Source organism: Salvelinus fontinalis, unplaced genomic scaffold (genome assembly GCF_029448725.1).
Source record: "Salvelinus fontinalis isolate EN_2023a unplaced genomic scaffold, ASM2944872v1 scaffold_0258, whole genome shotgun sequence".
NCBI lineage: Eukaryota > Metazoa > Chordata > Actinopteri > Salmoniformes > Salmonidae > Salvelinus > Salvelinus fontinalis.
The window spans coordinates 54,194-198,372 of record NW_026600467.1 but is presented as its reverse complement, the minus strand read 5'-3'; the positions used below and the strand labels follow the sequence as shown (position 1 = coordinate 198,372).

The window sequence follows — 144,179 nt, the reverse complement described above, 5'->3', positions numbered from 1 at the left end:
CCCTAGGATATGTAGTCAATGATAAACTGTGTTTACTACACTGAACAGTATCAGGTCTATAAATGTCCCTAGGATATGTAGTCAATGATGAACTGTGTTTACTACACTGAACAGTATTAGGTCTATAAATGTCCCTAGGATATGTAGTCAATGATGAACTGTGTTTACTACACTGAACAGTATCAGGTCTATAAATGTCCCTAGGATATGTAGTCAATGATGAACTGTTTTTACTACACTGAACAGTATTAGGTCTATAAATGTCCCTAGGATATGTAGTCAATGATGAACTGTGTTTACTACACTGAACAGTATCAGGTCTATAAATGTCCCTAGGATATGTAGTCAATGATGAACTGTGTTTACTATACTGAACAGTATCAGGTCTATAAATGTCCCTAGGATATGTAGTCAATGATGAACTGTGTTTACTACACTGAACAGTATCAGGTCTATAAATGTCCCTAGGATATGTAGTCAATGATGAACTGTGTTTACTACACTGAACAGTATTAGGTCTATAAATGTCCCTAGGATATGTAGTCAATGATGAACTGTGTTTACTACACTGAACAGTATTAGGTCTATAAATGTCCCTAGGATATGTAGTCAATGATGAACTGTGTTTACTACACTGAACAGTATTAGGTCTATAAATGTCCCTAGGATATGTAGTCAATGATGAACTGTGTTTACTACACTGAACAGTATTAGGTCTATAAATGTCCCTAGGATATGTAGTCAATGATGAACTGTGTTTACTACACTGAACAGTATTAGTTCTATAAATGTGCCATTGTAAAATGTCTCTATTGAGCTATAGCTTGGTGATATGTACCACTGCTTTGTTTTGTGATAAACTGGTCAATAAACCCGAGTGACAACAATGTATACTGTGCATGTCTCTACACACACACACACACACACACAAAAACGGGCTAAGTAGAGTACAACTTTCATTATAGTGAAGTACAGCCTTTTTGTAATTATACTTTGTACCAGTAACAACATCCAAATATTTTACCTGCCAACAAATAAATGATGTTATTCCTGGTTGTTTCAGTTACTCAGTGGCATGGATTATGGCGTAATTACTGCACTTACCTGATATCTTGATACTGTTTTAATAGACCTGTGACCATTTATTTGTAGAGTCATCATTATCACTTACCATCATTTAAATGTGTAACCGGTAGACACTTTCTAATGTTCCCAGGCAGCCTTTATTGTATCTGTTCACACCGAAAATGTGCTGGATGAACAAACATGCCTTATAGATAAGGTTACCTTGTTTACACCAGATCGTGTTTGGGTGGCACGGCAACAGGTCCAAAGTCAATCAGCTACTAACAGCTCCCACCTTAGACTCCCAAACAGAAAAGCTTGTTATTCTGTAGTTGACATAGCTAATAGAATGACCTATCTGGTGTGGATGTTTGCTCACCATGGAGATAGCAGTAGCTGGGTGAATCATTCACACTTGGACAGTCTGAGCTTCATTGACATAACAGCTGAAACCCCCCCGGAGTTGGATGTTCCGAGCCCCATATACATAACAGTGGTTGGACGATCTACCTGGGTGTTGGAGCCCCATTATACATAACAGTGGTTGGACGATCTACCTTGGTGTTGGAGCCCCATTATACATAACAGTGGTTGGACGATCTACCTTGCTCTGGGTGTTGGAGCCCCATATACATAACAGTGGTTGGACGATCTACCTTGCTCTGGGTGTTGGAGCCCCATGGAGATAACATTAGTTGGGTGAGTCATCTGTACTTGGAAAGTGTGAGTTCCATCTGCATAACAGCGGTTGGAAGACCCAGCTGCGGCCGGAGGTGTCAGCTCTGATTGGATTGTATGAGCAATGTTAGATGAACAGGGGGTGGAAGACCCAGCTGCTGCCGGAGGTGTCAGCTCTGATTGGATTGTATCAGCAATGTTAGATGAACAGGGGGTGGAAGACCCAGCTGCTGCCGGAGGTGTCAGCTCTGATTGGATTGTATCAGCAATGTTAGATGAACAGGGGGTGGAAGACCCAGCTGCTGCCGGAGGTGTCAGCTCTGATTGGATTGTATCAGCAATGTTAGATGAACAGGGGGTGGAAGACCCAGCTGCTGCCGGAGGTGTCAGCTCTGATTGGATTGTATCAGCAATGTTAGATGAACAGGGGGTGGAAGACCCAGCTGCTGCCGGAGGTGTCAGCTCTGATTGGATTGTATCAGCAATGTTAGATTAACAGCGGTTGGGCGACTTAGGAGTTATTGGACGATTCGAGGTTATGTGCATAACATCGGAATGGACAATTCAGCTGGTTGGACGTATCGGAAGCCCGTAGAAATAGCAGTGGTTGGACGTATCGGAAGCCCGTAGAAATAGCAGTGGTTGGACGTATCGGAAGCCCGTAGAAATAGCAGTGGTTGGACGTATCGGAAGCCCGTAGAAATAGCAGTGGTTGGACGTATCGGAAGCCCGTAGAAATAGCAGTGGTTGGACGTATCGGAAGCCCGTAGAAACAGCAGTGGTTGGACGTATCGGAAGCCCGTAGAAACAGCAGTGGTTGGACGTATCGGAAGCCCGTAGAAACAGCAGTGGTTGGACGTATCGGAAGCCCGTAGAAACAGCAGTGGTTGGACGTATCGGAAGCCCGTAGAAACAGCAGTGGTTGGATACACAACCCACAGTGAGACATTGAAACTAGGTCACCTCAGGTTTACATTTTTACATTTTAGTCATTTAGCAGACGCTCTTATCCAGAGCGACTTACAGTAGAGTGCATACATTTTATTACATTTTTACATACTGAGACAAGGATATCCCTACCGGCCAAACCCTCCCTAACCCGGATGACGCTATGCCAATTGTGCGTCGCCCCACGGACCTCCCGGTTGCGGCCGGCTGCGACAGAGCCTGGGCGCGAACCCAGCCCAGCCTGGGCGCGAACCCAGAGACTCTGGTGGCGCAGCTAGCACTGCAATGCAGTGCCCTAGACCACTGCGCCACCCGGGAGGTACACCTAAGCAGTGAAACAGGAAAGATACATATAGTCTACCTGATGACACATTGTGGTGATTACTTCAAACGGCCTTGAAGCTTTTAGGAGGAGCCTCAGCTACATATATAAGATTAGTTACACAGACAGTGGAACATTCAGTGTATATTTGCAGCTGAACCATGAACATGGTGTGAAGTACTTTACAAAACAACAAGAATTAGAAACAAAAGATAGAATGTCACATAACGTTTATTCAACATACAATAACAGAGGTGAATGGTACTACCAGCATCCCAATATGGGCCTAAGAGTTGAGGAATATACACAGTTGAGGGAATCTACACCCTCTCCCTTGGGCAACATACAGCAGAGAAAATAATTTTTTGGAGCCCCTGTCCTGCTATCAGCCTGTGATGTGTGTGTTGTAAAGTGCCTTTCTGATGGGCTCTGATGCTCTGCCACAGCCCCTGTCCTGCTATCAGCCTGTGATGTGTGTGTTGTAAAGTGCCTTGCTGATGGGCACAACGGCAGTAGGTAGTATACGGTGATATTGAAGCCCGGTGGGTTACCGGCTTCAATATCCCTGTGTACTACCTACTGCTGTTTTGCCTTTGAGCAAGGGACTTCACCCCTAAGTGCTCTGCCACAGCCCCTGTTCTGCTCCCAGCCTGTGACCAACAGGCAAAATAGTCACAGACATCTCTGTACTAAGAGACTGTTTTTGTAGAAACTGACAAACCCCTGGATGCTGAAACATAATCAACATTTTTAAAACACTGAAAAATCCCCTCAAATCAAAAAACGTGATCTAATGCATTGTATACATCTGGGGACCTACTGTATAAGAAAGCACACAGGAAATGCCTGGTGTAGCGTTTAGTTTTGAACATCCTATTCTGGTCAGATGCAGGACTGAACTTTTCAGGAGAAGAGCAAATCCCTCATTAGTTGGGCTACTAAATGAGCCCACAAGAGCCTAACTACTGAGATCTTATTGCTAAGGTTTTTATTTCATATATTTGAATGTATTGTATATTTAGTTAACTTTTGATGTATGTAACAAGTGCACTGCATTCCAGTGCAATTGATGTTAGACTATAAATGTGTATTTGTGAAAGTGAAATAGTAAATGTGAAGATAGAAACTCATATTGATCTTTAGTAAAGTTCTTACCAGGTTCTGGGCTGGATGACACATCCGTTTTGATGACTTGAATTAAGTGAACCAAGACAACAATTAGACATCAATTACATCTTAGTAGTTAAGAGACACTGTCTGCATCACAACATATTGCATGACAGGGTAGTGAATTGCTCATCCTCCCGGCTCTTCCAAGATGGGTGGTAATTTCATCTAGCATCTTAATAAAGAGAGTTCCTCACCTGTGTTTAATGAAGATGGGTGGTAATTTCATCTAGCATCTTAATAAAGAGAGTTCCTCTCCTGTGTTTAATGAAGATGGGTGGTAATTTCATCTAGCATCTTAATAAAGAGAGTTCCTCTCCTGTGTTTAATGAAGATGGGTGGTAATTTCATCTAGCATCTTAATAAAGAGAGTTCCTCACCTGTGTTTAATGTAGATGGGTGGTAATTTCATCTAGCATCTTAATAAAGAGAGTTCCTCTCCTGTGTTTAATGAAGATGGGTGGTAATTTCCTCTAGCATCTTAATAAAGAGAGTTCCTCACCTGTGTTTAATGAAGATGGGTGGTAATTTCATCTAGCATCTTAATAAAGAGAGTTCCTCTCCTGTGTTTAATGAAGATGGGTGGTAATTTCATCTAGCATCTTAATAAAGAGAGTTCCTCTCCTGTGTTTAATGAAGATGGATGGTAATTTCATCTAGCATCTTAATAAAGAGAGTTCCTCTCCTGTGTTTAATGAAGATGGGTTGCAATATCTCGAGTCGCGAAGAGGCACAAGTGTGGCTCATCGTTTGCTTGTATGGCCTTCATTTTGAGATTGAGTCTTTAGTGATCATCATTAACGAGTCTCCCAAGGGAGGAGTCTTCTTCAGATGCATCAATGCTGCATAGAAACATAACATGTCACAGTTTAATGAAGATATTGCAGCACAGGGTTTCTATTTCAGAAAAGGGGCAGAAAAGTCCCTAACGCGTTGTTTAACAAAGGAGTGCAGATGCTCTGATAGCGAACCAGTTGGTTTGAAGACTAATATTGTTCCTTACTGTTTAGGTCAGGGACAAGGTCAAATTAGTATCTGGGCCTGAGATAGGCCTACAGTGCATATTGTGCCACCAACCATTTAAATGTCTGTCTCCATTTTAATGTTGTTGCTTTTTTTTAGATCTCAAAAGGCATTAATATGTTTATTTTGTTCTCATCAATCCTACTTACCACCATGTTCTTCCTTTCCATTGGAAATCGAAAAGAAACACCTTTGCAGAATCATTGTACTGATCAGCTCGGACCTCGCCCTCCTGTTGTGTAAGCAGTTCACCTCGGTACTCCACAACAAAGTCTCCTTTGGATATGATATCAGTGGCAAAAACTCCCCGTCCTTAGCAGACACAAAATACAAACATTAGGAGATATTGCATTGTGCTTGTCAATTATTACAGAGAATAATCACTGTCTGGAGGTCCACTCCGGTCACATGATCACCCCATTCAACTTGCCAAGCTTCTCCAAAAACAACTGTTCTCATAAAATGACCTCACACTGTCTAAAAGTGATCTCACACATATCACTGCCAATCAAAATGAGGTGCAGGTGTGCAGCAGGGGGTTTAGGGAGGGGGATGCACTGCTCTGTCTTTCAAGAGGCTAGATTCAGTTGTCACTCTTACTTTGTCTTCTAAACCAATGATTCGTTTTCAAGGTGGGCCTTTTCAGGTGGAAGGAGATTTCAGATGGAGCATCGTGTGACTGTAGTGGACCTTTAAGAATCCTATGACCATAATACAAAGACATGGCAAACTATTCCTTTAAACCTTTTTTCCTGGGTGACTGTGCCCATATATCCCAATTCACTGTTTCCCACTAACCTCTAAAATGTACATCTGATTCATCTAATTCATAGCTGTCATATTTAGGACTGTCAGAAATATATTCAATCTTCACCTTACCTTTAAAGATATTGATAAAACGCTGGTAAAGTACTGGTTTATCAATGTTTGATCTGATGTGATGCTCTGCATCCTCCATGGGCCGGAGTCGCCTGGAAGATCTCTCCGTCAGGCCAACTCAAATCCTTAATCTGTGGAATAAAGCAGACATTATAAACTGGGTAGTTTGGGTCCTGGATGTTGATTGGCTGAAACTGTGGTATATTTAAGAAATAAGGCACCTGGGGGTTTGTGGTATATGGCCAATATACCAAGGTTAAGGGCTGTAACCAGGCAGGCACTCCGCGTTGCCTCTTACATAAGAACAGTCCTCAACCTTTCCTTGTGCTTTACTGCTTAACTATACCAAGGCTGTCAGACAATCAACATTCATGGCTTAACCTACAATTTATAAGAGACATAATGTATGTTCGTTAGATGACTACAAAACAAGCACGTTAGAAGCAGTAAAAAATTCCATCTGTGACTTTCCCTCTTCCACTCTGCTATGAGATGCAAGGTGGGGTGCACAACCCCTGGTTTCCAGCCAGCCAACTTTAGCTCGCTAAACTAACACCATCTAATGTTATCAAACTGCTACCGTCTCAAGTTCATCTATGGGGATCACGTGTCCCATTTAGCTGTCTATGCATGTTACTTATAACCACACTGATAGAATTGACTGAAATAGCCATAAAATATCAGTCTCTTTATCAACAGTTATGTTAACTAATCAAGCTACCCGCCCAAATGTCAACAAAATTGGCTCACTAGTGCATTAGCTAGATAGTGAGCGAACATTAGCACTAGCAACAAACAAGCTAACTAGGCTAACATAGTTCATAAACCAATACAACGATTTATGGTGGTGGAATTGTACTACAGCATGAAAATAACTTTCCATATCATTTCAATTGTTGAAATTGAAATTTACCGCTCTGCGCGGTAAAGTGGAGTGGGGGAGGGGAATCACAACGTGGGGACAGAGATAGTCATATAGGGGACGTGTCACCACAGTGGTGTGTGTGCATCTGTCAAGGCGCTGGAATCCTATACAATCGACATGACTGATGTTGATATTTCAGTTGTGGAGTAAATATTCTATAGACCTAAGAAATAGGCTAATACATTGCGAAATGAATGCATTTCCCTAGGCCTATAGGTCATAGGAAACTTCAAGACACCAAAATGTACATTTTAAGGATTCAGAAATTGTATTGATTGATCCAGAAACACATAGGAATAAGGTGAATAGGCCTTGGCTATTTTCTGACATAGGAAGGGCTGGCTTACCTGGGCTATTGCCCCTGGGCCCCGGAGAAATAAAAAAATATACAGTATGTAGTATATATTTATGTTTTACTGCAACCGCCAACCACAGGGGGATTCAGGAGCCCACTCTCAATGAGTGTAGAGGCCTGCTGCTGTGGACACTTTGTTATTTGTCAGATGGGGAGGAGAGGAGGTAGGGGGGCCACTTGTTTAATTAATTGATTAATAAAAATATATAAACTGCATAATAAATAAATGTGACAAGTAAAATGTGTGATTCAGGAGCTGGGACCAAGCCCGTAGGGGGCCCAAGGGGCAAAACAAATACAAAATAAATACTTTTTACAATTATATATTTTTTTTTAATCCAACCACAGGAGCCCGCTCTCAATGTTTAAAATACAACAGAGCATAATTTAGCCACAGAGGATCAATAGTTTCTACAAAAATAACTATCAAAAAGACATACAGTACATGTACTGTATCTGCCAAAATAAAAGAAACACCAACATAAAGTGTATTAAACACATAGTTAAAATGAAATTAAATCAAATTGTATTTGTCAACTGCATCAAACACAACAGGTGTAGGCACTACCTTGAAATGCTTACTTCCAAACCCTTACTTACGTAAGCCTAGGAGTTGACGTCCCGATGGATAGGGATCAACCCGTACCGCTCGTAGTCGACATTGTCACACTGAACCCTTTCACGATGACTAAGCTCACGTTTTCTGAAGATGTCTAATACGTAGGAGCTCCCTCTGTCTTCCAGAGCGGCTTCGGCAAGCTCCTTCTCGCAACGGAAAAGATGGACCCGCTCCTAGTAGCTCTCGTCATCTCCCTGCACGGTCCTATCGGATAGCCCAAGGTGTCTGTACTATCAAGCGTTTGATGTCTGGTTCACGATACCAACGTGCTTTCCCGTATACTTACAAAGTGCGCAGCTTATGAGCCGAGCCTCCAGCTGGATGCTGTTCAGAGCCTTATGTTGTCTGTGTAGCAACAGGCTGAGACAGGCTAACAACCCTGAGCAACCTAAACCGAGGTGGTGGTTATTACCACTACTACCAGGACGACAGCGACGATGAGGACAGCGACGACGACAGTGATACCATATACCCCACTACCCTATCACATGGAAACACCAGCAGGATCACTGACATAGGGAGGCGAGTAGCACCTTCCTTTGTAAGTTCTAAATAGACAGTACACAGATAGATCCCTGTGCTGAATGAACTAGCTTCTGATTCCTCTGGCGGTGATAACGGACCCTGGCCGTGTAGAACTAAGGCTGGGAATGCAACACAGAACCAGTGTCTACTGAGTAATCCACATAGATGTGCACCCGATCATAGGCAGTTCATTCTCAATTACTGTCACATCAATTGTCTTTCAAAATGTGGTGTCGCTGTCATCTTTCAAATAAACACAACCAAGATATATGTATATGCAAGACATATTTTATTTCAAGGCAATAGATATATAAGGTTGGCTGATACAAAAGGGTATACACATTACCCAGGTGTAATATGGTCAATTAACGTAAGGTATAAAATCGTAAACATGTGACATTGAGAACATCACCATATTAATTTTTATCAGTCAGGGCCCATTGTCAAACAAGACCTAAAATAACCTTTAGGCATCATGTCACCACACGGTCCCACATGTAGACTCTTGTAGGCTGAGGGAACACTATACAAACATCATTGCTCTACTTTAAAGGAAGCTGTAACACTCTGTGGTTGTGGACATGTGAGTGAGACCAATAACATCATCGCCACTGTTGTGGTAGGAGCTAAACTCCTCAACAATATCGATGTAATTACCTCCTGAATTACCATCTGAGGGGCATGTGAACATGCTGTTGGCATTCCTGCCATTGAAACAGTAATTGCTATCATCTTTGGTCCGTTGCTGGGCCAGGTGAGGTGTTACTGTTTCCATCCCAATCCTGGAAGCCAACAAAGCTATGACATGGACCAAAGTAGCACCTTCACTGGGTTTACAATCTAACACAAGGTTAAGCCGCCTGTCTTGTGGTGACACATACTGAGCTGTAAACCACCTACAAAGATAGAATCCCATTCTTCTAAACTCTATGCTCGAGGTGAGGTTTCTCAGTGTGTTGTCAACAACTGTGACGACCTTAGACTGCCCTCTCCTGGGCAACAAAGTGCACCACATAGTCAAAATGATCTGTTTCTTCAAGACAAAACAGCATCAATGAAACCTGTAGGACCCAAGTGACACATTGAACAATCTCGGTAAGGAGTCATCAGGTCCGATCAGCTTCTCCGTTCTGGGAAGGGGACGGGTTCCCACCACAACCTGATCCCAGAACCCAGGTACATGAGGGATACAGACATATCTGTAGGCCACCTCTTCTGGCATTGCTTTGCTTACCCAGTACCTGAAGGACATGGTGTCATTCACTGTGATGAGATGGTTGAACGCTGCGCGGGAAGAGAACACTGTCAGTCCAGCTACATGATCAGGGCTCGTCATTGTAGTATAACATAGACATAGACAGATATATCTATAAATGGAAATATACATACCTCTTGGCAGGGTGTCAACTCCAGAGGATTGGTCCTCATTCATAATCAGCTGCACATGGAAATATACATACCTCTTGGCAGGGTGTCAACTCCAGAGGATTGCTCCTCATTCATAATCAGCTGCACATGGTAATATACATACCTCTTGGCAGGGTGTCAACTCCAGAGGATTGGTCCTCATTCATAATCAGCTGCACATGGTAATATACATACCTCTTGGCAGGGTGTCAACTCCAGAGGATTGCTCCTCATTCATAATCAGCTGCACATGGACGTTGACCTCCTTGTCAGTCTTGAACTTATCATCTATGTTGAGTTCCAGATCCCAGTCTCCTACATTCTCCAGAGCAGGGAAAATTGGCAAGGGTGTGGTGCTTAGAGTGGTATCTCTCCCTCTCTGTCTCTGTCTCTCTCTGTCTCTCTCTCTCTGTCTCTCTCTCACTCTCTCTCTCTCACTCTCTCTCTCTGTCTCTCTCTCTCTCCTTGTGGACGATATATTGTGAAGGCGACAACCACGTTGTTGACTGTAACACAGTGTGCATAATACACAGCCACAAGCACATTGTATGGGCCTGTTCAGCTGAATCAAGTAGGTGTTACATATGACCGCTCGGTTGAACTTCTTTTTACACGTGGCGCATATAATCAACTGTTTCATCACAGGGATTATCATCGCAATGGACGACACGGTAGCCCCGTCGCTGTACAGGTTATATCGGCTGGGACCAGGCACGGATTCTTCATAGGTGACAGCTGCTTCGGATTGTGGTGGTGTGGGGAACAATGTCCTTTGCGACTGTAAAGATGTCACTGGCTTGGGTTTGCACACGTTGAACCCTTGTATATCAACAGTCTGCTGTGGAGTTTCAGGCACTTGAGATGCTGGTTGTTGGGGATGTAGGACCCGGGCCTCCTGCTGCGGCACTTGATGAAACGTTTCCAGATGCACCTCAACCTGCTGGGGCTCTAGAGGCTGTGCCGACTGTTGTTGTTGAAAGACATATTCACCACAGACCCTCTCAAGAGCAGCCATGGAGTTGTCTGGGTACCCGAGAGGGGCCATGTCACCAATACAGGCGTTGAAGGTGCTGAGTTCCACATCTGTAGGCTGGGTTACCTCATTACAGATGGTGCTTGAAGGTGGTTTCATAGTGGGAAGGGGATCGGTTGTAGCAGAAAATATTGAACCTGGACAAGAGTCAACGTTCCACTGTGGCCTACTGAAATGTGGCTCGGATGCTTGGGACACTTCACTCTCTTGAAAGGCATTTGCATATTCCACATCGGTTAGCATATCATCCGGAGCTCTCTCGGTACCCCTGTAACACAAGGCGGAAACAAGTCACCCCTCTACCCAAAGGCAATACATTACTATTCAGTAATAACACAATGTGTGTGATAGTTACACTTACGTGACACATGTCATGCTATCCAGGGCAGCAGCAACCTCATCTGATGTATCACACCCAGACATGGCTGTGATGCTATCCACGGCAGTCTGAAGCTCCTTTGAGGTAGCACATCCGGCCCTGTTTACGTGCTCTGTCGCAGAGACAACTTCATCAGCCCTATCTTGATACCCAGGCGCAGCTAATACAATTGCATGGTCAACTCTACATTCAGGCACATTGTGAGACATTTCACATGTTTCACCAATAGGTTGTTGGAACGATGGTTCAGTTGTAGACTGGGGCTTGGGTACAGCAGACACTACCTCCTTGGTCTGAGTCTCATCAGAGTCTGGCTCCTTGGTCTGAGTCTCATCAGAGTCTGGCTCCTTGGTCTGAGTCTCATCAGAGTCTGGCTCCTTGGTCTGAGTCTCATCAGAGTCTGGCTCCTTGGTCTGAGTCTCATCAGAGTCTGGCTCCTTGGTCTGAGTCTCATCAGAGTCTGGCTCCTTGGTCTGAGTCTCATCAGAGTCTAGCTCCTTGGTCTGAGTCTCAGCAGACACTACCTCCTTGGTCTGAGTCTCATCAGAGTCTGGCTCCTTGGTCTGAGTCTCATCAGAGTCTGGCTCCTTGGTCTGAGTCTCATCAGAGTCTGGCTCCTTGGTCTGAGTCTCATCAGTCTGGCTCCTTGGTCTGAGTCTCATCAGAGTCTGGCTCCTCGGTCTGTGTCTCAGCAGATTCTGGGGTCTGAGTCTCTGCAGACATAGTCTCAGCAGACACTACATCATTGGTCTGAGTCTCATCAGAGTCTGGGGTCTGAGTCTCTGCAGACACAGTCTCAGCAGACACTACATCATTGGCCCGAGTCTCATCAGAGTCTGGGGTCTGAGTCTCTGCAGGCACAGTCTCAGCAGACACTACATCATTGGCCCGAGTCTCATCAGAGTCTGGGGTCTGAGTCTCTGCAGACACAGTCTCAGCAGACACTACATCATTGGCCCGAGTCTCATCAGAGTCTGGCTCCTGGGTCTGGGTCTCATCAGAGTCTGCGGTCTGAGTCTCTGCAGACACAGTCTCAGCAGACACTACATCATTGGCCTGAGTCTCATCAGAGTCTGGGGTCTAAGTCTCTGCAGACACAGTCTCAGCAGACACTACATCATTGGCCTGAGTCTCATCAGAGTCTGGGGTCTGAGTCTCTGCAGACACAGTCTCAGCAGACACTACATCATTGGCCTGAGTCTCATCAGAGTCTGGCTCCTGGTCTGTGTCTCAGCAGATTCTGGGGTCTGAGTCTCAGCAGACAGCGGACACTACATCATTGGCCTATCTCATCAGAGTCTGGGGTCTGAGTCTCTGCAGACACAGTCTCAGCAGACACTACATCATTGGCCTGAGTCTCATCAGAGTCTGGCTCCTGGGTCTGAGTCTCATCAGAGTCTGGGGTCTGAGTCTCTGCAGACACAGTCTCAGCAGACACTACATCATTGGCCTGAGTCTCATCAGAGTCTGGCTCCTTGGTCTGAGTCTCATCAGAGTCTGGGGTCTGAGTCTCTGCAGACACAGTCTCAGCAGACACTACATCATTGGCCTGAGTCTCATCAGAGTCTGGCTCCTGGGTCTGCGTCTCATCAGAGTCTGGGGTCTGAGTCTCTGCAGACACAGTCTCAGCAGACACTACATCATTGGCCTGAGTCTCATCAGAGTCTGGGGTCTGAGTCTCTGCAGACACAGTCTCAGCAGACACTACATCATTGGCCTGAGTCTCATCAGAGTCTGGCTCCTGGGTCTGCGTCTCAGCAGAGGTCGCCCCGGCTGGGGCCGACACAGGCTCTGTGTCATCTGTGGTGGGGGAATTAGGCACAGTGCATACCGTCCCAGAACAGGCAGCATCCTCTGTATACTGATACTCTGGCTCAGCAGATACACATGGTTCAGTATCAGGGTCTTGTTGGACTCCAGCCACTCTGGTACTTTTTTGTTTGATAGGTACACTATGTTTGACTGGAGAGGATACCCTTTCAGCAACATGTTTGGGTACAGAATTGTGACAGTCCTCCTTGTCATCATCGCTAGTGTGAACAGAGTCACTGGAGGAACTTGTGTTGCTTTCATCTCCGCTATCATCTGTACCAGGTTCTGTAGGTACTTTAGCCCTGATTCTACTGCTGGAGTCATCGCTTTCATCTCCGCTATCATCTGTACCAGGTTCTGTAGGTACTTTAGCCCCGATTCCACTGCTGGAGTCATCGCTTTCATCTCCGCTATCATCTGTACCAGGTTCTGTAGGTACTTTAGCCCTGATTCCACTGCTGGAGTCATCGCTTTCATCTCCGCTATCATCTGTACCAGGTTCTGTAGGTACTTTAGCCCCGATTCCACTGCTGGAGTCATCGCTTTCATCTCCGCTATCATCTGTACCAGGTTCTGTAGGTACTTTAGCCCCGATTCCACTGCTGGAGTCATCGCTTTCATCTCCGCTATCATCTGCACCAGGTTCTGTAGGTACTTTAGCCCTGATTCCACTGCTGGAGTCATCGCTTTCATCTCCGCTATCATCTGCACCAGGTTCTGTAGGTACTTTAGCCCCGATTCCACTGCTGGAGTCATCGCTTTCATCTCCGCTATCATCTGTACCAGGTTCTGTAGGTACTTTAGCCCCGATTCCACTGCTGGAGTCATCGCTTTCATCTCCGCTATCATCTGCACCAGGTTCTGTAGGTACTTTAACCCTGATTCCACTGCTGGAGTCATCGCTTTCATCTCCGCTATCATCTCCGCTATCATCTGCACCAGGTTCTGTAGGTACTTTAACCCCGATTCCACTGCTGGAGTCATCGCTTTCATCTCCGCTATCATCTGCACCGGGTTCTCTAGGTAGGTTAGCCTCCTCATTGGTAGCCGTGACATGGTGTAGAACCGCTGATGTGCTATTGTCTACTTCTTCACTGTTGTTTGGTCTCCTGTTGAACATCCAGGCCCTCTTTCTGCAACCACTTTTAACGCTCGACTGAGAACCAGTCTGATTGTAGGACATGTCGACCGATCTCTTCTTAATATTGTCCACAGTCACAGGTTTCTGATGTGGGCCAGTGGACGGTCTATGTGATCTAGGCATGCTGTGGCTTTGTGAAGCAAACCTGTTTTCATATCTGCCAATCTTTGCTGATGTGACGCTGCTACCAAGACCACCATTGCGGCCGCTGCTACAGGAGACTTCGGGACACAACCTTTGAGCATTAAGGCCTGTATTGGGTTCTGTGCTTCGCCTACGGTTGACAGAACTATGGGTCATGTCTCTGCTGCCGCTGGTGGTGTGAGCTCGGCTGTGGTCCCTGGGAGACTGGGCCCCGACGCTGTCCCTTGGGGGGTGGGACCGACTGCTGCCCCTGGTGGGCTGGGGCCGGCTGCTGACATTGTCATGATGTCCGTGTCTCTCACCAGTCTTGCGTTTTGTTTTGGCAGGTTGTCCTTTACAGGGTTGCAGTATCCATTCCAGAGGTATACGGCGTTTCACCTTTGCTGTAGTAGGAGCATGACAAACGTTTTGTGGCCGTTTGTTGTACCGAGTTGGCGGTCCATTGTAACCCTTGGTCTTCGGTGACAGAATAAACGTCATGTGACATTCTATCTTTTCTTTCTAATTCTTGTTGTTTTGTAAAGTACTTCACACCATGTTCATGGTTCAGCTGCAAATATACACTGAATTTTCTACTGTCTGTGTAACTAATCTTATATATGTAGCTGAGGCTCCTCCTAAAAGCTTCAAGGCCGTTTGAAGTAATCACCACAAAGTGTCATCAGGTAGACTATATGTATCTTTCCTGTTTCACTGCTTAGGTGTCAACCTGAGGTGACCTAGTTTCAATGTCTCACTGTGGGTTGTGTATCCAACCACTGCACAGGTAACTGGTCATGTTGAACATGTTCCTTCAGCACTTTTTGCAACGTCAGTTGCGTTTCTGATAAGCTCCGCCATGCTGCTTTGACTCGCTTCACCAGGTCATTGCGACCGATTTTCTTGAGCAGGGTGTTCAACCCTGCCCGTGCTGCAGCTCCGTAATGCCATAACATCTGCTAACCCGGTTCTATCTGTCACATATTGCAGGTCCACTGATGCGGTGTCGATGCGTGATCTCTATCTCGCTCATAACAAACTTCATCTTCTCAATATCATCACGGGTTATATTGTCCCAAAAAATTGAGACTATTTCCTTAGGTGACATAACATTACCATTACCTACTGAGGATGATCCAGGGTAATTTTCCCATGTTGCCATCAAGCTATTACTAGTAATACCTCCCTTACTTCTGGCAGTGTCAATCAGGGCCCGGGCCTTGTCATGAGTACCTCCTATAGACTGGATACTTTCCAACTCTCCATTGTTTAGCATCCTTTGTGCAAAGAGAACATCTGCAATATGGTCCAACATCTTCATCTTGGCAGCATCTATGTAGCTGAGTCTTTTCTTGTAAAGGACATTCATGGTATCGGCTATTCGGTATGTGACACAGGAACAGCTTGTTGAAATATACAACAGCACGTTGGCTCTGCTAGACCTCTGCTTATGACCAACTTTAGTGTTCTGTGTTTTAGAGAAACATCATGACCAACTTTAGTGTTCTGTGTTTTAGAGAAACATCATGACCAACTTTAGTCTTCTGTGTTTCAGAGAAACATCATGACCAACTTTAGTCTTTACTGTTTTAGAGAAACATCATGACCAACTTTAGTCTTTACTGTTTCAGAGAAACATCATGACCAACTTTAGTCTTTACTGTTTTAGAGAAACATCATGACCAACTTTAGTCTTTACTGTTTTAGAGAAACATCATGACCAACTTTAGTGTTCTGTGTTTTAGAGAAACATCATGACCAACTTTAGTGTTCTGTGTTTCAGAGAAACATCATGACCAACTTTAGTGTTCTGTGTTTCAGAGAAACATCATGACCAACTTTAGTCTTTACTGTTTTAGAGAAACATCATGACCAACTTTAGTCTTTACTGTTTTAGAGAAACATCATGACCAACTTTAGTCTTTACTGTTTTAGAGAAACATCATGACCAACTTTAGTGTTCTGTGTTTCAGAGAAACATCATGACCAACTTTAGTGTTCTGTGTTTCAGAGAAACGTCATGACCAACTTCTGACCTTGAAGCAGTTCAGAACGGACTGCTTCCTTTCCTTCTTTCTCTCTTTCTGTCGTTTTCCAACAGCAGTAATGGTTCATGAATCACATGTCTCTATTCCACTAAGACCTCATTGAAACACAAATTATCAAAAGTCCCGTTAACTCTCTCACAAAAACACACGTAAAAACGCACACACACCTCTAACTCAATCTAGCCATTTCTGGTCACTGTCAGCAGCTAGTTAATGAGACGGGGACTAAAATCAATGCACACACCATGGGTGGAATTACTGATTACCTACCCCTCCTGTGTGTGTGTGTGTGTGTGTCCTTTATCTTCCTCAGTGGGGAAAGAGAGAAATACAGAAGTACATTTAAAGACAAACGTCGTCCTGAATAATTACTGCTGACTAATCTCTCTCCCTCTCTGTCTTTCCCTGTTCTGACTCTCTACCCTCCCTCTCTCTCTCTCTTTCCCTCTGTTCTGACTCTCTACCCTCCCTCTCTCTCTCTCTCCCTCTGTTCTGACTCTCTCACCTCCCTCTCTCTCTCTTTCCCTCTGTTCTGACTCTCTACCCTCCCTCTCTCTCTCTCCCTCTGTTCTGACTCTCTACCCTCCCTCTCTCTCTCTTTCCCTCTGTTCTGACTCTCTACCCTCCATCTCTCTCTCTTCCTTCTGTTCTGACTCTCTACCCTCCCTCTCTCTCTCTTTCCCTCTGTTCTGACTCTCTACCCTCCATCTCTCTCTTCCCTCTGTTCTGACTCTCTACCCTCCATCTCTCTCTCTTCCTTCTGTTCTGACTCTCTCACCTCCCTCTCTCTCTCTCTTTCCCTCTGTTCTGACTCTACCCTCCCTCTCTCTCTCTCTCCCTCTGTTCTGACTCTCTCACCTCCCTCTCTCTCTCTTCCCCTCTGTTCTGACTCTCTACCCTCCATCTCTCTCTCTTCCGTCTGTTCTGACTCTCTACCCTCCCTCTCTCTCTCTTTCCCTCTGTTCTGACTCTCTACCCTCCCTCTCTCTCTCCCCCTCAGGGCTCCATATCCTCTATCAGTTCTGACTCTCTCCCCTCCCAGTATAGTATACACAGACTGGACAACAGGACAATGATCCTAAGCCCGGACTTGAACCCGATCGAACATCTCTGGAGAGACCTGAAAATAGCTGTGCAGCGACGCTCCCCATCCAACCTGACAGCTTGAGAGGATCTGCAGAGAAGAATGGGACAAACTCCCCAAATACAGGTGTGCCAAGCTTGTAGCTTTATACCCAAGAAGACTCAAGGTTGTAATCACTGCCAAAGGTGCTTCAACAAAGTACTGAGTAAAGGGTCTGAATACTTATGTAAATGTGCTATCTAAGTTTTTTTTAAATATACATTTGCACACATAAAATAAACAGTTTTTGCTTTGTAATTCTGGGTTATTGTGTGTAGATTGATGAGGGAAAAAAACAATGTAATCCATTTTAGAATAAGGCTGTAAGGTGACAAAATGTGTAAAAAGTCAAGGGGTCTGAATGCTTTCTGAATGCCCTGTATATCAGTATATTAGACTCTCTCTCTGCAGTGATGTTGTTTTCATCACTTCTGGTTTAACACTGACATCAAGTGGTGATTGTCCAAACTGCACCACTGTTAAGATATAAAGCGAGAGATTGGGGGAAAGAGCAGAGACAGAAGAGAGCAGAAAGAGAGCAGAGAGCAGAGCACAGAGAGAGCAGAGCACAGAGAGAGCAGAGAGAGAGCAGGCTGAGAGAGCAGAGAGAGCAGATAAAAGAGAGAGAGCAGCAGAGAGAGCAGAGAACAGAGAGAAGAGAGAGAGCAGAGGGAGTGAGAGAGCAGAGAGAAGAGAGGGCAGAGTGAGAGAGAAGAGAGGGAGAGAGAGCAGAGAGAGAGCAATAGAGCAGAGAGCGAGAGAGCAGAGAAAAGAGAGAACAGCAGAGCAGAGAGCAGAGAGAGAGCAGGGAGGGAGAGAGCAGAGAAAGAGAGCAGAGAGCAGAAAGAGCAGAGAAAAGAGAGAGCAGAGAGACAGCAGATAGCAGAGTGAGAGAACAGAGAGCAAGAGAGAGAGAGCAGAGAGAACAGAGCAGAGAGCGAGAGAGTGAAATCTGTTGCTATAGTAACGCTGCATCACAACACTCTGTTATACAAATTGTTTAATTCAATTTCACATATGTAATTGTTTTGTATTTCATTTCATATTAGTTTCATGTTTCAACCAGTCGCAGGTTAACGTCAACCTGACAGAGGAAACGTAACATCAATAACCAAACTGTTTTCACAATTAACATGCTTTTCTTGTTTCAAGTATGTTTTATTATGAAAAGTACAATATATCCTTGTATACTTGTACAACTATGGAGCGTATGTCCATATATAATTATACAATTTGTTTTTAGACATAAAAGACATAAATAAATTATCACATTGGTATTTTAACATTCTCACAATTATAGGAAGACACGCATGTGTGTGTGTGTCCACTGTGTGTGTGTGTGTGTGTCAAGTGTGTGTGTGTGTGTACAGTGTGTGTGTGTGTGTGTATGTGTCCAGTGTGTGTGTGTGTATATGTGTCCAGTGTGTGTGTGTGTGTGTGTATATGTCCAGTGTGTGTGTGTGTGTGTGTCCAGTGTGTCTGTGTGTGTGTCCAGTGTGTGTGTGTATGTATGTGTCAAGTGTGTGTGTGTGTGTGTGTGTGTCCAGTGTGAGTCCAGTGTGTGTGTCAGGTTATTATTTCAGGGACACTGAGGAGTCAACATCATCCCAAACCCTAATCCCTGGATAGAGGGGCTCAGTGAATGTGGAGGTGAATGTGATCAGGTGGGTCAGTGTGTCAGAGGAGGCTCTATAGAAGGACAGAGTGCCGGCTGGCCAGTCCAGATACACTCCTACTCTGTGGGAGCTGGAGGGGCGGACGTCTATGGTAGTGGGATTATTATTGTGACTGGCAATGTAACTGTTGTCAGAGCAGAACAGAATCCAGGACTTGTCATTGTATCCAAGACAACAGTTCCTAACCCCTCCTCTCCTGCTGATTCCTTTATATGTCACTCCTATAACAGTCTCTATCCCACTCCTCTCTACCTCCCAGTAACAGCGCCCAGTCAGACCCTCTCTACACAGCACCTGTCTACAGTCCTCAAATCTCTCTGGGTGATCAGGATACAGCTGCTCCTCTCTCCTACATGTCACCTTTCTGTTCTCCTCAGACAGAGAGAGGTATCTGTTTACTGTGTTTGGGTCCAGTGTGAGATCACAGACATCTGATGGATGAAACCAGACACAATATTAGAAATCATCATCATTCACATTAGAATGTTAACTCACTTTTCACTAATTCATTTAATGTAGATGTTTCTAGGTATCAAAAGGAGAAGTTAAGGTAACTTGAGACTTGTTGAATGATCATATGTTATACTGTATGGTAATATAAAACACACTTATTCACATTAATTACACACACACACACACACACACACACACACACACACACACACACACACACACACACACACACACACACACACACACACACACACACACACACACACACACACACACACACACACACTCACTCACACATGTATGCATCATGAACACACACACACACACACACACACACACACACACACACACACACACACACACACACACACACACACACACACACACACACACATTGTCAAATCAGCTCTTTGTAAACGTTGGTGTCCCTGATTTCTGTTTCTGTAGAACTACAGCTGATATTTAATATGACCAAGTAAGTAATGATGGTGGTCTTTGACTTTGACTTAACTTGAATTAAGACGTATTCTTAGTCATATTCTTCACAGCAGTCAACACTCACATTTTCTCAGCCCAGGTTTCATTCTGTTCTCTCCACCATGTTCCACACTGTAGCGGTAAGCAGAAGAACAGACAGTCATTGAGGGATACACCTGAACTCACACACACACACACACACACACACACACACAAACACACACACAAACACACAGTCAGCATATAACTTTGTCCAAGTGGTGGTCAGAATGTTTATCTTAACCAGCCTGATAAGTCAAACATGTCTGATATGAACATTGACATAAACCCTCTACATACTTGAGTTTCTCCAGTCTGCAGTGTGGATCCTCCAGTCCAGCAGAGAGCAGTCTGACTCCTGAGTCTCCTGGGTGATTGTAGCTCAGGTCCAGCTCTCTCAGGTGTGAGGGGTTTGACCTCAGAGCTGAGACCAGAGAAGCACAGCCTTCCTCTGTGACTAGACAGCCTGACAGCCTGAGTCAAATCATATTAAAATCACACTGATATTCTTTGGTGGTGAAAATAGTGGCAGTATATTTTTTAACATATTCAGATAAATCAGTGTCCTGAAACCTGCCATATCTATTCAGAAAATTAATGTATCATTATTAGAAATTGACAAATTAACAAAGTATTGCCTGCAGATAGAAGCATGTATAGTACAAATATTTGAGTAGACTGACCAGACCAGTTTAAAAAGCAGTATCAGTCAAAAGACAGACAGTGAGGTATCAGATTTAGATTGTATTGAGTATACAGACCACACCATATCTATTTTGACAGTGAAGAAAACATTTTAAATGTGTCTCTATACTCCAACATTTTGGATTTCAGATCAAATGTTTCATATGAGGTGACAATATATAATGTCACCTTTTATTTGAGGGTATTTTAATACATATCTGTTTCACCATTTAGAAATGAAAGCACTTTATGTATCTAGTCCCCCCATACTTTGATAATTTGAAGAAGTCATAAGTATTCTGACCAATTCACTTATAGTGTATTAAAGTAGTCGAAAGTTTAGTATTTGGTTCCAAACTCATTGGTTGCATTTGCAGTTTGTTTTGGTTGTGTTTTGGGTTGTGTTTTGCCCAATAGTAACTGAACTGTGGATGATGACTGGAGTCATTTTCTGTCTAAGGGAGTAGATAACACGTTTCTAAACAATACTAAATTAATCCTGATTATGCCTTGATTAATACAAATCATAAATAAATAATGAATAATAACACTAAGAGTTAGTTTAAACAGATCTGAATCAGGAAACTAAGAGTTGGTTTTAACAGATCTGAATCAGGAAACTAAGAGTTGGTTTGAACAGATCTGAATCAGGAAACTAAGAGATGGTTTAAACAGATCTGAATCAGGAAACTAAGAGATGGTTTAAACAGATCTGAATCAGGAAACTAAGAGATGGTTTAAACAGATCTGAATCAGGACACTAAGAGTTGGTTTAAACAGATCTGAATCAGGAAACTAAGAGTTGGTTTAAACAGATCTGAATCAGGAAACTAAGAGTTGGATTAAACAGATCTGAATCAGGACACTAAGAGTTGGTTTAAACAGATCTGAATCAGGATACTAAGAGTTGGTTTAAACAGATCTGAATCAGGAAGCTAAGAGTTGGTTTAAACAGATCTGAATCAGGAAACTAAGAGTTGGTTTAAACAGATCTGAATCAGGAAACTAAGAGTTGGTTTAAACAGATCTGAATCAGGAAACTAATAGTTGGTTTAAACAGATCTGAATCAGGAAACTAAGAGTTGGTTTAAACAGATCTGAATCAGGAAACTAAGAGTTGGTTTAAATAGATCTGAATCAGGAAACTAAGAGTTGGTTTGAACAGATCTGAATCAGGAAACTAAGAGTTGGTTTAAACAGATCTGAATCAGGAAACTAAGAGTTGGTTTGAACAGATCTGAATCAGGAAACTAAGAGTTGGTTTGAACAGATCTGAATCAGGATACTAAGAGTTGGTTTGAACAGATCTGAATCAGGAAACTAAGAGTTGGTTTAAACAGATCTGAATCAGGAAACTAAGAGTTGGTTTAAACAGATCTGAATCAGGAAACTAAGAGTTGGTTTAAATAGATCTGAATCAGGACACTAAGAGTTTATTTTGCTTTTTGGCCATCAAGGGAAACTCTATGTCTGGCGCAAACCCAACACCCAATCAGATCACCCCGAGAACACCATCCCCACAGTGAAGCATGGTGGTGGCAGCATCATGCTGTGGGGATGTTTTTCATCGACAGGGACTGGGAAACTGGTTAGAATTGAAGGAATGATGGATGGTGCTATATACAGGGAAATTATGGAGGGAAACCTGTTTCAGTCTTCCAGAGATTTTGAGACTGCTAAAGCAACACTCGAGTGGTTAAAAGGGAAAAATGTAAATGTCTTGGAATGGTCAAGTCAAAGCACAGACCTCAATCCAATTGAGAATCTGTGGAATGACTTACAGATTGCGGTACACCAGCGGAGCCCATCCAACTTGAAGGAGCTGGAGCAGTTTTGCCTTGAAAAATGGTCAAACATCCCAGTGGCTAAATGTGCCAAGCTTATAGAGACAAACCCCAAAAGACTTGCAGCTGTAATTGCTACAAAAGGTGGTTCTACAAAGTATTGACTTTGGGGGTGAATAGTTATGCTCAAGTTCTCTGTTCTTATTATTTATCGGTTGTTTAACAAGAAAACATATTTAGCATCTTCAAAGTGGTAGGAATGTTGTGTACATCAACTGATACAAACCCCCAAAACATCTATTCTAATTACAGATTTTTAGGCCATTTTTGGGGGGGAAAATGCCAAGGGGGATGAATACTTTTGCAAGCCACTGTACATACATAAAGTGCTTTCATTTCTAAAAGGTAAACATATATGAATCCTCTCAAATAAAAGGTGACATTCTGTACTGTCACCTAATACGAAACATTCTACCTAAAATCCAAAATGCTGGAGCATAATACCAAATGTAAAACTGTAAACCTCACTGTCCAAACACATATGGTGTGGACGATGTGTGTCTAGTAAACACATGTGGATCTGGTGAACAGTTATCACTTGTTGACCAACTACAGGAATACTGACCTCAGAGTCTCCAGTTTACAGTGGGGATTCCCCAGTACAGCAGAGAGCAGCTTCACTCCTGAATCCTTCAGGTCATTGTTACTCAGGTCCAGCTCTCTCAGGTGTGAGGGGTTTGACTCCAGAGCTGAGACCAGAGAAGCACAGCCTTCCTCTGTGACTCCACAGCCTGACAGCCTGACAAAGATATCATCATGACTTCACAAACACACTGTTGATTTAACACCAGTAGTGAAGAAGGATAATGGCAGATGCATTTAGTTAATTCTCCCAAACAACATATAGATTCATCTTCCATCTCCTAGAATTGTATGGTCAAAATGTTATACTAATGTGAACATCAATGCATTTATTCAATATGTTTTTCAACATAAAATTATATACGGATTATGTACATAATCTTCTCTAAACTGGATATGTGTTTTTATATATAATATTATATACATAATTTTCTCTAAACTGGATAATGCTTCCTGATGATTAGTTCTTATATGTCATTTTATTTACTCACAGAACAGCTCTGGAGGCTTTGACCACTGGCAGCAGCCTCAGAAGACCTTCCTCTGATCTGGAGTATTTCTTCAGGTCAAACACATCCAGCTCCTTTTCTGAAGTCAGCAACACAAAGACCAGAGCTGACCACTGTGCAGGTGACAGTTCGTCTTCTGAAAGACTTCCTGAGTTCAGGAAGCTTTGGATCTCCTCCACTAGAGAATGGTCATTCAGTTCATTTAGACAGTGGAACAGATTGATGCTCCTCTCTGGAGAGTGATTCTCCCTGATCTTCTCCTTGATGTACTTCACTGTTTCTTCATGGGTCTGTGAGCTGCTTCTTGTCTTTGTCAGTAGACCTTGTAAGTGCTTCTGATTGGACTCCAGTGAGAGGCCCAGAAGGAAGCGGAGGAAAAGGTCCAGGTTTCCCGTCTCACTTTGTAAGGCTTTATCCACAGCACTCTTGTAGAAAGTAACTTCAGACTTTTCTTTTGTTTGTTTATCCACAGCACTCTTGTAGAAACTAACTTCAGACACGTTTCCGAACAGCAGAGAAAAGACACTGGACTTTGTTTGCAGTTTGTCCATTAGATTCTCATTGTTGTTGATGAATGAGAGGAACACATATACAGCAGCCAGAAACTCCTGAATGCTCAGATGCACAAAGCAGTACACCTTGTCCTGGTACAGCACACATTCCTCTTTAAAGAACTGTGTGCACAATCCTGAGTACACTGAGGCTTCCTTGACATCAATACCAGCCACTTTCAGGTCTTCTTCATAGAAAATCAGATTGCCCTTCACAAGCTGTTGAAAAGCCAGTTTTCCCAGTGACAGAATGCTCTCTTTATTCCAGTGTGGACCTGTCTCTTCTTTCCCAAGATACTTTTCATTCTTCTGTTTGGTATGAAACACCACAAGGTGTGTGTACATCTCAGTCAGAGTCTTGGGCATCTCTTCTTTCTTATGTTCCAGCATGTGTTCAAGGACTGTTGCAGAAATCCAACAGAAGACTGGAATGTGGCACATGATGTGGAGGCTCCTTGATGTCTTTATGTGTGAGATGATTCTGCTGGCCAGGTCCTCATCACTGAATCTCTTCCTGAAGTACTCCTCCTTCTGTGGGTCATTGAACCCTCGTACCTCTGTCACCTGGTGAACACACCCTGAAGGGATCTTATTGGCTGCTGCAGGTCGGGTAGTAATCCAGAGGAGAGCAGAGGGAAGCAGATTTCCCTTGATGAGATTTGTCAGCAGAACATCCACTGAGGTTGACTCTGTGACGTCCCAACATATCTTGTTCTTCTGGAAGTCTAGGGGCAGTCGGCACTCATCCAGACCATCAAAGATGAACAGAACTTTGTACTTGTCGTAGTTGGAGATTCTTGATTCTTTGGTTTCCATTGAGAAGTGATTGAGAAGTTCAATGAAAGTGTGTTTGTCCTCTTTCATCAAATTCAGCTCCCGAAAAGGGAATGAAAATACAAATTGGACATCCTGATTTGCTTTTCCTTCAGCCCAGTCCAGAATGAACTTCTGCACAGAGACTGTTTTTCCAATGCCAGCGACTCCCTTTGTCAGCACAGTTCTGATACGTTTGTCTTGTCCAGTTAAGGGTGTGAAGATGTCGTTACATTTGACTGCAGTCTCTGGTCTTGCTTGTTTCCTGGTTGTTGTCTCAATCTGTCTCAGCTCATGTTCATTATTGACCTCTCCTGTTCCACCCTCTGTGATGTAGAGCTCTGTGTAGATCTTATTGAGAAGTGTTGCGTTTCCTTGTTTAGCGATCCCCTCAAATACACATTGAAACTTCTTCTTTAGATTAGATTTGAGTTCACGTTGGCAAATCACAGCAAGCTCATCTGAATGAAGAAATAACACAGAGGATATTAATATTACGTCTGTTTTAAGGCCTACAGTATTGCAGGACTGTTATAAAGTTTTAGATTATAATAATTTATTCTATTAACCTCTTTGGGCTGCAAGGGCAGTATTGAGTAGCCTGGATAAAAGGTGCCCATTTCAAACGGCCTCGTACTCAATTCTTGCTCGTACAATATGCATATTATTATTACTATTGGATAGAAAACACTCTCTAGTTTCTAAAACCGTTTGAATTATATCTGTGAGTAAAACAGAACTCATTTTGCAGCAAACTTCCTGACAGGAAGTGGAAAATCTGAAATCGATGCTCTGTTCTAGGGCCTGCCTATAAATGTCCTTGATATTTATTAGTATACATGCACTTCATACGCCTTCCACTAGATGTCAACAGGCAGTGAGAGAAGAAATGGAGTGTATAACATCATCTGAGGTCGAATAAAAGCTCTTGGCATGACGTGACCCCAATTTCCTGTTTTCTGGAACGTGCGAGAAGGGACCGGGTATTGCCTTCTGTAAAGCTGTCGTTATAGACGACTAATATCTCCGGCTTTGATTTTATTTGATACATGTGACAATATCATCGTAAAGTATGTTTTTTCAATATAGTTTTATTAGATTATTGAAATTTATTCGGGACGTTAGGCGTGTTGCTTTGTCTGCATATGTTCAGGAAGGAGAGCTTCGCGCCACTTTGCTAGCTTTCCGTGCTAATTGACTGGAGAAGACGACATTCTAAATCCAAACAACGATTGTTCCCGACAAAGGACCCCTTGTACAACATTCTGATGGAAGATCATCAAAAGTAGGACCCATTTTATGATGTTATTTCATATATCTGTCGAACATGTTGTACTAGTAGTTTGCGCCCAGATTTTGGGCACTCTCTCGCTATAACTAAGCCTTATGTCGTAATGAAGTTATTTTTAGAATTCTAACACGGCGATTGCATTAAGAACTAGTGTATCTATCATTTCCTATACAACATGTATTTTTTAGTCATGTTTATGAATAGTTATTTGGTCAGAATATGTGAGTGTCAGAAAAATATCCGGACGTTGTGGGAAAAAGATGCTACGTTAGCACAATGTATAACCACTGATTTCAGCTCTAAATATGCATATTTTCGAACAAAACATAAGTGTATTGTATAACCTGATGTTATAGGACTGTCATCTGATGAAGCTTATCAAGCTTAGTCAAAAATTATATATCTTTTGCTGGTTTGTTACGATCGCTAACTTTTGCTGCTGGTAAATGGCTTGTGTTTCTGGCTATTGTGGTAAGCTAATATAATGCTATATTGTGTTTTCGCTGTAAAACACTTAAGAAATCGGAAATATTGGCTGGAATCACAAGATGCTTGTCTTTCATTTGCTGTACACCATGTATTTTTCAGAAATGTTTTATGATGAGTATTTAGGTATTTGACGTTGGTGTCTGTAATTACTCTGGCTGCTTCGGTGCCATTTCTGATGGTAGCTGTGATGGTAGCTGCAATGTAAAACTGATTTATAGCTCAAATATGCAAATTTTTCGAACAAAACAGATTTATTGAATAACATGTCATAAGACTGTCATCTGATGAAGTTGTTTCTTGGTTAGTTTGGTTGGTTCTTGGTTAGTTTGGTTGGTTCTTGGTTAGTTAGGTTGGTTTTGTGCATGCTACCTGTGCTGTGAAAAATGTCTGTCCTTTTTTGTATTTGGTGGTGAGCCGACGTCGGGCTTGCAGCCAGAAGAAGTTTATTTTCTTAACTGACTGTATAAATGTGTAAATGTTTTCATAATGCATTACAGACTGGTGTGACTGATTATATTATTATTGGTATTATTTATGGTATTATTAATGTTGTCTCTCTCTCTCTAAATTAGTCACCACAACACATCCCTGCTGCTACTTGATGAGGTCACTAGGTGTTGTGTTCAGGCTCCTACAATATCATTGAGTTACACAGCTACTTTAGCTGTACTTTAGCTACAGCTTTTAAATGTTATAAAACATCATTCAACATGAGGCAGACAGATCTTACATTTCTCCAGTGTGTCAGCAAGCTCCTTCTGGTTCATTTTCCTCAGGACGTGCAGTGTGATCTTCAGAGCCCCCTCTCTGGCACTGCTCTCCTGCTTCTCATCTTCAGCATCCACCACTTCCTTATCCTGCTTCTGACTCTCAAAGCCTTCTGGGAGTTCTGGACTAAGAATCCTCTTGAACATCTTCAGCTCGTTCTTCACAAATGTCATAATTTTCTCTTCAAGCAACTGGAATAAATTAAGTAAATAAGTTAAGCAAGAGAATAAATGTTTCTCATTAACACATTCATGAATGATTGACAGATCAACTTTACTTGAGGTAAACAAAAACAAATGTACATAACAGGACCACATACAATGAATATGGAGGCCAGGTCTGTTTGATGACTCTGGGAAGACTGACCACTGAGAATCTCTGACTCTGATCTCTCCTGTTGGTTTCTGTGGACAAAACATGAGATTACTCCTCATCCAGGGAGCACACACACACACACACACACACACACGCACACGCACGCGCACGCGCACGCGCACGCACACGCACACACACACACACACACACACACACACACACACACACAGGGGGGGAATGTGGTGTATGTTTAATATTGTTTTAGGACTATGGAAATAACTCACTGACCATGACCCATGAGTTCTTCTTACCTTTGTTCAGTAGAAAAGTCTCCCTCTCTAAAGAATATAGGACGATCCATAGACCAGTCACTCTTCATGGACACACAGCTGGGAACAGGGGAGGCTGGTCTCTCCTGCTTGATTGGACTTCAACACAACAGAGACAAACATTACATCTCTCATCTACTCTGAGCTCAGATGGGGAAACAGAAGAAGAGTTTCATTCCAAAAAGCTATATCCATTTTCAGAAATGTTCGTAAATGAGCTTTTATTCTTTAAAGAAGTTATGTTTATGTTAAGTTATGTTTTTTTGCTAAATGAGGAGATGGCACATGGGTACCTGCTTCTATAAACCAATGAGGAGATGGCACGTGGGTACCTGCTTCTATAAACCAATGAGGAGATGGCACGTGGGTACCTGCTTCTATAAACCAATGAGGAGATGCAGCGCGAACTGCGTCACAAATAGAACTGACTTCTAGACGCTCGTTGGCGCGTGCGAGCAGTGTGTCATTTTTAATAACGGAATTAATTCAGCGACGCGAGCGTTGTAGTCAGCCCCGCTAAAAGGCTGGTGTCGTTACTCTGCCTTCTCCGGGGGCTTGTTGAGGTAAATTTACTAACCGGGAGGGTTGAATTATGTAATTTACAGGAGGTTGTTTACTCGCAATATCAGATATTAAGATGTTTTATAATGAATGTTTACTGAGGTTGAGGCTCTGACTAGTGATTATTTACCCGGTGTTCAATACCTGCTATTGAGGCGCCCTGAAAATAATATTCAAAAGATTGGTCCTTGAACACAGAGGGGTTAAACACTAAAGTTACCGTCCATCTAGTGAAGAGAGGAGAACCGGACAGAGGTAGCCAGCATCCGTCAACGAGAGAGGGAGAAGCCCTCCACGGGATTTAACAGGTGGAAGAAACAACCGGGGAGCTCCATCTGTCCACAAGAAATGCAGACAGCCGGTGATGATGTAGTGGTAGCTATGGTAACTAGGATGCTGCTGGTATAGTAGCTAGCTAGCTTACCGAGCTGTACCGACTAGCTTGGCTAGCTAGCAGGTCGTTCGTCTGTCCCTCGTCTCGATGATGAATCCGGTGAACCACAAAATGAAACAAGGATAGAGAGTGAAAAGGATCTGGCTACACTCATACTGTCCCTGACCGTAAAGAAAAAAGCTAATTGAACACTGAACTTCGGTGTCTCAACACTGTAGTGAACTCCGTCGTTATTCCCCAAGATCACCTCAGCAACTCTGCGCGTAACCGGACAATATCCTTGGCGCCACACCGAACGTGGACGCGGACAGATCTTCACGTGGACGCGGACAGATCTTCACGTGGATGCGGACAGTTCTGTACGGGGACGCGGACAGTTCCAGAACGCGGACATGAGCAGTGCAACACAATCAACTAAACCCAGTTTTTACAGCGGGTTACATTAGTAATATTCATTTTTTATTATTATGTAAAACAAACATTCTATGTTTTTTTTATAACAATATGTTGAGATCTGGGTCCATATCGTCAAAGTGTCTCAGAGTAGAAAATTGTTCTTATAAGTGCTGAGAATAAAGACATTTTACACTTATGGGTATAAATTAAAGCTATGCATGAAGTCTCTAGTCCCACCTAGTCGGCAGATATTCAGGACACCTCGTGAGCTGTCCTAAGTAGTTAAGAGTTAACAGCAGGTGTCTTGATAATACTATAGAATCATGCAGCGAGTCAGTGGTTCCTGAGCCACATGTAATTGCTTTGTAGTAGTTAAAAATAATGTTTTTATATTTCTATATAGTCAATCCATTAATAATATAGACCTACATGCAACAGTATGTCTTGTGCTTTTGGAAATGATGTACTGTATGTATATTAATTATGTATAACAAGTGATACCATGTATAACTGCATAGCATTTTGTCTTCATTTCGGCAGATTAACTCATGCTTATTTCTGAAGATTAACTCAGGTTGGAGTTGGAGCTGTGACCGAAAGGTGGCTGGTTCGAATCCCGGGCCGGGCGCTGGAAAAAACAGGTGGAATTGATCTGACCACTGGAGGGCTGCTGGGTTCACATCCTCAAAACATGAACCTTTTGTTGATCAGAACTCTAGAGGTTCATCTTCACTGAACCCCAAAATATATCTAACTTTTAGTGGTTCCATATATTAAGGAAGTGATAGAAGCCTTTTTGGTTCTATAAGGAACCTTCTTTTCTAAGAGTGTATAATAAACACGTTTTTCTTCTGATGATTTAATTATCTACATCATGTTATTTCAAGTTCTCCCTTTGGAGCGCAACATCACATTGTTAAAAAATAATCCTAAATTGGGCGTGGCTATAAATTGGTCAATTGAAGGTATCTAGGGCGTAATATGTGTTTGATGAATATGAACATTGTTGCAACGTCGTAGGCAACATTATTGGCGAGGGACTTGATGCTACTATGCCAAAGATATTTAGAGTTGTTAAACGGGTGTGAAGAGTGTGTTGATATAACGGTTATATTGTCAAAATTCTGCTTGTAGCAACGATCAGAATTGAATTAAAAAATATGCATTCAATTAAATTAGGCAATAATTAAGAGTAGGCAAAGTGGTCGTGTCGTGTGAAAATTCTATCAAAGTCTTACATTGCAACGAGTACAGTCAGGGTGCCGTGGAACCCCTGCAGTACCTCCACAGACCCCAGATTGAGAACCCCTGCAGTACCTCCACAGACCCCGGATTGAGAACCCCAGCAGTACCTCCACAGACCCCGGATTAAGAACCCCTGCAGTACCTTCACAGACCCCGGATTGAGAACCCCTGCAGTACCTCCACAGACCCCGGATTGAGAACCCCTGCAGTACCTCCACAGACCCCGGATTGAGAACCCCTGCAGTACCTCCACAGACCCCGGATTGAGAACCCCTGCAGTACCTCCACAGACCCCAGATTGAGAACCCCTGCAGTACCTCCACAGACCCCGGATTGAGAACCCCTGCAGTACCTCCACAGACCCCGGATTGAGAACCCCTGCAGTACCTCCACAGACCCCGGACTGAGAACCCCTGCAGTACCTCCACAGACCCCGGATTGAGAACCCCTGCAGTACCTCCACAGACCCCGGATTGAGAACCCCTGATTTAGCAGATGCTCTTATCCAGAGAGATTTACAGTAAGTGCATCCATCTTAAAATAGCTATTTATTTTGGAAATAAACGTAATAAATTCTTCATAAAATTGTCATCTTACCTCTTAGCTTTGGTGTCATGTCCCCCAGAGAGATGCATTTTAGAGTCAGGGCCTCCCTCCTCTCTCTCCCCAGAGAGACTCATTTTAGAGGCAGGGCCCCCCTCCTCTCTCTCCCCAGAGAGACTCATTTTAGAGGCAGGGCCCCCCTCCTCTCTCTCCCCAGAGAAACTTATTTTAGAGGCAGGACCCCCTCCTCTCTCACCCCAGAGAGACTCATTTTAGAGGCAGGGCCCCCCTCCTCTCTCTCCCCAGAGAAACTTATTTTAGAGGCAGGACCCCCTCCTCTCTCACCCCAGAGAGACTCATTTTAGAGGCAGGGCCCCCCTCCTCTCTCTCCCCAGAGAGACTCATTTTAGAGGCAGGGCCCCCCTCCTCTCTCTCCCCAGAGAGACTCATTTTAGAGGCAGGGCCCCCCTCCTCTCTCTCCACAGAGAGACTCATTTTAGAGCACTGACCCCTAAACAGAGATCCAACATGTTGGTTGTGGTTAACACGGTGACAGCTAATTATTGAATGTCAATTGTTCTCATGAATTCATTATCTCTTTGAGAAATAAAACATTTACTAACAGACATAGAAACAGTCAGATGATTTAATGCAATCACATGAACATGTAGTTGTGACATTTTATCTCCATGGTAACTGTCAATAATAATAATAATAATAAGTCACTGTTTGTTAAGGTAGTTCTAGACAGTACAGCAACAATAATAACAATAATAATAATAATAACAATAATAATATGTCACTGTTTGTTAAGGTAGTTATAGACAGTAGAGCAACAATAATAATAATAAGTCACTGTTTGTTAAGGTAGTTATAGACAGTACAGCAACAATAATAATAATAATAATAAGTCACTGTTTGTTAAGGTAGTTATAGACAGTACAGAAAGACAAGGCCGTGTCTCACAACTATGTGTATTCACTAACAGGATATGTATTGTCTTTGAGAAATATATTTTTAACATTTTTTACTTTACTTCACTACATTCATGAAGAAAATTATGTACTTTTTACTCCATACATTTTACCTGACACCCAAAAGTACTATTTACATTTTGAATGCTTCGCAGGACAGGAAAATGGTACAATTCACACACTTATCGAGAGAACATTCCTGGTCATCCCTACTGTCTCTGATCTGGCGGACTCACTAAACAGAGAACGTCCCTGGTCATCCCTACTGCCTCTTATCTGGCAGACTCACTAAACAGAGAACATCCCTGGTCATCCCTACTGCCTCTGATCTGGCAGACTCACTAAACAGAGAACATCCCTGGTCATCCCTACTGCCTCTGATCTGGCGGACTCACTAAACAGAGAACATCCCTGGTCATCCCTACTGCCTCTTATCTGGCAGACTCACTAAACACAGATGCTTTGTTTTTAAATGATGTTTGAGTGTTGGAGTGTGACCCTGGCTATCCGTCAATTTAAATAACAAGAAAATGGTTTGGTATGGTTTGCTTAATAAAAGGAATGTTCAATTATTACTACTTTACATTTACTTTTGATACTTAATTATATTTGAAACCAAATACTTTTAGACTTTTACTGAAGTAGTATTTTACTGTGTGACTTTCACTTTTACTTGAGTCATGTTCTATGAAGGAATCTTTCCTTTTACTCCAGTTTGAGAACTGAGTTCTGTTTCCACCGCTGTTCTAACGTTCCATATGACACACAGTTTCAACAGACATTCTGGAACTGCGTCGGCTACAAAGTTACTTTACATTTCATATAAGGAAAAAAAGTAACGGTCACTGGGGGAATTCGTTTTGTATTGCCCGGCTCCCCGGGTGAGAATAATTTGCGCATTTAATACCATTCCATTGGTCCTTAAAATAAAAGTGTACTCAGCTGTAGCACCGGGCCATGCAAAACGAACTTCCCACTGTCGCAGCGCACTGAGTACAGAGTTTTAAACCCAGACGCGTTTCTTCAAGACATCTCTCTTACATTATTTTTGATAAACATATAATTTACTCAAAACCAAGTTTAGCTGTGTTTTTTTCCTCCTAAATGTGAGTTACTGTCGGCCTTTAATAATTATAAACAGGCCTACAAACCCAAAAGTTTTTAATTTGAGAATGTTCATTTGTATGCCTCAAATATTAAACTGTTTTAAAATATTTGATGATTAGTTGAATCAGGTGTGTAAGTGCTGGTAAGAACTAAAGGATTGAGAAACCCTGAGATAAACATAAAACCATATAATTTGAAAAGCTCCTCCACCATCTTTACCAGACGTTTTACTGATAACATGTAGGTCTACTGATTAGTTTCCACTTTGAAAACTGCTGTCTGTCAGCAACTCAGCTCAAGTAGCAGTTCTACTAACTAGTAATATCTCATTCCAGGTATTCATTCTCTTACTCTGTCCTTTAGAATAAATTATTGTTCAAAGATACTTACTTTATTTGTTAGTTCTCTCCATATAGTGTTTCTGCTCTGTCCTCAAAATGGATCCTTTCCAAAAGAACAACTTTACTTTCTGTTTCAGCTCAGCCGTCTCCCCACACTGATAATAAAGTGTTTTATTGATATCTTCCACTAGATGGCAGTAAACACCTGCTGTAACTACACTTTACAACTATGTGTTCGGTTTCATACAGGCAGTGTCCCAGAGGAGGAGTGCTGATCTAGGATCAGGTACCCCTCTCCATGTAATCTGATTCATTATGATCTAGGATCAGGTCCCCCCCCTCCATGTAATCTGATTCATTATGATCTAGGATCAGGTCCCCCTCTCCATGTAATCTGATTCATTATGATCTAGGATCAGGTCCCCCCCTCTCCATGTAATCTGATTCATTATGATCTAGGATCAGGTCCCCCCTCTCCATGTAATCTGATTCATTATGATCTAGGATCAGGTCCTCTCTCCATGTAATCTGATTCATTATGATCTAGGATCAGGTCCCCCTGTCCATGTAATCTGATTCATTATGATCTAGAATCAGGTCCCCCTGTCCATGTAATCTGATTCATTATGATCTAGGATCAGGTCCCCCTCTCCATGTAATCTGATTCATTATGATCTAGGATCAGGTCCCCCTCTCCATGTAATCTGATTCATTAAGATCTAGGATCAGGTCCTCTCCATGGAATCTAATTCATTATGATCTAGGATCAGGTCCTCCTCTCCATGTAATCTGATTCATTATGATCTAGGATCAGGTCCCCCTCTCCATGTAATTTGATTCATTATGATCTAAAAGGCTAAACTGATCCTAGATCAGCTCTCCTACTCTTTATGAATACTGTCACAGGTGACTCTTCAAGATGAGGATCATGATTTGTAAAACAAGCTTTATTCTTTAAGAATCAATTAATAACTTTCGGCAATGTCTTCAGTAACCGAGTATTCCAGGCACTCTCTTTTTATGAACCAGTTGCTATTAAATAAAGAACATACTGCTTTATAGATCCCAGCCTGACAAACAATTGTTTGGGTCTGACTTTGAGCACCTGCATTGGGCCTCCATTGAGTCTCCATGTGTCAAGCAGTACAGAGAAACGCCCTCTAGATGACAGCAGAGGCTCTTGGATCTACCCTGTCTAACCACTGGGCCTCCATTGAGTCTCCATGTGTCAAGCAGTACAGAGAAACACCCTCCAGATGACAGCAGAGGCTCTTGGATCTACCCTGTCTAACCACTGGGCCTCCATGTGTCAAGCAGTACAGAGAAACACCCTCTAGATGACAGCAGAGGCTCTTGGATCTACCCTGTCTAACCACTGGGCCTCCATTGAGTCTCCATGTGTCAAGCAGTACAGAGGAACACCCTCTAGATGACAGCAGAGGCTCTTGGATCTACCCTGTCTAACCATCAGTTTAGTGATCTCGTTCCATCAATATGTCCATACTACTTTCACAACCAATTAGAGGTCTTGACCAGCAATGTCCCATTGGGCTCAACCAAGCCGAGAGTGAGGTTCTAGAAAGAGGACTGACTTTCATACCAACTCCTAAACAGGTGGACTGCAGGGAGCTCCGGAGGGATCTACACGTCTATCATAGAGGATTGAAGTTATCAGATCATTTTGAATATGAAACAGATTTTCCTCATATACTATTTCCAAACCCCTCACATTGGGAACCTCAGTTGGAGTCAGTGTCAGAAACTAAACAGACTCTTATATGTAGGGATGTGGCTTCCTTTTATATTACAGTATGTGTCCTCAAATGTTCTGTAATCTAAACATCTCACATTAGCTGGTAGAACTGAGGAATGAAATGAATCATAGAGGTCTTATAACTTATTACATTCAACAGGTCCATTGTTTTGTCTCATGTCTCTTTATATTCATGTACCCTGGGGGCCATGTAATCTGATTCATTATGATTGTTTTGTCTCATGTCTCTTTATATTCATGTAGCCTGGGGGCCTTGTAATCTGATTCATTATGATTGTTTTGTCTCATGTCTCTTTATATTCATGTAGCCTGGGGGCCATGTAATCTGATTCATTATGATTGTTTTGTCTCATGTCTCTTTATATTCATGTAGCCTGGGGGCCATGTAATCTGATTCATTATGATTGTTTTGTCTCATGTCTCTTTATATTCATGTAGCCTGGGGGCCATGTAATCTGATTCATTATGATTGTTTTGTCTCATGTCTCTTTATATTCATGTAGCCTGGGGTCCATGTAATCTGATTCATTATGATTGTTTTGTCTCATGTCTCTTTATATTCATGTAGCCTGGGGGCCATGTAATCTGATTCATTATGATTGTTTTGTCTCATGTCTCTTTATATTCATGTAGCCTGGGGGCCATGTAATCTGATTCATTATGATTGTTTTGTCTCATGTCTCTTTATATTCATGTAGCCTGGGGGCCATGTAATCTGATTCATTATGATTGTTTTGTATCATGTCTCTTTATATTCATGTAGCCTGGGGGAAATGTAGCTGTATTGAAATGACCTTGTTTTATAACCTTCTTTGTTGCTCAGTGGTACTTCAATTGTCCTGACCACGTCCAATTCTTTCACACAGTAATGCTCCAGCATCCACTCAGAGATTATGCCTCTAGTGCATTCCTCAAATACTGCAGAGTTGTTCAGCAAGTCCCTGAGATGGTCCTGTTCAACCACATTTATTAGTTTATTTGTCAGATGAAACCTAAGGGGATCACTGTAGTGTCATAATGCATCAACAATGTTTCTGAGGTCCTCAACAATGTTATTCTGTACCGTAGCTGGGATGCAGTGTTCTTTCCTCATTTACTAAATAAAAAGACAGATATTGTTTTGAGACCTTCAATTAGCTGCTCAGTGTTGATCTCTGTGTTTTGAACATATTCAGCCTCTGGCAGACTCTCTACATCGCTCATGTCATCTTCAATGGGATCAGTCCCAGTCTCAAATTCATCGTGAGGGCAATTCTCATCTAAGTTGTCTCTTAAAAGCTCTCTGTGGTTTTGGTAGATGTGTGACCGATAGACGCTGAAACATCTATTTGTTTTCCCACACCCATTAACTCCACAGGTAATTAGAACATGTGGTTCATGCTGGTGATAGAGGACAATATGTGTGAGTCGTCTGGACACAGAGAAAGTTTGCTCGTTGCAAAGTGGACTATTGAATAGAGTTGTCATTCTTCAGAAAGATTGTGAACCTTGGAATGATGGGATGGAATCATGGAGATCATTGGTACTCAGCCACTTGCAGACATCATCAAGGGACCAGTCTTCCACAGCCACACTCTAATTCAAGTGGACACTAAAAGCAAAAGTGAAATGTATTAGTGTTGAGGCTAAAAAAACTATGCCAGAGCTTGTCAGGAAAGGTGAAGTTATCCGTCACTTATTTATCTGACGTCATATTTCTGCCTGTCGTTAATAGTCTTTCACTTTATTTGTTTACTGGGATCCCCATGATCTGTTACAAAGCAGCAGCTACTCTTCCTGGAGTCCAACAACTATAAAGTTATATCCAGGTATATTAGACATCTCTTTACAGGACAATGGGACAGTGGTGGTAACAGCAGCTACTCTTCCTGGGGTCCAACAACTATAAAGTTGTATCCAGGTATATTAGACATCTCTTTACAGGACAATGGGACAGTCGTGGTAGCAGTGGATGCTTTTCTGAAGTATCAAATACTTATGTCATGCAATAAAATGCAAATGAATTACTTAAAAATCATACAATGTGAATTACAGACCTCTACATGCTTTGTAAGTAGGAAAACCTGCAAAATCTGCAGTGTATCAAATATTTGTTCTCCCCACTCTATATATATACAGTATATACTGTATATATTGAACGTTAGGAACAAGTCAACCCATATCAGTTCTATGATCATTCTGGGAGGACAAACACAATAATAATGTGTATTTGTATCTGTTTCTGAACTTGGTTTCTGTTGCTAATGATCTGTTGTTGGATGGTAATCAGAGTAATTGCATAGCAGCTTCTGTCATTTTTGAATGTTTTTTTGTATAGATTGGATTACCTTGAACATATTTTTTGTCTGTTTAATCTGTTATCAATAGATGGTCAATGTGTTGTCATCCGCCAAGAAGTCCAAAAGGCCACGGTCGTGGGGAGAGAATGCAGGAGACTAATAAAGCTGAAAATATAGATAACTTAACTGGCTGAGTTAGGCAACAGATGGAGAAAACCTACACCAGTCAAGTAATTCATTTCAACAATAATCTTCACTTTAATGTGATTTTTAATATAACAAGAGTGCTTAATTGGAGTCTATTTTTTCAGTGAAGGCCCATATAAAATAACTTAACTGGCTGAACTAGGCTATGTGGGGGCGAAGGCCCATATAAAGTAACTGAACTGTCTGAGCTAGGCTATGTGGGGGCGAAGGCCCATATAAATAACTTAACTGGCTGAGCTAGGCTATGTGGGGGCGAAGGCCCATATAAATAACTTAACTGGCTGAGCTAGGCTATGTGGCTTAACAGCATCTTTCACAAGAAAACAACATGGTCGAATAGAAGAGGGATTTGTATTTATTTATTAGGGCTACTAACAACTGCAACACGGTCTAAAAGGTAGCATCCTACATAAAACAATAATTTAAAGAAAAAAAGGCGATGTCTGTGTCTGAATGTCTGTAGTCCTGTTTCGGGAGTCTCAGGATAACCTTCTCCCATAACGACAAAACAATACTATCAGCATGAGACCTAAAATAGCCATGGATAAGCACTAATAATCACAATAATAATAATAATAATAACAATAATAATAATAATAATAATAATGTTAGCAGCCTATATCACTATGTATTAAATACTAAGTTATTTACGTAATGGGAAAAGTTGCATTTCCCCTCGGACAAGATCTTGTGGATGTTGTGTGAGAGGGATGTGATGTTGATGAGCAGGCAGTCCTACATTGACTTCTGTGAAAGCCGGTTCCTGTTGTGAGTCTTGATTGACTTACGTGAAAGCCGGTTCCTGTCGTGAGTCCTGATTGACTTATGTGAAAGCTGGTTCCTGTCGTGAGTCCTGATTGACTCATGTGAAAGCCGGTTCCTGTCGTGAGTCTTGATTGACTTATGTAAAAGCCGGTTCCTGTCGTGAGTCTTGATTGACTCATGTGAAAGCCGGTTCCTGTCGTGAGTTTTGATTGCATTCACAGAAGAAAAGGAGGACTCGCATGTGTAAGTCGATCCAAACATTGTTAGCAGATAAAAGGCATGATTCTTTATTGTGCTGTATTCCTCTGAGCATGCCACCCAAAGCGCACACAAGGACTCAGCGCTCCTGAGCGAATCCCTGATTTGGCTCGATGTTTGGAATTCAATCAGCTCAGTTTGAATTGCAGCCTCATCCAGCGAGAGCATCGTATTCTTAGCAAGGGAGGAGAATTCCCCACCTGGGAGGACTGTGAAAGGAGAATTCCCCACCTGGGAGGACTGTGAAAGGAGAATTCCCCACCTGGGAGGACTGTGAAAGGAGAATTCCCCACCTGGGAGGACTGTGAAAGGAGAATTCCCCACCTGGGAGGACTGTGAAAGGAGAATTCCCCACCTGGGAGGACTGTGAAAGGAGAATTCCCCACCTGGGAGGACTGTGAAAGGAGAATTCCCCACCTGGGAGGACTGTGAAAGGAGAATTCTCCACCTGGGAGGACTGTGAAAGGAGAATTCCCCACCTGGGAGGACTGTGAAAGGAGAATTCCCCACCTGGGAGGACTGTGAAAGGAGAATTCCCCACCTGGGAGGACTGTGAAAGGAGAATTCTCCACCTGGGAGGACTGTGAAAGGAGAATTCCCCACCTGGGAGGACTGTGAAAGGAGAATTCCCCACCTGGGAGGACTGTGAAAGGAGAATTCCCCACCTGGGAGGACTGTGAAAGGAGAATTCTCCACCTGGGAGGACTGTGAAAGGAGAATTCTCCACCTGGGAGGACTGTGAAAGGAGAATTCCCCACCTGGGAGGACTGTGAAAGGAGAATTCCCCACCTGGGAGGACTGTGAAAGGAGAATTCCACACCTGGGAGGACTGTGAAAGGTTCTCGTACAAACGCACTTATATCGTTGGGCTGCTGTAGTCTTCAGATCTGGTGGAGAAGTTGTCCCTCAGCTGCTTGATGAAATCTTCCAAATCGGCCTGGTCCCTCTGCCTGTCGTTTCTTCAGTGTGCTGAAGAGCAGTAGCCTTCCAGAGGACAAGTCCAAATCCAACAAGTCAAGCTTCCTAGTAAAGGTCTCAAGTCCACGACTGTTTTCCCTCTTCCTTGTAACTGCAGATTTAACCCGTTTAAGTTACAGAATGTCGCCAGCAACATCTGAGAGGAATTCCTCCATTTCCAGAATACGAAGGTGGTCAGCTGCTGCCCTCATTTAACTTTTTCTGACAAAACCCACAACCTGGTCATGCAGCTGACAGAATGGCTCTGGAGCTTTTCCTTTACTCAGCCAGCGCACGTTGTTGTGAAGCAGGAGATCATCCTGGATGTCCTCCTCTGATTCTGTCACCAGCTTGCTTTTCCTTTACTCAGCCAGCGCACGTTGTTGTGAAGCAGGAGATCATCCTGGATGGCCTCCTCTGATTCTGTCACCAGCTTGCTTTTCCTTTACTCAGCCAGCGCACGTTGTTGTGAAGCAGGAGATCATCCTGGATGGCCTCCTCTGATTCTGTCACCAGCTTGCTTTTCCTTTACTCAGCCAGCGCACGTTGTTGTGAAGCAGGAGATCATCCTGGATGGCCTCCTCTGATTCTGTCACCAGCTTGCTTTTCCTTTACTCAGCCAGCGCACGTTGTTGTGAAGCAGGAGATCATCCTGGATGGCCTCTGATTCTGTCACTAGCTTGCTTTTCCTTTACTCAGCCAGCGCACGTTGTTGTGAAGCAGGAGATCATCCTGGATGGCCTCCTCTGATCCTGACACCAGCTTGTGGAAAAGATGGTGTTGTGTTGCTTGATGTCTCCCTGACAAAGTTGACACACAGCACACTCTGATGGATGAGACAATGTAAACCATGTTTAGTCTGACACACATCACACTCTGATGGATGAGACAATGTAAACCATGTTTAGTCTGACACACAACACACTCTGATGGATGAGACAATGTAAACCATGTTTAGTCTGGTACACAGCACACTCTGATGGATGAGACAATGTAAACCATGTTTAGTCTGGTACACAGCACACTCTGATGGATGAGACAATGTAAACCATGTTTAGTCTGACACACAGCACACTCTGATGGATGAGACAATGTAAACCATGTTTAGTCTGGTACACAGCACACTCTGATGGATGAGACAATGTAAACCATGTTTAGTCTGGTACACAGCACACTCTGATGGATGAGACAATGTAAACCATGTTTAGTCTGGTACACAGCACACTCTGATGGATGAGACAATGTAAACCATGTTTAGTCTGGTACACAGCACACTCTGATGGATGAGACAATGTAAACCATGTTTAGTCTGACACACAGCACACTCTGATGGATGAGACAATGTAAACCATGTTTAGTCTGACACACAGCACACTCTGATGGATGAGACAATGTAAACCATGTTTAGTCTGGTACACTCTGATGGATGAGACAATGTAGACCATGTTTAGTCTGGTACACAGCACACTCTGATGGATGAGACAATGTAGACCATGTTTAGTCTGGTACACAGCACACTCTGATGGATGAGACAATGTAAACCATGTTTAGTCTGGTACACAGCACACTCTGATGGATGAGACAATGTAAACCATGTTTAGTCTGGTACACAGCACACTCTGATGGATGAGACAATGTAAACCATGTTTAGTCTGGTACACAGCACACTCTGATGGATGAGACAATGTAAACCATGTTTAGTCTGGTACACAGCACACTCTGATGGATGAGACAATGTAAACCATGTTTAGTCTGGTACACAGCACACTCTGATGGATGAGACAATGTAGACCATGTTTAGTCTGGTACACAGCACACTCTGATGGATGAGACAATGTAAACCATGTTTAGTCTGGTACACAGCACACTGATGGATGAGACAATGTAAACCATGTTTAGTCTGGTACACAGCACACTGTGATGGATGAGACAATGTAGACCATGTTTAGTCTGACACACAACACACTCTGATGGATGAGACAATGTAAACCATGTTTAGTCTGGTACACAGCACACTGTGATGGATGAGACAATGTAGACCATGTTTAGTCTGGTACACAGCACACTCTGATGGATGAGACAATGTAGACCATGTTTAGTCTGGTACACAGCACACTGATGGATGAGACAATGTAAACCATGTTTAGTCTGGTACACAGCACACTCTGATGGATGAGACAATGTAAACCATGTTTAGTCTGGTACACAGCACACTGATGGATGAGACAATGTAAACCATGTTTAGTCTGGTACACAGCACACTCTGATGGATGAGACAATGTAAACCATGTTTAGTCTGGTACACAGCACACTCTGATGGATGAGACAATGTAAACCATGTTTAGTCTGGTACACAGCACACTGATGGATGAGACAATGTAAACCATGTTTAGTCTGGTACACAGCACACTCTGATGGATGAGACAATGTAAACCATGTTGTCTGACACACAGCACACTCTGATGGATGAGACAATGTAGACCATGTTTAGTCTGGTACACAGCACACTCTGATGGATGAGACAATGTAAACCATGTTTAGTCTGGCACACAGCACACTCTGATGGATGAGACAATGTAAACCATGTTTAGTCTGGTACACAGCACACTCTGATGGATGAGACAATGTAAACCATGTTTAGTCTGGTACACAGCACACTCTGATGGATGAGACAATGTAAACCATGTTGTCTGACACACAGCACACTCTGATGGATGAGACAATGTAGACCATGTTTAGTCTGGTACACAGCACACTCTGATGGATGAGACAATGTAGACCATGTTTAGTCTGGTACACAGCACACTCTGATGGATGAGACAATGTAGACCATGTTTAGTCTGACACACAGCACACTCTGATGGATGAGACAATGTAAACCATGTTTAGTCTGACACACAGCACACCCTGATGGATGAGACAATGTAAACCATGTTTAGTCTGACACACTCTGATGGATGAGACTATGTAAACCATGTTTAGTCTGGTACACAGCACACTCTGATGGATGAGACAATGTAAACCATGTTTAGTCTGGCACACAGCACACTCTGATGGATGAGACAATGTAAACCATGTTTAGTCTGACACACAGCACACTCTGATGGATGAGACAATGTAAACCATGTTTAGTCTGGTACACTCTGATGGATGAGACAATGTAAACCATGTTTAGTCTGGTACACAGCACACTCTGATGGATGAGACAATGTAGACCATGTTTAGTCTGGTACACAGCACACTCTGATGGATGAGACAATGTAGACCATGTTTAGTCTGGTACACAGCACACTCTGATGGATGAGACAATGTAAACCATGTTTAGTCTGGTACACAGCACACTCTGATGGATGAGACAATGTAAACCATGTTTAGTCTGGTACACAGCACACTCTGATGGATGAGACAATGTAAACCATGTTTAGTCTGACACACAGCACACTCTGATGGATGAGACAATGTAAACCATGTTTAGTCTGGTACACAGCACACTCTGATGGATGAGACAATGTAAACCATGTTTAGTCTGGCACACAGCACACTCTGATGGATGAGACAATGTAGACCATGTTTAGTCTGGTACACAGCACACTCTGATGGATGAGACAATGTAGACCATGTTTAGTCTGGTACACAGCACACTCTGATGGATGAGACAATGTAAACCATGTTTAGTCTGGTACACAGCACACTCTGATGGATGAGACAATGTAAACCATGTTTAGTCTGGTACACAGCACACTCTGATGGATGAGACAATGTAGACCATGTTTAGTCTGGTACACAGCACACTCTGATGGATGAGACAATGTAAACCATGTTTAGTCTTACACACAACACACTCTGATGGATGAGACAATGTAAACCATGTTTAGTCTGGTACACACTCTGATGGATGAGACAATGTAAACCATGTTTAGTCTGGTACACTCTGATGGATGAGACAATGTAGACCATGTTTAGTCTGGTACACAGCACACTCTGGTGGATGAGACAATGTAAACCATGTTTAGTCTGGTACACAGCACACTCTGATGGATGAGACAATGTAAACCATGTTTAGTCTGACACACAGCACACTCTGATGGATGAGACAATGTAAACCATGTTTAGTCTGGAACACAGCACACTCTGATGGATGAGACAATGTAGACCATGTTTAGTCTGGTACACAGCACACTCTGATGGATGAGACAATGTAGACCATGTTTAGTCTGGTACACAGCACACTCTGATGGATGAGACAATGTAAACCATGTTTAGTCTGGTACACAGCACACTCTGATGGATGAGACAATGTAAACCATGTTTAGTCTGGTACACAGCACACTCTGATGGATGAGACCATGTAAACCATGTTTAGTCTGACACACAGCACACTCTGATGGATGAGACAATGTAAACCATGTTTAGTCTGGTACACAGCACACTCTGATGGATGAGACAATGTAAACCATGTTTAGTCTGGTACACAACACACTCTGATGGATGAGACAATGTAGACCATGTTTAGTCTGGTACACAGCATACTCTGATGGATGAGACAATGTAAACCATTTTTAGTCTGACAAACAGCACACCCTGATGGATGAGACAATGTAAACCATGTTTAGTCTGGTACACAGCACACTCTGATGGATGAGACAATGTAAACCATGTTTAGTCTGGTACACAGCACACTCTGATGGATGAGACAATGTAAACCATGTTTAGTCTGGTACACAACACACTCTGATGGATGAGACAATGTAAACCATGTTTAGTCTGGTACACAGCATACTCTGATGGATGAGACAATGTAAACCATGTTTAGTCTGGTACACAGCACACTCTGATGGATGAGACAATGTAAACCATGTTTAGTCTGGTACACAGCACACTCTGATGGATGAGACAATGTAAACCATGTTTAGTCTGGTACACAGCACACTCTGATGGATGAGACAATGTAAACCATGTTTAGTCTGGTACACCACACACTCTGATGGATGAGACAATGTAAACCATGTTTAGTCTGGTACACAGCACACTCTGATGAATGAGACAATGTAAACCATGTTTAGTCTGGTACACAGCACACTCTGATGGATGAGACAATGTAAACCATGTTTAGTCTGGTACACAGCACACTCTGATGGATGAGACAATGTAAACCATGTTTAGTCTGGTACACAGCACACTCTGATGGATGAGACAATGTAAACCATGTTTAGTCTGGTACACAGCACACTCTGATGAATGAGACAATGTAAACCATGTTTAGTCTGGTACACAGCACACTCTGATGGATGAGACAATGTAAACCATGTTTAGTCTGGTACACAGCACACTCTGATGGATGAGACAATGTAAACCATGTTTAGTCTGACACACTCTGATGGATGAGACAATGTAAACCATGTTTAGTCTGACACACTCTGATGGATGAGACAATGTAGACCATGTTTAGTCTGGTACACAGCACACTCTGGTGGATGAGACAATGTAAACCATGTTTAGTCTGGTACACAGCACACTCTGATGGATGAGACAATGTAAACCATGTTTAGTCTGACACACAGCACACTCTGATGGATGAGACAATGTAAACCATGTTTAGTCTGGTACACAGCACACTCTGATGGATGAGACAATGTAGACCATGTTTAGTCTGGTACACAGCACACTCTGATGGATGAGACAATGTAAACCATGTTTAGTCTGACACACTCTGATGGATGAGACAATGTAAACCATGTTTAGTCTGGTACACAGCACACTCTGATGGATGAGACAATGTAAACCATGTTTAGTCTGGTACACAGCACACTCTGATGGATGAGACAATGTAAACCATGTTTAGTCTGGTACACAGCACACTCTGATGGATGAGACAATGTAAACCATGTTTAGTCTGACACACAGCACACTCTGATGGATGAGACAATGTAGACCATGTTTAGTCTGGTACACAGCACACTCTGATGGATGAGACAATGTAAACCATGTTTAGTCTGGTACACAGCAGACTCTGATGGATGAGACAATGTAAACCATGTTTAGTCTGGTACACAGCACACTCTGATGGATGAGACAATGTAGACCATGTTTAGTCTGGTACACAGCACACTCTGATGGATGAGACAATGTAAACCATGTTTAGTCTGGTACACAGCACACTCTGATGGATGAGACAATGTACACCATGTTTAGTCTGGTACACAGCACACTCTGATGGATGAGACAATGTAAACCATGTTTAGTCTGGTACACAGCACACTCTGATGGATGAGACAATGTAGACCATGTTTAGTCTGGTACACAGCACACTCTGATGGATGAGACAATGTAAACCATGTTTAGTCTGGTACACAGCACACTCTGATGGATGAGACAATGTAAACCATGTTTAGTCTGACACACAGCACACTCTGATGGATGAGACAATGTAGACCATGTTTAGTCTGGTACACAGCACACTCTGATGGATGAGACAATGTAAACCATGTTTAGTCTGGTACACAGCACACTCTGATGGATGAGACAATGTAGACCATGTTTAGTCTGGGTCACAGCACACTCTGATGGATGAGACAATGTAAACCATGTTTAGTCTGGTACACAGCACACTCTGATGGATGAGACAATGTAGACCATGTTTAGTCTGGTACACAGCACACTCTGATGGATGAGACAATGTAAACCATGTTTAGTCTGGTACACAGCACACTCTGATGGATGAGACAATGTAAACCATGTTTAGTCTGGTACACAGCACACTCTGATGGATGAGACAATGTAAACCATGTTTAGTCTGGTACACAGCACACTCTGATGGATGAGACAATGTAAACCATGTTTAGTCTGGTACACAGCACACTCTGATGGATGAGACAATGTAAACCATGTTTAGTCTGGTACACAGCACACTCTGATGGATGAGATGTGGTACACAGCACACTCTGATGGATGAGACAATGTAAACCATGTTTAGTCTGACACACAGCACACTCTGATGGATGAGACAATGTAAACCATGTTTAGTCTGGTACACAGCACACTCTGATGGATGAGACAATGTAAACCATGTTTAGTCTGGTACACAGCACACTCTGATGGATGAGACAATGTAAACCATGTTTAGTCTGGTACACAGCACACTCTGATGGATGAGACAACGCTAGCCATTCATTTGTGGGGTGATCTCCTTCAACCTGCTGACCAGGCCCCTGTGTCTGCCCATCATAGCAGGAGCCACGTCGGAGACCACAGAATGGACTTCTTCGATCGACAAGCCATGCTGCGTAAACAATTCTTCCAGCTTTGTGAATAGGATGTCCCTGGTGGTGTGTCCTTCCAGGGGAACGTCCCCGGTGGTGTGTCCTTCCAGGGGAATCAGTGCCAGTAGCTCTTCTTTAAAGTCATTTCCATGAAGATAACGGACATATACACACAACTGTGCTACATCGGTGTTGTCAGTACTCTCATCAATAGCCAGGGGAACAACAGTTCTCTCATCAATAGCCAGGGGAACAACAGTTCTCTCATCAATAGCCAGGGGAACAACAGTTCTCTCATCAATAGCCAGGGGAACAACAGTTCTCTCATCAATAGCCAGGGGAACAACAGTTCTCTCATCAATAGCCAGGGGAACAACAGTTCTCTCATCAATAGCCAGGGGGAACAACAGTTCTCTCATCAATAGCCAGGGGAACAACAGCTCTCTCATCAATAGCCAGGGGAACAACAGTTCTCTCATCAATAGCCAGGGGAACAACAGTTCTCTCATCAATAGCCAGGGGAACAACAGTACTCTCATCAATAGCCAGGGGAACAACAGTTCTCTCATCAATAGCCAGGGGAACAACAGTTCTCTCATCAATAGCCAGGGGAACAACAGTTCTCTCATCAATAGCCAGGGGAACAACAGTTCTCTCATCAATAGCCAGGGGAACAACAGTTCTCTCATCAATAGCCAGGGGAACAACAGTTCTCTCATCAATAGCCAGGGGAACAACAGTTCTCTCATCAATAGCCAGGGGAACAACAGTTCTCTCATCAATAGCCAGGGGAACAACAGTTCTCTCATCAATAGCCAGGGGAACAACAGTTCTCTCATCAATAGCCAGGGGAACAACAGTTCTCTCATCAATAGCCAGGGGAACAACAGTTCTCTCATCAATAGCCAGGGGAACAACAGTTCTCTCATCAATAGCCAGGGGAACAACAGTTCTCTCATCAATAGCCAGGGGAACAACAGTTCTCTCATCAATAGCCAGGGGAACAACAGTTCTCTCATCAATAGCCAGGGGAACAACAGTTCTCTCATCAATAGCCAGGGGAACAACAGTTCTCTCATCAATAGCCAGGGGAACAACAGTTCTCTCATCAATAGCCAGGGGAACAACAGTTCTCTCATCAACAGCCAGGGGAACAACAGTTCTCTCATCAACAGCCAGGGGAACAACAGTTCTCTCATCAATAGCCAGGGGAACAACAGTTCTCTCATCAACAGCCAGGGAAACATGCTCAGTCTGACTGAGCCCTTCCAGAACAATCCTATGCACATCATCCACCAGAGCACGGACACAGTGTCCGGCTGTTGATGCAGACAGGGGCACCTGTTTGACAGACACAATGATGCTATCCATATACCTGTCTGTAGCCAATTCCTCCAAAACTGTCACCATGCACTTTTTAAATAGCTCTGTGTCTGTGAAAGGCATATTGTGTTTGGTTAGAACCCAGGATGCTTTTAGGAAGGCACTTGTGACCTTCTGTTGTTGGGTCAGGCCACGAAGGAGGATTCTACTGCCATGTGACCTTCTGTTGTTGGGTCAGGCCACAAAGGAGGATTCTACTGCCATGTGACCTTCTGTTGTTGGGTCAGGCCACAAAGGAGGATTCTACTGCCGTGTTTGTAGCTCCACGAAGGAGGATTCTACTGCCGTGTTTGTAGCTTGTAGTTAAGGATTACATTTTTCTGCGTCTGGCTTCTGTCTGGGGCGGGAAGGCCTCTGTCTGGGGTGGGAAGGCCACTGTCTGGGGCGGGAAGGCCACTTTGAAAGTACCATGCTTAGATTCATAATGCAGACTGAGATTGAATTATTTAAAAACAGTGATTTTTCAATGCAAACATGAACTTAATAAGATCAAAATTATTTTATTGTAACTGAATGTATTATGTACTAATCAAATGTGTTAAACATGTTGTTCATTTTGTAGTGTAGCCTATTACTTGTGCTAATATGATATGCTAATTATGTTCTGGCCCGCCGACTTTAACTCAGAAAATAAATTGTCCCGAAGCCAAACCTAGTTGACGAACCCTGTTTTATAGTATTCCATGTCCTTTACTGGCCAAAGGTTAAACTGCTGTTATGTTTATGATATACTATTGTCACGTTCCTGACCTATTTTTATGTTATTTTGATTATGTTTAGTTGGTCAGGGCGTGAGTTGGGGTGGGCATTGTATGTTGTGTGTGTTTTGTTTAGTCTATGGGTGTTGTATTGTGTATGGGATAGATAATTGTGAGGTTGCCTAGTTATGTCTATGGCTGCCTAGATTGGGTCTCAATCAGAGACAGCTGTCATTCATTTGTCTCTGATTGGGAGCCATATTTAAGGTAGCCATAGGCAGTAGGCTTTTGTGGGTAGTTGTCTTGTTTAACGTTTGTTGCTCGTCTGGGCACTTGCGTTATTTAGCTTCACGATCATTTGTTGTTTTGTTTGTTTGTATAGTGTTTTCGTTTCATGTTCATCTTCGTTCATTTATTAAAAGAAGATGGCTTATTTTCCTCATGCTGCGTTTTGGTCCGAATCTCTTCCACACGATCGTGACAACTATGGTGTTGTGTCACTAGACTTTGACCAGATATTATTGCATCCAAAGATCAACTGTACCTAGAACACAGATACAGAGACACTAGTCATCAGGAAGGTTCTCTCTCAACACAACGGAAAATATCTCAATGACTTGACATGTTCTGGTTGTGAATTCAGGCTACAAGGTAAGAATCTTCCCAGGGATTATTGTCAAGTGTGTAGAGACATTAAATGTATGGTTTTATTTTAGTATAGTGAATGAAAGTAAAACACTCAGATCTAACAGTCCATTTCACCTGGGACAGCTATGTGACAGTTCAATCATACAAAATGGCGCTAACTGGGCGTAGGCAAGCCAAATTCAATAACATAGTGTTCATTTATCGTATTATAGGATTCGTATATTGTGATTATTTTACAATTTGTAAAAATGTTAATGTATAATAGTTCTAAATCATCTTTCAGAATATCAGAACATTTGTTGTTTTCTAAATTACAATGATCTCCTGCTTCCTGTGTAGTTTGGTATGAAACCACTGAACAGACTTTACATTGTTATTATGAACTGAATTCAGTAACAGCAGAATAATATCAGACCTGTTGAACAAAGCAACACACTAGAATGAGAGAAATGATTAAAAGAGAAAGTGAGACATTATTATTATGAATATTATATTATATATATTATAGTTGTATTATTAATATTTTATTATTAATATTATATTATTATTATTGTTATTATTATTGTTATTAGTTCCACTACATGGATAAAAGGTGAAGAATATAAATCACAACTACATGTTCATGTGATGCATTAAATAACCTGACTGTTTGGATGTGTCTGTTAGAAAATGTTTTATTTTTAACCTGTACTGCTCTGGCGTTCCGCCAGCGGAACTCCTCCCACATTCCACTGAAAAGGCAGAGCGCGAAATTCAAAATATATTTAACTTTCACACATTAACAAGTCCAATACAGCAAATGAAAGGTACACATCTTGTGAATCCAGCCAACATGTCCGATTTTTAAAATGTTTTACAGCGAAAACAGCACGTATATTTATGTTAGCTCACCACCAAATACAAAAAAGGACAGACATTTTTCACAGCACAGGTAGCATGCACAAAGCCAACCTAACTAACCAAGAACCAACCAAACTAACCAACAAACAACTTCCTCAGATGACAGTCTTATAACATGTTATTCAATAAATCTATGTTTTGTTCGAAAAATGTGCATATTTCAGGTATAAATCATAGTTTACATTGCAGCTACAATCAGAAATTGCACCGAAAGCAGACAGAATAATTACAGACACCAACGCCAAATACCTAAATACTCATCATAAAACATTTCTGAACAATACATAGTGTACAGCAAATGAAAGACAGGCATCTTGTGATTCCAGCCAATATTTCCGATTTATTAAGTGTTTTACAGCGAAAACACAATATAGCGTTATATTAGCTTACCACAATAGCCAGAAACACAAGCCATTTCCCAGCAGCAAAAGTTAGCGATCGTAACAAACCAGTAAAAGATATATAATTTTTGACTAACCTTGATAAGGTTCATCAGATGACAGTCCTATAACATCAGGTTGAACATCCGGCGCCGAAACGAGATGGCCGCCTCGCTTCGCGTTCCTTGGAAAATATGCAGTATTTTGTTTTTTTATGTGTTATTTCTTACATCGGTACCCCAGGTAATCTTAGGTTTCATTACATACAGTCGGGAGGAACTACTGAATATACGATTAACGTCAACTCATCATCGTTCCTACCAGGAATATGACTTTCCCGAAACGGATCCAGTGTTTTGCCTTCCACCCAATACAATGGATCTGATCCCAGCCGGCGACCCTGTGCGACGCCGTAAAAGGGGCAAACGAGGCGGTCTCCTGGCCAGGCTTCGGAGACGGGCACATCGCGCTCCACTCCCTAGCATACTACTCGCCAATGTCCAGTCTCTTGACAATAAGGTTGATGAAATCCGAGCACGGGTAGCATTCCAGAGAGACATCAGGGATTGCAACGTGCTCTGCTTCACGGAAACATGGCTAACTCAAGAGACGCTAACGGAGTCGGTGCAGCCAGCTGGTTTCTTCATGCATCGCGCCGACAGAAACAAACATCTTTCTGGTAAGAAGAGGGGCGGGGGGGTATGCCTTATGATTAACGAGACGTGGTGTGATCATCATAACAACACACAGGAACTCAAGTCATTCTGTTCACCTGATCTAGAACTCCTCACAATCAAATGTCGACCGCATTATCTACCAAGGGAATTCTCTTCGGTCATAATCACAGCCGTATATATTCCCCCCCAAGCAGACACATCGATGGCCCTGAACGAACTTTATCTGACTCTTTGTAAACTGGAAACCACACACCCTGAGGCTGCATTCATCGTAGCTGGGGATTTTAACAAGGCTAATCTAAAAACAAAACTCCCTAAATTCTATCAGCATATCGATTGTGCTACCAGGGCTGGAAAAACCCTAGATCATTGTTATACTAATTTCCGCGACGCATATAAGGCCCTCCCCCGCCCCCCTTTCGGAAAAGCTGACCACGACTCCATTTTGTTGATTCCAGCCTACAAACAGAAACTAAAACAACAAGCTCCCGCGCTCAGGTCTGTTCAACGCTGGTCCGACCAATCTGATTCCACGCTTCAAGACTGCTTCGATCACGCGGATTGGAATATGTTCCGCATTGCGTCCAACAACAATATTGACGAATATGCTGATTCGGTGAGCGAGTTCATTAGGAAGTGCATTGACGATGTCGTACCCACAGCAACGATTAAAACATTCCCAAACCAGAAACCGTGGATTGACGGCAGCATTCGCGTGAAACTGAAAGCGCGAACCACTGCTTTTAACCAGGGCAAGGTGACCGGAAGCATGACCGAATACAAACAGTGTAGCTATTCTCTCCGCAAGGCAATCAAACAGGCTAAGTCCCAGTACAGAGACAAAATCGAGTCGCAATTCAACAGCTCAGACACAAGAGGTATGTGGCAGGGTCTACAGTCAATCACGGATTACAAAAAGAAAACCAGCCCCGTCTCGGACCAGGATGTCTTGCTCCCAGACAGGCTAAACAACTTTTTTGCCCGCTTTGAGGACAATACAGTGCCACTGACACGGCCCCCAACCAAAACCTGCGGGCTCTCCTTCACTGCAGCCGAGGTGAGTAAAACATTTAAACGTGTTAACCCTCGCAAGGCTGCAGGCCCAGACGGCATTCCCAGCCGCGTCCTCAGAGCATGCGCAGACCAGCTGGCTGGTGTGTTTACGGACATATTCAATCAATCCTTATCCCAGTCTGCTGTTCCCACATGCTTCAAGAGGGCCACCATTGTTCCTGTTCCCAAGAAAGCTAAGGTAACTGAGCTAAACGACTACCGCCCCGTAGCACTCACTTCCGTCATCATGAAGTGCTTTGAGAGACTAGTCAAGGACCATATCACCTCCACCCTACCGGACACCCTAGACCCACTCCAATTTGCTTACCGACCCAATAGGTCCACAGACGACGCAATCGCAACCACACTGCACACTGCCCTAACCCATCTGGACAAGAGGAATACCCATGTGAGAATGCTGTTCATCGATTACAGCTCAGCATTTAACACCATAGTACCCTCCAAACTCGTCATCAAGCTCGAGACCCTGGGTCTCGACCCCGCCCTGTGCAACTGGGTCCTGGACTTCCTGACGGGCCGCCCCCAGGTGGTGAGGGTAGGTAACAACATCTCCACCCCGCTGATCCTCAACACTGGGGCCCCACAAGGGTGCGTTCTGAGCCGTCTCCTGTACTCCCTGTTCACCCACGACTGCGTGGCCATGCACGCCTCCAACTCAATCATCAAGTTTGCGGATGACACTACAGTGGTAGGCTTGATTACCAACAACGACGAGACGGCCTACAGGGAGGAGGTGAGGGCCCTCGGAGTGTGGTGTCAGGAAAATAACCTCACACTCAACGTCAACAAAACAAAGGAGATGATTGTGGACTTCAGGAAACAGCAGAGGGAGCACCCCCCTATCCACATCGACGGGTCAGTAGTGGAGAAGGTGGAAAGTTTTAAGTTCCTCGGTGTACACATCACGGACAAACTGAATTGGTCCACCCACACAGACAGCGTCGTGAAGAAGGAGGCTGAAGAAATTCGGCTGGTCACCAAAAGCACTCACAAACTTCTACAGATGCACAATCGAGAGCATCCTGTCGGGCTGTATCACCGCCTGGTACGGCAACTGCTCCGCCCACAACCGTAAGGCTCTCCAGAGGGTAGTGAGGTCTGCAGAACGCATCACCAGGGGCAAACTACCTGCCCTCCAGGACACCTACACCACCCGATGTCACAGGAAGGCCATAAAGATCATCAAGGACAACAACCACCCAAGCCACTGCCTGTTCACCCCGCTATCATCCAGAAGGCGAGGTCAGTACAGGTGCATCAAAGCAGGGACCGAGAGACTGAAAAACAGCTTCTATCTCAAGGCCATCAGACTGTTAAACAGCCACCACTAACATTTAGCGGCCGCTGCCAACATACTGACTCAACTCCAGCCACTTTAAAAATGGGAATTGATGGAAATTATGTAAAAATGTACCACTAGCCACTTTAAACAATGCCACTTAATATAATGTTTACATACCCTACAGTACCCATCTCATATGTATATACCGTACTCTATACCATCTACTGCATCTTGCCTATGCCGTTCTGTACCACCACTCATTCATATATCTTTATGTACATATTCTTTATCCCTTTATACTTGTGTGTGTATAAGGTAGTAGTTGTGGAATTGTTAGGTTAGATTACTTGTTGGTTATTACTGCATTGTCGGAACTAGAAGCACAAGCATTTCGCTACACTCGCATTAACATCTGCTAACCATGTGTATGTGACTAATAAAATTTGATTTGATTTGAGGTTATACATACACTTATGTTTTGTTCGAAAATGTGCATATTTAGAGCTGAAATCAATGGTTATACATTGTGCTAACTTAGCTACTTTTTCCCACAACGTCCTTTTTCCCACAATATTCTGACCAAATAGCTATTCATAAACATAACAAAAAAATACATGTTGTATAGGAAATGATAGATACACTAGTTCTTAATGCAATCGCCGTGTTAGAATTCTAAAAATAACTTCATTACGACATCCAGCTTAGGTATGGCGAGAGAGTACCCAAAAGCTGGGAGCAAACGACTAGTTCACATGTTCAACAGATATATGAAATAGCATCATAAAATGGGTCCTACTTTTGCTGATCTTCCATCAGAATGTTGTACAAGGTGTCCTTTGTCAGGAACAATCGTTGTTTGGATTTAGAACGACCTTTTTCCCTCTTGAATTAGCAAGCACACTAGCCAAGTGGCGCGAAGCTCTCCTTTCTGAACAAAGGCACACAACGCAACACGCCTAACGTCCCGAATAAATTTCAAAAATCTAATAAAACTATATTGAAAAAACATACTTTACGATGATATTGTCACATGTATCAAACAAAATCAAAGCCGGAGATAGTAGTCGCCTATAACGAAAGCTTTTCAGAAGGCAATTCCAGGTCCAACCTCGCGCCTTCCTGAAAACAGGAAATGGGTGACACGTCATTCCAAGAGGATTCATTCCACTTCAGACCAAGATAAACACTCCATTTCTTCTCTCACAGCCTCTTGACATCCAGGGGAAGGTGTATGACGTGCATGTATACTAATACGTATCATGCCCATTTATAGGCAGGACCTAGAAGAGAGCATCGATTTCAGATTTTCCACTTCCTGGTCAGGAAGTTTGTGCCAAATGAGTTCTGTTTTACTCACAGATATAATTCAAACGGTTTTAGAAACTAGAGAGTGTTTTCTATCCAATAGTAATAATAATATGCATATTGTACGAGCAAGAATTGAGGACGAGGCCGTTTAAATTGGGCACGTTTTTCCCCCAAAGTGAAAACAGCGCCCTCTGTCCTCAACAGGTTTTAAGAGATAATTAATAGAACAATTGACCTTCAATAATTAGTTGTCTCTGTGTTAACCACAACCAACATGTTGGATCTCTGTTTAGGGGTCAGTGCTCTAAAATGAGTCTCTCTGGGGAGAGAGAGGAGGGGGGCCCTGCCTCTATAATGAGTCTCTCTGGGAAGAGAGAGGAGGGGGGCCCTGCCTCTAAAATGAGTCTCTCTGGGGAGAGAGAGGAGGGGGGCCCTGCCTCTAAAATGAGTCTCTCTGGGGAGAGAGAGGAGGGGGGCCCTGCCTCTAAAATGAGTCTCTCTGGGGAACATGACACCAAAACTAAGAGGTAAGATGACAATTTTGTTTAAGAATTATTAAAGAGTTTGTTTCTAAAATGTTATATCCACAATTTTTTCACATTTGTTATTTTTCATCAAATTATTTCTTATGGGTACATTCATATTTTTTTTTTTGCATCCTGTATATTTGACTGTGATATGTGGCTGTCTCACCAGCAAAAACGCACGCACACACACACACACACACACACACACACACACACACACACACACACACACACACACACACACACACACACACACACACACACACACACACACACATATAATGTTAACATGACACAATCATTTAGCCTACTCTTAATTATTGCCTAATGTGTTGTCATAACCTTGTTGTTTTGACTAATTCTGATCGTTGTTATAAGCTGAATTTTGACAATATATCTGTCATATCAACACACACTTCACTCCTATTAAAACCAAAAAGGGTTCTATCTTCCTTAATATACAGAACCACTAAGGTTCTATATAGAACCCTTTATAGGAGGTTAGGAAGTGTCTGAGTATACAGTGTATATATAGAATATATATAGAACCTCTTTGCAGGATGTTAGGAAGTGTCTATATATATAGAACCTCTTTATAGGATGTTAGGAAGTGTCTATATATATATAGAACCTCTTTACAGAATGTTAGGAAGTGTCTATATATATAGAACCTCTTTATAGGATGTTAGGAAGTGTCTATATATATATATAACCTCTTTACAGGATGTTAGGAAGTGTCTATATACATACAGAACCTCTTTACAGGATGTTAGGAAGTGTCTATATATATAGAACCTCTTTACAGGATGTTAGGAAGTGTCTATATATATAGAACCTCTTTACAGGATGTTAGGAAGTGTCTATATATATATAGAACCTCTTTACAGGATGTTAGGAAGTGTCTATATAAATAGAACCTCTTTACAGGATGTTAGGAAGTGTATATATATATAGAACCTCTTACAGGATGTTAGGAAGTGTCTATATATATATAGAACCTCTTTACAGGATGTTAGGAAGTGTCTATATATATAGAACCTCTTTACAGCATGTTAGGAAGTGTCTATATATATAGAACCTCTTTATAGGATGTTAGGAAGTGTCTATATATATATATATATATATAGAACCCTCTATAGGAGGTTAGGAAGTGTCTGAGTATACAGTATATATAGAATATATATAGAACCCTTTATAGCATGTTAGGAAGTGTCTGAGTATACAGAATATATATAATATATATAGAACCCTCTATAGGAGGTTAGGAAGTGTCTGAGTATACAGTATATATATATAGAACCTCTTTACAGGATGTTAGGAAGTGTCTATATACATACAGAACCTCTTTACAGGATGTTAGGAAGTCTCTATATATATAGAACCTCTTTACAGGATGTTAGGAAGTGTCTATATATATAGAACCTCTTTGCAGGATGTTAGGAAGTGTCTATATACATATAAAACCTCTTTACAGGATGTTAGGAAGTGTCTATATATATATAGAACCTCTTTACAGGATGTTAGGAAGTGTCTATATATATAGAACCTCTTACAGGATGTTAGGAAGTGTCTATATACATACAGAACCTCTTTACAGGATGTTAGGAAGTCTCTATATATATATTTAGAACCTCTTTACAGGATGTTAGGAAGTGTATATATATATAGAACCTCTTTACAGGATGTTAGGAAGTGTCTATATATATAGAACCTCTTACAGGATGTTAGGAAGTGTCTATATATATATAGAACCTCTTTATAGGATGTTAGGAAGTGTCTATATATATATATATATAACCTCTTTACAGGATGTTAGGAAGTGTCTATATACATACAGAACCTCTTTACAGGATGTTAGGAAGTGTCTATATATATAGAACCTCTTTACAGGATGTTAGGAAGTGTCTATATATATATAGAACCTCTTACAGGATGTTAGGAAGTGTCTATATATATAGAACCTCTTTATAGGAGGTTAGGAAGTGTCTATATACATACAGAACCTCTTTACAGGATGTTAGGAAGTGTCTATATATATAGAACCTCTTTACAGGATGTTAGGAAGTGTCTATATATATATAGAACCTCTTACAGGATGTTAGGAAGTGTCTATATATATAGAACCTCTTTACAGGATGTTAGGAAGTGTCTATATATATAGAACCTCTTTACAGGATGTTAGGAAGTGTCTATATATATAGAACCTCTTTATAGGATGTTAGGAAGTGTCTATATATATATATATATAGAACCCTCTATAGGAGGTTAGGAAGTGTCTGAGTATACAGTATATATAGAATATATATAGAACCCTTTATAGCAGGTTAGGAAGTGTCTGAGTATACAGTATATATAGAATATATATAGAACCCTCTATAGGAGGTTAGGAAGTGTCTGAGTATACAGTATATATAGAATATATATAGAACCCTCTATTAGGATGTTAGGAAGTGTCTATATATATATATATATAACCTCTTTACAGGATGTTAGGAAGGGTCTATATACATACAGAACCTCTTTACAGGATGTTAGGAAGTGTCTATATATATAGAACCTCTTTACAGGATGTTAGGAAGTGTCTATATATATAGAACCTCTTACAGGATGTTAGGAAGTGTCTATATATATAGAACCTCTTTACAGGATGTTAGGAAGTGTCTATATATATAGAACCTCTTTGCAGGATGTTAGGAAGTGTCTATATATATATATATAGAACCTCTTTATAGGATGTTAGGAAGGGTCTATATACATACAGAACGTCTTTACAGGATGTTAGGAAGTGTCTATATATATAGAACCTCTTTACAGGATGTTAGGAAGTGTCTATATATATATAGAACCTCTTTACAGGATGTTAGGAAGTGTCTATATAAATAGAACCTCTTTACAGGATGTTAGGAAGTGTCTATATATATAGAACCTCTTACAGGATGTTAGGAAGTGTCTATATATATAGAACCTCTTTACAGGATGTTAGGAAGTGTCTATATATATAGAACCTCTTTACAGGATGTTAGGAAGTGTCTATATATATAGAACCTCTATAGGAGGTTAGGAAGTGTCTGAGTATACAGTATATATAGAATATATATAGAACCCTCTATTAGGATGTTAGGAAGTGTCTATATATATATAGAACCTCTATAGGAGGTTAGGAAGTGTCTGAGTATACAGTATATATAGAATATATATAGAACCCTCTATAGGAGGTTAGGAAGTGTCTGAGTATACAGTATATATAGAATATATATAGAACCTCTTTGCAGGATGTTAGGAAGTGTCTATATATATAGAACCTCTTTATAGGATGTTAGGAAGTGTCTATATATATATAGAACCTCTTTACAGAATGTTAGGAAGTGTCTATATATATAGAACCTCTTTACAGGATGTTAGGAAGTGTCTATATATATAGAACCTCTTTACAGGATGTTAGGAAGTGTCTATATATATAGAACCTCTTACAGGATGTTAGGAAGTGTCTATATATATAGAAACTCTTTACAGGATTTTAGGAAGTGTCTATATATATAGAACCTCTATAGGAGGTTAGGAAGTGTCTGAGTATACAGTATATATAGAATATATATAGAACCCTCTATAGGAGGTTAGGAAGTGTCTGAGTATACAGTATATATAGAATATATATAGAACCTCTTTGCAGGATGTTAGGAAGTGTCTATATATATAGAACCTCTTTATAGGATGTTAGGAAGTGTCTATATACATACAGAACCCTTTACAGGATGTTAGGAAATGTCTATATATATAGAACCTCTTTACAGGATGTTAGGAAGTGTCTATATATATAGAACCTCTTTACAGGATGTTAGGAAGTGTCTATATATATAGAACCTCTATAGGAGGTTAGGAAGTGTCTGAGTATACAGTATATATAGAATATATATAGAACCCTCTATTAGGATGTTAGGAAGTGTCTATATATATATAGAACCTCTATAGGAGGTTAGGAAGTGTCTGAGTATACAGTATATATAGAATATATATAGAACCCTCTATAGGAGGTTAGGAAGTGTCTGAGTATACAGTATATATAGAATATATATAGAACCTCTTTGCAGGATGTTAGGAAGTGTCTATATATATAGAACCTCTTTATAGGATGTTAGGAAGTGTCTATATATATATAGAACCTCTTTACAGAATGTTAGGAAGTGTCTATATATATAGAACCTCTTTACAGGATGTTAGGAAGTGTCTATATATATAGAACCTCTTTACAGGATGTTAGGAAGTGTCTATATATATAGAACCTCTTACAGGATGTTAGGAAGTGTCTATATATATAGAAACTCTTTACAGGATTTTAGGAAGTGTCTATATATATAGAACCTCTATAGGAGGTTAGGAAGTGTCTGAGTATACAGTATATATAGAATATATATAGAACCCTCTATAGGAGGTTAGGAAGTGTCTGAGTATACAGTATATATAGAATATATATAGAACCTCTTTGCAGGATGTTAGGAAGTGTCTATATATATAGAACCTCTTTATAGGATGTTAGGAAGTGTCTATATACATACAGAACCCTTTACAGGATGTTAGGAAATGTCTATATATATAGAACCTCTTTACAGGATGTTAGGAAGTGTCTATATATATAGAACCTCTTTACAGGATGTTAGGAAATGTCTATATATATAGAACCTCTTTACAGGATGTTAGGAAGTGTCTATATATATAGAACCTCTTTACAGGATGTTAGGAAGTGTCTATATATATAGCACCTCTTTACAGGATGTTAGGAAGTGTCTATATATATAGAACCTCTATAGGAGGTTAGGAAGTGTCTGAGTATACAGTATATATAGAATATATATAAAACCCTTTATAGGAGGTTAGGAAGTGTCTGAGTATACAGTATATATAGAATATATATAGAACCCTTTATAGGAGGTTAGGAAGTGTCTGAGTATACAGTATAAATCGAATATATATATATATAGAACCCTTTATAGGAGGTTAGGAAGTGTCTGAGTATACAGTATATATAGAACCCTTTATAGGGGGTTAGGAAGTGTCTGAGTATACAGTATAAATCGAATATATATATAGAACCCTTTATAGGAGGTCAGGAAGTGTCTGAGTATACAGTATATATAGAATATATATAGAACCCTTTATAGGAGGTTAGGAAGTGTCTGAGTATACAGTATATATAGAATATATATAGAACCATTTATAGGAGGTTAGGAAGTGTCTGAGTATACAGTATATATATAATATATATAGAACCCTTTATAGGAGGTTAGGAAGTGTCTGAGTATACAGTATATATATAATATATATAGAACCCTTTATAGGAGGTTAGGAAGTGTCTGAGTATACAGTATAAATCGAATATATATATATATATATATAGAACCCTTTATAGGAGGTCAGGAAGTGTCTGAGTATACAGTATATATAGAATATATATAGAACCCTTTATAGGAGGTTAGGAAGTGTCTGAGTATACAGTATATATATAATATATATAGAACCCTTTATAGGAGGTTAGGAAGTGTCTGAGTATACAGTATATATATAGAATATATATATAACCCTTTATAGCAGGTTAGGAAGTGTCTGAGTATACAATATATATAGAACCCTTTATAGGAGGTTAGGAAGTGTCTGAGTATACAGTATATATAGAACCCTTTATAGGAGGTTAGGAAGTGTCTGAGTATACAGTATATATAAAATATATATAGAACCCTTTATAGGAGGTTAGGAAGTGTCTGAGTATACAGTATATATAAAATATATATAGAACCATTTATAGGAGGTTAGGAAGTGTCTGAGTATACAGTATATATAGAATATATATATAGAACCCTTTATAGGAGGTTAGGAAGTGTCTGAGTATACAATATATATAGAACCCTTTATAGGAGGTTAGGAAGTGTCTGAGTATACAGTATATATAGAATATATATAGAACCCTTTATGGGGATTAGGAAGTGTCTGAGTATACAGTATATATAGAATATATATAGAACCCTTTATAGGAGGTAAGAATTGTCTGAGTATACAGTATATATAGAATATATATGAACCCTTTATAGGGTTTGCGTGAACACTGACCTCAAGTAAATGTGTTATGACTACTTGGTGATCACACTCACCGTTCACTTGTTTAGACATTGTGGTTATTAACGTTCTAAACAATGCCTGGCGCACAGCCATCAAACGTTAAGCATGTTCTGATCATGGTTAACCATATTTGTTTTCAGAAAAGGTATACAACCTAAACAAAACGCATGTCCTCTTTTTCAAGATGTGGTTGATTTAAACAGACAGAATACTTTTTTTCATTAAGAAATAATTTTTTTTTGATGTTGAGTCTAAATGGCTGCTTGGTAATTTGATATGCGTTGCAGTCTTCATTCGTAGGCATCGGATTGAATGAATGCTGCACAGGTTGACTGAGTTGCAAACCAAATGGACAGGTCTAGCTCAGATTATGAGCCAAGCAGGTGTCGTGAATGAGTTATGTAGTACCCACAGAAGGCCACAGGGAGGAGCAAGAGAGCTATAAAATCCATACAATTTTTTTACCTTAAAAACCTTTAACCTAACAATCAATCAAATGTATTTATAAAGCCGTTTTTACATCAGAAGATGTCACAAAGTGCAATACAGAAACTCTAACCCTACGTATTACCTATTTTAGCCTTAACCCCTAACCCTAATTCTAGTGTAGGGTAGCCTAGAAGACTTTTAGAAACTATTTTAGTAATAATATTATGTTAGTAAATACAATTATAGTACTAAATAGCATTTTGATTATTTTGTTCATCAAAACCTGTCTAAGCATTTTGCTTTTTTTGTTTTGTTATTTTATTATATATATTATTGCAAGGCGGAACACTTGATCAAAAAGCCACATTAGTTCTATTTTTCAAATGTGTTTTGAACTGGGTGACCTAGTAACCTATATGTGAAAGTCCAGCAATTGGCATGGGATAGATGGGGTAGGTTTGAGACTGATCTAAGAAATTAACAAGAAAAATACACTTTTTTTCCCAGCTGCCTCACCAATGTCTGTACGTGAATTAATACCTTTTAATTGCTAAATATTTTGAATATATGGCAGCATAAGACCATGAAGCATCAGTTATAGGCTACAAGCAGCAATATGATTGACATAAAATAGCAACCACAGACTATATGTCCCATGATTTTCTAAAATGGTAACTCATTACTTTAGTTAGCTATATATCTCGTATTAGGGCTGTGTTGCTTTTGGGAGAGCAACAAATATTGTGACTATTATTGGTATTGAACCCCGGGTAAATAATCACTAGTCAGATCCTCAACCTTGGTATACATACATTATAAAAAGTAATCTTAACCTCATCTCTAGTATACATACCATTATAAAATATTTTCTTAATATCTCATATTGGGACTTAAAAGCCTCGGAATAGAAAAGACAAGAGTGCGTCTTCCAGCCCTCCAATAAATTACATAATTCAACCCTCCCGGTTAGTAAATGTACCTCAACATGCCCCTGGAGAAGGCAGAGTGACGACACCAGCTTTTTAGCGGGGCTGAGTTGACTACTAGCGAGAGAAGGCAGAGTGGGTCGATGCTGGTTGTTGAATTTGACAGTGAATGTGCTAGGAAAATACGTTTTTCTCAACCAGAGGTGACTGAATTAATGTTCAAGCTTATTAATTATTGTTATAGTAAATTAATGATAATTTCAAAACATGAGCATAAAAGCAGGTAATGAGAAACATGAATCATCATTATATTACCTCACAGTAATCTGTTAAATGCTTTTTCAGTCCTTCCTCTTGCGTTAGCAGTGTGGAAAGGGACAGAAAGAAGCACACAGGAGTTTTCCTGTGAGGGAGTGGTGGTGTATCCAGGGAGTAAACTAATCTTCTGAAATGTCATTTGTGGTCTCATGCTGCCATCTATTGGAATTATGTAGCAACTACAGTAGTATTGAATAATGTGTAATTCCTTACTAAAGTAGTAATTACTCAGAATTGCAAAATATAACCTTTTCTAGTTCATTTTACCACTTACAACCATAAAATAACCATTGTTTTGCATTACAAACAATGAAAATTACATAAACCAAAAACATCATACAATTAGTTAATTATATATAAAAAATATCTTTATTTAGATGGGTGACATTATCTGCCAAAGTAACAGCCCTGTAGACAAAGAAGAGCTCTCCAGTAGGTACCAAAACATTCAAAGGACATTTTCTCAAAAGTGAGTTTCTCATCTTTCAAAGCAGAATGAATTTCCCATTGTTCCTCAACTGTAGTGTATGATATACCATATTCTAGCCCTGAGTCTCTACTTTTATCCAATGTAAAATACCTAATTTCTAATTTTGCAACATAAGACCGAATCGAGCCGGTCGGTCACATTTGACTGTGTAAAACCTAGCAGTACTACCGATTTCTCTGAGAGTGAGGCAGATATTATTACTGTGTAAAACCTAGCAGTACTTCTGATTTCTCTGAGAGTGAGGCAGATATATATTATTACTGTGTAAAACCTAGCAGTACTACTGATTTCTCTGAGAGTGAGGCAGATATATATTATTACTGTGTAAAACCTAGCAGTACTACTGATTTCTCTGAGAGTGAGGCAGATATATATTATTACTGTGCCCCGTGTGGCTCAGTTGGTAGAGCATGGCGCTTGCAACGCCAAGGTTGTGGGTTCGTTTCCCACGGGGGGCCAGTACAAAAAAAAGTATGAATGTATGTACTTGTAAGTCGCTCTGGATAAGAGCGTCTGCTAAATGACTTAAATGTGCTGTGTAAAACCTAGCAGTACTTCTGATTTCTCTGAGAGTGAGGCAGATATATATTATTACTGTATAAAACCTAGCAGTACTAATGATTTCACTGAGAGTGAGGCAGAAATATATTATTACTGTGTAAAACCTAGCAGTACTACTGATTTCTCTGAGAGTGAGGCAGATATATATTATTACTGTGTAAAACCTAGCAGTTCTACTGATTTCTCTGAGAGTGAGGCAGATATATATTATTACTGTGTAAAACCTAGCAGTACTACTGATTTCTCTGCGAGTGAGTCAGGATATATATTATTACTGTATAAAACCTAGCAGTACTACTGATTTCACTGAGAGTGAGGCAGATATATATTATTACTGTGTAAAACCTAGCAGTACTACTGATTTCTCTGAGCGTGAGGCAGATATATATTATTACTGTGTAAAACCTAGCAGTTCTACTGATTTCTCTGAGAGTGAGGCAGATATATATTATTACTGTGTAAAACCTAGCAGTACTACTGATTTCTCTGAGAGTGAGGCAGATATATATTATTACTGTGTAAAACCTAGCAGTACTACTGATTTCTCTGAGAGTGAGGCAGATATATATTATTACTGTGTAAAACCTAGCAGTACTACTGATTTCTCTGAGAGTGAGACAGATATATATTATTACTGTGTAAAACCTAGCAGTACTACTGATTTCTCTGAAAGTGAGGCAGATATATATTATTACTGTGTAAAACCTAGCAGTACTACTGATTTCACTGAGAATGAGGCAGATATACAGCATTTTGCAAAAAAAACATGATTATTTGTCTCTCTGAAATGAAGCCATCAAGTGATAGTTTAAAAAAAAAATACATGTCTGTCATTGAACAACCCAATGCCATGATTAGCTAGTGAAAAATCACCAATCTCTTTCATAATTTCTTCAAACAATAAAATCGAATTTACCAACATTTCTGAAAAGTGATATATAGCGTTTTGGAATGAAACTCTTGTTATGTTTCCCCATCTGAGCTCAGAGTAGATGAGAGATGTAATGTTTGTCTCTGTTGTGTTGAAGTCCAATCAAGCAGGAGAGACCAGCCTCCCCTGAACCCAGCTGTGTGTCCATGAAGAGTGACAAGTCTATGATGCAGCCTATAAACTTTAGAGAGGGAGACTTTTCTACTGAACAAAGGTAAGAAGAACTCATGGGTCATGGTCAGTGAGTTAAACAACACTGTCTCTAGTCATTTCTCCTCTCCCATTTTCCCATTTATTTTGGTTGTTTTCATAATCCATAGGCTAATCCTTTTGTATATTTCCATAGTCCTAAAACAATATTAAACAAACACAACATTCCCTCCCTGTGTGTGTGTGTGTGTGTGTGTGTGTGTGTGTGTGTGTGTGTGTGTACTCCCTGGATGAGGATATGTAATCTGGTACCCCTGCACATTGACTCAGTTCTGGTTCTCCTTATAACCTCATTATTACCTCAACTACCTGGTACCCCTGCACATTGACTCAGTACTGGTACTCCTTATAGCCTCATTATTACCTCAACTACCTGGTACCCCTGCACATTGACTCAGTACTGGTACTCCTTATAGTCTCATTATTACCTCAACTACCTGGTACCCTGCACATTGACTCAGTACTGGTACTCCTTATAGTCTCATTATTACGTCAACTACCTGGTACCCCTGCACATTGACTCAGTACTGGTACTCCTTATAGCCTCATTATTACCTCAACTACCTGGTACCCCTGTACATTGACTCAGTACTGGTACTCCTTAAAGTCTCATTATTACCTCAACTACCTGGTACCCCTGCACATTGACTCAGTACTGGTACTCCTTATAGTCTCATTATTACCTCAACTACCTGGTACCCCTGCACATTGACTCAGTACTGGTACTCCTTATAGTCTCATTATTACCTCAACTACCTGGTACCCCTGCACATTGACTCAGTACTGGTACTCCTTATAGTCTCATTATTACCTCAACTACCTGGTACCCCTGCACATTGACTCAGTACTGGTACTCCTTATAGTCTCATTATTACCTCAACTACCTGGTAGCCCTGCACATTGACTCAGTGCTGGTACTCCTTATAGTCTCATTATTACCTCAACTACCTGGTACCCTGCACATTGACTCAGTACTGGTACTCCTTATAGTCTCATTATTTCCTCAACTACCTGGTACCCCTGCACATTGACTCAGTACTGGTACTCCTTATAGTCTCATTATTTCCTCAACTACCTGGTACCCCTGCACATTGACTCAGTACTGGTACTCCTTATAGCCTCATTATTACCTCAACTACCTGGTACCCCTGCACATTGACTCAGTACTGGTACTCCTTATAGTCCCATTATTACCTCAACTACCTGGTACCCCTGCACATTGACTCAGTACTGGTACTCCTTATAGTCTCATTATTTCCTCAACTACCTGGTACCCCTGCACATTGACTCAGTACTGGTACTCCTTATAGTCTCATTATTACCTCAACTACCTGGTACCCCTGCACATTGACTCAGTACTGGTACTCCTTATAGTCTCATTATTACCTTATCTACCTGGTACCCCTGCACATTGACTCAGTACTGGTACTCCTTATAGTCTCATTATTACCTCAACTACCTGGTACCCCTGCACATTGACTCATTACTACTCCTTATAGTCTCATTATTTCCTCAACTACCTGGTACCCCTGCACATTGACTCAGTACTGGTACTCCTTATAGTCTCATTATTACCTCAACTACCTGGTACCCCTGCACATTGACTCAGTACTGGTACTCGTATAGTCTCATTATTTCCTCAACTACCTGGTACCCTGCACATTGACTCAGTACTGATACTCCTTATAGCCTCATTATTACCTCAACTACCTGGTACCCTGCACATTGACTCAGTACTGATACTCCTTATAGCCTCATTATTACCTCAACTACCTGGTACCCTGCACATTGACTCAGTACTGGTACTCCTTATAGTTTCATTATTACCTCAACTACCTGGTACCCTGCACATTGACTCAGTACTGGTACTCCTTATAGCCTCATTATTACCTCAACTACCTGGTACCCTGCACATTGACTCAGTACTGATACTCCTTATAGCCTCATTATTACCTCAACTACCTGGTACCCTGCACATTGACTCAGTACTGGTACTCCTTATAGTTTCATTATTACCTCAACTACCTGGTACCCTGCACATTGACTCAGTACTGGTACTCCTTATAGCCTCATTATTACCTCAACTACCTGGTACCCTGCACATTGACTCAGTACTGGTACTCCTTATAGCCTCATTATTACCTCAACTACCTGGTACCCTGCACATTGACTCAGTACTGGTACTCCTTATAGTCTCATTATTACCTCAACTACCTGGTACCCCTGCACCTAGACTCAGTACTGGTTCTCCTTATAGTCTCATTATTACCTCAACTACCTGGTACCCTGCACATTGACTCAGTACTGGTACTCCTTATAGTCTCATTATTACCTCAACTACCTGGTACCCTGCACATTGACTCAGTACTGGTACTCCTTATAGTCTCATTATTACCTCAACTACCTGGTACCCTGCACATTGACTCAGTACTGGTACTCCTTAAAGTCTCATTATTGATGTTTTATTGTGTTACTGTTTGACTGGTACTGTATATATAGACATATTGTTGTTTTATTGTGTTACTGTTTGACTGGTACTGTATATATAGACATATTGTTGTTTTATTGTGTTACTGTTTGACTGGTACTGTATATATAGACATATTGTTGTTTTATTGTGTTACTGTTTGACTGGTACTGTATATATAGACATATTGTTGTTTTATTGTGTTCTGTTTGACTGGTACTGTATATATGGACATATTGTGAAGTATGTGACTCAATAGGCTCTTAAAGATTAAAGTGGAACTGAGATGAAGTGAATCAGTATCTGTATGTGACAACTCAGTATTAGGAGGATGTTCTTAATGTTTTGTACACTCAGTGTATGTTTGTTGCTTTATGTAATGTATATAATCTATTAATATATAATGTTGATATAGTTTAATGCTTTATATAATGTATATAATCTATTAATATATAATGTTGATATAGTTTAATGCTTTATGTAATGTATATAATCTATTAATATATAATGTTGATATAGTTTAATGCTTTATGTAATGTATATAATCGATTAATATATAATGTTGATATAGTTTAATGCTTTATATAATGTATGTAATCTATTAATATATAATGTTGATATAGTTTAATGCTTTATATAATGTATGTAATCTATTAATATATAATGTTGATATAGTTTAATGCTTTATGTAATGTATATAATCTATTAATATATAATGTTGATATAGTTTAATGCTTTATGTAATGTATATAATCTATTAATATATAATGTTGATATAGTTTAATGCTTTATATAATGTATGTAATCTATTAATATATAATGTTGATATAGTTTAATGCTTTATATAATGTATGTAATCTATTAATATATAATGTTGATATAGTTTAATGCTTTATATAATGTATGTAATCTATTAATATATAATGTTGATATAGTTTAATGCTTTATGTAATGTATATAATCTATTAATATATAATGTTGATATAGTTTAATGCTTTATATAATGTATATAATCTATTGATATATAATGTTGATATAGTTTAATGCTTTATGTAATGTATATAATCTACTAATATATAATGTTGATATAGTTTAATGCTTTATATAATGTATGTAATCTATTAATATATAATGTTGATATAGTTTAATGCTTTATGTAATGTATATAATCTATGAATATATAATGTTGATATAGTTTAATGCTTTATATAATGTATGTAATCTATTAATATATAATGTTGATATAGTTTAATGCTTTATATAATGTATATAATCTATTAATATATAATGTTTATATATTTTAATGCTTTATGTAATGTATGTAATCTATTGATATATAATGTTGATATATTTTATGATGTAGTTACATGGTGATTCATTATGTTTTCCAGAATCTCCAACCAAACTCAGTCTCTTCAGAGATCAGTCTCTCCAGTTCCCAGTCATCTGTCCATGAAGAGTGACTTCTCTATGCATCATCCTATACATTTTAGTAATGGATCAGGGACCTTTGACCCCAGGTAAGTTACTGGTCAAAATTGATGATATTACTATTGAAGAATCTTCAAGATCTGAAACCAGATATATTTTGTGTATCTGAGTATTTGACTGGTACTGTATATATAGACATATTGATGTTTTATTGTGTACTGTTTGACTGGTACTGTATATATAGACATATTGATTTTTTATGGTGTTACTGTTTGACTGGTACTGTATATATAGACATATTGTTGTTTTATTGTGTTACTGTTTGACTGGTACTGTATATATAGACATATTGTTGTTTTATTGTGTTACTGTTTGACTGGTACTGTATATATAGTCATATTGTTGTTTTATTGTGTTACTGTTTGACTGGTACTGTATATATAGACATATTGATGTTTTATTGTGTTACTGTTTGACTGGTACTGTATATATGGACATATTGTTGTTTTATTGTGTTACTGTTTGACTGGTACTGTATATATAGATATATTGTTGTTTTATTGTGTTACTGTTTGACTGGTACTGTATATATAGACATATTGATGTTTTATTGTGTTACTGTTTGACTGGTACTGTATATATAGACATATTGTTGTTTTATTGTGTTACTGTTTGACTGGTACTGTATATATAGACATATTGATGTTTTATTGTGTTACTGTTTGACTGGTACTGTATATATAGACATATTGTTGTTTTATTGTGTTACTGTTTGACTGGTACTGTATATATAGACATATTGATGTTTTATTGTGTTATTGTTTGACTGGTACTGTATATATAGACATATTGATGTTTTATTGTGTTACTGTTTGACTGGTACTGTATATATATAGACATATTGTTGTTTTATTGTGTTATTGTTTGACTGGTACTGTATATATAGACATATTGATGTTTTATTGTGTTACTGTTTGACTGGTACTGTATATATAGACATATTGTTGTTTTATTGTGTTACTGTTTGACTGGTACTGTATATATGGACATATTGTTGTTTTATTGTGTTACTGTTTGACTGGTACTGTATATATAGACATATTGATGTTTTATTGTGTTACTGTTTGACTGGTACTGTATATATGGACATATTGTTGTTTTATTGTGTTACTGTTTGACTGGTACTGTATATATAGACATATTGATGTTTTATTGTGTTACTGTTTGACTGGTACTGTATATATAGACATATTGTTGTTTTATTGTGTTACTGTTTGACTGGTACTGTATATATGGACATATTGTTGTTTTATTGTGTTACTGTTTGACTGGTACTGTATATATAGTCATATTGTTGTTTTATTGTGTACTGTTTGACTGGTACTGTATATATAGACATATTGTTGTTTTATTGTGTTACTGTTTGAATGGTACTGTATATATGGACATATTGTGAAGTATGTGACTCAATAGGCTCTTAAGGATTAAAGTGGAACTGAGATGAAGTGAATCAGTATCTGTATGTGACAACTCAGTATTAGGATGTTCTTAATGTTTTGTACACTCAGTGTAACGGGCTTCCTCCTTCTCTTCATCCGAAGAGGAGTAACAAGGATTAGACCAACGTGCAGCGGGTTGTGAATACATAATGATTTATTATAAAGACTAATACAAACACGAAAAACACTTGATCCTTTTACAAAACAACAAACGAAGTAGACAGACCGGGACTACGAACTTATATACAACGAAGAACGAACGAACAAGTACTGATACAAACAAAACGAACTCACGATACAGACCCGTATGGTGCAACAAACACTGACACAGGAAACAATCACCCACCACAAACAGTGTGAAAACACCTACCTTAATATGACTCTCAATCAGAGGAAATGAAAAACACCTGCCTCTAATTGAGAGCCATATTAGGTCACCCTTTAAACCAACATAGAAACAGAAAACATAGACTGCCCACCCAAACTCACATCCTGACCAACTAACACATACAAAAACTAACAGAAAACAGGTCAGGAACGTGACACTCAGTGTATGTTTGTTGCTTTATGTAATGTATATAATCTATTAATATATAATGTTGATATAGTTTAATGCTTTATGTAATGTATGAAATCTATTGATATATAATGTTGATATAGTTTAATGCTTTATATAATGTATATAATCTATTAATATATAATGTTGATATAGTTTAATGCTTTATGTAATGTATATAATCTATTAATATATAATGTTGATATAGTTTAATGCTTTATGGAATGTATATAATCTATTAATATATAATGTTGATATAGTTTAATGCTTTATATAATGTATATAATCTATTAATATATAATGTTGATATAGTTTAATGCTTTATGTAATGTATGTAATCTATTGATATATAATGTTGATATAGTTTAATGCTTTATGTAATGTATGTAATCTATTGATATATAATGTTGATATAGTTTAATGCTTTATGTAATGTATCTAATCTATTGATATATAAGGTTTATATATTTTATGATGTAGTTTCAAGGTGATTCATTATGTTTTCCAGAATCTCCAACCAAACTCAGTCTCTCCAGAGATCAGTCTCTCCAGTTGCCAGTCATCTGTCCATGAAGAGTGACTTCTCTATGGAACGTCCTATACATTTTAGTAATGGATCAGGGACCTTTGACCCCAGGTAAGTTACTGGTCAAAATTGATGATATTACTATTGAAGAATCTTCAAGATCTGAAACCAGATATATTTTGTGTATCTGAGTATTTGACTGGTACTGTATATATGGACATATTATTGTTGTTTTATTGTGTTACTGTTTGACTGGTACTGTATATATAGACATATTGTTGTTTTATTGTGTTACTGTTTGACTGGTACTGTATATATGGACATATTGATGTTTTATTGTGTTACTGTTTGACTGGTACTGTATATATAGACATATTGTTGTTTTATTGTGTTACTGTTTGACTGGTACTGTATATATAGACATATTATATAGTATATTATGGCCTCATTATTGTTGTTTTATTGTGTTACTGTTTGACTGGTACTGTATATATAGACATATTGATGTTTTATTGTGTTACTGTTTGACTGGTACTGTATATATAGACATATTGTTGTTTTATTGTGTACTGTTTGACTGGTACTGTATATATAGACATATTGTTGTTTTATTGTGTTACTGTTTGACTGGTACTGTATATATAGACATATTATATAGTATATTATGGCCTCATTATTGTTGTTTTATTGTGTTACTGTTTGACTGGTACTGTATATATAGACATATTGATGTTTTATTGTGTACTGTTTGACTGGTACTGTATATATAGACATATTGATGTTTTATTGTGTTACTGTTTGACTGGTACTGTATATATATACATATTGATGTTTTATTGTGTTACTGTTTGACTGGTACTGTATATATAGACATATTGTTGTTTTATTGTGTACTGTTTGACTGGTACTGTATATATGGACATATTGTTGTTTTATTGTGTTACTGTTTGACTGGTACTGTATATATAGACATATTGTTGTTTTATTGTGTTACTGTTTGACTGGTACTGTATATATAGACATATTGTTGTTTTATTGTGTTACTGTTTGACTGGTACTGTATATATAGACATATTGATGTTTTATTGTGTTACTGTTTGACTGGTACTGTATATATGGACATATTGTGAAGTATGTGACTCAATAGGCTCTTAAGGATTAAAGTGGAACTGAGATGAAGTGAATCAGTATCTGTATGTGACAACTCAGTATTAGGAGGATGTTCTTAATGTTTTGTACACTCAGTGTATGTTTGTTGCTTTATGTAATGTATATAATCTATTAATATATCATGTGTATATAGTTTAATGCTTTATATAATGTATATAATCTATTAATATATAATGTTGATATAGTTTAATGCTTTATGTAATGTATATAATCTATTAATATATAATGTTGATATAGTTTAATGCTTTATATAATGTATATAATCTATTGATATATAATGTTGATATAGTTTAATGCTTTATGTAATGTATATAATCTATTAATATATAATGTTGATATAGTTTAATGTTTTATATAATGTATGTAATCTATTGATATATAATGTTGATATAGCTTAATGCTTCATGTAATGTATCTAATCTATTGATATGTAATGTTTATATATTTTATAATGTAGTTTAAAGGTGATTCATTATGTTTTCCAGAATCTCCAACCAAACTCAGTCTCTCCAGAGATCAGTCTCTCCAGTTCCCAGTCATCTGTCCATGAAGAGTGACTTCTCTATGCATCAGCCTATACATTTTAGTAATGGATCAGGGACCTTTGACCCCAGGTAAGTTACTGGTCAGAATTGATGATATTACTATTGAAGAATCTTCAAGATCTGAAACCAGATGTATTTTGTGTATCTGAGTATTTACTGTAAAGCCTCTGCTTATCATTTGTTGTTTATGTCATATACTATACGACACTGAGTGTACAAAACATTATGAACACCTGCTTTTTCCACGACGTTGATTGACAAGGTGAATCCAGGTGAAAGCTACGATCCATTACTGACGTCACTTGTTAAATCCACTTCAGTCAGTGTAGATGAAGGGGAGGTTACAGGTTAAATAATTAGCATCAAGCCTTGAGACAGCTGAGACATGGATTGTGTGTGTGTGCCATTCAGAGGGTGAATGAGCAAATCAAACTATTGAAGTGTCTTTGAATGGGGTCGTTGGTCTGAGACACACTGGTCTGTGTAGAATCTAACATTCTAGTAATGGCTCTGTGGACATGTTATTCATTCCAGAGGCTTCTACCACACTCAGACAGCACAGTATACTGTTCCCAGCTGTCTGTCTATGAACAGAGTATACTGTTCCCAGCTGTCTGTCTATGAACAGAGTATACTGTTCCCAGCTGTCTGTCTATGAACAGAGTATACTGTTCCCAGCTGTCTGTCTATGAACAGAGTATACTGTTCCCAGCTGTCTGTCTATGAACAGAGTATACTGTTCCCAGCTGTCTGTCTATGAACAGAGTATACTGTTCCCAGCTGTCTGTCTATGAACAGAGTATACTGTTCCCAGCTGTCTGTCTATGAACAGAGTATACTGTTCCCAGCTGTCTGTCTATGAACAGAGTATACTGTTCCCAGCTGTCTGTCTATGAACAGAGTATACTGTTCCCAGCTGTCTGTCTATGAACAGAGTATACTGTTCCCAGCTGTCTATGAACAGAGTATACTGTTCCCAGCTGTCTATGAACAGAGTGTACTGTTCCCAGCTATCTATGAACAGAGTATACTGTTCCCAGCTGTCTATGAACAGAGTATACTGTTCCCAGCTGTCTATGAACAGAGTATACTGTTCCCAGCTGTCTATGAACAGAGTATACTGTTCCCAGCTGTCTATGAACAGAGTACACTGTTCCCAGCTGTCTGTCTATGAACAGAGTATACTGTTCCCAGCTGTCTGTTTATGAACAGAGTATACTGTTCCCAGCTGTCTATGAACAGAGTATACTGTTCCCAGCTGTCTATGAACAGAGTATACTGTTCCCAGCTGTCTATGAACAGAGTATACTGTTCCCAGCTGTCTGTCTATGAACAGAGTATACTGTTCCCAGCTGTCTATGAACAGAGTATACTGTTCCCAGCTGTCTGTCTATGAACAGAGTATACTGTTCCCAGCTGTCTGTCTATGAACAGAGTATACTGTTCCCAGCTGTCTATGAACAGAGTATACTGTTCCCAGCTGTCTATGAACAGAGTATACTGTTCCCATCTGTCTGTCTATGAACAGAGTATACTGTTCCCAGCTGTCTGTCTATGAACAGAGTATACTGTTCCCAGCTGTCTGTTTATGAACAGAGTATACTGTTCCCAGCTGTCTATGAACAGAGTATACTGTTCCCAGCTGTCTATGAACAGAGTATACTGTTCCCAGCTGTCTATGAACAGAGTATACTGTTCCCAGCTGTCTGTCTATGAACAGAGTATACTGTTCCCAGCTGTCTATGAACAGAGTATACTGTTCCCAGCTGTCTGTCTATGAACAGAGTATACTGTTCCCAGCTGTCTGTCTATGAACAGAGTATACTGTTCCCAGCTGTCTATGAACAGAGTATACTGTTCCCAGCTGTCTATGAACAGAGTATACTGTTCCCATCTGTCTGTCTATGAACAGAGTATACTGTTCCCAGCTGTCTGTCTATGAACAGAGTATACTGTTCCCAGCTGTCTGTCTATGAACAGAGTATACTGTTCCCAGCTGTCTGTCTATGAACAGAGTATACTGTTCCCAGCTGTCTGTCTATGAACAGAGTATACTGTTCCCAGCTGTCTATGAACAGAGTATACTGTTCCCAGCTGTCTATGAACAGAGTATACTGTTCCCAGCTGTCTATGAACAGAGTATACTGTTCCCAGCTGTCTATGAACAGAGTATACTGTTCCCAGCTGTCTGTCTATGAACAGAGTATACTGTTCCCAGCTGTCTATGAACAGAGTATACTGTTCCCAGCTGCCTGTCTATGAACAGAGTATACTGTTCCCAGCTGTCTGTCTATGAACAGAGTATACTGTTCCCATCTGTCTGTCTATGAACAGAGTATACTGTTCCCAGCTGTCTGTCTATGAACAGAGTATACTGTTCCCAGCTGTCTGTCCATGAACAGAGTATACTGTTCCCAGCTGTCTATGAACAGAGTATACTGTTCCCAGCTGCCTGTCTATGAACAGAGTATACTGTTCCCAGCTGTCTGTCTATGAACAGAGTATACTGTTCCCATCTGCCTGTCTATGAACAGAGTATACTGTTCCCAGCTGTCTGTCTATGAACAGAGTATACTGTTCCCATCTGTCTGTCTATGAACAGAGTATACTGTTCCCAGCTGTCTGTCTATGAACAGAGTATACTGTTCCCAGCTGTCTGTCTATGAACAGAGTATACTGTTCCCAGCTGTCTGTCTATGAACAGAGTATACTGTTCCCAGCTGTCTGTCTATTAACAGAGTATACTGTTCCCAGCTGTCTATGAACAGAGTATACTGTTCCCAGCTGTCTGTCTATGAACAGAGTATACTGTTCCCAGCTGTCTATGAACAGAGTATACTGTTCCCAGCTGTCTGTCTATGAACAGAGTATACTGTTCCCAGCTGTCTATGATCAGAGTATACTGTTCCCAGCTGTCTGTCTGTTAACAGAGTATACTGTTCCCAGCTGTCTATTAACAGAGTATACTGTTCCCAGCTGTCTATGAACAGAGTGTACTGTTCCCAGCTGTCTGTCTATGAACAGAGTATACTGTTCCCAGCTGTCTGTATGAACAGAGTAGACTGTTCCCAGCTGTCTGTCTATGAACAGAGTATACTGTTCCCAGCTGTCTGTCTATGAACAGAGACTTCTCTATGGATCGTCCTGTTAATTCCAGTGGTGCTGGATCAGTTACCTTTGACCGAAGGTACGTCACCACATTTTTGTTGTTGTTGTAATGTGTAATTTGAAAATGTTCAAGATGTCTCTCTCTCTCCTTTATCTCTGTAGTGGATGGTCTACTCTGTTAGAGGATCAGTATCTCTCTCTCTCCTTTATCTCTGTGGTGGATGGTCTACTCTGTTAGACGATCAGTATCTCTCCCTCTCCTTTATCTCTGTGGTGGATGGTCTACTCTGTTAGAGGATCAGTATCACTCTCTCCTTTATCTCTGTAGTGGATGGTCTACTCTGTTAGAGGATCAGTATCTCTCTCTCCTTTATCTCTGTAGTGGATGGTCTACTCTGTTACAGGATCAGTATCTCTCTCTCCTTTATCTCTGTAGTGGATGGTCTACTCTGTTACAGGATCAGTATCTCTCTCTCCTTTATCTCTGTAGTGGATGGTCTACTCTGTTACAGGATCAGTATCTCTCTCTCCTTTATCTCTGTAGTGGATGGTCTACTCTGTTACAGGATCAGTATCTCTCTCTCCTTTATCTCTGTAGTGGATGGTCTACTCTGTTAGAGGATCAGTATCTCTCTCTCTCCTTTATCTCTGTAGTGGATGGTCTACTATGTTAGAGGATCAGTGTTTCTCTCTCTCCTTTATCTCTGTAGTGGATGGTCTACTCTGTTAGAGGATCAGTATCTCTCTCTCCTTTATCTCTGTAGTGGATGGTCTACTCTGCTAGAGGATCAGTATCTCTCTCTCCTTTATCTCTGTAGTGGATGGTCTACTCTGTTAGAGGATCAGTATCTCTCTCTCCTTTATCTCTGTAGTGGATGGTCTACTCTGTTAGAGGATCAGTATCTCTCTCCTTTATCTCTGTAGTGGATGGTCTACTCTGTTAGAGGATCAGTATCTCTCTCTCCTTTATCTCTGTAGTGGATGGTCTACTCTGTTAGAGGATCAGTATCTCTCTCCTTTATCTCTGTAGTGGATGGTCTACTCTGTTAGAGGATCAGTATCTCTCTCTCTCCTTTATCTCTGTAGTGGATGGTCTACTATGTTAGAGGATCAGTGTCTCTCTCTCTCCTTTATCTCTGTAGTGGATGGTCTACTCTGTTAGAGGATCAGTATCTCTCTCTCCTTTATCTCTGTAGTGGATGGTCTACTCTGCTAGAGGATCAGTATCTCTCTCTCCTTTATCTCTGTAGTGGATGGTCTACTCTGTTAGAGGATCAGTATCTCTCTCTCCTTTATCTCTGTAGTGGATGGTCTACTCTGTTAGAGGATCAGTATCTCTCTCCTTTATCTCTGTAGTGGATGGTCTACTCTGTTAGAGGATCAGTATCTCTCTCTCCTTTATCTCTGTAGTGGATGGTCTACTCTGTTAGAGGATCAGTATCTCTCTCCTTTATCTCTGTAGTGGATGGTCTACTCTGTTAGAGGATCAGTATCTCTCTCTCTCCTTTATCTCTGTAGTGGATGGTCTACTCTGTTAGAGGATCAGTGTCTCTCTCTCTCCTTTATCTCTGTAGTGGATGGTCTACTCTGTTAGAGGATCAGTATCTCTCTCTCCTTTATCTCTGTAGTGGATGGTCTACTCTGCTAGAGGATCAGTATCTCTCTCTCCTTTATCTCTGTAGTGGATGGTCTACTCTGTTAGAGGATCAGTATCTCTCTCTCCTTTATCTCTGTAGTGGATGGTCTACTCTGTTAGAGGATCAGTATCTCTCTCCTTTATCTCTGTAGTGGATGGTCTACTCTGTTAGAGGATCAGTATCTCTCTCTCTCCTTTATCTCTGTAGTGGATGGTCTACTCTGTTAGAGGATCAGTATCTCTCTCTCCTTTATCTCTGTAGTGGATGGTCTACTCTGTTAGAGGATCAGTATCTCTCTCCTTTATCTCTGTAGTGGATGGTCTACTCTGTTAGAGGATCAGTATCTCTCTCTCCTTTATCTCTGTAGTGGATGGTCTACTCTGTTAGAGGATCAGTATCTCTCTCTCCTTTATCTCTGTAGTGGATGGTCTACTCTGTTAGAGGATCAGTATCTCTCTCCTTTATCTCTGTAGTGGATGGTCTACTCTGTTAGAGGATCAGTATCTCTCTCCTTTATCTCTGTAGTGGATGGTCTACTCTGTTAGAGGATCAGTATCTCTCTCCTTTATCTCTGTAGTGGATGGTCTACTCTGTTAGAGGATCAGTATCTCTCTCCTTTATCTCTGTAGTGGATGGTCTACTCTGTTAGAGGATCAGTATCTCTCTATCCTTTATCTCTGTAGTGGATGGTCTACTCTGTTAGAGGATCAGTATCTCTCTATCCTTTATCTCTGTAGTGGATGGTCTACTCTGTTAGAGGATCAGTATCTCTCTCCTTTATCTCTGTAGTGGATGGTCTACTCTGTTAGAGGATCAGTATCTCTCTCCTTTATCTCTGTAGTGGATGGTCTACTCTGTTAGAGGATCAGTATCTCTCTCTCCTTTATCTCTGTGGTGGATGGTCTACTCTGTTAGAGGATCAGTATCTCTCTCTCCTTTATCTCTGTAGTGGATGGTCTACTCTGTTAGAGGATCAGTATCTCTCTCTCCTTTATCTCTGTAGTGGATGGTCTACTCTGTTAGAGGATCAGTATCTCTCTCTCTCCTTTATCTCTGTAGTGGATGGTCTACTCTGTTAGAGGATCAGTATCTCTCCCTCTCCTTTATCTCTGTAGTGGATGGTCTACTCTGTTAGAGGATCAGTATCTCTCTCTCCTTTATCTCTGTAGTGGATGGTCTACTCTGTTAGAGGATCAGTCTCTCTCTCTCCTTTATCTCTGTAGTGGATGGTCTACTCTGTTAGAGGATCAGTATCTCTCTCCTTTATCTCTGTAGTGGATGGTCTACTCTGTTAGAGGATCAGTATCTCTCTCCTTTATCTCTGTAGTGGATGGTCTACTCTGTTAGGGGATCAGTATCTCACTCTCCTTTATCTCTGTAGTGGATGGTCTACTCTGTTAGAGGATCAGTCTCTCTCTCTCCTTTATCTCTGTAGTGGATGGTCTACTCTGTTAGAGGATCAGTATCTCTCTCTCCTTTATCTCTGTAGTGGATGGTCTACTCTGTTAGAGGATCAGTATCTCTCTCTCCTTTATCTCTGTAGTGGATGGTCTACTCTGTTAGAGGATCAGTATCTCTCTCCTTTATCTCTGTAGTGGATGGTCTACTCTGTTAGAGGATCAGTATCTCTCTCTCCTTTATCTCTGTAGTGGATTGTCTACTCTGTTAGAGGATCAGTATCTCTCTCTCTCCTTTATCTCTGTAGTGGATGGTCTACTCTGTTAGAGGATCAGTCTCTCTCTCTCCTTTATCTCTGTAGTGGATGGTCTACTCTGTTAGAGGATCAGTATCTCTCTCCTTTATCTCTGTAGTGGATGGTCTACTCTGTTAGAGGATCAGTATCTCACTCTCCTTTATCTCTGTAGTGGATGGTCTACTCTGTTAGAGGATCAGTATCTCTCTCCTTTATCTCTGTAGTGGATGGTCTACTCTGTTAGAGGATCAGTATCTCTCCCTCTCCTTTATCTCTGTAGTGGATGGTCTACTCTGTTAGAGGATCAGTATCTCTCTCTCCTTTATCTCTGTAGTGGATGGTCTACTCTGTTAGAGGATCAGTATCTCTCTCTCCTTTATCTCTGTAGTGGATGGTCTACACTGTTTGAGGATCAGTATCTCTCCTTTATCTCTGTAGTGGATGGTCTACTCTGTTAGAGGATCAGTATCTCTCTCTCCTTTATCTCTGTAGTGGATGGTCTACTCTGCTAGAGGATCAGTCCAGGTGTGCAGTGTGTCAGCAGGTGTTGAGGGATCCAGTCTCTATCACCTGTGGGCACAGGTTCTGCAGACAGTGCATCACCAGATACTGGGAGAAACCTGCTCCTTCAGGAGACTATGACTGTCCTCAGTGTAGAAAGAGATCCAGGACACGTCCTCTACTACAGCACCTGACTGAACCCAATGATGCAAGAGGCTCTGAAAACCATAAAGACAGTCTGCAGAGAGCCATAGTAAACCATAAAGACAGCCTGAGAAGGAGGTATGAATGTGTGATAGAAGGCATGGAAACAGCAGGGAACCAAACTCCCCTCAACAGGATTTACACAGAGCTCTACATCACAGAAGGAGAGAGTGAAGGGGTTAACAATGAACATGAGGTGTGGCAGCTAGAGACAGCATCCAGGACGCCAACCTCACATGACACAGCAATCCACTGCAATGACATCTTTAAACCCTTACCTGGCCAAGAGAGAAGCATCAGAACTGTGCTGACGAAGGGCATCGCTGGCATCGGAAAAACAGTCTCTGTGCAGAAGTTCATCCTAGACTGGGCTGAAGGGAAGGCAAACCACGATGTGGACATCATATTTGTGCTTCCTTTCCGGGAGCTGAACCTGATCAAAGATCTCCAGTACAGTCTTCTCAGACTTTTAAATGACTTCCACACAGAACTAGACATAGACAATGCAAAGAAACTCACTGCCTGTAAAGCTATGTTCATCTTTGATGGTTTGGATGAAAGCAGACTTCCATTGGATTTCCAGCGCAACGAAAAGGTGTCTGATGTCACCCAGACATCATCTGTTGATGTTCTGCTGACCAACCTCATCAAGGGGAATCTGCTTCCCTCTGCTCTCCTATGGATAACCTCCCGACCAGCAGCAACCAATCAGATCCCCCCTAAGTGTGTTGACCAGGTGACAGAGGTACGAGGGTTCAGTGACCCACAGAAGGAGGAGTACTTCAGGAAGAGATTCAGTGATGAGGACCTGGCCAGCAGAATCATCTCACACATAAAGAAATCAAGGAGCCTCCACATCATGTGCCACATGCCAGTGTTCTGTTGGATTTCAGCAATAGTCCTTGAACACATGTTGAGTACAGACAAGAGGAGAGAGATGCCCACCACTCTGACTGAGATGTCCATACACTTCCTGCTCATTCAGACCAGCCTGAAGAACCAGAAGTATCATGGAAGAGATGAGATGGATCAAGAGGAGCTCATGAAGTCAGATAAGGAAATTCTTCTGAAGCTGGGGAAGCTGGCGTTTGAAAATCTGGAGAAGGGTAATCTCATGTTCTATGAAGAAGACCTGAAAGAGGCTGGCCTTGATGTCAAAGAAGCCTCAGTGTACTCAGGAGTGTGCACACAAATCTTTAAAGGAGAGTCTGTGTTATTTCAGAGAGTGGTGTACTGCTTTGTGCATCTGAGCATTCAGGAGTTTCTCTCAGCTGTCTACATGTACCACTGTTACACAACCAAGAACATGGATGCACTGAAGCCCTTCCTCACGGGAAAGTCTAGAGATGAGTTTGAAAAGCTAACCTTGGATGAGCTGCTGAAGAGTACCGTGGATAAAGCCTTGGAGAGTAAGAATGGACACCTGGACCTTTTTGTCCGCTTCCTTCATGGCATGTCACTGGAGTCCAATCAGAAACTCCTACGAGGTCTGGTGACACAGACAGAAAGCAGTCCAGAGAGGGTCCAGAATACAATCCTATCCCTTAAGGTGATGGACAGGTGGGACATCTCCCCTGAGAGGTGCATCAATCTCTTCCACTGTCTGATAGAGATGAAAGACCATTCAGTACAGGAGGAAATCCAAGCGTACTTGAGGTCAGAGAACAGATCCAAAAACCTCTCCCTTGCTCACTGCTCAGCGCTGGCCTACATGCTGCAGATATCAGAGGAGGTTCTGGAGGTGTTTAACCTGAAGGAATACAAGACATCAGAGGAGGGTCGTAGGAGACTGGTCCCAGCTGTGAGAGGCTGCAGGAAAGCTCTGTAAGTATTCATGTAAATATCGCACCCCAAAATAAATTGTAGTTACAACATTATTTTCATTGGCTGACTGGGTTTGTAAGTAGTCATGTGACTATCCCTCAGACCAAACTATACTGTATGTAGGAACAACAGTATTTTCATTGGCTGACTGGCTCTGTAAGTAGTCATGTGACTATCCCTCAGACCAAACTATATTGTATGTAGGAACAACATTATTTTCATTGGCTGACTGGCTCTGTAAGTAGTCATGTGACTATCCCTCAGACCAAACTATACTGTATGTAGGAACAACAGTATTTTCATTGGCTGACTGGCTCTGTAAGTAATCATGTGACTATCCCTCAGACCAAACTATACTGTATGTAGGAACAACATTATTTTCATTGGCTGAATAAACTTTCTATCAGCTGAAAACTCTTAAACTATAATACAAACTGATCAGAAATATTATAGCATTGAACCATGAATGTACGATATACACATTAGTAGTGTACGGTTACAGTGTAAGCAGGGAAAGCTAAGCGTAACATTTTAATACAACCTGTCTGTCATTGTATTTCTTCTGTGTTGGCAGACTCACTGGCTGTAAACTCACAGACACATCCTGTAAAGTGTTGGCCTCAGTTCTCAGTTCAAACCCCTCACACCTGAGAGAGCTGGACCTGAGCTACAATGACCTGAAGGATTCAGGAGTGAAGCTGCTCTCTGCTGGACTGGGGAATCCCCACTGTAAACTGGTGACTCTGAGGTCAGTATTATATATAGTGTCATCGAAAATAGATATGAAGTGCACGGTATACTTACTACAATCTACATCTGATACCTCACTGTCTGTCTTTTGACTGATTCTGCTTTTTAAACTGGACTGGTCAGTCTACTCAAATATTTGTACTATACATTTTTCTATCTGCAAGCAGAATTTCAATAATTTGTCATTTCTTATCATGATACATTCATTAATTTATAGATAGATATTGCAGGTTTCAGGACACTGATGTATCTGAAAATTTTGAATAAATATACTGCCACTATTTTCTCCACCAAAGAATATCAGTGTGGTTTTAATATGATTTGACTCTTTGCAGGCTGTCAGGCTGTGGAGTCACAGGGAAAGGCCGTGCTTCTCTGGTCTCAGCTCTGATGTCAAACCCCTCACACCTGAGAGAGCTGGATCTGAGAAACAATGACCTGAAGGATTCAGGAGTGAAGCGGCTCTCTGCTGGACTGGGGAATCCCCACTGTAAACTGGAGACTCTGAGGTCAGTATTCCTGTAGTTGGACAACAAGTGATAACTGTTCACCAGATCCACATGTGTTTACCAGACACACATAGTCCACACCATATGTGTTTGGACAGTGAAGCTTAAGGTTTTAAATTTGGTGCTATGCTCCAGCATTTTGGATTTGAGATAGAATGTTTCATATTAGGTGACAGTACAGAATGGCATCTTTTATTTGAGGTTAATGGTGAGAGGTTAGCATGTTTTATTGTAGCCTCTGTTATTGGTAATGGTGAGAGGTTAGTATGTTTTGTTGTAGCCTCTGTTATTGGAAATGGTGAGAGGTTAGCATGTTTTGTTGTAGACTCTGTTATTGGTAATGTTGATAGGTTAGCATGTTTTGTTGTAGCCTCTGTTATTGGTAATGGTGAGAGGTTAGCATGTTTTGTTGTAGTCTCTGTTATTGGTAATAGTGAGAGGTTAGCATGTTTTGTTGTAGTCTCTGTTATTGGTAATGGTGAGAGGTTAGCATGTTTTGTTGTAGTCTCTGTTATTGGTAATGGTGAGAGGTTAGCATGTTTTGTTGTAGACTCTGTTATTGGTAATGTTGATAGGTTAGCATGTTTTGTTGTAGCCTCTGTTATTGGTAATGGTGAGAGGTTAGCATGTTTTGTTGTAGTCTCTGTTATTGGTAATGTTGAGAGGTTAGCATGTTTTGTTGTAGTCTCTGTTATTGGTAATAGTGAGAGGTTAGCATGTTTTGTTGTAGCCTCTGTTATTGGTAATGGTGAGAGGTTAGCATGTTTTGTTGTAGTCTCTGTTATTGGTAATGGTGAGAGGTTAGCATGTTTTGTTGTAGACTCTGTTATTGGTAATGTTGATAGGTTAGCATGTTTTGTTGTAGCCTCTGTTATTGGTAATGGTGAGAGGTTAGCATGTTTTGTTGTAGTCTCTGTTATTGGTAATGGTGAGAGGTTAGCATGTTTTGTTGTAGTCTCTGTTATTGGTAATGGTGAGAGGTTAGCATGTTTTGTTGTAGACTCTGTTATTGGTAATGTTGATAGGTTAGCATGTTTTGTTGTAGCCTCTGTTATTGGTAATGGTGAGAGGTTAGCATGTTTTGTTGTAGTCTCTGTTATTGGTAATGGTGAGAGGTTAGCATGTTTTGTTGTAGTCTCTGTTATTGGTAATAGTGAGAGGTTAGCATGTTTTGTTGTAGACTCTGTTATTGGTAATGTTGATAGGTTAGCATGTTTTGTTGTAGCCTCTGTTATTGGTAATGGTGAGAGGTTAGCATGTTTTGTTGTAGTCTCTGTTATTGGTAATAGTGAGAGGTTAGCATGTTTTGTTGTAGACTCTGTTATTGGTAATGTTGATAGGTTAGCATGTTTTGTTGTAGCCTCTGTTATTGGTAATGGTGAGAGGTTAGCATGTTTTGTTGTAGCCTCTGTTATTGGTAATGGTGAGAGGTTAGCATGTTTTGTTGTAGCCCCTGTTATTGGTAATGGTGAGAGGTTAGCATGTTTTGTTGTAGCCTCTGTTATTGGTAATGGTGAGAGGTTAGCATGTTTTGTTGTAGTCTCTGTTATTGGTAATGGTGAGAGGTTAGCATGTTTTGTTGTAGACTCTGTTATTGGTAATGTTGATAGGTTAGCATGTTTTGTTGTAGCCTCTGTTATTGGTAATGGTGAGAGGTTAGCATGTTTTGTTGTAGTCTCTGTTATTGGTAATGGTGAGAGGTTAGCATGTTTTGTTGTAGTCTCTGTTATTGGTAATAGTGAGAGGTTAGCATGTTTTGTTGTAGACTCTGTTATTGGTAATGTTGATAGGTTAGCATGTTTTGTTGTAGCCTCTGTTATTGGTAATGGTGAGAGGTTAGCATGTTTTGTTGTAGCCTCTGTTATTGGTAATGGTGAGAGGTTAGCATGTTTTGTTGTAGTCTCTGTTATTGGTAATAGTGAGAGGTTAGCATGTTTTGTTGTAGTCTCTGTTATTGGTAATAGTGAGAGGTTAGCATGTTTTGTTGTAGACTCTGTTATTGGTAATGTTGATAGGTTAGCATGTTTTGTTGTAGCCTCTGTTATTGGTAATGGTGAGAGGTTAGCATGTTTTGTTGTATCCTCTGTTATTGGTAATGGTGAGAGGTTAGTATGTTTTGTTGTAGACTCTGTTATTGGTAATGGTGAGAGGTTAGCATGTTTTGTTGTAGCCTCTGTTATTGGTAATGGTGAGAGGTTAGCATGTTTTGTTGTATCCTCTGTTATTGGTAATGGTGAGAGGTGAACATGTTTTGTTGTAGCCTCTGTTATTGGTAATGGTGAGAGGTTAGCATGTTTTGTTGTAGCCTCTGTTATTGGTAATGGTGAGAGGTTAGCATGTTTTGTTGTAGCCTCTGTTATTGGTAATGGTGAGAGGTTAGCATGTTTTGTTGTAGCCTCTGTTATTGGAAATGGTGAGAGGTTAGCATGTTTTGTTGTAGTCTCTGTTATTGGTAATGGTGAGAGGTTAGCATGTTTTGTTGTAGCCTCTGTTATTGGTAATGGTGAGAGGTTAGCATGTTTTGTTGTATCCTCTGTTATTGGTAATGGTGAGAGGTTAGCATGTTTTGTTGTAGCCTATGTAACTTTCTCGCTCATTATTATTACTGATTCATTCATGATTCTGGCATCAACAGGATTACTTTAGTAGTGTTTAGAAACATGTACTCACTTAGAAAGATAATTACTCCAGTTATCATCCACCACTGAGTTTCTATTGGGCAAAGCACAACCAAAACAAACTGCAAGTACAATCAACTAGTTTGAGTCACAGGCTTGATGTTGTCATTGTGTTCAAGGAATATGGGACCAAATACTAAACTTTTGACTACTTTAATACACTATAAGTGAATTGGTTAGAATACTTATGACTTCTTCAAATAGGGGGACTAGATACATAAAATGCTTTCATTTCTAAACAGTGAAACAGATATGTTATAAAAAACACTCAAATAAATATTGACATTATAGACTGTCACCTCATATGAAACATTTGATCTGAAACCCAAAATGTTGGAGTATAGAGCCACATTTAAAATGTTTTCTTCACTGTCAAAATAGATATGGTGTAGACCATGGGTGTCAAACTCTGGCCCGCGGGCCAAATCTGGCCCGCGGGGTAATTATATTTGGCCCGCGAGACAATACCAAATTACTACTAGAGCTGGCCCGCCGGTATTATACAGCGCATTCACCGCTAATACTACGAATCCCATAATGCTCTGCTGTTGTTTTCGCGCGCCAATCAGGACAGGACCCAGAAACGCCCTCTCCTCTGTGACAGTAGTCATAGCAACATAGACGCTACAACTGTCAGCGCGCTATCCCTTCCCAAAAATGGCGAAAAGAAAGGCAGAAAACAGGAGCTTTCTGGACAAGTGGGAGGCAGAATATCTGTTTACATATGTAAAAGACAAACCTGTTTGTCTTGTTTGTGGAGTCAACGTGGCTGTAAGTAAGGAGTACAACATTAGACGACACTATGAAACGAAACACCATGACAAATACAAGGACCTGGACATGACTCAAAGGAGCCAGAAAGTAGAGGAGATGAAAAGAAGTTTGGTTTCACAACAGAATATGTTCAAAAAAGCCACATCACAAAGTGAGGCTGCTGTAAAGGCTAGTTATATAGTGGCAGCAGAGATCGCAAAATCAGCCCGGCCCTTTAATGGGCTTGAATGGTTGATTGATTTATTATCATTTTATTTGTAAAATTATTAGCCAGTGGAGAAAATGTTTATTTTGGTATTTAAATCAGAAGGCTGCAAATAGAAAAGAGGCATACGATTTTTATTTAAATTTTATTTATTTAATAAATGAATGCCATTGATGTGTTTTTTCATTTGAAATTCGATTTTGCATGTCTCCACTATTAAATTATATATTGTATGGTAATAAGCGATGCTTGTTCCATATTCAATGTTAAAGCAAAACTTGTTTGGGTCCATATTAAAAGGTTCATTTGTTCAATGTTGGCCCGCAACTTTGTTCAGGTTTTACATTTTGGCCCACTGGGTATTTGAGTTTGACACCCCTGGTGTAGACTGTTTACTCAATACAATCTAAATCTGATACCTCACTGTCTGTCTTCTGACTGATACTGCTTTTTAAACTGGTCTGGTCAGTCTACTCAAATATTTGTACTAATCATGTTTCTATCTGCAGGCAATACTTTGATAATTTGTCATTGATAATAATGATACATTAATTTATGAATAGATCTGGCAGGTTTCAGGACACTGATGTATCTGAAAATGTTAAAACGTTATACTGCCACTATTTTCACCACCAAAGAATATCAGTGTGATTTTAATATGATTTGACTCTTTGCAGGCTGTCAGGCTGTGGAGTCACAGAGGAAGGCTGTGCTTCTCTGGTCTCAGCTCTGAGGTCAAACCCCTCACACCTGAGAGAGCTGGATCTGAGTAACAATGACCTGAAGGATTCAGGAGTGAAGCTGCTCTCTGCTGTACTGGGGAATCCCCACTGTAAACTGGAGACTCTGAGGTCAGTATTCCTGTAGTTGGTCAACAAGTATTTGTATTGTATTGTATTTATTATAGATCCCCATTAGTTCTTGCTAAAGCAGCAGCTACTCTTCCTGGGGTCCAGCAAAATTAAGCCAGTTTATACAATTTTACAACATTACAATACATTCACAGACTTCACAACACACAGTGTGCCCTCAGGCCCCTACCACATACCTACAGTACTAAATCCATGTTTATCGTGTGTGTGTGTGTGTGTGTGTGTGTGTGTGTGTGTGTGTGTGTGTGTGTGTGTGTGTGTGTGTGTGTGTGTGTGTGTGTGTGTGTGTGTGTGTGTGTGTGTGTGTGTGTGTGTGTGTGTGTGTGTGTGTGTGTGTGTGTGTGTGTGCCAATCTGTGTATCTCTTTACAGGCCCCTCTGTTCCATAAGGTGTTTTTTTAATCTGTTTTTTAAATCTAATTTTACTGCTGCATCAGTTACTTGATTTGGAATAGAGTTCCATGTAGTCATGGCTCTATGTAGTACTGTGTGCCTCCCATAGTCTGTTCTGGGCTTGGGGACTGTGAAGAGACCTCTTGTGTCATGTCTTGTGGGGTATACATGGGTGTCTGAGCTGTGAGCTAGTTGTTTAAAAAGACAGCTCTGTACATTCAGAATGTCAGCACATTTTACAAATACTGGCAGTGATGAAGTCAATCTCTCCTCCACTTTCAGCCAGGAGAGATTGACATGCATATTATTAATGTTAGCTCTCTGTATACATCCAAGGGCCATCCGTGCTGCCCTGTTCTGAGACAATTGCAAATTTCCTAAATCCTTTTTTGTGGCACCTGACCTCACGACTGAACAGTAGTCAAGATGCGATAAAACTAGGGCCTGTAGGACCTGCCTTGTTGATAGTGTTGTTAAGAAGGTAGAAACTAGGGCCTGTAGGACCTGCCTTGTTGATAGTGCTGTTAAGAAGGTAGAAACTAGGGCCTGTAGGACCTGCCTTGTTGATAGTGTTGTTAAGAAGGTAGAAACTAGGGCCTGTAGGACCTGCCTTGTTGATAGTGTTGTTAAGAAGGTAGAAACTAGGGCCTGTAGGACCTGCCTTGTTGATAGTGTTGTTAAGAAGGTAGAAACTAGGGCCTGTAGGACCTGCCTTGTTGATAGTGTTGTTAAGGAGGTAGAAACTAGGGCCTGTAGGACCTGCCTTGTTGATAGTGTTGTTAAGAAGGTAGAAACTAGGGCCTGTAGGACCTGCCTTGTTGATAGTGTTGTTAAGAAGGTAGAAACTAGGGCCTGTAGGACCTGCGTTGTTGATAGTGTTGTTAAGAAGGTAGAAACTAGGGCCTGTAGGACCTGCCTTGTTGATAGTGTTGTTAAGAAGGTAGAAACTAGGGCCTGTAGGACCTGCCTTGTTGATAGTGTTGTTAAGAAGGTAGAAACTAGGGCCTGTAGGACCTGCCTTGTTGATAGTGCTGTTAAGAAGGTAGAAACTAGGGCCTGTAGGACCTGCCTTGTTGATAGTGTTGTTAAGAAGGTAGAAACTAGGGCCTGTAGGACCTGCCTTGTTGATAGTGCTGTTAAGAAGGTAGAAACTAGGGCCTGTAGGACCTGCCTTGTTGATAGTGTTGTTAAGAAGGTAGAAACTAGGGCCTGTAGGACCTGCCTTGTTGATAGTGTTGTTAAGAAGGTAGAAACTAGGGCCTGTAGGACCTGCCTTGTTGATAGTGTTGTTAAGAAGGTAGAAACTAGGGCCTGTAGGACCTGCCTTGTTGATAGTGTTGTTAAGAAGGCAGAGCAGTGCTTTATTATGGACAGACTTCTCCCCATCTTAGCCAATGTTGTATCAATATGTTTTGACCATGACAGTTTACAATCTAGTGTTACTCCAAGCAGTTTAATCACCTCAACTTGCTCAATTTCCACATGATTTATTACAATATTTAGTTGAGGTTTAAGTTTTAGTGAGTGTTTTGTCCCAAATACAATGTTTTTAGTTTTATAAATATTTAGGGCTAACTTATTCCTTGCCACCCACTCTGAAACTAACTGCAGCTCTTTGTTGAGTGTTGCAGTCATTTCAGTCGCTGTAGTAGCTGACGTTTTTAGTGATGAGTCATCCACATACATCGTCACACTGGCCTTACTCAAAGTGGCATGTCGTTAGTAAAAATGTAATAAAATAATATAAAAAATAAAAACCTGTTCACTCAATGACTAACTTTTCACCAGATCCACATGTGTTTACCAGACACACATAGTCCACACCACATGTGTTTGGACAATGAAGCTTACAGTTTTAAATTTGGCGCTATGCTCCAGCATTTTGGATTTGAGATACAATGTTTCACATTAGGTGACAGTACAGAATGTAACCTTTTATTTGAGGTTAAAGGTGAGAGGTTAGCATGTTTTATTTTTCTAAATGGTGAAACAGACATGTATTAAACTACCCTCAAATAAAAGGTGATACCCTCAAAGAATAGCAGTGTGGTTTAAGGCACAAGGCGAGACCCAGATGACACGGGAGGCAGATGGTTAAAGTCTTTGATATTTATTAATATACTAAAAGGGGTAGGCAAGAGAATGGTCGTGGACAGGCCAAAGGTCATAACCAGATCAGAGTCCAGGAGGTACAGTGTGGCAGGCAGGCTAGAGGTCAGGACAGGCAGAATGGTCAGGCAGGCTAGAGGTCAGGACAGGCAGAATGGTCAGGCAGGCTAGAGGTCAGGACAGGGTCAGTAGAGGCCAGGACAGGCAGAATGGTCAGGCAGGCTAGAGGTCAGGACAGGTAGAATGGTCAGGCAGACTAGAGGTCAGGACAGGCAGAATGGTCAGGCAGGCTAGAGGTCAGGACAGGCAGAATGGTCAGGACAGGCAGAATGGTCAGGCAGGCTAGAGGTCAGGACAGGCAGAATGGTCAGGCAGGCTAGAGGTCAGGACAGGCAGAATGGTCAGGCAGGTTGAGGTCAGGACAGGTAGAATGGTCAGGCAGGCGCGTACAGAGTCCAGAAAACAGGCAAGGGACAATAACCGGGAGGACTATCAAAAAACAATAGAAGCAGGAGTAGGGAAAAACGCTGGTTGACTTGATGAACATACAAGATGAACTGGTACAGAGAGACAGGAATCACAGTGATATATACACCAGGGAAACACAGGGATATATACACCAGGGAAACACAGGGATATATACACCAGGGAAACACAGGGATATATACACCAGGGAAACACAGGGATATATACACCAGAGGAAACACAGGGATATATACATCAGGGAAACACAGGGATATATACACCAGAGGAAACACAGGGATATATACATCAGGGAAACACAGGGATATATACACCAGGGAAACAGGGATATATACACCAGGGAAACACAGGGATATATACACCAGGGAAACACAGGGATATATACACCAGGGATACACAGGGATATATACACCAGGGAAACACAGGGATATATACACCAGGGAAACACAGGGATATATACACCAGGGAAACACAGGGATATATACACCAGGGAAACACAGGGATATATACACCAGGGATACACAGGGATATATACACCAGGGAAACACAGGGATATATACACCAGGGATACACAGGGATATATACACCAGGGAAACACAGGGATATATGTGTTGTTTTCCTTTCTACCGAAACACCAGAACTGGTCCAACTTGCAGATCTCTGAACCAGCTGTTGTACCACTTTCTGGTACAACAGGGTCAGCTGACCTGTCACTTATCAGATTTCAACCAATGGAAAATGACGAAAAACAGAATGACATTCAAAATGATGATGTACTTGAAACAACAGATATTTCATTTGACTCAACTAAACTAGATGAGCTCAGTAATTGGATGAAGAATTGAGTGTTTGAGGACGTCAAAGACATTGGCCAAAAATGTGTCTCAACAAGGTGGGTGTGTCCCTTAAAGAACTGGAATAGTGACAAAAGACTCATCTAGTGGCTAGAGGTTTAGAGGAGCTGGCTGCTAAACAACTCCCAAACGACTCATCTAGTGGCTAGAGGTTTAGAGGAGCTGTCTGCTAAACAACTCCCAAACGACTCATCTAGTGGCTAGAGGTTTAGAGGAGCTGGCTGCTAAACAACTCCCAAACGACTCATCTAGTGGCTAGAGGTTTAGAGGAGCTGGCTGATAAACAACTCCCAAACGACTCATCTAGTGGCTAGAGGTTTAGAGGAGCTGTCTGCTAAACAACTCCCAAAAGACTCATCTAGTGGCTAGAGGTTTAGAGGAGCTGGCTGCTAAACAACTCCCATAAGACTCATCTAGTGGCTAGAGGTTTAGAGGAGCTGGCTGCTAAACAACTCCCAAACGACTCATCTAGTGGCTAGAGGTTTAGAGGAGCTGGCTGATAAACAACTCCCATAAGACTCATCTAGTGGCTAGAGGTTTAGAGGAGCTGGCTGCTAAACAACTCCCATAAGACTCATCTAGTGGCTAGAGGTTTAGAGGAGCTGGCTGCTAAACAACTCCCAAACGACTCATCTAGTGGCTAGAGGTTTAGAGGAGCTGGCTGATAAACAACTCCCAAACGACTCATCTAGTGGCTAGAGGTTTAGAGGAGCTGGCTGATAAACAACTCCCAAACGACTCATCTAGTGGCTAGAGGTTTAGAGGAGCTGGCTGCTAAACAACTCCCAAACGACTCATCTAGTGGCTAGAGGTTTAGAGGAGCTGGCTGCTAAACAACTCCCAAAAGACTCATCTAGTGGCTAGAGGTTTAGAGGAGCTGGCTGCTAAACAACTCCCAAACGACTCATCTAGTGGCTAGAGGTTTAGAGGAGCTGGCTGATAAACAACTCCCAAACGACTCATCTAGTTATATTCCATTCCATATATTCCATATATTACACCATTATAGATATGGTGTGGACTGTATACTCAATACAATCTAAATCTGATACCTCACTGTCATTATAGATATGGTGTGGACTGTATACTCAATACAATCTAAATCTGATACCTCACTGTCATTATAGATATGGTGTGGACTGTATACTCAATACAATCTAAATCTGATACCTCACTGTCATTATAGATATGATGTGGACTGTTTACTCAATACAATCTAAATCTGATACCTCACTGTCATTATAGATATGGTGTGGACTGTTTACTCTGTTTAATCTAAATCTGATACCTCACTGTCTGTCTTTTGACTGATACTGCTTTTTAAACTGGTCTGGTCAGTCTACTCAAATATTTGTACTATACATTTTTCCATCTACAAGCAATACTTTGATAATTTGTCATTTATAATAATGATACATTCATTCATTTATGAGTAGATATGGCAGGTTTCAGGACACTGATGTATCTGATTATATTGAAAAAATATACTGCCACTATTATCACCGCCAATGAATATCAGTGTGATTTTAATATGATTTGACTCTTTGCAGGCTGTCAGGCTGTCTAGTCACAGAGGAAGGCTGTGCTTCTCTGGTCTCAGCTCTGAGGTCAAACCCCTCACACCTGAGAGAGCTGGACCTGAGCTACAATCACCCAGGAGACTCAGGAGTCAGACTGCTCTCTGCTGGACTGGAGGATCCACACTGCAGACTGGAGAAACTCAAGTATGTAGAGGGTTTATGTCAATGTTCATATCAGACATGTTTGACTTATCAGGCTAGTTAAGACAATCATTCTCACCACCACTTGGACAAAGTTATATGCTGACTGTGTGTGACTTATCAGGCACACTGGAGACACACACACACACACTGGAAACACACACAAACACTGGACAAACACTGGACACACACACACACACACTGGAAACACACACACACACACACACACCGGAGACACACACACACACACCGGAGACACACACACACATATACTGGGCACACACAAACTGGACACACACACTGGACAAACACACACACACACACTGGACAAACACACACACAATGTGTGTGTCCAGTGTGTCCAGGGTGTGTGTGTGTCCAGTGCCTGTGTTTGTTTGTGTCTGTGTGTGTGTGTGTGTGTGTGTTTCTCCAGTGTGTGTGTGTGTGTCTCCAGTTTGGGGGTGAGTGTGTTTCTCCAGTGTGTGTGTGTGTCTCCAGTTTGGGTGTGTGTGTGTGTGTGTTTGTTGACGTCTATAACAAAGTTATATTCTGTGTGTTTGAGTTCAGGTGTATCCCTCAATGACTGTCTGTTCTTCTGCTCACCACTACAGTGTGGAACATGGTGGAGAGAACACAATGAAACCTGGGCTTAGAAAATGTGAGTATTGACTGCTGTGAAGAATATGACTAAGAATAAGTCTTAATTCAAGTTAAGTCAAAGTCAAAGACCACCATCATTACTTACTTGGTCATATTAAATATCAGCTGTAGTTCTACAGAAGCAGAAATCAGGGAAACCAAAGTTTACAAAGAGTTGCTTTGACAATGTGTGTGTGTGTGTGTGTGTGTGTGTGTGTGTGTGTGTGTGTGTGTGTGTGTGTGTGTAATTAATGGGAATAAGTGTGTTTTATATTACCATACAGTATAACATATGATCATTCAACAAGTCTCAAGTTACCTTAACTTCTCCTTTTGATACCTAGAAACATCTACATTAAATGAATTAGTGAAAAGTGAGTTAACATTCTAATGTGAATGATGATGATTTCTAATATTGTGTCTGGTTTCATCCATCAGATGCCTGTGATCTCACACTGGACCCAAACACAGTAGACAGACGCCTCTCTCTGTCTGAGGAGAACAGAAAGGTGACATGTAGGAGAGAGGAGCAGCCGTATCCTGGTCACCCAGAGAGATTTGAGGACTGGGGACAGGTGCTGTGTAGAGAGGGTCTGACTGGGCGCTGTTACTGGGAGGTAGAGTGGAGTGGGATAATGGGCGCTGGTATAGGAGTGACATATAAAGGAATCAACAGGAGAGGAGAGCTTAATGACTGTTGGCTTGGACACAATTCCTGGAGTCTGATCTGCTCTGACAACAGTTACATTGCCTGGCACAATAAGAAACCCACTGTCATAGGCATCCCCCCCTCCAGCTCCCACAGAGTAGGAGTGTATCTGGACTGGCCAGCCGGCACTCTGTCCTTCTATAGAGCCTCCTCTGACACACTGACCCACCTGATCACATTCATCTCCACATTCACTGAGCCCCTCTATCCAGGGTTTAGGGTTTATGACTCCTCAGTGTCAATAATCACCTGACAGACACACACACACACACACAGTCTTGTATTTGTAACCATTTTAGGACTCCTCACAAATACGTACCTGTTGAGGACCCTGCTTTCTAGACATCATAGAAGCACAGAAATTACACTCATGAGAATTTATTATGAGGAAATCACCTAAAGTTGCTGACTCCTTGAAAAAAGTTCACTTGAAATTTTACCACCTACTTGAGACCGTAAATTGCAAATCAAATCAAATTTTATTGGTCACATACACATGGTTAGCAGATGTTAATGCGAGTGTAGCGAAATGCTTGTGCTTCTAGTTCCGACCATGCAGTAATATCTAACAAGTAATCTAACAATTTCACAACAACTACCTTATACACACAAGTGTAAAGGAATGAATAAGAATATGTACATATAAATATATGGATGAGCGATGGCCGAACGGCATAGGCAAGATGCAGTAGATGGTATAGAGTACAGTATATACATATGAGATGAGTAATGCAGGGTATGTAAACATTATATAAAGTGGCATTGTTTAAGTGACTAGTGATGCATTTATTACATTGAATTATTAATTAATAAAGTGGCTAGAGATACATTTATTACATTGAATTATTATACCTCGCTGCATATTGGTCCGATCCTTGCTCCTCCTCAGACGAGGAGGAGAACGAACGTTACACAACTCAACGGCTGTAGTCAAGTTCTTCTGTAAAGTATTTAAACTGGAACAACCAATTCACTAATGGAGTCAATATATCCAAGTAACAGATTAAGAGTTTAGAAAAGTGCTTTTTATTTTTCTGTAACATTCAAAGTCAGCAGGCTTTGTATTCTTGAGACCTTAGTCACTCCAAAAGTGAACCACCCACCTGGAAAAACATCCCCCGAACAGAGTGAGATGGAGGACATTCATCATCTGTCTATGAGATTAAGTCAAGTAAGTCCCATTAAATCCTCAGAGGTACACCAAGATAGAAGCATCTCATTCACTTATTATCTCTGATCTGCAACTATTCTGTTGTGTTTATAGACCTGTACTATTCTGTTGTGTACATAGACCTGTACTATTCTGTTGTGTACATAGACCTGTACTATTCTGTTGTGTACATAGACCTGTACTATTCTGTTGTGTACATAGACCTGTACTATTCTGTTGTGTACATAGACCTGTACTATTCTGTTGTGTACATAGACCTGTACTATTCTGTTGTGTACATAGACCTGTACTATTCTGTTGTGTACATAGACCTGTACTATTCCGTTGTGTACATAGACCTGTACTATTCCGTTGTGTTTATAGACCTGTACTATATACTCTTTTGTCGACCAATACCTTGTTGTTTCTTTGGCACCTTTGGAAAGAGATGACATTATGAATGACTACATTAAATAAAGTTTGACTTCAATACAGTACTTGAACATCTCTCTGTATTAAGTCTACCAGGTTACAGCTGTATCTGCAGAGAGTGTTGAGGTTATACTAACAATCCCATCTAAATAACTACATAGAGAAGGATGTGAGAGAAGAATGTGCAATGCTGACATCAAGGCAGAGTCAATCTGTATGGAATCTAACCCCAACAATCTGTTTGCAATGTAAACCATCTAATGAAAGCAATACTTATTAAATCAAGTTCCCTCCTTCAAGAAAAACAATGTAAAGTGTGGTAATCCTTCTGTGTTATCATCTATCCTGACACACTAGTTCAGATCTAACGTCTTGACTTGTGTCCAATCCAAACTGAACCGTTCTGTACTGGCATGGTTGGAAATACACCAACAGATGGAGACAGGATTGATCTGGACCAGCACAGCACCATACGTTGACACTACAGAGTGAAAATGCACTGACTGATGAAGACAGGATTGATCTGGACCAGCACAGCACCATAAGTTGACACTACAGAGTGAAAATGCACTGACTGAAGGCAGCAGGAAACATGCTAACCGTGTGAGCCTCTCTTGTCCCAGCTTTCCCTTGGTCATTGGCTGTTTGGACCAATCTTCTCTCCTGGAAAACATCAGTGGAAAACATGTCATTTTCCAACAGGACATTGTAGTTCAGAATAGGTCCATGTGTATGTGAGGTGTAGACATACCTGTCAGATGTTCTTCATAGGAATTGTCTTCCTCTGATGATCCTGATGCCCTGAGACATAATGATCTCCACTGTTGTCAACGCTGGTTATTGAGTCATCAGTCTCGTATCCAAGCAGAGCTTTGGTCAACTGTGTTGAAGAAAACAAGGATCTTGGAGAACTAGACAGACGACACAGAAAGTATTTGGACTCCGACACATTTTGATTAGTTATGGCTCTGTACTCCTCTACTTTACATTATGATTAGTTATGGCTCTGTGCTCCTCTACTTTACATTATGATTAGTAATGGCTCTGTGCTCCTCTACTTTACATTATGATTAGTTATGGCTCTGTGCTCCTCTACTTTACATTTTGATTAGTTATGGCTCTGTACTCCTCTACTTTACATTTTGATTAGTTATGGCTCTGTGCTCCTCTACTTTACATTATGATTAGTTATGGCTCTGTGCTCCTCTACTTTACATTTTGATTAGTTATGGCTCTGTACTCCTCTACTTTACATTTTGATTAGTTATGACTCTGTACTCCTGTACTTTACATTTTGATTAGTTATGGCTCTGTGCTCCTCTACTTTACATTATGATTAGTAATGGCTCTGTGCTCCTCTACTTTACATTATGATTAGTTATGACTCTGTACTCCTGTACTTTACATTTTGATTAGTTATGGCTCTGTGCTCCTCTACTTTACATTATGATTAGTAATGGCTCTGTGCTCCTCTTCTTTACATTATGATTAGTTATGGCTCTGTGCTCCTCTACTTTACATTATGATTAGTTATGGCTCTGTGCTCCTCTACTTTACATTATGATTAGTAATGGCTCTGTGCTCCTCTACTTTACATTATGATTAGTTATGGCTCTGTGCTCCTCTACTTTACATTGTGATTAGTTATGGCTCTGTGCTCCTCTACTTTAGATTATGTTATAATACTATGAATATGGGATGAAAGTGCAGACTTGCCCATCTTTGATTTACAAAACTGATTCACAAGAACTTACAGTGCGGGTGTTGAATGACAGTAACTTACGTATTGTTAGGGTCTTACTTTTCAGAGTAAATAACTCACAGACACTAGAGAAGCTTTAATTAACCTCTAACGAGTCACAAACCCGGATCCGGGATCCCCCCCATCAAAAAAGCTGACTAGCATAGCCTAGCCTAAAGCCACAGGGATATCATATAATAAAATGTTCATGAAATCACAAGTCCAAGACACCAAATGAAAGATACACATCTTGTGAATCCAGCCATCATTTCTGATTTTTAAAATGTTTTACAGGGAATACACAATATGTATTTCTATTAGCTAACCACCATAGCAAAAGACACAACTTTTTTTCCCACCATTTTTTTCCTGCATAGGTAGCTATCACAAATTCGACCAAATAAAGATATAAATAGTCACTAACCAAGAAGCACCTTCATCAGATGACAGTCTGATAACATATTTATTGTATAGCATATGTTTTGTTCAAAAAATGTGCATATTTCAGGTAAAAATCACAGTTCTACATTGCAGCTGCAATCTGAAATAGCGTCGATGCAGCCAGAATAATTACAGAGACCAACGTCAAATACCTAATTACTCATCATAAAACATTTCTGAAAAATACACAGCGTACAGCAAATGAAAGCCCAACATCTTGTGAATCCAGCCAATATTTCAGATTTTTTAAGTGTTTTACAGCGAAAACACAATATAGCATTATATTAGCTTACCACAATAGCCAGAAACACAAGCAATTTACCAGCAGCAAAGGTTAGCGATCGTAACAATGCAGCAAAAGATATATAATTTTTTACTAACCTTGATAAACTTCATCAGATGACAGTCCTGTAACATCATATTACACAATGCATATAGGTTTTGTTCGAAAATGTGCATATTTAGCAGCACAAATCGTGGTTATACAATGTGATTAGTAGCAACATTTCAGGCAATCTGGCCGGCGCCATCTTGGAGAGGCACCTAATCTAATCGATAAATAATCATAAACTTGACTAAAAAATACAGGTTGGACAGCAAATGAAAGATACATTAGTTATTAATGCAACCCCTGTGTTAGATTTTTAAAATTAATGTTACTAGACATACAGTGTGCGTTACAGCCAGACCAGTAACGAAATTAATGGCGGACAAATCATTTTACATTTTTCCACAGAAATACGAATTAACATCATAAATAGCTCTTACTTTTTGATGAGCTTCCATCAGAATCTTGGGCAAGTTGTCCTTTGTCCATAATAATAGTTGCTCGGCTGTAGAACGTCGTCTTCAACCGTGTAATTAGCAGCAAACATTAGCTATGTGGCCACGACATGCCCAAATCTTCAAAACACAATACAAAGGAAATTCCGAAAATTGCAATATACTCACATAAACTGATATAACTCGGTTTAAAATAACTACATTATGATATCTTTAACACCTATATTGAATAAAATCAGAGCCGGATATATCTAAGGCCTATAACGAGAGCTTTTCAGAATGCCATCCTGAGGTCCTCCTTTGCGCCATGACGAACGTTGAAAAGAGTGCACCCCCGGTTCCATGAGCCTTTATATGGCCTCAGATCTGCCTAGCAACACCATTCCAATTCTCACTGCTTACTGACATCTAGGGGAAATCGTATGCAGTGCATGTCGACTCATAGATCACATGCAATTTAATAAACTGACCCTGGAACAGAGCATCGATTTCAGATTTCTCACTTCCTGACAGGAAGTTAGCTGCAACTTGAGTTCTGTTTTACTCACAGATATAATTCAAACGGTTTTAGAAACTAGAGAGTGTTTTCTATCCAATAGTAATAATAATATGCATATTGTACGAGCAAGAATTGAGTACGAGGCAGTTTAATTTGGGAACGAATTTTTACAAAGTCGAAATGGCGCCCCCCTATTGACAAGAAGTTTTAACCAAGTGTAATTCTTCCCAAAGGTTCTGTACAGCTGTAATTCAGCCAACATGTCTCCCATCACAGGTATATATATCCCCCTTAAGACACGCCTCCTTCTCTCAAATCCTTACATCTTATGGTTCCACAGGAACAGGAAACCTTTATTACTCCCTTCAGGGGATCTGACCTCCTGACCTCAACCCCTCCTTCTTCTGGTTCCACAGGAACAGGAAACCTTTATTACTCCCTTCAGGGGATCTCACCTCCTGACCTCAACCCCTCCTTCTTCTGGTTCCACAGGAACAGGAAACCTTTATTACTCCCTTCAGGGGACCTGACCTCCTGACCTCAACCCCTCCTTCTTCTGGTTCCACAGGAACAGGAAACCTTTATTACTCCCTTCAGGGGATCTCACCTCCTGACCTCAAACCCTCCTTCTTCTAATCCACAGATGTCCATCCTCCCCCCTATAGCAATCCTTTGAGCTCCTCCCGTCCACCCAGCACATTCCACAGCCACTCTGTCTTTCTACAGATCTGACTCCTTAATATACTATATGTCTGATCTGTTCTTATCAATGGCGGTGCATCATCCAACACATGGACTATCAACCCAGAGGTACTGGAGCCTCAGAGGTACTGGAGCCTCAGAGGTACTGGAGCCTCAGAGGTACTGGAGTCTCAGAGGTACTGGAGTCTCAGAGGTACTGGAGCCCCAGAGGTACTGGAGTCTCAGAGGTACTGGAGCCTCAGAGGTACTGGAGCCTCAGAGGTACTGGCAGCCTCAGAGGTACTGGGAGCCTCAGAGGTACTGGGAGCCTCAGAGGTACTGGAGCCTCAGAGGTACTGGAGCCTCAGAGGTACTGGGAGCCTCAGAGGTACTGGGAGCCTCAGAGGTACTGGGAGCCTCAGAGGTACTGGGAGCCTCAGAGGTACTGGGAGCCTCAGAGGTACTGGGAGCCTCTGAGTTACTGGGAGCCTCTGAGTTACTGGGAGCCTCTGAGTTACTGGGAGCCTCTGAGTTACTGGGAGCCTCTGAGTTACTGGGAGCCTCTGAGTTACTGGGAGCCTCTGAGTTACTGGGAGCCTCTGAGTTACTGGGAGCCTCTGAGTTACTGGGAGCCTCTGAGGTACTGGCAGCCTCTGAGGTACTGGCAGCCTCAGAGGTACTGGCAGTCTCAGAGGTACTGGCAGTCTCAGAGGTACTGGCAGTCTCAGAGGTACTGGCAGTCTCAGAGGTACTGGCAGTCTCAGAGGTACTGGCAGTCTCAGAGGTACTGGCAGTCTCAGAGGTACTGGCAGTCTCAGAGGTACTGGCAGTCTCAGAGGTACTGGCAGTCTCAGAGGTACTGGCAGTCTCAGAGGTACTGGCAGTCTCAGAGGTACTGGGAGCCTCTGAGTTACTGGGAGCCTCTGAGTTACTGGGAGCCTCTGAGTTACTGGGAGCCTCTGAGTTACTGGGAGCCTCTGAGTTACTGGCAGCCTCTGAGTTACTGGCAGCCTCTGAGTTACTGGTAGCCTCAGAGGTACTGGTAGCCTCAGAGGTACTGGCAGTCTCAGAGGTACTGGCAGTCTCAGAGGTACTGGCAGTCTCAGAGGTACTGGCAGTCTCAGAGGTACTGGCAGTCTCAGAGGTACTGGCAGTCTCAGAGGTACTGGCAGTCTCAGAGGTACTGGCAGTCTCAGAGGCACTGGCAGCCTCAGAGGCACTGGCAGCCTCAGAGGCACTGGCAGCCTCAGAGGCACTGGCAGCCTCAGAGGCACTGGCAGCCTCGGTGTCTGACATCTAAGGATACAATAAAATTATTTTAGTCAGGTGTAAATTAGGCAACAGGACATGATAACGATTCAACCATCCCCAGTATTCTCATTCTAAACAACTGACAAACCTGAACTTGGGGATTTATCATTTCCTTTTCAAATCTGGCCTCACAAATTAAATGATGTTTCTTTAGAGTTTCCATGCATCTTCTTATCCGCTGCAAAGCCTTTGAAAATGAAGACAAGATACAAAAATAATAGTTGAGACTTAATAGAATGACAAGATTGGCTCACAACATAGAGGACGGGCTGTGGGACACCAATGACTGTTATCATTGACTAATAGAGGGGCTGTTATCATTGACTAATAGAGGGGCTGTTATCATTGACTAATAGAGGGGCTGTTATCATTGACTAATAGAGGGGCTGTTATCATTGACTAATAGAGGGGCTGTTATCATTGACTAATAGAGGGGCTGTTATCATTGACTAATAGAGGGACTGTTATCATTGACTAATAGAGGGACTGTTATCATTGACTAATAGAGGGGCTGTTATCATTGACTAATAGAGGGGCTGTTATCATTGACTAATAGAGGGGCTGTTATCATTGACTAATAGAGGGGCTGTGGGACACCAATGACTGTTATCATTGACTAATGGAGGGGCTGTTATCATTGACTAATGGAGGGGCTGTTATCATTGACTAATGGAGGGGCTGTTATCATTGACTAATAGAGGGGCTGTTATCATTGACTAATAGAGGTGCTGTTATCATTGACTAATAGAGGGGCTGTTATCATTGACTAATAGAGGGGCTGTTATCATTGACTAATAGAGGGGCTGTTATCATTGACTAATAGAGGGGCTGTTATCATTGACTAATAGAGGGGCTGTTATCATTGACTAATAGAGGGGCTGTTATCATTGACTAATAGAGGGACTGTTATCATTGACTAATAGAGGGGCTGTTATCATTGACTAATAGAGGGACTGTTATCATTGACTAATAGAGGGGCTGTGGGACACCAATGACTGTTATCATTGACTAATAGAGGGGCTGTTATCATTGACTAATAGAGGGACTGTTATCATTGACTAATAGAGGGGCTGTGGGACACCAATGACTGTTATCATTGACTAATAGAGGGGCTGTTATCATTGACTAATAGAGGGACTGTTATCATTGACTAATAGAGGGGCTGTGGGACACCAATGACTGTTATCATTGACTAATAGAGGTCCAACAAACATCTATTACCATTTCCTTTAAGACAACTTTCAAGGTAAAACAGGAAGTATAAGCATAACATGAGCACATTATGGAGGTTACTGTATGCAACTAAAGCTGAATCTGCTGTTATGGACTGAAAGAGAATCAGTGGTATGGCTGAAGCAAGGCAAGTACATTTTCACAGTCAAATGTTACACTTTCCACAATCCTTATTCCTGTTGTGGTGTTTCACTCTTGTACGTGCAAAACGGAGCATAACCAAAATAACTACGAACCGCACCCCCCCCAAACAAAACAAATGTCTGTGGTTTTCAATTTAGAAAATGTATCTAATTTCTTTCACATATTTCTTAATTTTCGTCCGGAAAACGGTCTTTGGGTAAGAAAGGGCGATAAAAAACTACCGCAACTTAAATAGATTGATTTTAATGAGGGGATTTAATTAAATATTTCAGCACACATGCTTTCTTTTGACTTGAAAAAACAGCTGGAAAAAAACTGGCTTTTCTAGCTAGATTGTAAACCAATTAAAGTTACATTTAAGAAAGTCCATCATATGAGAACCCCTGACAACATCCCCCTGAAAGATAAACTCTCCTTTGTCATTCCAAGTAGCAGCCCCCTTTGAGTCTTTAATGTTGTTCATAATGTATCTAACATTTTTCCTGTTACGAACTGGAACATGTGTCAACAAATGCAGAACATTATCTTCAACGTATTTGATCTTCAACCTGTAAGGTCTCTGGTCCAGGCATTACAGGGGCAGGTCTCTCTCTCTGATCTTCAACCTGTAAGGCATTCTAGGGAAAGGTCTCTCTCTGATCTTCAACCTGTAAGGTCTCTGGTCCAGACATTATAGGGGCAGGTCTCTCTCTCTGATCTTCAACATGTAAGGTCTCTGGGCCAGGCATTACAGGGACATGTCTCTCTCTCTCTCTGATATTCAACCTGTAAGGTCTCTGGTCCAGACATTATAGGGGCTGGTCTCTCTCTCCGATCTTCAACATGTAAGGTCTCTGGTCCAGACATTACAGGGACAGGTCTCTCTCTCTGATCTTCAACATGTAAGGTCTCTGGTCCAGGCATTACAGGGGCAGGTCTCTCTCTCTCTGATCTTCAACCTGTAAGGTCTCTGGTCCAGACATTACAGGGACAGGTCTCTCTCTCTCTGATCTTCAACCTGTAAGGTCTCTGGTCCAGGCATTACAGGGACAGGTCTCTCTCTCTGATCTTCAACCTGTAAGGTCTCTGGGCCAGACATTACAGGGACAGGTCTCTCTCTCTCTGATCTTCAACCTGTAAGGCAGGGGTGTCAAACATACGGCCCGCGGGCCGGAACCGGCCCCCAAGGAGGTTCGATCAGGCCCGCAGGATAATTTGAAAGTGGAAAAAATGCATAAAAGACATGGAATTAATATTTTTAATTCGCTGCAATTCATGAATTATCCGCTAAGGGGCGCACTCTTTCCATCAGAGTAGAAGACAAGCCGCATCACTGAGACAGACTGAAAACAGCAGACGGTATCAATGCGCCATCTGCTGCTTGTTACGACGTTGTTAATACCTTGGTCTCTACCTCTCCGCTACACCCTCATTAGCCAAAATGTCGTTATCCAAACGGAGAAAAGTAGATAAGGAGTGTAGAATTTTCAAAGAAAAATGGACCACGTCCTATTTATTTACAGAGATGCACGGAAAACCTTCGTGCTTGGTGTGTTTGCAACAAGTTTCGGTATTGAAGGAATATAATATTCGACGCCACTACGAGACTCATCACAGCGAAAAATATGACGGCTTGCAAGGACAACTGAGAAGAGATAAGATTAACGAATTGCTGGCGGGTCTGAGGAAACAGCAGTCAACTTTCATCCAGAGCCGAGAAGTCAGTGAAGCAGCGGTAAAAGCCAGCTACCTAATTGCTAGCGAAATAGCATTAGCATCGAAGCCGTATTCCGACGGTGACTTTGTTAAACGATGCATGATGAAGGCGGCTGAACTTGTATGTCCCGAGAAGCGACAAGCTTTTGCCAATATTAGCCTGACGAGGAATACTATAGCAGAGAGGATTTCGGAACTATCGGCAGATTTAGACAGTCAATTGAAACAGAGAGTCAAGTCATTTATTGCATTTTCCGTGGCAATTGACGAGAGCACTGACATCACAGACGTGGCCCAACTGGCCATATTTATTCGAGGAGTTGATGAGACATTGACTGTTACTGAAGAGTTTCTTGAGTTGGTGCCAATGATGGACACCACAACAGCCGAGGACATTTTCGGCTCTGTCGTTGCTGCATTGGACAGAGTTGGAGTGGACTGGTCCCGCGCTGTCAGCCTGGCTACAGACGGCGCGCCATCCATGGTCGGAAAGAAAGCAGGTGTCGCGACAAAGTTCAAAGACAAAGTACAAGCCCTTAATGGAGGAGATCGTTTCTGGACATTTCACTGTATTTTGCACCAGGAGGCATTGTGTTGCAAGTCGCTGAAAATGGACCACGTCATGGAGGTGGTTGTTCGCACTGTAAATTTCATCCGGTCCAGAGGTCTGAACCATCGTCAGTTTGACAAACTTCTCAGCGACAGCAACATTACCCACAGCCTGCCATACCACACTGAAGTGAGATGGTTAAGCCGAGGCGCTGTGCTGAGGCATTTCTTTGATCTACGAGAGGAAATCGGACAGTTCATGGAGAAAAAAGGAAAACCGGTGTTGGAATTACAATCTCAGGAATGGCTACGGGACCTTGCATTCTTGGTTGATATTACTGAACACTTGAACAATCTGAACAAAATGTTGCAAGGCCGCAAAAAAGTTGTCACACAGTTTTCTGACAACATACATGCATTTAAGTTGAAGCTGACTTTGTGGGAGATGCAACTGGCAAATGGCAACCCTGCTCATTTCCCCTGTCTGAGAGATGTGTGTGTGACCAGACCTGATGCGGACATGAAACGGTACAAAGACAAAATTGCAGGACTACTGCGGGAGTTTGAGAAACGTTTTCAGGTATTTGGTGAACTTGAGACAGAATTTTCAGTTTTTCGCTCACCTTTCACAGTTAAAGCTTCTGATCTGCCGGTCGAAATTCAGCTAGAGATAATTGATTTGCAGTGTGATGCAGATTTGAAGGGCAAATTTGCCTCTGTAGGTCTGGACAGATTTTATCAGTATCTACTACCAGGGTACCCCAAATTAACAGCCCTGGCTGCTAAAATTTTGTGCATGTTTGGGACAACCTACCTTTGTGAACAAATTTTCTCAGTGATGAATATCAATAAAACAAAAATGCGTTCAAGGCTCACAAACAAGCACTTAAATGACATTCTGAAAGTGACAGCTAGTCAGGACATGACACCTGGTGTTGATGCACTTGTACAGGCCAAAAGATGCCAAGTTTCAGGAACAAATACAAGTCCAGACTAGACTAACACCTTTAAAATGCTGCCTTAGATACTGTTTGCATTGAAAGAATACAGCTCTGTGAAGATGAATCCTTACTGTGGTGATTTAAAAAATGTGCACTTTAATGTTAGTCAGCAGCTTCAAAACAAAAGTTGTGTGATGGAATTCTACTGTTCATACAACTCCATAAAATTTCAATATTTTCCTAATGTTCTTGTGCTTCTTTACACCAAAACAAAGGAAAGACATGATATTTTGGTTATTTATAGCAGAGTATGGTATAATTTTAATGGTCCGCCCCACTTGACATCTCCCTAGGCCGTATGTGGTCCACGATGCGAAATGAGTTTGACACCCCTGCTGTAAGGTCTCTGGTCCAGACATTACAGGGACAGGTCTCTCTCTCTCTCTCTCTCTGATCTTCAACCTGTAAGGTCTCTGGTTCAGGCATTACAATAGAAAGTATAGGGACATATTTAAATCCAGCTCCGAGATTGCATTTCCTATGACTTCCACTAGATGTCAACAGTCTCTCTTCAAGGTTTCAGACTTGTTTCTTCCAAAACGAGGAAGAATTCTGAGTTTTGATACAGGAACACAGAGTTGGAAATCAATCTGTGCGCGCGTGATGAAGAGGACACGCATCTGCTAAACTCACTTTCCTATTGAACATACTTCTTTCCGTATTAAATATTAGAGTTTAATTACATTTTAGGGTTTCTGAGGATTAAATAGAAACTTATTTTGACTTGTTGAAACAAAGTTTAGCGTAAGCTTTTTGGAATCCTTTCTCTGCATGTTGAACGAGTGGATTACTCAAATCAATGGCGCCAACCAAACTGACTTTTTGGGATATAAAGGATTTTATCTAACAAAACGACACTACATGTTGTACCTGGGACTCTTAGGATTGCAAATCAGAGGAAGATTTTCAAAAAGGAAGTGAATAATTAATCGCTGTTTGTGAATTTACCTGTGCTGGTTGAAAAATATTTTGATGTGCGGCGCCATCCTCAAACAATCACATGACTTTCACTGTAAAGCCTATTGAAAATCAGACAACGCAGTTAGATTAACAAGAATTTAAGCTTTTAACCGATATGACACCTATGTACATAAATGTTTAATATCCATTATTTTTATGATTATTTATTTGAATTGCGCACCCTCCAATTTCACCGGATGTTGTCGACTAGCCGTAAGAAGTTTAAAGAACAAATTCTTGTTTACATTGACGGGCTAGGAACAGTGGGTTAGCTGGTCTAGGAACAGTGGGTTAACTGGTCTAGGAACAGTGGGTTAGCTGGTCTAGGAACAGTGGGTTAGCTGGTCTAGGAACAGTGGGTTAGCTGGTCTAGGAACAGTGGGTTAGCTGGTCTAGGAACAGTGGGTTAGCTGGTCTAGGAACAGTGGGTTAGCTGGTCTAGGAACAGTGGGTTAGCTGGTCTAGGAACAGTGGGTTAGCTGGGCTAGGAACAGTGGGTTAGCTGGGCTAGGAACAGTGGGTTAGCTGGGCTAGGAACAGTGGGTTAGCTGGTCTAGGAACAGTGGGTTAGCTGGTCTAGGAACAGTGGGTTAGCTGGGCTAGGAACAGTGGGTTAGCTGGGCTAGGAACAGTGGGTTAGCTGGGCTAGGAACAGTGGGTTAGCTGGTCTAGGAACAGTGGGTTAGCTGGTCTAGGAACAGTGGGTTAGCTGGTCTAGGAACAGTGGGTTAGCTGCCTTGTTCAGAACAACAGGTCTTTACCTTGTCAGCTCGGGGATTCGATCTAGAAATGTTTTAGTTACTCAATCAATCAAGTTTATTTTATATAGCCCTTCGTACATCAGCTAATATCTCGAAGTGCTGTACAGAAACCCAGCCTAAAACCCCAAACAGCTAGTAATGCAGGTGTAGAAGCACGGTGGCTAGGAAAAACTCCCTAGAAAGGCCAAAACCTAGGAAGAAACCTAGAGAGGAACCAGGCTATGAGGGGTGGCCAGTCCTCTTCTGGCTGTGCCGGGTGGAGATTATAACAGAACTATGCCAAGATGTTCAAAAATGTTCATAAGTGACAAGCATGGTCAAATAATAATCATGAATAATTTTCAGTTGGCTTTTCATAGCCGATCATTAAGAGTTGAAAAACAACAGGTCTGGGACAGGTGGCGGTTCCATAACCGCAGGCAGAACAGTTGAAACTGGAATAGCAGCAAGGCCAGGCGGACTGGGGACAGCAAGGAGTCACCACGCCCGGTAGTCCCGACGTATGGTCCTAGGGCTCAGGTCCTCCGAGAGAAAGAAAGAGAGAAGGAGAAAATTAGAGAGAGCCAAGATTTTCAAAATGTTCATAAGTGACAAGCATGGTCAAATAATAATCAGGAATAAATGTCAGTTGGCTTTTCATAGCCGATCATTAAGAGTTGAAAACAGCAGGTCTGGGACAGGTAGGGGTTCCGTAACCGCAGGCAGAACAGTTGAAACTGGAATAGCAGCAAGGCCAGGCGGACTGGGGACAGCAAGGAGTCATCATGCCCGGTAGTCCTGACGTATGGTCCTAGGGCTCAGGTTCTCAGAGAGAGAGAAAGAAAGAGAGAGCGAGAGAATTAGAGAGAGCATACTTAAATTCACACAGGACACTGGATAAGACAGGAGAAGTACTCCAGGTATAACCAACTGACCCTAGCCCCCCGACATATAAACTACTGCAGCATAACTACTGGAGGCTGAGACAGGAGCGGTCAGGAGACACTGTTACTGGCCCAACACTCTAACCACTAGGCTACCTGCCGATCCTAGATCATAATGAATCAGATTACATGGACAGGGGGGGACCTGATCCTAGATCATAATGAATCAGATTACATGGACAGGGGGGACCTGATCCTAGATCAGCACTCCTCCTCTGAGACACTGCCTGTATGAATAAGGAATGCTGTTGTAAAGTCTAGCTACAGCAGGTGTTTACTGCCATCTAGTGGAAGATACTAATAAAACACTTTATTATCAGGGTGGGGAGATGGCTGAGTGCAGGATCCATGGTGAGATGACAGAGCAGAAAACACTATATTGAGAGAAGTTCAAATAAAGTATTTGTGAACAATAAAGTACAGAGAAAGAGAATAAATACCTGGAATGACATATTATTACTAGTTAGTAGATCTCACAGGGTTCTGTCGTCATTATTTACCCATACATCGGTGACGTCAGAATTGACGTGATTTCCTCATATGAAAGTGAAAGTAAGGGTGTGGTCTACGCCATTACAAAACAGCTGTTGAAACTGTAGCGCACATTTCTCGACAACATTAGAAGCAGGATAAATGTGTTGATTTGAAGGACAGACGGGCAGACTCTGGTAAGACTTGGCTACATATAACTATTATAAAGTTAGGTCGTAGTCAGACATTCAATAGACAGAGTAGGCTTGAGATATGATTCTTTATCATGCTGACCAACCTGGACCCGGTTTCCACGATGGAATTTAGACTTAATGCTGGAAACGCATAATATGTGGTAAACGATAATTAAAAAAATACAATGTTGAGTAAAATATATTTTACAAATAAAAAAGTGCGTAATCGCGTTTATGTAGGTTTACCCTCCGCTACATCCCCGTTGATGTGGTTTGCAGTGTAGGGTGCATAGTCCTTTAGTCTCTATGGACCAGTTGGTGAGGGCCACAATATAGTCCTTTAGTCTCTATGGGCAGTTGGTGAGAGCTTTTTTTCCCCACAGCGTGGGGAAAGAAACTGTTCAGATGGGGGTCTATAACATCCAATCACATACTCATCAAGATGAGGCTCATGCTTTAGAGGTTATATACCATTTAATCTTTACATATATTGTCTTTATTTAAACCAAGTCAGTTTGAGTTAGTAGCGATGAAGTTGCAACTGTCAGCTGCTGTAAACCTGTGACAGTATTCATAGGAGAGCTGATCTCAGATCAATTTAGCTTTTTATATCATAATGATACTGCTGTAAACCTGTGACAGTATTCATAGGAGTCCTGCTCTCAGATCAGTTTAGCTTTTTATATCATAATGATACTGCTGTAAACCTGTGACAGTATTCATAGGAGAGCTGATCTCAGACCAGTTTAGCTTTTTATATCATAATGATACTGCTGTAAACCTGTGACAGTATTCATAGGAGAGCTGATCTCAAATCAGTTTAGCTTTTTATATCATAATGATACTGCTGTAAACCTGTGACAGTATTCATAGGAGCTTTTTATATCATAATGAGTCATGCTGTCTGGATTCAAACCAGGGACTGCAGTGACGCAAGAGGCGGGACTCTGCACCACTCGGGTGGCAGCTGAGCTGAAACAGAAAGTAAAGTTGTTATTTTGTACAGGATCCATTTTGAGACGACAGAGCAGAAAACGCTATATGGAGATGACTGACAAATAAGTAAGTATTTCTGAACGATAATTAATTATAAAGGAAAGAGTAAGAGAATGAATGTCTGTAATGAGATATTACTAGTTAGTAGAACTGCTACTTGAGCTGAGTTGCTGACAGACAGCAGTTTTCAAAGTGTAAACTAATCAGTAGGCCGACATGTTATCAGTAAAACGTCTGGTAAAGATGGTGGAGGAGCTTTTCAATTATATGGTTTTATGTTGATCTCAGGGTTTCTCAATCCTTTTGTTCTTACCAGCACTTACACACCTGATTCAACTAATCATCAAATATTTTAAGACAGTTTGATATTTGAGGCATACAAATGAACATTCTCAAATTAAAACATTTTGGGTTTGTAGGCCTGTTTACAATTATTAAAGTCACACAATAAGGAGGGGAAAAAACACAACTAAACCTGGTTTCGAGTAAATTATATGTTTAGCAAAAATAATGTAAGAGAGATGTCTTGAAGAAGGACTATAATAAAATTGAAGCAAGATGTGGCACAATGTCATGATTTACTGCTGTCGCATGAAGCTGACTGTTAGCGCCACCCCCTGGTTACTGTTGTTATAATAAGGGGAGACTCCCTGACTGCAGTTGAATCTGAAAACAGAAAGTATCTGGACAGGGCCATTTTGAGATGACAGAGCAGCTCATAGTTTAATCTCTAAACTGCAACACAGTTTCCAAGTAAAGTGAGTATTTCAGGTTAATAATCTAGAATAAAGCAGAGGGAACATGTGGACTACAGTAAACTAGTGTGGGAGTGCTGCTGAGTCATTCCTACCATGTGGTGCCTTTTCTGTCCCCAGGAAATATCACTTCTTATTTAGTGTAAAATGTTGATTCCAAAAGGCTTTAAATATAAGGTGTCCTTTACCTTAAAAACACCAAAATATGGATCCTGAAAGGGAATTTTATGCATTTTAACACTTTTTGTCAGAAGATGTAGGCGTTTTTGTCCCCAGGTGTTATTTATCAACTTCCAAAATAAATTTAAGCCATAAAATAACAAAATGTTAAGCTATTTTTTCATTATTTTATTGTCCTAATTGAAGTCTCTTTCATTAATGACTTTTTTCATGATTAAAAACAACTGTTGATGTAAAAAGAAAATGGGTGGGTGAGATTAATCATAAACCCACATGGAGAACCTTTTGTTTTATTCAGGGTGAATTGGTCTGTGAGATGAATCATAAACCCACATGGAGAACCTTTTGTTTGATTCAGGGTGAATTGGTCTGTGAGATGAATCATAAACCCACATGGAGAACCTTTTGTTTGATTCAGGGTGAATTGGTCTGTGAGAGATATATTATGTATAACCTACCTAAAAACAAGAGATCGCTATGTGCACAGGGAAGATCAGGGATATTGTCTCTGTGTATTGAAACAGGTTAGATCAGGGATATTGCCTCTGCGTATTGAAACAGGGAAGATCAGGGATATTGCCTCTGTGTATTGAAACAGGTAAGATCGGGGATATTGCCTCTGCGTATTGAAACAGGTAAGATCGGGGATATTGTCTCTGCGTATTGAAACAGGTAAGATCGGGGATATTGCCTCTGTGTATTGAAACAGGTAAGATCAGGGCTATTGTCTCTGTGTATTGAAACAGGTCAGATCAGGGATATTTCCTCTGTGTATTGAAACAGGTCAGATCAGGGATATTTCCTCTGTGTATTGAAACAGGTCAGATCAGGGATATTGCCTCTGTGTATTGAAACAGGTCAGATCAGGGATATTGCCTCTGTGTATTGAAACAGGTAAGATCAGGGATATTGCCTCTGTGTATTGAAACAGGACAGATCAGGGATATTGCCTCTGTGTATTGAAACAGGTCAGATCAGGGATATTTCCTCTGTGTATTGAAACACCGCGTGGCCGCGGCCACCCCGCGGCCACCCCAGCCTGGTGGTCCCAGCGCGCACGACCCACGTGGAGTTCCTGGTCTCCGGTAGCCTCTGGAACTGCCGATCTGTGGCCAACAAGGCAGAGTTCATCTCAGCCTACGCTTCCCTCCAGTCCCTCGACTTCTTGGCACTGACGGAAACATGGATCACCACAGATAACACTGCTACTCCTACTGCTCTCTCTTCGTCCGCCCACGTGTTCTCCCACACCCCGAGAGCTTCTGGTCAGCGTGGTGGTGGCACCGGGATCCTCATCTCTCCCAAGTGGTCATTCTCTCTTTCTCCCCTTACCCATCTGTCTATCGCCTCCTTTGAATTCCATGCTGTCACAGTTACCAGCCCTTTCAAGCTTAACATCCTTATCATTTATCGCCCTCCAGGTTCCCTCGGAGAGTTCATCAATGAGCTTGATGCCTTGATAAGCTCCTTTCCTGAGGACGGCTCACCTCTCACAGTTCTGGGCGACTTTAACCTCCCCACCTCTACCTTTGACTCATTCCTCTCTGCCTCCTTCTTTCCACTCCTCTCTTCTTTTGACCTCACCCTCTCACCTTCCCCCCCTACTCACAAGGCAGGCAATACGCTTGACCTCATCTTTACTAGATGCTGTTCTTCCACTAACCTCATTGCAACTCCCCTCCAAGTCTCCGACCACTACCTTGTATCCTTTTCCCTCTCGCTCTCATCCAACACTTCCCACACTGCCCCTACTCGGATGGTATCGCGCCGTCCCAACCTCCGCTCTCTCTCCCCCGCTACTCTCTCCTCTTCCATCCTATCATCTCTTCCCTCTGCTCAAACCTTCTCCAACCTATCTCCTGACTCTGCCTCCTCAACCCTCCTCTCCTCCCTTTCTGCATCCTTTGACTCTCTATGTCCCCTATCCTCCAGGCCGGCTCGGTCCTCCCCTCCCGCTCCGTGGCTCGACGACTCATTGCGAGCTCACAGAACAGGGCTCCGGGCAGCCGAGCGGAAATGGAGGAAAACTCGCCTCCCTGCGGACCTGGCATCCTTTCACTCCCTCCTCTCTACATTTTCCTCCTCTGTCTCTGCTGCCAAAGCCACTTTCTACCACTCTAAATTCCAAGCATCTGCCTCTAACCCTAGGAAGCTCTTTGCCACCTTCTCCTCCCTCCTGAATCCTCCTCCCCCTCCCCCCCCCCTCCTCCCTCTCTGCAGATGACTTCGTCAACCATTTTGAAAAGAAGGTCGACGACATCCGATCCTCGTTTGCTAAGTCAAACGACACCGCTGGTTCTGCTCACACTGCCCTACCCTGTGCTCTGACCTCTTTCTCCCCTCTCTCTCCAGATGAAATCTCGCGTCTTGTGACGGCCGGCCGCCCAACAACCTGCCCGCTTGACCCTATCCCCTCCTCTCTTCTCCAGACCATTTCCGGAGACCTTCTCCCTTACCTCACCTCGCTCATCAACTCATCCCTGACCGCTGGCTACGTCCCTTCCGTCTTCAAGAGAGCGAGAGTTGCACCCCTTCTGAAGAAACCTACACTCGATCCCTCCGATGTCAACAACTACAGACCAGTATCCCTTCTTTCTTTTCTCTCCAAAACTCTTGAACGTGCCGTCCTTGGCCAGCTCTCCTGCTATCTCTCTCAGAATGACCTTCTTGATCCAAATCAGTCAGGTTTCAAGACTAGTCATTCAACTGAGACTGCTCTTCTCTGTATCACGGAGGCGCTCCGCACTGCTAAAGCTAACTCTCTCTCCTCTGCTCTCATCCTTCTAGACCTATCGGCTGCCTTCGATACTGTGAACCATCAGATCCTCCTCTCCACCCTCTCCGAGTTGGGCATCTCCGGCGCGGCCAACGCTTGGATTGCGTCCTACCTGACAGGTCGCTCCTACCAGGTGGCGTGGCGAGAATCTGTCTCCTCACCACGCGTTCTCACCACTGGTGTCCCCCAGGGCTCTGTTCTGGGCCCTCTCCTGTTCTCGCTATACACCAAGTCACTTGGCTCTGTCATAACCTCACATGGTCTCTCCTATCATTGCTATGCAGACGACACACAATTAATCTTCTCCTTTCCCCCTTCTGATGACCAGGTGGCGAATCGCATCTCTGCATGTCTGGCAGACATATCAGTGTGGATGACGGATCACCACCTCAAGCTGAACCTCGGCAAGACGGAGCTGCTCTTCCTCCCGGGGAAGGACTGCCCGTTCCATGATCTCGCCATCACGGTTGACAACTCCATTGTGTCCTCCTCCCAGAGCGCTAAGAACCTTGGCGTGATCCTGGACAACACCCTGTCGTTCTCAACTAACATCAAGGCGGTGGCCCGTTCCTGTAGGTTCATGCTCTACAACATCCGCAGAGTACGACCCTGCCTCACACAGGAAGCGGCGCAGGTCCTAATCCAGGCACTTGTCATCTCCCGTCTGGATTACTGCAACTCGCTGTTGGCTGGGCTCCCTGCCTGTGCCATTAAACCCCTACAACTCATCCAGAACGCCGCAGCCCGTCTGGTGTTCAACCTTCCCAAGTTCTCTCACGTCACCCCGCTCCTCCGCTCCCTCCACTGGCTTCCAGTTGAAGCTCGCATCCGCTACAAGACCATGGTGCTTGCCTACGGAGCTGTGAGGGGAACGGCACCTCAGTACCTTCAGGCTCTGATCAGGCCCTACACCCAAACTAGGGCACTGCGTTCATCCACCTCTGGCCTGCTCGCCTCCCTACCACTGAGGAAGTACAGTTCCCGCGCAGCCCAGTCAAAACTGTTCGCTGCTCTGGCCCCCCAATGGTGGAACAAACTCCCTCACGACGCCAGGACAGCGGAGTCAATCACCACCTTCCGTAGACACCTGAAACCCCACCTCTTTAAGGAATACCTAGGATAGGATAAAGTAATCCTTCTGACCCCCCCCCCCCCCCTTAAAAGATTTAGATGCACTATTGTAAAGTGGCTGTTCCACTGGATGTCATAAGGTGAATGCACCAATTTGTAAGTCGCTCTGGATAAGAGCGTCTGCTAAATGACTTAAATGTAATGTAATGTAAATGAAACAGGTCAGATCAGGGATATTGCCTCTGTGTATTGAAACAGGTCAGATCAGGGATATTGCCTCTGTGTATTGAAACAGGTAAGATCAGGGATATTGTCTCTGCGTATTGAAACATGTCAGATCAGGGATATTGCCTCTGCGTATTGAAACAGGTATTGTGGTGAAATAGAGGAAAGACTATGTAACTATTGCGACCTCGAAGAAATAGAGAATGAAACTCATGTTATCCTCTATTGCCCTTTCTACCATGATATACACTTGCTCTTATTCCAGAAAGCACAGCAGATATACCCTGGCATTATGTGGCTGAGTGATGAGGAGACAGACCACCAGATATACCCTGGCATTATGTGGCTGAGTGATGAGGAGACAGACCACCAGATATACCCTGGCATTATGTGGCTGAGTGATGAGGAGACAGACCACCAGATATACCCTGGCATTATGTGGCTGAGTGATGAGGAGACAGACCACCAGATATACCCTGGCATTATGTGGCTGAGTGATGAGAAGACAGACCACCAGATATACCCTGGCATTATGTGGCTGAGTGATGAGGAGACAGACCACCAGATATACCCTGGTATTATGTGATGAGTGATGAGGAGACAGACCACCAGATATACCCTGGCATTATGTGATGAGTGATGAGGAGACAGACCACCAGATATACCCTGGTATTATGTGATGAGGAGACAGACCACCAGATATACCCTGGTATTATGTGGCTGAGTGATGAGGAGACAGACCACCAGATATACCCTGGCATTATGTGATGAGTGATGAGGAGACAGACCACCAGATATACCCTGGCATTATGTGATGAGTGATGAGGAGACAGACCACCAGATATACCCTGGCATTATGTGATGAGTGATGAGGAGACAGACCACCAGATATACCCTGGCATTATGTGGCTGAGTGATGAGGAGACAGACCACCAGATATACCCTGGCATCATGTGGCTGAGTGATGAGGAGACAGACCACCAGATATACCCTGGCATTATGTGATGAGTGATGAGGAGACAGACCACCAGATATACCCTGGCATTATGTGATGAGTGATGGGGAGACAGACCACCAGATATACCCTGGCATTATGTGATGAGTGATGAGGAGACAGACCACCAGATATACCCTGGCATTATGTGATGAGTGATGGGGAGACAGACCACCAGATATACCCTGGCATTATGTGATGAGTGATGAGGAGACAGACCACCAGATATACCCTGGCATTATGTGATGAGTGATGAGGAGACAGACCACCAGATATACCCTGGTATTATGTGATCAGTGATGAGGAGACAGACCACCAGATATACCCTGGCATTATGTGGCTGAGTGATGGGGAGAAATTGAAATGTTTTTTTGTTTATTGCGTATTTCCGTTTGTGGAATATTTAGATAAAGCCTTGAAAAGAAGAAAAAGGGGTCTGCCTATAATTACATAGTAAAAACATTTAGCTTCTATGTGGTAAATGTGTATATAGATTGTGTATAGACTTGTCTCCCATATGAATCTTCTATATGGTAAATGTGTATATAGATTGTGTATAGACTTGTCTCCCATATGAATCTTCTATGTGGTAAATGGTATGTGTGTATATAGATTGTGTATAGACTTGTCTCCCATATGAATCTTCTATGTGGTAAATGGTATGTGTGTATATAGATTGTGTATAGACTTGTCTCCCATATGAATCTTCTATGTGGTAAATGGTATGTGTGTATATAGATTGTGTATAGACTTGTCTCCCATATGAATCTTCTCTTTGTTCCAGACTGGGTTCAAATGCCTTCTGTTTCTTTTTTTTCTGTATTTATTTATATATAAATGTATGTAGGTGTATATATACAGTGTTTATGTATGTATGTGTATATATACAGTGTGTATGTATGTATGTGTATATATACAGTGTTTATGTATGTATGTGTATATATACAGTGTGTATGTATGTATGTGTATATATACAGTGTTTATGTATGTATGTGTATATATACAGTGTGTATGTATGTATGTGTATATATACAGTGTTTATGTATGTATGTGTATATATACAGTGTTTATGTATGTATGTGTATATATACAGTGTGTATGTATGTATGTGTATATATACAGTGTGTATGTATGTATGTGTATATATACAGTGTTTATGTATGTATGTGTATATATACAGTGTGTATGTATGTATGTGTATATATACAGTGTTTATGTATGTATGTGTATATATACAGTGTGTATGTATGTATGTGTATATATACAGTGTATGTATGTATGTATGTATGTGTATATATACAGTGTGTATGTATGTATATTATTTTACTGCTCTAGGGATATAATTATTGTTTGCATCACCTTATTTACTATTATGTTTTGATTTATACCTTCCATTGTCTTCCATTGTTTTCATTCTTCATTCTTCATGTGATGCTCTTCATGTGCTCTTCATGTCGTCGACCTTCATGTGAAGGTCGACGACATCCGATCCTCGTTTGCTAAGTCAAACGACACCGCTGGTTCTGCTCACACTGCCCTACCCTGTGCTTTGACCTCTTTCTCCCCTCTCTCTCCAGATGAAATCTCGCGTCTTGTGACGGCCGGCCGCCCAACAACCTGCCCGCTTGACCCTATCCCCTCCTCTCTTCTCCAGACCATTTCCGGAGACCTTCTCCCTTACCTCACCTCGCTCATCAACTCATCCTTGACCGCTGGCTACGTCCCTTCCGTCTTCAAGAGAGCGAGAGTTGCACCCCTTCTGAAAAAACCTACACTCGATCCCTCCGATGTCAACAACTACAGACCAGTATCCCTTCTTTCTTTTCTCTCCAAAACTCTTGAACGTGCCGTCCTTGGCCAGCTCTCCTGCTATCTCTCTCAGAATGACCTTCTTGATCCAAATCAGTCAGGTTTCAAGACTAGTCATTCAACTGAGACTGCTCTTCTCTGTGTCACGGAGGCGCTCCGCACTGCTAAAGCTAACTCTCTCTCCTCTGCTCTCATCCTTCTAGACCTATCGGCTGCCTTTGATACTGTGAACCATCAGATCCTCCTCTCCACCCTCTCCGAGCTGGGCATCTCCGGCGCGGCTCACGCTTGGATTGCGTCCTACCTGACAGGTCGCTCCTACCAGGTGGCGTGGCGAGAATCTGTCTCCGCACCACGTGCTCTCACCACTGGTGTCCCCCAGGGCTCTGTTCTAGGCCCTCTCCTATTCTCGCTATACACCAAGTCACTTGGCTCTGTCATATCCTCACATGGTCTCTCCTATCATTGCTATGCAGACGACACACAATTAATCTTCTCCTTTCCCCCCTCTGATAACCAGGTGGCGAATCGCATCTCTGCATGTCTGGCAGACATATCAGTGTGGATGACGGATCACCACCTCAAGCTGAACCTCGGCAAGACGGAGCTGCTCTTCCTCCCGGGGAAGGACTGCCCGTTCCATGATCTCGCCATCACGGTTGACAACTCCATTGTGTCCTCCTCCCAGAGTGCTAAGAACCTTGGCGTGATCCTGGACAACACCCTGTCGTTCTCAACCAACATCAACGCGGTGACCCGTTCCTGTAGGTTCATGCTCTACAACATTCGCAGAGTACGACCCTGCCTCACACAGGAAGCGGCGCAGGTCCTAATCCAGGCACTTGTCATCTCCCGTCTGGATTACTGCAACTCGCTGTTGGCTGGGCTCCCTGCCTGTGCCATTAAACCCCTACAACTCATCCAGAACGCCGCAGCCCGTCTGGTGTTCAACCTTCCCAAGTTCTCTCACGTCACCCCGCTCCTCCGCTCTCTCCACTGGCTTCCAGTTGAAGCTCGCATCCGCTACAAGACCATGGTGCTTGCCTACGGAGCTGTGAGGGGAACGGCACCTCCGTACCTTCAGGCTCTGATCAGGCCCTACACCCAAACAAGGGCACTGCGTTCATCCACCTCTGGCCTGCTCGCCTCCCTACCTCTGAGGAAGTACAGTTCCCGCTCAGCCCAGTCAAAACTGTTCGCTGCTCTGGCACCCCAATGGTGGAACAAACTCCCTCACGACGCCAGGTCAGCGGAGTCAATCACCACCTTCCGGAGACACCTGAAACCCCACCTCTTCAAGGAATACCTAGGATAGGATAAAGTAATCCTTCTAACCCCCCCCCCCCCTTAAAGAGTTAGATGCACTATTGTAAAGTGGTTGTTCCACTGGATATCATAAGGTGAATGCACCAATTTGTAAGTCGCTCTGGATAAGAGCGTCTGCTAAATGACTTAAATGTAAATGCTCAATGCAGAGAACACTGGAAGGAGAATGATCATTTAATTACCACAGTGAATTATTATGTTTGTTTATGTGGTAATTAACCCCATAAGGGATGGGTTGCAAGTTGGCGATTTAACACGAAAATAAAATTTAATTCAATCATTCTTTTGTTCATTCATATTATTTAATTTAAGTTTTTCTATATCCCCCTAATATCACTTTCCACCCTGTTAGTTTGTTGTAATTCCTAGAGCAAAACAGAGAACACCATCGTGTTCGTACGAGTCTCAGTTTACAATAGAGTGGTATCAGAATAGTTTGTTGGCCAAACCGTTCAGACTCTACTTACGATTTTGTGAGAAGACAGATTTCCGGGATGTCTCATGGTCTGACAATCACCACTCTAGGTGTCACAACTAGATCATAATGAATCAGATTACATGGGGAGGAGGACCTGATCCTAGATCATAATGAACCAGATTACATGGAGAGGGGGGCCCTGATCCTAGAACTTAATGAATCAGATTACATGGAGAGGGGGGGCCTGATCCTAGATCATAATGAATCAGATTACATGGAGAGGAGGACCTGATCCTAGATCATAATGAATCAGAATACATGGAGAGGGGGGACCTGATCCTATATCATAATGAATCAGATTACATGGAGGGGGACCTGATCCTAGATCATAATGAATCAGATTACATGGAGAGGGGACCTGATCCTAGATCATAATGAATCAGATTACATGGAGGGGGACCTGATCCTAGATCATAATGAATCAGATTACATGGAGAGGGGACCTGATCCTAGATCATAATGAATCAGATTACATGGAGGGGGACCTGATCCTAGATCAGCTCTGAGACACTTCCTTTATGAATAAGGGCCCAGGAGTCACCAGGACCAACTGTAAGTCTCTTCCTTTATGAATAAGGGCCCAGGAGTCACCAGGACCAACTGTAAGTCTCTTCCTTTATGAATAAGGGCCCAGGAGTCACCAGGACCAACTGTAAATTGCTCTGGATAAGAGCGTCTGCTCAATGACTAAAATGTAAATGTAAAATGAGTCACCAGGACAGGCATTGATAGGACGGTCACAGCCACACGTTCACTGGTTAGGTAGGACACAAGATAACTTAGATAGGAACAACAGTAATGATACATGGTTAGGTAGGACACAAGATAACTGTTAGATAGGACGGTCACTGGTTAGGTAGGACACAAGATAACTGTTAGATAGGAACAACAGTAATGATACATGGTTAGGTAGGACACAAGATAACTGTTAGATAGGAACAACAGTAATGATTCATGGTTAGGTAGGACACAAGATAACTGTTAGATAGGAACAACAGTAATGATACATGGTTAGGTAGAACACAAGATAACTTAGATAGGAACAACAGTAATGATACATGGTTAGGTAGGACACAAGATAACTGTTAGACAGGAGCAACAGTAATGATTCATGCCCTCAATGTGAAGTGACATTAATCCATAAATACAGAGCACAAGTACAACCCTTTTATATAAACCTTTTAAGGTAGTAAGAAAATAAACATGCACTTAATATTTCAATAAAGAAGTCTTGAATTACCAATAAATCACCTGCTAGCAATAGCTAGCGTGACATTACAGTGCACTGATTGACGGTGCTAGTTAGCTCGTCATTACCATGGCTAGCTAAGCTAGCAGACACTTGATAAACTTGCAGAAATATGCTTTAAATTCAACATAAACATATAAATTGTCACATTCGCTATTGCCTTTGCGATATATGAACCAGTTTTCCAGATACACTATTGTGTTATACAGTTTTAAACAGTGTTTATGTCCAGCAGAAGGAGACGTGCTCTCAGAATATCTCAGACGGAACAGCAGACAGACCAACTTTCTAAATAGGGGAGAAGCACTCAAATCCCACTACTTGTTCTTTCAAGGAAAATAATACAAAAATGGTATGTCTGAAGACCTCTCGTATTAACAACCTTACTACAATGACAGCAAATATTTTTTTATGAATTCGACAACACATAATGAAAGGAAACGTTATTCATATCACCCCTCTTTCTGAGGTGAATGGTTTCACCCACTACTCTCCCGGAACTGCGGTGTTCTCTGATATCCACGTTGCGCGCATCGCGACTGAGGTTGATGGAAACTCTACATTTTCACTTTGTCACACATACACCTTTGATATCCCGTTCAAGAGTATCCCTGTAGCCATAAATAAACAGAATATTCCTCATTTAAATTCATATGGGTTAAATTGAATAGTAACTGAAATCTGGACACTGACTGTAGGTATAATGTAGTCTATTATAATATTAACTGAAATCTGGACACTGACTGTAGGCCTATAATCTAATATAATATGAACTGCAGAATTATGCATTTCTTGTCATTTAAATGATACAACACATGTTAATTTAGTCTGGGGAACAGGGGTGGATAAATATGATTTATTTCAGTATCTCTTGAGATAATGTGAATGAGAGTGTAAGGTGTTATCTTTGACACTATGATGCAATCAGACAGTATTTTCAACCTGATCAGAAACGTGTTCCATCGTTTTCTCAGCTTTTCTTTTCCTAAAAAACGTTCAAACTGATGACATATGGACATTTTGCCCAGGAACAATCTTTCCACTGTTTTTGGAGTTATTGCGTTTTCTCCCCGGTCCCTAAACTAAACGGTCAACTTTACCAGTGTTAACTACATTACTAATGCATTCATTCTATCAATGTAAAACATTATTCTGGAGGGAACTACTTTATTTAGTCTATCAATGTAAAACATTATTCTGGAGAGAACTACTTTATTTAGTCTTCTGGGGCAACACGTTATGACAGAAGAGAAGCTGCATGTATCAAACTATAGTTGACAAACACATGACCCACCAAATGTAGAACATTATAAGCAGAGATGTATCTAAATTGCAGCCAGTAGGTTATACAGTCCAGTACAGAGTATCAAACTGCACAGGTAGCCAACTTTTTTATTTAGATTTTTTTGACAGATGAAAACATAACATGTGAAACAGCCTGAGCAGACAGCAGAAACAGTGAATGGGATAAGATGTGTACATCAATTTAAAAACAGAATATTTGTGTATCCCGAATAATAACGGGATATTGGTGTGCATGTAAAAGCTGTCACTGTTGTGGTAAAGTCTAGTTGCAGCAGGTGTTTACTGCCATCTAGTGGAAGATACCGAGAATACAGACACACAAATGTCAAGTTAATAGCCTTGTTCAAGCATTGTACAAGTCCCTACACACAGAGTCTGGGGAAAAGCCAAGCTAGTCGATTACCTATCAACTAGACTCCTTAACATCATCCCTTTCAAAGCCTTGTTCAAGCATTGTACAAGTCCCTACACACGGAGTCCGGGGAACAGCCCAGCTAGTCGATTACCTATCAACTAGACTCCGTAACAAGCCGTTTTCAAAGTGGAATCTAATCAGTAGCCCTGCATGTTATAAGGTAGGCTATTTAGATTGTCATTATGGAGACACCTATTTTACAACCCTTTTTCCATAAAACATATTAACGCTCTAGAACTGATGCGCATCAAGAAGGTGACAAAACACAGGAAAACTACTGTAGGGGCTCTAGAGATAAGGTGACAAAACACAGGAAAACTACTTTAAGAGCTCTAGAGATAATAAGGTGACAAAACACAGGAAAACTACTTTAGGGGCTCTAGAGATAAGGTGACAAAACACAGGAAAACGACTTTAGGGGCTCTAGAGATAATAAGGTGACAAAGCACAGGAAAACTACTTTAGGCGCTCTTGAGCGCGTTAGATAAATTCACTCCGAGGTGGTTTAAACTGCGTTCTAATGTCGACTATGCTGATGGAAAACCATATCATGCGGAGGTTTTTACGCAGGCTCAGTTCTTGGGTCTTGTTTTTACTCATGCTCAGTTCTTGTGTCTTGTCTTTACGCAGGCTCAGTTCTTGGGTCTTGTTTTTACTCATGCTCAGTTATTGGGTTTTGTTTTTACTCATGCTCAGTTATTGTGTCTTGTTTTTACTCAGGCTCAGTTATGTTTTTAGTATTAATATTAGATTCATAGACCTGTTCAGTTCATTACCATAGTATTAATATTAGACCTGTTCAGTTCATTACCATAGTATTAATATTAGATTCATAGACCTGTTCAGTTCATTACCATAGTATTAATATTAGATTCCTAGACCTGTTCAGTTCATTACCATAGTATTAATATTAGATTCATAGACCTGTTCAGTTCATTACCATAGTATTAATATTAGATTCATAGACCTGTTCAGTTCATTACCATAGTATTAATATTAGACCTGTTCAGTTCATTACCATAGTATTAATATTAGATCCATAGACCTGTTCAGTTCATTACCATAGTATTAATATTAGACCTGTTCAGTTCATTACCATAGTATTAATATTAGATTCATAGACCTGTTCAGTTCATTACCATAGTATTAATATTAGACCTGTTCAGTTCATTACCATAGTATTAATATTAGATTCATAGACCTGTTCAGTTCATTACCATAGTATTACTATTAGACCTGTTCAGTTCATTACCATAGTATTAATATTAGATTCATATACCTGTTCAGTTCATTACCATAGTATTACTATTAGACCTGTTCAGTTCATTACCATAGTATTAATATTAGATTCATAGACCTGTTCAGTTCATTACCATAGTATTAATATTAGACCTGTTCAGTTCATTACCATAGTATTAATATTAGACCTGTTCAGTTCATTACCATAGTATTACTATTAGACCTGTTCAGTTCATTACCATAGTATTAATATTAGATTCATATACCTGTTCAGTTCATTACCATAGTATTAATATTAGACCTGTTCAGTTCATTACCATAGTATTAATATTAGATTCATATACCTGTTCAGTTCATTACCATAGTATTAATATTAGACCTGTTCAGTTCATTACCATAGTATTAATATTAGATTCATAGACCTGTTCAGTTCATTACCATAGTATTAATATTAGACCTGTTCAGTTCATTACCATAGTATTAATATTAGACCTGTTCAGTTCATCACCATAGTATTAATATTAGATCCATAGACCTGTTCAGTTCATTACCATATTATTAATATAAGATCCATAGACCTGTTCAGTTCATTACCATATTATTAATATTAGATTCATAGACCTGTTCAGTTCATAACCATAGTATTAATATTAGACCTGTTCAGTTCATCACCATAGTATTAATATTAGACCTGTTCAGTTCATCACCATAGTATTAATATTAGATCCATAGACCTGTTCAGTTCATTACCATAGTATTAATATTAGATTCATAGACCTGTTCAGTTCATTACCATAGTATTAATATTAGACCTGTTCAGTTCATTACCATATTATTAATATTAGACCTGTTCAGTTCATAACCATAGTATTAATATTAGATTCATAGACCTGTTCAGTTCATTACCATATTATTAATATTAGATTCATAGACCTGTTCAGTTCATTACCATAGTATTAATATTAGACCTGTTCAGTTCATTACCATAGTATTAATATTAGACCTGTTCAGTTCATTACCATATTATTAATATAAGATCCATAGACCTGTTCAGTTCATTACCATAGTATTAATATTAGATTCATAGACCTGTTCAGTTCATAACCATAGTATTAATATTAGACCTGTTCAGTTCATTTCATAGTATTAATATTAGATTCATAGACCTGTTCAGTTCATTACCATAGTATTAATATAAGATCCATAGACCTGTTCAGTTCATTACCATAGTATTAATATTAGATTCATAGACCTGTTCAGTTCATTACCATAGTATTAATATTAGACCTGTTCAGTTCATTACCATAGTATTAATATTAGACCTGTTCAGTTCATAACCATAGTATTAATATTAGATTCATAGACCTGTTCAGTTCATTACCATATTATTAATATTAGATTCATAGACCTGTTCAGTTCATTACCATAGTATTAATATTAGACCTGTTCAGTTCATTACCATAGTATTAATATTAGACCTGTTCAGTTCATTACCATATTATTAATATAAGATCCATAGACCTGTTCAGTTCATTACCATAGTATTAATATTAGATTCATAGACCTGTTCAGTTCATAACCATAGTATTAATATTAGATTCATAGACCTGTTCAGTTCATTACCATAGTATTAATATAAGATCCATAGACCTGTTCAGTTCATTACCATAGTATTAATATTAGACCTGTTCAGTTCATTTCATAGTATTAATATTAGATTCATAGACCTGTTCAGTTCATTACCATAGTATTAATATTAGATTCATAGACCTGTTCAGTTCATTACCATAGTATTAATATTAGATTCATAGACCTGTTCAGTTCATTACCATAGTATTAATATTAGACCTGTTCAGTTCATTACCATAGTATTAATATTAGATTCATAGACCTGTTCAGTTCATTTCATAGTATTAATATTAGATTCATAGACCTGTTCAGTTCATTACCATAGTATTAATATTTGATTAATAGACCTGTTCAGTTCATTACCATAGTATTAATATTAGACCTGTTCAGTTCATTACCATAATATTAATATTAGATTCATAGACCTGTTCAGTTCATTACCATAGTATTAATATTAGATTCATAGACCTGTTCAGTCCATTACCATGGTATTAATATTTAATTCAGTGATTGAAATTATGACCCCATCCTCAGTATTCTATAATAGCAGGTTACTGGGACCATCCTCAGTATTCTATAGCAGCATGTTACTGGGACCATCCTCAGTATTCTATAGCAGCAGGCTACTGGGACCATCCTCAGTATTCTATTGCAGCAGGTTACTGGGCAACAGAAGCACTTCTTACCTAAAATCACCTTGCTTTTCATGTTAAATAAATTAATCTGTCAATTTGTACTAAGCAAGCTGCTAAATCATCTTGGCCAGGCTACTGTAGGTTATCTGAATTTTTATTTTTATTTATTTAACCTTTATTTAACTAGGCAAGTCAGTTAATAACACATTCTTATTTACAATGACGGCCTACCAGGGAAGAGTGGGTTAACTACCTTTTTATCTTGTTAACAGATTTTTATCTTGTCAGCTCTGGGATTCAATCCTGCAACCTGCCGCCCCTACACTCTAACCACTAGGCTACCTGCCGCCCCAACGCTCTAACCACTAGGCTACCTGCCGCCTCAACGCTCTAACCACTAGGCTACCTGCCGCCCCAACGCTCTAACCACTAGGCTACCTGCCGTCCCTACACTCTAACCACTAGGCTACCTGCCGCCCCTACACTCTAACCACTAGGCTACCTGCTGCCCCTACACTCTAACCACTAGGCTACCTGCCGCCCCAACGCTCTAACCACTAGGTCCCTTGCCGCCCCTACACTCTAACCACTAGGCTACCTGCCGCCCCAACGCTCTAACCACTAGGTCCCTTGCCGCCCCAACGCTCTAACCACTAGGCCCCTTGCCGCCCCAACGCTCTAACCACTAGGCTACCTGCCGTCCCTACACTCTAACCACTAGGCTACCTGCCGTCCCTACACTCTAACCACTAGGCTACCTGCCGCCCCTACACTCTAACCACTAGGCTACCTGCCGCCCCTACACTCTAACCACTAGGCTACCTGCCGCCCCTACACTCTAACCACTAGGCTACCTGCTGCCCCAAAATAAGATGTAGGTCTATCAGGGACTATTTTATTGGGCTAGAAAAAGTAACTACATTAAATCACCTGACTGTTTGGATGTATCTGTTAGTAAACTGTTTAGTTTCTAAGAGATAATGAATAAAATAATTAGTTGTCACTGTGTTAATCACAACCAACATGTTGGATCTCTGTTTAGTTGTCACTGTGTTAACCACAACCAACATGTTGGATCTCTGTTTAGTTGTCACTGTGTTAACCACAACCAACATGCAGGATCTCTGTTTAGGGGTCACTGTGTTAACCACAACCAACATGCTGGATCTCTGTTTAGTTGTCACTGTGTTAACCACAACCAACATGTTGGATCTCTGTTTAGTTGTCACTGTGTTAACCACAACCAACATGTTGGATCTCTGTTTAGTTGTCACTGTGTTAACCACAACCAACATGCTGGATCTCTGTTTAGTTGTCACTGTGTTAACCACAACCAACATGCTGGATCTCTGTTTAGTTGTCACTGTGTTAACCACAGCCAACATGTTGGATCTCTGTTTGGTTGTCACTGTGTTAACCACAACCAACATGCTGGATCTCTGTTTAGTTGTCACTGTGTTAACCACAACCAACATGTTGGATCTCTGTTTAGTTGTCACTGTGTTAACCACAACCAACATGTTGGATCTCTGTTTAGTTGTCACTGTGTTAACCACAACCAACATGCTGGATCTCTGTTTAGTTGTCACTGTGTTAACCACAACCAACATGCTGGATCTCTGTTTAGTTGTCACTGTGTTAACCACAACCAACATGCTGGATCTCTGTTTAGTTGTCACTGTGTTAACCACAACCAACATGCTGGATCTCTGTTTAGTTGTCACTGTGTTAACCACAACCAACATGTTGGATCTCTGTTTAGTTGTCACTGTGTTAACCACAACCAACATGCTGGATCTCTGTTTAGTTGTCACTGTGTTAACCACAACCAACATGTTGGATCTCTGTTTAGTTGTCACTGTGTTAACCACAACCAACATGTTGGATCTCTGTTTAGGGGTCAGTGCTCTAAAATGAGTCTCTCTGGGGAGAGAGAGGAGGGGGGCCCTGCCTCTAAAATGAGTCTCTCTGGGGGACATGACACCAGGTGAGCTGACAATATTGTTTAAGAATGTATATTCTAAAACGTTTTTCAATCAGAAATGATTTCTTATGGGTACATTCTATATAACTGTTGTAGATTTTAGATGTGTATGAAAATGTGTTTTTTTGCTAAATTCTATATATCCACCTAGATATCTATATATCCATTGTTTAGCAGGAATGTAATGTTGGTATCATGTATATTTGACTGTGATATGTGGTTGTCTCACCTAGATATCTATATATCCATTGTTTAGCAGGAATGTAATGTTGGTATCATGTATATTTGACTGTGATATGTGGTTGTCTCACCTAGATATCTTTATATCCATTGTTTAACAGGAATGTAATGTTGGTATCCTGTATATCTGACTGTGATATGTGGTTGTCTCACCTAGATATCTATATATCCATTGTTTAGCAGGAATGTAATGTTGGTATCATGTATATTTGACTGTGATATGTGGTTGTCTCACCTAGATATCTATAGATGAATGCACTTACAGATGCCATGTTAATTTGACTCAGTTTCTCAGGGCAGGAAAATAACAGCAAATGTGCATTTAATGTGTAAATTACCCACTTTAGAAGTCTCTATAAAGCCTTGTAGTGGTTTAATCATTTCTTTTAACAATATGAGATAATTGACCAACATTTCTGAAAATGGATATATAGCATTTTGGAATGAATCTCTTATGTTTCCCCATCTGAGCTCCGAGTAGATGAGAGATGTAATGTTTGTTTCTGTTGTGTTGAAGACCAATCAAGCAGGAGAGACCAGCCTCCCCTGTACCCAGCTGTGTGTCCATGAAGAGTGACAAGTCTATGGATCTACCTATACTGTTTGGAGAGGGAGACTTTTCTACTGAACAAAGGTAAGAAGAACTCATGGGTCATGGTCAGTGAGTTTAACCTTTCTCGCCCCGGGGTTCCGTATTATAGAAATATTTAACTTCCACACATTAACAATTCCAATACAGCAAATGAAAGATAAACATCTTGTGAATCCAGCCAACATGTCCGATTTTTTTAAATGTTTTACAGTGAAAACACAATATATATTTATGTTAGCTCACCACAATAGCCAAACACACAACGCTATTTATCCACCGCATAGGTAGCTTTCAAAAAACCGACAAAATATAGATATAATTAGTCACTAACCAAGAAACAACTTCATCAGATGACAGTTTTATAACATGTTACACAATACATTTATGTTTTGTTCGAAAAATGTGCATATTTGAGGTATAAATCATAGTTTTACATTGCAGCTACAATCACAAATAGCACTGAAGCAGCCAGAATAATTACAGAGAGCAACGTGAAATCCAAAATACTCATCATAAAACATTTATGAAAAATACATGGTGTACAGCAAATGAAAGAAAAATATCTTGTGAATCCAGCCAATATTTCCGATTTTTTAAGTGTTTTACAGCGAAAACACAATATAGCATTATATTAGCTTACCACAATAGCCAAACACACAACCGCATTCATTCACTGCAAAGATAGCATTCGCAAAAACCAGCAATAAATATAAAATAAATCACTAACCTTGACCAACTTCATCAGATGACAGTCTTATAACATCATGTTACACAAAACATTTATAGATCGTACAATATGCATATTAGAGCTGAAAACCGTGGTTGTACATTGTGAAAATGTAGCAACTTTTCCCAGAATGTCCGGATATATTTCTGACACTCACCTAATCTGACCAAATAACTCATCATAAACTTTACTAAAAAATACATGTTGGATAGCAAATGAAAGATACACTAGTTCTTAATGCAACCGCCGTGTTAGATTTTTAAAATTAACTTTACCATAACAAACAGCTTACGTTATAGCGAGACAGCGCCCGCAAAAAGTGCGGAGAATAGGACTAAACATTTTCCACAGAAATACGAAATAACATCATAAATTGTTCTTACTTTTGATGAGCTTCCATCATAATCTTGCACAAGGAGTCCTAGGTCCAGAATAAATCGTTGTTTGGTTTTAGAATGTCCTTCTCTCCTGTCGAATTAGCAACCTTAGCTAGCCATGTGGAGCGAAGATGGCCTCTCGACGCATAGAACGGACAACTCCAAAAGACCCATTAAACGTTAAATAAACTGATGAAACTCGGTTGAAAAAACCTACTTTATGATGTTTTTCTAATATGTATCAAATAAAAACAAAGCCGGAGATATTAGCCGTGTATACCGAACGCTTATCAGAAGACAATAAGAAGCTCCTTCCCGCGCCTAGGTAGAGAAAGGAAATTCTGGTCACGTCATTCCAAGAGCTCTTGTTCGACCTCAGATCAAGCTAGACACCCCATTCCACCTTCCACTGCCTGTTGACATCTAGTGGAAGGCGTATGTAGTGCATGCAAATCCATAAATATAAAGCAATTCAATAGGCAGGCCCTGGAACAGAGCATCGTTTTCAGATTTTTCACTTCCTGTCTGGAAGTTTGCTGCCAAATGAGTTCTGTTTCACTCACAGATATAATTCAAACAGTTTTAGAAACTTGAGAGTGTTTCCTATCCAATAGTAATAATAATATGCATATTGTACGATCTAGAATAGAGTACGAGGCCGTTTAAATTGGGCACGATTTTTTCCCAAAGTGAAAATAGCGCGCCCTACACACTAACAGGTTCAACACTAGTCTCTAGTCATTTCTCCTCTCCCATTTTCCCATTTATTGTTGTTGTTTTCTTAATCCAGAGGCTTTTCCTTTTGTCCATTTTCATAGTCCATAATCCTTAAACAATATTAAACCAACACAACATGCTTGATCTCTGTTTAGGGGTCAGTTCTCTAAAATGAGTCTCTCTGGGGAGAGAGAGGAGGGGGGCCCTGCCTCTAAAATGAGTTTCTCTGGGGAGAGAGAGGAGGGGATCCCTGCCTCTATAATGAGTCTCTCTGGGGAGAGAGAGGAGGGGGGCCCTGCCTCTAAAATGAGTTTCTCTGGGGAGAGAGAGGAGGGGATCCCTGCCTCTATAATGAGTCTATCTGGGGGACATGACACCAAAACTAAGAGGTGAGCTGACAATATTGTTTAAGAATGTATATTCTAAAACGTTTTTTAATCAGAAATGATTTCTTATGGGTACATTCTATATAACTGTTGTAGATTTTAGATGTGTATGAAAATGTGTTTTTTTGCTAAATTCTATATATCCACCTAGATATCTATATATCCATTGTTTAGCAGGAATGTAATGTTGGTATCCTGTATATTTGACTGTGATGTGTGGTTGTCTCACCTAGATATCTTAAGTTGCATTTACAGAGTCCATGTTAATTTGACTCAGTTTCTCACGGCAGGAAAATAACAGCAAATGTGCATTTAATGTGTAAATTACCCACTTTAGAAGTCTTTATAAAGCCTTGTAGTGGTTTAATCATTTCTTTTAACAATATGAGTTAATTTACCAAAATTTCTAAAAATGGATATATAGCATTTTGGAATGAAACTCTTCTTATGTTTCCCCATCTGAGCTCAGAGTAGATGAGAGACGTAATGTTTGTCTCTGTTGTGTTGAAGTCCAATCAAGCAGGAGAGACCAGCCTCCCCTGTACCTAGCTGTGTGTCCATGAAGAGTGACTGGTCTATGGATCTACCGCTACTGTTTAGAGAGGGAGACTTTTCTACTGAACGAAGGTAAGAAGAACTCATGGGTCATGGTCAGTGAGTTAAACAACACTTGTCTCTAGTCATTTCTCCTCTCCCATTTTCCCATTTATTTTGGTTGTTTTCATAATCCATAGGCTAATCCTTTTGTCCATTTTCATAGTCCTAAAACAATATTAAACAAACACAATATTCCCTCCGTGTGTGTGTGAGTGTGCGTGTGTGTGTGTGTGTGTGTGTGTGTGGTGTGTGGTGTGTGGTGTGTGGTGTGTGGTGTGTGTGTGTGTGTGTGTGTACTCCCTGGATGAGGAGATGTAATCTCATGTTTTGTCCACAGAAACCAACAGCAGAGATCAGAGCCAGAGATTCTCAGTGGTCAGTCTTCCCAGAGTCATCAAACAGACCTGGCCTTCATTTTCAGTGTATGTGGTCCTGTTATATACCTTTGTTTTTGTTTACCTCAAGTAAAGTTGATCTGTCAATCATTCATTAATGTGTTAATGAGAAAGCATTTTGTCTCTTGCTTAACTTATTTACTTGATTTATTCCAGATGCTTGAAGAGAAAATTATGACATTTGTGAAGAACGAGCTGAAGATGTTCAAGAGGATTCTTAGTCCAGAAATCCCAGAAGGCTTTGAGAGTCAGAAGCAGGATAAGGAAGTGGTGGATGCTGAAGATGAGAAGCAGGAGAGCAGTGCCAGAGAGGGGGCTCTGAAGATCACACTGCACGTCCTGAGGAAAATGAACCAGAAGGAGCTTGCTGACACACTGGAGAAATGTAAGATCTGTCTGCCTCATGTTGAATGCTGTTTTATAACATTTAGAAGCTGTAGCTAAAGTACAGCTAAAGTAGCTGTGTAACTCAATTTAACTTCAGCTAACTCAATGATATTGTAGCAGCCTTAACACAACACCTAGTGACCTCATCAAGTAGCAGCAGGGATGTGTTGTGGTGATTAATTTAGAGAGAGAGAGAGAGACAACATTAATAATACCATCAATAATACCAATAATAATATAATCAGTCACACCAGTCTGTAATGCATTATGAAAACATTTACACATTTATACAGTCAGTTAAGATAATAAATTATAATATAAAACTTTATAACAGTCCTACAATACTGTAGGCATTAAAACAGACATAATATTAATATCCTCAGTGTTATTTCTAGATTCAGATGATCCTGCTGTGATTTGCCAACGTGAACTCAAATCTAATCTAAAGAAGAAGTTTCAATGTGTATTTGAGGGGATCGCTAAACAAGGAAACCCAACACTTCTCAATAAGATCTACACAGAGCTCTACATCACAGAGGGTGGAACAGGAGAGGTCAATAATGAACATGAGCTGAGACAGATTGAGACAACATCCAGGAAACAAGCAAGACCAGAGTCTGCAATCAAATGTAACGACATCTTCAAACCCTTAACTGGACAAGACAAACTTATCAGAACGGTGCTGACAAAGGGAGTCGCTGGCATTGGAAAAACAGTCTCTGTGCAGAAGTTCATTCTGGACTGGGCTGAAGGAAAAGCAAATCAGGATGTTCTATTTGTATTTCCATTCCCTTTTCGGGAGCTGAATTTGATGAAAGGAGACAAACACACTTTGATTGAACTCCTCAATCACTTCTCAATGGAAACCAAAGAATCAAGAATCTCCAACTACAACAAGTACAAAGTTCTGTTCATCTTTGATGGTCTGGATGAGTGCCGACTGCCCCTAGACTTCCAGAAGAACAAGATATGTTGGGACGTCACAGAGTCAACCTCAGTGGATGTTCTGCTGACAAATCTCATCAAGGGAAATCTACTTCCCTCTGCTCTCCTCTGGATAACTACCCGACCTGCAGCAGCCAATAAGATCCCTTCAGGGTGTGTTGACCAGGTGACAGAGGTACGAGGGTTCAATGACCCACAGAAGGAGGAGTACTTCAGGAAGAGATTCAGTGATAAGGACCTGGCCAGCAGAATCATCTCACACATAAAGACATCAAGGAGCCTCCACATCATGTGCCACATTCCAGTCTTCTGTTGGATTTCTGCAACAGTCCTTGAACACATGCTGAAACATAAGAGAGAAGAGATGCCCAAGACTCTGACTGAGATGTACACACACCTTGTGGAGTTTCATACCAAACAGAAGAATGAAAAGTATCTTGGGAAAGAAGAGACAGGTCCACACTGGAATAAAGAGAGCATTCTGTCACTGGGAAAACTGGCTTTTCAGCAGCTTGTGAATGGCAATCTGATTTTCTATGAAGAAGACCTGAAAGAGGCTGGCATTGATGTCAATGAAGCCTCAGTGTACTCAGGATTGTGCACACAGATCTTTAAAGAGGAATGTGGGCTGTACCAGGACAAGGTGTACTGCTTTGTTCATCTGAGCATTCAGGAGTTTCTGGCTGCTGTATATGTGTTCCTCTCATTCAACAACAACAATGAGAATCTAATGGCCGAACCGCAATCAACGTCCAGGAACCTTTCTGTGTATTTCAGAGACAATCCTAAAGTTACTGTCTACAAGAATGCTGTGGATAAAGCTTTACAAAGTGAGACGGGAAACCTGGACCTTTTCCTCCGCTTCCTTCTGGGCCTCTCACTGGAGTCCAATCAGAAGCACTTACGAGGTCTACTGACAAAGACAAGAAGCAGCTCACAGAGCCATGACGAAACTGTCAAGTACATCAAGGAGAAGATCAGGGAGAATCCCTCTCCAGAGAGGAGCATCAATCTGTTCCACTGTCTGAATGAACTGAATGACCATTCTCTAGTGGAGGAGATCCAAAGCTACCTGAGATCAGGAAGTCTCTCAAAACCCAAACTGTCACCTGCACAGTGGTCAGCTCTGGTCTTTGTGTTGCTGACTTCAGAAAAGGAGCTGGATGTGTTTGACCTGAAGAAATACTCCAGATCAGAGGAAGGTCTTCTGAGGCTGCTGCCAGTGGTCAAAGCCTCCAGAGCTGCTCTGTGAGTAGATAAAATGACATATAAGAACTAATCATCAGGAAGAAATATTCAGTTTAGAGAAAAATATGCATAATAATATGTGTATAATATTATATTGAAAAACATATTGAATAAATGCATTGATGTTCACATTAGTATAACATTTTGACCATACAGTTCTAGGAGATGGAAGATGAATCTATATGTTGTTTGAGAGAATTAACCAAATGCATCTGCCATTGTCCTTCTACACTACTGGTGTTAAATTAACAGTGTGTTTGTGTCATGATGATCTCTTTGTCAGGCTGTCAGGCTGTGGAGTCACAGAGGAAGGCTGTGCTTCTCTGGTCTCAGCTCTGAGGTCAAACCCCTCACACCTGAGAGAGCTGGATCTGAGTAACAATGACCTGAAGGATTCAGGAGTGAAGCTGCTCTCTGCTGGACTGGGGAATCCCCACTGGAAACTGGAGACTCTGAGGTCAGTATTCCTGTAGTTGGTCAACAAGTGATAACTGTTCACCAGATCCACATGTGTTTACCAGACACACATAGTCCACACAATATGTGTTTGGACAGTGACGCTTACAGTTTTAAATTTGGTATTATGCTCCAGCATTTTGGATTTTTGGTAGAATGTTTCGTATTAGGTGACAGTACAGAATGTCACCTTTTATTTGAGAGGATTCATATATGTTTTACCTTTTAGAAATGAAAGCACTTTATGTATGTACAGTGGCTTGCAAAAGTATTCACCCCCCTTGGCATTTCCCCCCCCCAAAATTGCCTTACAACCTGTAATTAAAATAGATGTTTTGGGGGTTTGTATCAGTTGATGTACACAACATTCCTACCACTTTGAAGATGCTAAATATGTTTTCTTGTTAAACAACCGATAAATAATAAGAACAGAGAACTTGTGCATAACTATTCACCCCCAAAGTCAATACTTTGTAGAACCACCTTTTGTAGCAATTACAGCTGCAAGTCTTTTGGGGTTTGTCTCTATAAGCTTGGCACATTTAGCCACTGGGATATTTGACCATTTTTCAAGGCAAAACTGCTCCAGCTCCTTCAAGTTGGATGGGCTCCGCTGGTGTACCACAATCTGAAAGTCATTCCACAGATTCTCCATTGGATTGAGGTCTGTGCTTTGACTTGACCATTCCAAGACATTTACATTTTTCCCCTTAAACCACTCGAGTGTTGCTTTAGCAGTCTCAAAATCTCTGGAAGACTGAAACAGGTTTCCCTCAAGAATTTCCCTGTATTTAGCGCCATCCATCATTCCTTCAATTCTGACCAGTTTCCCAGTCCCTGCCGATGAAAAACATCCCCACAGCATGATGCTGCCACCACCATGCTTCACTGTGGGGATGGTGTTCTCGGCGTGATGAGAGGTGTTGGGTTTGCGCCAGACATAGCGTTTCCCTTGATGGCCATAAAGCTCAATTTTAGTATCATCTGACCAGAGTACCTTCTTCCATATGTTTGGGGAGTCTCCCACATGCCTGTTGGCGAACGCCAAACGTGTTTGCTTATTTTTTTTCTTTAAAGCAATGTATTTCTTTCTGGCCACACTTCCGTAAAGCCCAGCTCTGTGGAGTGTACGGCTTAAAGTGGTCCTATGGACAGATACTCCAATCTCTGCTGTGGAGCTTTGCAGCTCCTTCAGGGTTATCTTTGGTCTCTTTGTTGCCTCTCTGATTAACCTTTTATGGCTGCAGCCCGGTGTCGGTACACTTATGACAACAGCCAGCTCAAGTGCAGGGCGCGAAATTCAAAATATATTTTTTAGAAATATTTAACTTTCACACATTAACAAGTCCAATACAGCAAATGAAAGATACACATCTTGTGAATCCAGCCAACATGTCCGATTTTTAAAATGTTTTACAGCGAAAACACCACGTATATTTATGTTAGCTCACCACCAAATACAAAAAAGCACAGACATTTTTCACAGCACAGGTAGCTTGCACAAAACCAACCTAACTAACCAAGAAACAACTTCATCAGATGACAGTCTTATAACAAGTTATACAATAAATCTATGTTTTGTTCGAAAAATTTGCATATTTGAGGTATAAATCATAGTTTTACATTGCAGCTACAATCGGAAATAGCACCGAAGCAGCTAGAACAATTACAGAGACCAAATTGAAATACCTAAATACTCATCATAAAACATTTCTGAAAAATACATGTTGTACAGCAAATTAAAGACAAACATCTTGTGAATCCAGCCAATATTTCCGATTCTTTAAGTGTTTTACAGCGAAAACACAATATAGCATTATATTAGCTTACCACAATAGCCAAAAACACAACAGCATTGATTCAAGCCAACAGTAGTGATAACGAATAAACCAGCAAAAGATATTAATTTTTTCACTAACCTTCTCAAAATTCATCAGATGACAGTCCTATAACATCATATTACACAATACATATATTGTTTGTTCGGAAATGTGCATATTTAGCGGCACAAATCGTGGTTATACAATGTGAATACTAGGCAAAATGCAATAACAATGTCCGGAGAAATCTTGGAGAGGCATCTAATCAATAAATCAATGGTGTCACGTCATTCCAAGAGGTCTTATTCGACCTCAGTTCTATACACTCCATTTCTTCTCTCACTGCCTATTGACATCTAGTGGAAGGCGTATGAGAGGTTAGCATGTTTTGTTGTAGCCTCTGTTATTGGTAATGGTGAGAGGTTAGCATGTTTTGTTGTAGCCTCTGTTATTGGTAATGGTGAGGTTAGTATGTTTTGTTGTAGTCTCTGTTATTGGTAATGGTGAGAGGTTAGCATGTTTTGTTGTAGCCTCTGTTATTGGTAATGGTGAGAGGTTAGTATCTTTTGTTGTAGCCTCTGTTATTGGTAATGGTGAGAGTTTAGTATGTTTTGTTGTAGCCTCTGTTATTGGTAATCATGAGGTTAGTATGTTTTGTTGTAGTCTCTGTTATTGGTAATGGTGAGAGGTTAGCATGTTTTGATGTAGCCTCTGTTATTGGTAATGGTGAGAGGTTAATATGTTTTGTTGTAGCCTCTGTTATTGGTAATGGTGAGAGGTTAGCATGTTTTGTTGTAGCCTCTGTTATTGGTAATGGTGAGGTTAGTATGTTTGTTGTAGTCTCTGTTATTGGTAATGGTGAGAGGTTAGCATGTTTTGTTGTAGTCTCTTATTGGTAATGGTGAGAGGTTAGCATGTTTTGTTGTAGTCTCTGTTATTGGTAATGGTGAGGTTAGTATGTTTTGTTGTAGTCTCTGTTATTGGTAATGGTGAGAGGTTAGCATGTTTTGTTGTAGCCTCTGTTATTGGTAATGGTGAGAGGTTAGTATGTTTTGTTGTAGCCTCTGTTATTGGTAATGGTGAGAGGTTAGCATGTTTTGTTGTAGCCTCTGTTATTGGTAATGGTGAGGTTAGTATGTTTTGTTGTAGTCCCTGTTATTGGTAATGGTGAGAGGTTAGCATGTTTTGTTGTAGCCTCTGTTATTGGTAATGGTGAGAGGTTAGTATGTTTTGTTGTAGCCTCTGTTATTGGTAATGGTGAGATGTTAGCATGTTTTGTTGTAGCCTCTGTTATTGGTAATGGTGAGAGGTTAGCATGTTTTGTTGTAGCCTCTTTTATTGGTAATGGTGAGAGGTTAGTATGTTTTGTTGTAGCCTCTGTTATTGATAATGGTGAGAGGTTAGCATGTTTTGTTGTAGCCTCTGTTGTTGTTAATGGTGAGAGGTTAGCATGTTTTGTTGTAGTCTCTGTTATTGGTAATGGTGAGGTTAGCATGTTTTGTTGTAGCCTCTGTTATTGGTAATGGTGAGAGGTTAGTATATTTTGTTGTAGCCTCTGTTATTGGTAATGGTGAGAGGTTAGCATGTTTTGTTGTAGCCTCTGTTATTGGTAATGGTGACGTTAGTATGTTTTGTTGTAGTCCCTGTTATTGGTAATGGTGAGAGGTTAGCATGTTTTGTTGTAGCCTCTGTTATTGGTAATGGTGAGAGGTTAGTATGTTTTGTTGTAGCCTCTGTTATTGGTAATGGTGAGATGTTAGCATGTTTTGTTGTAGCCTCTGTTATTGGTAATGGTGAGAGGTTAGCATGTTTTGTTGTAGCCTCTTTTATTGGTAATGGTGAGAGGTTAGCATGTTTTGTTGTAGCCTCTGTTGTTGTTAATGGTGAGAGGTTAGCATGTTTTGTTGTAGTCTCTGTTATTGGTAATGGTGAGAGGTTAGCATGTTTTGTTGTAGTCTATGTTATTGGTAATGGTGAGAGGTTAGCATGTTTTGTTGTAGCCTCTGTTATTGGTAATGGTGAAAGGTTAGCATGTTTTGTTGTAGCCTCTGTTATTGGTAATGTTGAGAGGTTAGCATGTTTTGTTGTAGTCTCTGTTATTGGTAATGGTGAGAGGTTAACATGTTTTGTTGTAGCCTCTGTTATTGGTAATGGTGAGAGGTTAGTATGTTTTGTTGTATCCTCTGTTATTGGTAATGGTGAGAGTTTAGCATGTTTTGTTGTAGTCTCTGTTATTGGTAATGGTGAGGTTAGTATGTTTTGTTGTAGTCTATGTTATTGGTAATGGTGAGAGGTTAGCATGTTTTGTTGTAGCCTCTGTTATTGGTAATGGTGAAAGGTTAGCATGTTTTGTTGTAGCCTCTGTTATTGGTAATGGTGAGAGGTTAGCATGTTTTGTTGTAGTCTCTGTTATTGGTAATGGTGAGGTTAGTATGTTTTGTTGTAGTCTCTGTTATTGGTAATGGTGAGAGGTTAGTATGTTTTGTTGTAGCCTCTGTTATTGGTAATGGTGAGAGGTTAACATGTTTTGTTGTAGGCTCTGTTATTGGTAATGGTGAGAGGTTAGTATGTTTTGTTGTAGCCTTTGTTATTGGTAATGGTGAGAGGTTAGTATATTTTGTTGTAGCCTCTGTTATTGGTAATGGTGAGAGGTTAGTATGTTTTGTTGTAGCCTCTGTTATTGGTAATGGTGAGAGTTTAACATGTTTTGTTGTAGCCTCTGTTATTGGTAATGGTGAGAGGTTAGCATGTTTTGTTGTAGTTTCTGTTATTGGTAATGGTGAGAGGTTAGTATGTTTTGTTGTAGCCTCTGTTATTGGTAATGGTGAGATGTTAGCATGTTTTGTTGTAGCCTCTGTTATTGGTAATGGTGAGAGGTTAGCATGTTTTGTTGTAGCCTCTTTTATTGGTAATGGTGAGAGGTTAGTATGTTTTGTTGTAGCCTCTGTTATTGATAATGGTGAGAGGTTAGCATGTTTTGTTGTAGCCTCTGTTGTTGTTAATGGTGAGAGGTTAGCATGTTTTGTTGTAGTCTCTGTTATTGGTAATGGTGAGGTTAGCATGTTTTGTTGTAGCCTCTGTTATTGGTAATGGTGAGAGGTTAGTATATTTTGTTGTAGCCTCTGTTATTGGTAATGGTGAGAGGTTAGCATGTTTTGTTGTAGCCTCTGTTATTGGTAATGGTGACGTTAGTATGTTTTGTTGTAGTCCCTGTTATTGGTAATGGTGAGAGGTTAGCATGTTTTGTTGTAGCCTCTGTTATTGGTAATGGTGAGAGGTTAGTATGTTTTGTTGTAGCCTCTGTTATTGGTAATGGTGAGATGTTAGCATGTTTTGTTGTAGCCTCTGTTATTGGTAATGGTGAGAGGTTAGCATGTTTTGTTGTAGCCTCTTTTATTGGTAATGGTGAGAGGTTAGCATGTTTTGTTGTAGCCTCTGTTGTTGTTAATGGTGAGAGGTTAGCATGTTTTGTTGTAGTCTCTGTTATTGGTAATGGTGAGGTTAGTATGTTTTGTTGTAGTCTATGTTATTGGTAATGGTGAGAGGTTAGCATGTTTTGTTGTAGCCTCTGTTATTGGTAATGGTGAAAGGTTAGCATGTTTTGTTGTAGCCTCTGTTATTGGTAATGTTGAGAGGTTAGCATGTTTTGTTGTAGTCTCTGTTATTGGTAATGGTGAGAGGTTAACATGTTTTGTTGTAGCCTCTGTTATTGGTAATGGTGAGAGGTTAGTATGTTTTAGTTGTATCCTTTGTTATTGGTAATGGTGAGAGTTTAGCATGTTTTGTTGTAGTCTCTGTTATTGGTAATGGTGAGGTTAGTATGTTTTGTTGTAGTCTATGTTATTGGTAATGGTGAGAGGTTAGCATGTTTTGTTGTAGCCTCTGTTATTGGTAATGGTGAAAGGTTAGCATGTTTTGTTGTAGCCTCTGTTATTGGTAATGGTGAGAGGTTAGCATGTTTTGTTGTAGTCTCTGTTATTGGTAATGGTGAGGTTAGTATGTTTTGTTGTAGTCTCTGTTATTGGTAATGGTGAGAGGTTAGCATGTTTTGTTGTAGCCTCTGTTATTGGTAATGGTGAGAGGTTAGTATGTTTTGTTGTAGCCTCTGTTATTGGTAATGGTGAGAGGTTAACATGTTTTGTTGTAGCCTCTGTTATTGGTAATGGTGAGAGGTTAGTATGTTTTGTTGTAGCCTTTGTTATTGGTAATGGTGAGAGGTTAGTATATTTTGTTGTAGCCTCTGTTATTGGTAATGGTGAGAGGTTAGCATGTTTTGTTGTAGCCTCTGTTATTGGTAATGGTGAGGTTAGTATGTTTTGTTGTAGTCCCTGTTATTGGTAATGGTGAGAGGTTAGCATGTTTTGTTGTAGCCTCTGTTATTGGTAATGGTGAGAGGTTAGTATGTTTTGTTGTAGCCTCTGTTATTGGTAATGGTGAGATGTTAGCATGTTTTGTTGTAGCCTCTGTTATTGGTAATGGTGAGAGGTTAGCATGTTTTGTTGTAGCCTCTTTTATTGGTAATGGTGAGAGGTTAGTATGTTTTGTTGTAGCCTCTGTTATTGATAATGGTGAGAGGTTAGCATGTTTTGTTGTAGCCTCTGTTGTTGTTAATGGTGAGAGGTTAGCATGTTTTGTTGTAGTCTCTGTTATTGGTAATGGTGAGGTTAGTATGTTTTGTTGTAGACTATGTTATTGGTAATGGTGAGAGGTTAGCATGTTTTGTTGTAGTCTCTGTTATTGGTAATGGTGAGGTTAGTATGTTTTGTTGTAGACTATGTTATTGGTAATGGTGAGAGGTTAGCATGTTTTGTTGTAGTCTCTGTTATTGGTAATGGTGAGAGGTTAACATGTTTTGTTGTAGCCTCTGTTATTGGTAATGGTGAGAGGTTAGTATCTTTTGTTGTAGCCTCTGTTATTGGTAATGGTGAGAGTTTAGTATGTTTTGTTGTAGCCTCTGTTATTGGTAATCATGAGGTTAGTATGTTTTGTTGTAGTCTCTGTTATTGGTAATGGTGAGAGGTTAGCATGTTTTGATGTAGCCTCTGTTATTGGTAATGGTGAGAGGTTAATATGTTTTGTTGTAGCCTCTGTTATTGGTA

At 40.9% G+C, this 144,179-nt stretch overlaps 5 protein-coding genes and 1 long non-coding RNA gene across 6 annotated transcripts in view; 3 read left to right on the top strand and 3 right to left on the bottom strand.

Moving 5' to 3' along the window:
• Positions 1-4,892: 4,892 nt before the first annotated feature.
• Positions 4,893-6,295, bottom strand: LOC129845262 (histone-lysine N-methyltransferase set-1). Its single transcript, XM_055913135.1, has 3 exons — positions 6,083-6,295; positions 5,353-5,515; positions 4,893-5,022 (listed from the first exon to the last, which is right to left on the bottom strand). Exons 1-3 carry the CDS (start codon positions 6,159-6,161, stop codon positions 4,965-4,967), a joined length of 300 nt encoding a protein of 99 aa, XP_055769110.1. The 5' UTR covers positions 6,162-6,295; the 3' UTR covers positions 4,893-4,964.
• Positions 6,296-8,776: 2,481 nt separating this feature from the next.
• Positions 8,777-10,409, bottom strand: LOC129845265 (uncharacterized). Its single transcript, XR_008758032.1, has 2 exons — positions 9,967-10,409; positions 8,777-9,790 (listed from the first exon to the last, which is right to left on the bottom strand). It is a non-coding gene; the product is annotated as an uncharacterized LOC129845265 (long non-coding RNA).
• Positions 10,410-20,445: 10,036 nt separating this feature from the next.
• On the bottom strand, positions 20,446-31,739 carry LOC129845263 (NLR family CARD domain-containing protein 3-like). The gene is made up of 8 exons (XM_055913136.1): positions 31,586-31,739; positions 28,375-28,491; positions 28,068-28,152; positions 27,711-27,939; positions 24,337-25,667; positions 23,819-24,282; positions 23,311-23,484; positions 20,446-20,691 (listed from the first exon to the last, which is right to left on the bottom strand). The coding sequence occupies exons 1-8, from the start codon at positions 31,711-31,713 to the stop codon at positions 20,457-20,459; spliced, it is 2,763 nt and encodes a 920-aa protein (XP_055769111.1). The 5' UTR covers positions 31,714-31,739; the 3' UTR covers positions 20,446-20,456.
• A 24,360-nt stretch (positions 31,740-56,099) lies between these two features.
• LOC129845261 (NLR family CARD domain-containing protein 3-like) lies at positions 56,100-83,467 on the top strand. Its single transcript, XM_055913134.1, has 6 exons — positions 56,100-56,329; positions 66,190-66,306; positions 70,161-70,289; positions 72,764-72,892; positions 74,437-74,565; positions 81,427-83,467. The coding sequence occupies exons 1-6, from the start codon at positions 56,112-56,114 to the stop codon at positions 83,465-83,467; spliced, it is 2,763 nt and encodes a 920-aa protein (XP_055769109.1). The 5' UTR covers positions 56,100-56,111.
• A 778-nt stretch (positions 83,468-84,245) lies between these two features.
• Positions 84,246-95,601, top strand: LOC129845259 (ribonuclease inhibitor-like). The gene is made up of 5 exons (XM_055913132.1): positions 84,246-84,250; positions 84,549-84,722; positions 89,057-89,230; positions 94,640-94,813; positions 95,422-95,601. Exons 1-5 carry the CDS (start codon positions 84,246-84,248, stop codon positions 95,477-95,479), a joined length of 585 nt encoding a protein of 194 aa, XP_055769107.1. The 3' UTR covers positions 95,480-95,601.
• Positions 95,602-134,314: 38,713 nt separating this feature from the next.
• LOC129845258 (NACHT, LRR and PYD domains-containing protein 12-like) overlaps positions 134,315-144,179 on the top strand; it is a 47,939-nt gene continuing 38,074 nt past the window's right edge. The window contains exons 1-3 of the mRNA XM_055913131.1: positions 134,315-134,609; positions 135,007-136,804; positions 137,088-137,261. Coding sequence (XP_055769106.1) covers positions 134,330-134,609; positions 135,007-136,804; positions 137,088-137,261 — 2,252 coding nt within the window. The 5' untranslated portion in view covers positions 134,315-134,329. The remainder of the gene's footprint in view (positions 134,610-135,006; positions 136,805-137,087; positions 137,262-144,179) is intronic.

Bases quoted from the DNA above. Each gene is read 5' to 3' on its own strand.
- LOC129845262 (XM_055913135.1), bottom strand. From the start codon at position 6,161: ATGGAGGATGCAGAGCATCACATCAGATCAAACATTGATAAACCAGTA. The intron at 5,516-6,082 runs GTAAGGTGAAGA...GTGTCTGCTAAG, and splicing joins TTTTATCAATATCTTTAAAG to GACGGGGAGTTTTTGCCACT. The intron at 5,023-5,352 runs GTAAGTAGGATT...GTTTCTATGCAG, and splicing joins TGGAAAGGAAGAACATGGTG to CATTGATGCATCTGAAGAAG.
- LOC129845263 (XM_055913136.1), bottom strand. From the start codon at position 31,713: ATGAGTCTCTCTGGGGAGAGAGAGGAGGGGGGCCCTGCCTCTAAAATG. The intron at 24,283-24,336 runs GTGTCTGAAGTT...ACAAAAGAAAAG, and splicing joins TTTCTCTGCTGTTCGGAAAC to TCTGAAGTTACTTTCTACAA. The intron at 23,485-23,818 runs GTGAGTAAATAA...TATCTTTGTCAG, and splicing joins AAAGCCTCCAGAGCTGTTCT to GCTGTCAGGCTGTGGAGTCA.
- LOC129845261 (XM_055913134.1), top strand. From the start codon at position 56,112: ATGAGTCTCTCTGGGGAGAGAGAGGAGGGGGGCCCTGCCTCTATAATG. The intron at 66,307-70,160 runs GTAAGAAGAACT...TATGTTTTCCAG, and splicing joins GACTTTTCTACTGAACAAAG to AATCTCCAACCAAACTCAGT. The intron at 72,893-74,436 runs GTAAGTTACTGG...TATGTTTTCCAG, and splicing joins TCAGGGACCTTTGACCCCAG to AATCTCCAACCAAACTCAGT.
- LOC129845259 (XM_055913132.1), top strand. The intron at 84,723-89,056 runs GTCAGTATTCCT...GACTCTTTGCAG, and splicing joins TGTAAACTGGAGACTCTGAG to GCTGTCAGGCTGTGGAGTCA. The intron at 94,814-95,421 runs GTATGTAGAGGG...TCACCACTACAG, and splicing joins TGCAGACTGGAGAAACTCAA to TGTGGAACATGGTGGAGAGA.